The sequence below is a fragment of the Grus americana genome, chromosome 9 (genome assembly GCF_028858705.1).
Source record: "Grus americana isolate bGruAme1 chromosome 9, bGruAme1.mat, whole genome shotgun sequence".
NCBI classification, from domain to species: domain Eukaryota; kingdom Metazoa; phylum Chordata; class Aves; order Gruiformes; family Gruidae; genus Grus; species Grus americana.
The window spans coordinates 17,839,682-17,971,647 of NC_072860.1; the positions used below are offsets into that span (position 1 = coordinate 17,839,682).

Sequence of the window (131,966 nt, forward strand, 5' to 3'; positions counted from 1 at the left end):
GCTGCCTGGCAAGCCACACGTCCCCAGGCACTTGTTAGGGGCAGGGGACACCATGGACATGCAGGGGACAAGTGTCTGCAGCTCTGAGCCATTTGTGGGGTGGAGAAAGTCAGATGACAGCAGCAGGATGGGGGATGGCACCACGTACAGTGTGCAGGAGGGAAACTGAGGCACGGTGGCTTTGGGGGCTGTGTCTGGGGGCAGGTGGAAGGCTCTGCCCAGCTCTCCGGACGGCAGCGCCCGGGTGGAGTGGGCACTGTGCTTCCCGGGAGGGCAGCAGAGCTGATGGCGGCGGAGATAACGCTAAAAATACGCCAGCCGCTTTGTTGCCGGCGACAATAGCTCGCAGTATTTTTAGCTGTTGTGGCATTACCAGCAGAGTGGCTTCTCCGGTCCAGCTGCTGCCCCATCCCGCCCTCGGTGCCGCTGAGCCCCCTGCGGCCCCCCGGGGCTGCTTCCCGGTGCTGTGGAAACGGTAACGTTAGAAACTAAACACAAACACCTCACCCGCTGCCACCCCCGGCTGAGTCACGGCACTGCCTGCTCCCCTCGCCCCTGCCTCCCCCTCTCTCCCTCCCACCCTCAGCCCCAAAAACGGTAGCTGGTGTCCCCCGAGCCACCCCCACTCCCGCTTATGGGGGATTGCCTCTCCCAGGGTCAGGCCGGGGGTTGGCTTTGCTTAACCCCATCCCAGGACTCCAGGAGCTGGGGATTTATGGAGCAAACCCTGCAGGGTGGCATCGCTGTCCTCAACCCCATGACACCGGGGCGTCCCGTCACTTCCCCCACTGCAGACAGCCAGCCCCCGAGCGGTGCCCAGCTTGCCAGCCCCAGACCCGCTGGTGGCTGTGGCTCCAGCAGAACCCCTGCCCGCTGCCAGGGATAAAAATAGCCGGGCAGGAGCAGGCAGAGGCAGAAAGAGCCGCTTCCCACCCCACGGCGAGGGCCAGGCTGGGGTGCTGTGCTCAGCCCCCCTGTCCCATTGAAGGTGAACGGGGTGTATGAGCAGGGGAAGGGGGTTTTGGGGTAACAGCAGTGGCGGGATGTGGGGAAACAAGGCAGCTCTGCTCTGCCCCCGAGGACGGTGTCAGCGCCACGCACCTCCCAGAAGACATCGGTGCCTGCATCCCACCTTGTGGGGAGACAGGGGACGAGCGGGACCCCATCCCACCCCCCAGGGGTTGTGAGATGTCCCACCACAGCACCACTGCTGTGCTGCCCCAGTCCCTGCAGGGTTTTTGGGGTGTTTTTTGGGGAGCTGGCAGGCTGCTATAGGGCAAACTGGGCTGTAGCCCCATAACCAGGGCTGTAGCCCCATAGCTGGGGCCGTGCACACCAGGATGGCTGCCCGCCCTCCACCACCCACATCCCAAAGCCCCCGGCAACCACCGGAAACCTGCCTGGTGGGAAGCAGCAATTTGTGCTCAAGGGCCCGGAGAGCGGCCGCACCGTCTCCTCCCTAAAATAAGGCAGCGGCCAGCAGCCAGGCTGGGGCGGGCGGCCGTGGCCGTGACTATGTTAGGATGTTCTGGGGCTGAGGGCAGATCACGTCGTGGGTACGAATTAATTAACGCTAAGCAGTTTTGGATGGCGTCCCAGGCTTTTTTTTTTTCTATTTTCATTTTAGCCAACTCCAAGCCTGCTGGTGTCTGCCTGGCCCCGGGCCTGGTGTGGAGCGGGGGCAGGAGCATCCATGTAGCTGCCCCAACGCCCATGGGTGCCGGGGGGGCATCCTGGGCACCCCACCAGCTCAATGCCTCCCTGCTCCCCAAAACACGGGTGCTCCCACTGACCCCTGGGCTCCCGGGCTTTGAGGCCCAGCGCAGCTGCAGGTGGTTTTGAGGGCTCAACGTACCCCCCACTTTTTGGCTGTGGGGTTTTTTTAATCCCCCACCCTGCTTGCAAGAGGCTTGCAAATGCACTTCGTGCCTGGCTCACTGTCCTGAAAATTATCTTGGAAAGGGATTTTTAATTAAAAGTTGTAAGCACCTTCAAATGGTACTTTTATTACCCCAAAACACTGCAGGGGGTGAAGGACTGGGGCTGTGGGGGGCACAGGGGAGGTGTGTGCACCCAGCGCCTGTGAGGGGAGGGAGACTGGCCCCAGGTGAGAGGGTCTGGTGGGTGTGTGTCCATCTGTGTGCGTGCGTCCAGCTGTGCATGTGCACGCGTGTCTGGCCGTGTGTGAGCGCGGCTGGGTGTGCACGGTAGGCCTGCTGGAGGGTGCGGGCGTCCATGGGTGCATGCTGTGAATAGGTCGGGCCGTGCAGGGGAAGGGATGTCCCCGCTGGGGCGCACGGCACCGCTCAAGCTCGGCCCCCGGCGTCGTTTCCCACTGATGAAACAGGCGCTTCTCCCTGCCAGGCCTGTAACTTCCCAGAGAAAAAAAGGGTGCGGCGGCCGAAAACATGCCCACACCCCACACCTCCTGCGCAGGCGGCCAGAGAGAAGCCCTGTGCCAGCCGGCCCCCCGCCCTGGGGGCCCCCCAGACACTTTTAAATTTAACTCTTCTTCCCTCTCCAGCTGTGAGAGCCAGGCCAGCGGCCAAAACCTCTGCAGCCATACGCACCCCTTGGAGAGCTGCTGCCCATTCTGTGAGGCTTTGGGGTCTGAGGAAGGACCCATGTCCCCTGGCTAACCCCCCCAAGCACCACGATGCCCCATGCCTGCAGCCACCACAGCCCCAACCCCTGCCCTGGGCAAGCGGGAGGGAACAGGAAGGGTAAAGTGACATGCCCAAGGTCCCCTCGGGGAAGCTGTGGCAGAGCTGAAAATGACTCCAGGTTTGCGTGGCAGCGGGAAGGGAGGGAGGGAAATCCCTGCTCGGGTTCAAGAAATAAAAGCCCGGTCCAGCTCTGCTCCTCCAGAGGAGCTGGGAATTCAGCAGGCATACTGCGCACATGTGCTCACCCCATCGGCATGGCCCACCTGGCTGAAAATCCGAGAGTATGGCACCAGTTGCCTGCGTGCATGCACCACTGCCCCGTGTGTTTATGCGTGCTCACACACATGGCCCACACGTGGGTCTGGGTGTCTCACTGAGCCTCATACTCACCCCATGTCTGTGTGTGCAACCGTGGGCTCACCTGCACACCCATCTGCGCGTGCTTGCAGCTGTACACACCTGTGCATGGTTGTGTGCACTGTGGGTGTGTGCAACTGGGTGTGCAAACACGGAGGTGCGCATTCACGTGTGGTTGTGCGTGTGTGCTCAGTACATGCGTGTGCATGCACACGCACAAGTGTGAGTGGGCGCAGGAGCATGTGGGTGGGTAGCGTGCGTGTGGGCTGGTGTGTGCTGTGCCCAGGCACCACCAGATGGTGCCCTGCCTCTATGTCACCTTTTGGGGACCCAAACGTACACCCTGTGAAGGGACATGGGGGGGACGTTGCCCTCTGTGGGGTGATGACATTGCCTGGTGCTGGCCCACAGGTGCTTGGCCTCTCCAGCCAGGCAGAGCCCCTCACCACAGCCAAGGGACAGTGACAGCCACGGTGACACCTGACGGTACCAAAGTTGTCTATGGAGGTGATCAGGTGGCAGATCAGACCCTTGGTGGCACTGGAGGAGGGAGCTTTGCTGCGGAGTTGCTCCCTCGTTGCAGGGAAACAAGCAAAGCCTGCGGAAGCTATGGGGTCCACATGTGGTTTGGGTGGGTGGGCTTCAACTCCAAACCCTCACACCTGAGCGCACGCGGTGGCAGCTACAGCCTGGCCCTGTCCTCATTTCTATAAGGATGAGACCTGAACAAACTCATCACATGTGGGCACAGCAGAGATGAAGGGAACGACTAAAGGGGGCCAAGGAGTGATGACTCCTGGTCCACCTCCCTCCCAGCTCTAGGGGCTTCAGTGCCCACAGCCCCTGCCAGCCTGCCCCACACATGTGGGTCAGTCTCAATCCCCCCGGCCAGTTCCCTGCTGTGGGTGCCATGGGCCCCGGGGGGAGCCACCATCGGGCCGGGTAGGAGGCTCGGAGCCTCCCGGGAGCCACTCCAGCCCCGCAGCTCCTCCGAACCGGCCTGACCTGCCGAGGAAGCCAGACCTGCCGGGGGACCCGGGCTTCCCTGCTCGGCGGGTCCCTCCCTCCCTGCCGCCAGCCTCTCCCCCAGGAAGGGCCCCATCCCACAGAGCAAAGGAACCAGCCTCTGCAGCAACGCGCGTGCTCCTTACCCGGGGCTGGGAGGGGACACGCTGCTCGTGGGGTACCAGCCGTGGGGTATTTTTGGCCACCCAGGAAAGAGCCGTTGCACCCCTTCAGACAAAGGGGTCGGCACAAAGCCGCTTTGTGCCCGGGCTTGCCGGGTTTTCCGTGCCTGCTGGAGCACGGTTTTGTCCCGGGCGAGGCTGGGACACGTACGGGAACGAGCGTGCCCCGGTGCTGTCACCGGACAGCAGCCCTCCCCCGCGGGACAGACCCGTGGGCGTGGGGGCGCAGCGCTAGGCACCGCGGTGCAGCGGGGGCGGCCAGATCCTGCTCCTGGCCGCGCTCACCCAGCCGCCGCACCGGACGCCAACCAGCTGGGCATCCCTCTTTCCCCTTCGGGGGGGCCAGGGGACGTGCCCGGACACAGGGGCTGTGGGGGCACCCCCCATCCCTCCGTCCTTCTCTCCCTCCGCTCCCAGCTCGCCCCCCCCCCCCCCCGAGCTGCCTTGCCCAGCCCCGATCACACCACCCCCCTCCGGTTCACCGTCCCATCCCTCACTCGGGGCTGTCCCGCGCGGGGGCTCATCCCCACGGGTGTGCGTGCCGCCAGGGGGGTCACAGCTGTGCGGGGAGGGGCGGCCCCACCGCAGGACCAGGGCGCGCCCCCAGGTGCGGGCCGGGGTGGGGGGGCAGCCCCGTACCGGGGGGGGGGGGGGGGGGGGGGGGCGGCCACGGAGACCGCTCCGCACGACGCCCCGCTGCCCTCCGTGTTTTCCCTGCAGCCTTTTGTGTGCGCGGCGGCGTGCGCGGGGAGGGCACCCGGCCTTCCCCTCCTCCTCGTCCTCCTCCTCCTCCCGATCCCCGCCCCCCCGGCCGCCATTTCGCAGCGCCGGCCTCGCCCGCGCCCTCTCCACATCATGGAGGACCGGCGCCGGGACGAACAAAGAGCCCCCACCCGCCCCCTGCCCCGCAGCCGAGGACACGCGTGTCCCCCTCCCGCGCCACGGCCACCTCCCGCCATGTCCGACTTGTGTGTGAGGAGGCGCGTTATTTCAGGCCTGGCTCAATGCCCACGTGTGATGAGTTTGCTCCAGCCTCAGCCTGGTGGAAGCCGCGCTGCCAGCCCTCCTCCCCTCGCCCTCCTGTCCCCCCCCCCGGGTCTCATCCCCGGCACCGCAGTCCGGCACAGGACAGTGCCCTAGGGCCACAGTGGTCCCCGAGGGACATGGCACGTGTCCAAGGGAGGCACGGAGAGACGCTGCATGTGCACAAGAGAGAGGCGCACAGGTGATGCATGCGTGACCATGTGTGCGCATGACTTGGGCACTTGTGTGGCAGTTTATGCACATGTGATGGTGTACATGGGACAGCATGTGCACGTGAGTTCAATGTACACGTGTGTACATGTGACAGTGACGTGACAGTCTGCACACACCACCATGTGCTCGCGTGGCTGTGCACGTCTGTGCACACATGGCAGTCTGCAGCGTGACACTGCACATGTGTGACGCTACACATTCTGCACATATGGCACTGTGCACACGTGACTGTACACACATTCTGCACATGGGAAACTGCTGACATGTGACAGTGTGTACACACACAACAGCCTGCACACACGGCACTGTATGTGCTCATGTGTGACAATGTGTGTGTCTGTATGTGTTCCTGTGGCTGCGTTCACGTGTGGGGGTGTGACAGCAAGAGTGTGAGTGTGCACACGTGTGCATATGAGCATCATCGGGGGTGTACGCATGGGAGTCTGTGTGTGGCTCACAGGGAGGTGTCTCTGTGTGTGAGTGTGTGAGTGTGCATGCAGGGACACGTGTGTCACTCGCTCTGTATATCCAGGCTGTGCCCCATTTCCTCCCCGGTGTTTGAGCAAGGGCTCAGCGTGGGGCTGCAAAGGGGGGGTGTGGTGTGTGTATGTGTGCGAGTGTGTGTGTGCATGTGAGCGTGTGCAGCCCCGAGGGGAGGCAGCTGGTGGAAGGACACCCCAGGCACGGTTTGGGGCACTGCAAAAGCTGTTCCTGCCCCCTGTTGTCTCCCCCCCTGCCCCGGGCAGCAGCCCTGAGCCCCAGGTCCCCTCCCGCGGTGCTGTGCCGGGGGCAACCAGTGGGGGGCGCTGTTTTACGGAGGGCACCCCGCGGGGGGGCTGTGCCCCCACCCGAGGGGAAGGTGCGGGGGGGGACGGGACTGCCCCGGCCCGCGGGGACAGGCTGGGGGGCCCCGGGGACAGCGCGGTGCCAAGGCCGCAGCATCCCTCCCGCAGCCATCCCCTTCCGGGGGACAGGAGGGACGGCCCGATCCCAGCCGTAACCTCCCCCCCCCCCGGGTTGCTGGTCAAACAGCATCAGGAACGGGGGGCGGGAGGGGGGCCTGGGGTCTCCACTGCTCCGTCCCGCTCCCTGGTGCCGGCGGGGGTGCGGCGGGCAGCGGGGCTGGGCTGGAGGCGGCTCCCGGCCGCTGCCGGGAAGGGGAAGCGGAGGGAGCGAGCGGCGCTGGAGGGCGTGCGAGGCCGAGGAATGAGGGGAGGCGGGTGGGATGCTGCTCCCAGCCCCTGCCCAGTCCTCCCCGCCACGGCCCGGGGACCCGCCTGCGAGGGCCTCATCCTGCCCCCGAAACGCTGCTGCAGGCGCCGTTCCCGGTTCCTTCGCTTGTCTTCCACCCGCTTTTGATTCCCTTTCCCCTTTCAGGTTTATCTTGTCTTGGCAATGACAGCCCCATCTCTTCTGCCTCCCACTGCACAGGAGCTTTCCCAGCTCTCCCTGGCTTTTGGCACCACCCAACTTTTAAACTGGATGCAAGCAAAACATCCCCCCACCCGGGGGCTTGCATTGCCTCCCCATAGCCCCCCAAGGAGGAATCAAGTCAAGCAGCTGTGTAGGGCACAGCTCACCTGCAAATGGTTTGGAGTCAGAGCCTCCTGCCGTCCTCAGCCCCAGAGCCCCTGCTTTTGCGTGCACGAGCCCACAGCCCCTGTTGTGCCCCCCGTCCTCTGCCCCACAGTGCTCTTGCTGGGTCCCAGGTGGATCCAGCGACCCATGCCTTCATCAGCAGAGGGGCCAAAATGCTGGGGACATGTTGGGTGCACCAGTGCCACCCTGCCCTGGGTGGCTGCCAGCTGCTCCACGCAAGCCACCGGCAGCAAATGGTACTCTGCTCACGCCTCCTGTCCCCTCCTCGGTGCCTTCTAGCCACCGGCATCAAGGCACTCTGCAGGCATTAAACATTCAGTTCCTTTCTCCATCCCCTCCCTGTGAAGGAGTTCAGCATCGCAATGAACCCGCTGGCCTGCCCGTGCCCTGCACTGGCGGGATGCGTTCTGGGAGGATGCTGCCAGCCAGCCTCCTGCAGAAGTGGCTAGGAGAGGAGGAGAGCCACATGCCCCAGCACACGGACGAGCAATGGTCCTGGGGACCAGGGTCACCTTTCCCCCCACTGGCTGCTCTCCTGTGCATCCGCCTGCTGCAACATGGGGTTCATCTCTCCCCCAGGCTTGGATCCGGTCAGGGGCTGCTCCCTCTTCCCTACCCTCATTCCCCTCCACCCCTCAAGTACCAGCCGGCCTGTTCAGCAAGAGGAGTCACCTGCTGAGCTCAAATTAATAACCATCGGGCCCCAAACAAGGTCACACAGGCATGGGTGGGGTCTCCTTGTGTGCCGTAGCGGGAGCAGGCTGGGTGTTAGGTGGCTGGCAGGCACAGGGAGCAGAGCTAACACAGTCTGCAAGGAGAGAAATATCATGTGGGGGGTCAGCCCTGAGCGCTAGACAAGTGCTGGGGTTTGGGGTCCCTTCTCTGGGGCACAGCAGCAGCAAACCCTGACCCAGAGCCAAGGTTGGAGAGAGAAATGAGGAGTGGGTGCCTGTGGATGGAGGCAGATGGGGTGTGAGCACTCCTGGCCTCAGGAGCCCGAGCTAGCACCCCGGGCTGCAAGGAAGGAACGCTGGCCAAGAGCCACAATCCCAGTATCCACCGGTGCAACTGGGAGCCCAGGGCATCAGTGCTGAGCAGGGACAGAGGGAGGGCGGTGGGAAGCAGCAGCTGTCCTGCTGCCTGGGTGCACGGGGGGGCCAAGGGTGATAAAGGCAGCAGGGGTGTTTTTCCAGAGAGAAATAAATGCGATAGCTGGGGAAAAAGAAGTGAGTTCTGGTTGAGGAGAGTCTGGAAAGTGCCACGCCAGGTCCCACCACCACAGCTGTCTTCAAACCCTTGGGAGAAAGCACCACCCCATGGGGCTCCTTTCCTTTTCCCCTTCAGGTCTATTTTCAGGCTTCCCTCTGTGACCACAAAGACCAGGAACGTGCCATGCGATGTCAAAATGAGAGCCTGAATCCTGCTTGCGGGCCCCAAGCACGCTGGGAATCAGGACATCAGGTCATGGGAATATCCCCATGGGGTGCACCCCACGTACCCACTTACTGCAAGACAGAAGTGCCCCGTTTGCAGCCGGGGGGGGAAACATCCAGGGCAGCACCAGGCTGGGGGGGTCACAGCCAGGAAGATTTGGGACTCCTCATGTGGGCTGGGAGGACCTGACATGGCTAGACGAGCCCCGTCCCAGCCTGGTGGCTCCTGCAAGCTCCAGGAGCAGAGGCGAGGCACCCCTGCCATTCCTGCAGCGTGGCATCATCCCTGCGCACGATGCCGCTGGAGTAATTGCCACTGGGCCGGGTGCCAGAGCAGCACCCGCCTTCAGCCTCCCCCGGCAGAGGAGATAACTCGGTCTGCCCCCTCCTGCCTCCATGCAACAGGGGGGCCTGCCGAGACCCCCACGTGCTCCGCCCCCAGGCTGGGGTGAGCGGGGAGGGAGGCAATGGGGGGCACTGGGGCAGCCTTGCTGCGCTTCAAAGGCCACTTCTCCACATCCCTAATTTCAGGCGGGTGCTTGGCGAAGCCCTCAGGCTTCCTGCTGCAAAGGCCGTCGGGGCATTTTAAAAGCGTGCTCTAACACGGCTTCCTTCCTGGGAATAAACCACCTCCTGGTGATACTGAGCTTAAAAAAAAGAGCAGCGTTAACGGTCAGCGGCCAAAGCTGGCAGGCGGCAGAGCTGCAGCCTCCCCTCCCGGCCTGGTTCAGCCCCTTCCTGCTGTGGTTGGGGGGACGCGACCTGCCGGAGTCCCGCGATGGGCACGGCCCTGCTGCCGTTGCAAAACAGGATGCAATAAAACCCCATTTGGGGCCCGTGTGATGGCGGGGAAGGGCGGAGGGACGGCTGGCTCTCACCGGGCAGCTGCTGTGGGGCAGCGGGTGCCTGCGTGCCAAGCTGCAGGCAGCACGCGTGGCAGCCGTGCTGCGGAGGGAGGCACGGGGCAACACGGCAGCTGCCTGCAGCATGGAGTGGTGGGTTTGGGGGGGGCTGGGGGCCAGGGCTCAGTGCACGGCTGCCCTGTCTCCCTGTACCCATTGAGTGCCTCCCCCTGAGCACCGGCTGCAGCCTGGGGACAGAAAGGGACGCTTGTCCCAAGCCATGCCCAGGAGTCACACCCCCACCGAGGGTGCTTTGATCCTCCAGACTCACCATTGCCATGCAGCCTGGGAGGGGTTTGCCCTTACCTGCTCAACCTAAAGCTCTTCCCAAAGTGTATTTTAATACTTAAATTTTAAGACTGAACGGTGCAAAGCACGGCCCACAGGGCATCGCAGGTTACCTGCTCGTTGTCACCAGCCCATAGGCAGCTCCGGTGCCGCCCCAAGCTCTGCCAAGCGCGGTGCAAGCTGAAGCCACCATCCCCACTGGCACCTGCTGCTGAGACAGCACAGAAACACGGCAGTAATGCCAAGTCCAGCATGGAAGTTTCTGGAAAACTACAGCAGGTAAGTCACTGCAACCCCTGTGCTCTCAACCTGAATACTGACAGGTGGATTTTGCAGTGGGTTTTGGACAGCTGGGGCTTTTTCGGAGGGAAGATTGAGTGGGAAGTGCTTTTGGTGGTAGCTTGCTGCTTCTGGGTTGGTAGAGCTCAGCTTCCCCCCAGCAGCATCTCCAGGGTGCGTGGGGTACAGGTTGGGGCTGCCAGGGGGTTCAGGAGCCAGGCTGCAGCAGTGGCACCAGGCTTGGAGCCAGAGCCTGTGCCACATCGCCCCATTCCCAGCCAGAGTTCCACATGGGGATTTTCTAAATCAGGTTGGACACGGGCATAGCCCCCAGCACTCCTGCCCTGCCAGCACCTAAAACACATCTGAGGAGACGTGGGGAGCAGACTGGCTCTTGGTGCAGGCAGGGCAGGCATGGACAGTGGCTGGTGAACAAGGAGGGACACATTCCCATTCAAAAGAAAATTGGCATTTTTAGATACCAGCCAATGCCCCTCAGACAAAAGAAAAAAAAAAAGCATCTTTTTTATACCTATATCCAGCACCTCAGATCCTCCCCAGCTGTGGAATGAGTCTGTCAGGGCTCAGCCCAGGCAAGTAGGCTGGCAGTCATGCCATCGGTCCCCAGGGAGCTCCCACAACAGCATGGCTCAGGTGTGAGCCCAGATCAAAGCACTTCCTGCAGGTGGAATGTGCTGGGTGACCCATGTGTGGCTTCTCTGCTGTCTAATAAGGGGTCGAGCTGCAGAACAGCCCACCTCTGTGCAAACGGAAAGCCAAGCCTCTCTCTCCCTCCCCCAGTTGCTCATTTTTGCTGGTCCTGTTGACCAAAGCATGGTTGCAGATTACTGCCCCTCTGTCAACCTGGATGGAAATGTGGTCAAAGTTTATTAGAAGAGTGCCAGCCACACATGCGTGTGTGTGTGTGTATATAGGCAAAGCGTGACAGCACGACCTTTGTTTTCTTAGGAAGCCACGCTGAAAAGCAAGGCCAGGAGGGGAGGAAGCAAACAGGCAGGAAGGGGGGGAAGCCAGTGAGTGTATTTTCAGCAGTACTCTGCCTCCCTGCAGCACAGGAAGGTGGCTGGGAAGGAGGGTACAGGGGCAGACGGCTGCAGCAGGAGCCAGAGCCCAGAGAGCAGCACGGGGTTCAAACTACACACCCCACTTCAGGGCAGCAAAAGTGGTTCATCACATCCCACCGGAGCACCAGTGCCAGTCTGCAGGCAGTGTCACAGGGCCACGCAGTACCTGGCCTCTGTCACCCAAAGCTGCTTTCAGGATCATTAAAGGGCATTTCTCCTGCCAAGAGCAGCCTGGGGGCTGCACACACCCCATCCTATTGGGATGGCCATCTGCCCTGGCTCAAGGGCATTTACCCACTGGTGTTTTGCTTGTGCCAGAGGAAATCTGCCTGCCAGGGCGCTTCCAGCAGGTACTGGAGCAGAGCATGTGGTGATGGGACCTTCAGCTGCCATGAATTAATTTTCTTCCCCATGCCAGAGGCCAGGCTCCAGGCAAGCTTGTCCCTTTCCAGCATACCAGGGCCTGCTCTGAGGTCTGGGCTCTGCTCCTGCATGCAAGGCAGGCGACATCCCATGTGCTCACCTGTGGCTTGGTCTGCAGGGAGGAGGGATGCTGCTGAGCTGGCCACACCAGGGTGGTGTGCTTGGTGGTGGCAGTCACTCTGAGCCAGGCCACCATGTCCCTCCTGTGGGGCAAGGAAGTGGCAGAAGCCTGGGTGTGCTCCACCATGGGTGCTGGCCACTCTTGTTTACACGCACGCACACACTCTTCCTCCTTTGTGGCAGGTAAAGTGATGCCTTTTGTATCTGACAGGAGGCAGCTGCCTCCAGCCTGGCCACCATTTGCATGTGAAATCACAGGGTCCCCAGCATCTGAGTCCTAGGGGACAGCCACCACCTCTGCCCATCGCTTGGGCCATCAGGGTATAAACAGCAGGGCAGAGCATGGCAGTGCTGCTGTGGAGGTACCTGGGGATGTGTGGGGCTGCAGGGTTTCTCTGGCAAGCCTGGGCAGGCAAGGACTTATTATCCTCTGCTATTGCCCAAGGGGGCTGTGACAAAGGACACAGTGCAAGAGGACTGCCCTGGGACAGAGCAGAGGGGAACCAGCCCCTGCCCTCCTGGGGGATGGTTGCTGCCCCAAACCCACTGCTGACCCCCAGTACCCCCAGGGATGGACCACAAGGAAGGAAACAGCGTGACTTTCAGGAGACCATACCAGGGCCAAATCCTTGGACAACTCATGCTCACAGCCACCAGTGCCTCTTTTCCAGCCTTTCTGTTCCCAGAGAGCTTATCTGCCCATCCACATCCCATAGTAGAGGTGCCACAGGAGGGTCCACTCCATCAGGGCCCTGCAGCAGTCCACTGTCTCCATAGGCTGTTATGGAGCCATGCTTGGAAGGACCCCAGGAACAAAGATTGAACTGAGAACAGCCAGAATGGGTCCTTTCCCCAAACTGCCCCCCACTCTGTCCCACCACCAGCCACCCACCACCCAACATTACTCCCAGCCCCTTCCCAAAACAGCTGTAAGTCCTGGCCATGGTTGCAGTGGAGACCACAGGGCTGTGCCGTACACGTGGGCCATGGGAGCAGGGGGGCCCTCAGTGTCCAGCCACAGGGACAAGGACCAGCCAGTGCTCAGGTGCAAGAGTGATGTCGTGCTGGAAAGAGCCTATCTTGGAGCCAGGGAAGTCAGCCCCAGTGGCTCAGAGGCAAAAAGGGAAATTCAGAGTCACTCTTCTGCCCTCTGCAGCCCTTCAACCAGTTTCCTGGCTCCTCTTGATTTGTGTAACAGTCCCCAAGCTGCTCCCTGGGGCCCCTGCAGCAACCAGACCCCCCACAGCCACTACAGGCTCCTGCGGTCAGCCCTGGCTCTTGCTCATGCAAACAGCCATACCAACATCTGCCTGCACGTGGGGGCTCGTGAACACCTGCCCTCAGTCCCCATCCCAAGTGCCACAGGAGAGACTGCAAGCCCCACTGGGGTGCACTGAGCTGTGTGGGTGCTCAGCCACGCTCCAGCCAGCAGTCAGGGTGGTCGCATCCCCATAACAACAGGGGTGAGGAGAGGTAGCTCTGTGGGGTGGCTGTGACCAAGGTCTCCTCCATCCTCTGCTCATGCAAGGTCAGTGGCTTTGGCACAGAAGTACCACTCTGGCATACAAGTTCACCATAGGTCACTGGTTAACTTCCCACAGTGCAAAGGTTGGGGCCTCTCATGCTTCCCAGCTGAGCCTGCTGCATCCCCACCACTCCCCCACCAGGACTGGGGCTCCTTCAGGAGCCAAGAGCAAACCCAGGTGAGATGGCTAACCACCATGTACCCAACTCCTCTCCTGTCTCCCAGCTCCAGCCTGGGCCACCAGCATGCCCCCCCAGCCTAGCTGTCAGGGACATGGAGGAGAGTGACACAGGCTGGACCCAGTGGCCCTGGTGCTGTTGGCCAGCTCAGCCCAGCAGGGCTTTCAAGAACACAGCAGAGCTCTGGCCAAAATGAGGGGGTGGTGGGGCACCCAGGGTTGAGCTGGGTGTCAGGGGGATGCAGGCAGGTCCCACTGCAACAGGGCTGGCTGGGGACAGAGCAAAGCTGCAGGCACTGCCCAGGGCCAGCACTCATGGCACACTACCTGGTGACAAGGCAGCTGCAGGGATACTCTGGGTCAGGTTCAAGCCCTTCCAAAGCTGGTACCTGGGAAGAGGCTGAAGTGGGCTGCAGGCCTGTTCAGGGTCAAATTTCAAAAGGTTTGGGAGGGTCTGGCCATGGGCACTGAGAGGAGAGCCTGGAGGTGCACCTATAGCACCCAGCCTGGGGCAGCAGCAATGGGCAGTGCTGATCCTACCCTCTCAAGCAACCCTACAATAACAGGCAGGCCACAGGGAGCAGCTCTACACTCACCCTACCCCCACAAGCAGCTGGTAACACCAAACTGTCCCCAACACCTCCACTAGTGAGCACCCCCAGCAGCCCCCATCACCCCAGCCAGCTCAGCCCCCTGCACCACCAGCACAACACACCCAGCCCCACCCAGCAGACCCTGCCATAACAAACCAGCAGGTGCAAAGGAGGAAGGAAACAAGACAGTTAAAGAAAAAACCCCAAAAAACAACAAACCAAACAAAAAAACTCCAAACACCCCAGACCTGGCAAAACGGTGAGTGGGGCAAGCTGGGCTGCCACACGTTTATTTGGGTGCAGGGGAGGGAAAAGAAATACCTGTCGAGGGGGGAAGCCGGGGTCCTGAGGCCGCCGGTGCAGCGTGGTCCAGGGCTCCTCGCGGCGGCTGCGGCGCGGCGCATCCCATCCCGGCCCCGCCGGCTGCCGGTGTGGGGGCCCCGCTGGGCTCCGGTGCACAAAGGGCTCCGCTTTTAAAGCCCGCGGCCCGATTCCCCCAACCCCACAGGGCCCTGATTGGTCGGGCAGGGGCAGCGCTGCCGGTGGGCCCCCCCTCCCACGCCGGGTGGGGGGAAAGAAGAATTTAAAAAAAAAGAAAAAAAGGAAACAAAAAAAGCAAACACCGGAGGGGAAAGTGCAAACCAACCTCAAGCACCGGAAAAACCAGCCCCGGGGATGCCCCAGGCAGGGCACCGCCGGGCACCTCCCCTGCTTGCGGGGCTGGGACGGGGGGGCTCGCATGGCGCCCCATGTGTTGCGCGGAGGGGCCGGCCGGGAAAGGCTGGAAACCGCAAACCTCCTGTGGAAAAAACTTGCTAATGCCGGGCATAGCGAAACGAGGGTGGGCGGGTGTTCACGCGTGTTGCCGGCGACGCCCGGCTCCAGCCCCTTGCCTGCGCCCGGCCTCTCTCCAGCCGGGAGTCTTCGCCTTGGGGCTGGCATGTGTCCCCGTCACCCGATTTTAACCCCGGTGTTTTGTTTAGGTTTTTTTTGTTTTTTTTTTTTGGGGGGGGGGGAGTTGTCCGGGGAGCTGTGTTTTTCCAGCTCGTCGGCAGGGGGTATGCTTGTACCGAATAATCCAGCCCTTTTGTCCAGGATGCTAGCCCCCATCCCGTCCCCGTCCCCATCCCGGTCCCCGTCCTGCCGGCTCCCCGGGGCTGCGGGCAGGCAGGAGCCCTGCGAGCTGCCAGACCCCGGGGCCAGCGGCGAACCTGCCCTCCCTGACAGCCACCACCGGCACCGCTGGGTGCACCAATCCTGCTCACCCGTGCCACCCGCGGGAAGGTGCCTCTGACCCTGCCAGAGCTGCTGCGAAGGGCATCGGGTGTGAGGGGGATGTTTTGGGGCTCGGTGGCCTGGCTGGACCACATTTAGTTTTTGGGGTGGCAGGACAGTCCTGCCTGCTGCAGAGAGGCAGGGAACGGTCCTGGGCTGCACCCGTACTGGTGTGTCACAACTTTTCAGTGGCCGTGTGTTTGGCCAAGGGTTATTTTGGCTTCACGGGCTGTGGGCACGTGTTTGACCCAGCTACAGAGAGGGAAACTGAGGCACGGGGAAAATGTTACATAGAGGGAGCCCAGGACAGCCCCAGACCACTGCTGTCATCCCTGTCCCCAGCCTGGAGCCCCTTGGAGTAAAGCTGTGCTCCTCACAGACCTCCCACACTGAGTTCCCTGCTTTAACCCACCTCTTACTGCCAAGCCTCTGGGGCCAGTGCACATCCAGTCCCCAGCAGTGCTGGCCGCCAGCCTTGGCTTTCCAGGGATGCACCAAAGAGTTTTGGGGGATTCATCCCAGCAGCAGGGTCAGGGCTGTTTTCACCACTCCTGTCCCCTGGGCCTCAAGCTGTGACCGTGCAGAGAGGAAGAGCAGGGGTAGAAAAACAAACGGGTCTTTTCTGGTGTCCGAAACCTTGCAAAATCCCACCCCAATGGGAAAAGTTTCCAACCCCATTGTGCTTCAGCCTGGGTGCTTTAAAAAGTGTCCCAGGCTTGGGTCTGAAGTGTTCATGACCTGTTTTCTTTTAATAATTTCTGGGGCTTGCGTGCGAAGCATCACCCCTTGGCACTGGGCACCTTCTGGCAGGAGCAAAGCTACGGGGGAAGCACCAAGTGGTGTCGACGTGCGGCTGGGAAGCATGTTCACATGCGTGTGTGTGTGTGCGTACGTGCAGGTGCATGCAGGGCAGAGCAACTCCAAGGCCCTGCTCAGGCAGGATGGATGCTCTGCAGATGGCCGCAGGAAGAAGAGGGCTCGCTGGGGAAGCGAGGGGTCCTGGTGCAGGCAGGAGGCCAGGTGCCATTGGGAGCGCCAATCCCAAGCCCCTCTTTTGCTTTGAATTTCTGCAATGGCAGCGCTTGCACGGGGCTTTGTTCATGGGGCAGGGGGCAAATGCTTCGCTGGGGCCCCCGACCCGTTCTTTTTGCTCTGCTGCCAAGCTCTGCTCATCTCCCTAGGCCCTGGGCAGCAACACGCTGGGATGGAGAGCCACGAGCCATTCAGTAACAACTCATCTTGTTAATTGGGCAGCCAAATTAACTCAGTGACTCCTCTCTTGATACCGTGCTGTGTGGCCATCCTCTCATGTCATCATGAAGCATTCCCCCTGGCAATGCCAACAGAGATGGAGCTGGATGCTGTGGCCTCTTCCCCTCTCCATGCATCTTCTGTCAGACTTGTGGGTAGCTCTGCCTGAGCAGTTGGTATCCTCTGGGGAGGAAACTGAGGCACAGAAGGCAGGCTGACACCAGCCAACCTGTGTCGAGCCTGCTCACCTACTGAAAAAAAAAGCAGATTTTAATTCAAAGCAGTGACCCAGGAACCCTCACCACTGCTCTCCCCCTCCAGCCTCTGTACTGGTTCCCAAAGCAGGGCTCATCCCCACGCTGTGAGGGACCCACACTAAGGGCAAGCCGGCTCCTACAGCTGCTGACAGAGGGGCAGACCCATCTGTGGTGAGTCCATCTTGAAGATCAGCAGATATACAGAAAAAAAAAAATAAGGCCACATTGTACACAGGCAGTATCCAGGCTCTGTTTCTTTCATTTCTTTTTTTCTTTACCTATAGGGAACTTGACCTGACTCTGGATTTCTGCTGCTACTTTGCAGGTAGGTAAAACCATAGAGGGATTTTGATCAGGCTGGCTTCTCAGGGATAGGAATTAACCCCGGAGCTGAACTGTCTGTGTTAGCAGTGCTCGGAGCTCCCCGACAGACAGTGCTAATGATGACACAGCATCACCCTCAAGACTTGTTAAAACCCAGACTTTAATGAGATCGCCATGTATATAAAACCACGCAGCCCTGTCGCAGCACCCATGTGTGAAACCAGACCTGCTCAGAAGCGCATCTGAAAACCAGCAGTGGCTATGGCAGGTCTCCAGGCTGCCGGCACTGGCACAAGCAGGACAAGGCAAAGCGGGTACCAGGGGTTTGAAGAGTTCTAGGCTCTGCTTGGGTAGGGATGCAGGCAGGGAAGGGCGGCATGGTGTTTTGGGATGCCCTGTCCGTCCCCAGGACTTACCTCGCTGCTTAAACCCTCCCGAGGCTGATGGAAGTCACCGCCCCGCCCAGGCCACGCACATTAAGTTCACCCTCATCCGTGCATGGCCCAAAATGGGCTGGAGCCTGAAGGAGAGGGATGCCACCAAACCCAGCTGCCTTTTCTCTCCTGAAGATAAATCTCACAATAGCCCAGGCAACGGGGAGAAAACAAACACAAATATGAGGGAAAGGGAGGGAAAGCGCAGGGAAAGTTTGGCTGGAACTGTCTAGAGCATCCTGGCAAAGCAAACGCTCCTGCTAGCGTTTGTTCCAGCTTTCGTGCGAAGCCCCCTTTTTTATTAAACGGGGTCCTGGCGAGTTTGCTTCGCCGCCCATCGGAGCATCCCTGCGGGGCCAGGCTGGCTGCAGGAGGGAGATGCGGAGCCAGAAAGGCCTGACCCCACCCAGGACCTTACTGCTGCTTTCAGCAAGAACTGTAAGAGCATCGCGACCGTTGGTGACATCGAGGGACTATTTGTCATCAGGAAAAACGCACGTGATGTCACTGGCAGGAGGCAGGAGGACAGCCAAAGGCTACAGAAAAGCACAAGGCGGCCAGTCCCACACTTGCCGGCGAGCAGACAGGCGTGAGCGCAGGCAGGGCTCCAGTGTCCCAGCACCGTGTGCTGCCTGCGCTCGGGCTCCTGCCTTCACTGCTCTCATGCAGCTTGGGCGTGCATGGGGCAAGGCTCTGCCTGCACGCAGCGACACGCACGCACGTGCACCACCTCCATCAGGACACTGTGGGTGAATTCGGCAGTCTGGCTGCTTATCTTCATCCAGCCGAGAGCGGGAACTAAACCAGCACTGATTTGGCCATGGGAACGCGGTGACCCAGCGAGGAGCTGGGGCTGGCATCATGTTTGGGACAGACTCTTCTGTAATACCAGCTTGGCTCTTTCTCTGCCTGTGGCGACGTCTTTCCAAGGACTGCAGCTTCACAGATATTGCACTGATAGAGAAGCATTCCTCCCCTTCAACATGCTGCAGCTGGGCAGCTGGGCCGGGCAGCCCTGGCTTGCAGTAAATTCGAGTCAAGCATTTAAAGCTGAAATGGGTCTTTTGAAATCCTCTCAAAGCAATGGGAGAAGGAGTCAGGTCTGCTTGGGGCTTTTCAGCCAGACCCTGGGCCAGCACCCAACTCCACCCATGGTTCTGAGGGATTACAAGGCTGAGACAGCCAGGATATCAGTTTGGAGATGGTCTTTTGTGTCCCATGCACTCCTGGGACTGGGTTCAAGCCAGCCATGATGAATATTCAATAGAAAATGGTTAGCTTGAAGTTTGGGGTGGGAGACAAGCAAGGTGATGCTCTGGCCAGGATTTGGGAGCCCAGGAAGGAGCCTGACCACCAGCCCTGGACATGCTCATCCCTACCACATCGCCTCTGGGATGAACTCTCTTCTCTGCTCTTGTTAACCTAATAGCTGTCTTGCAGATCACTTAGGAGCAAGTGTGTGAAGTGTGCATCGCATCGTATGTGTGCATCCAGGTCTGGACACTAGGTCTGGTCTCTGCTCCCGCTTCTTCCCTTGCATCGCTCGCCTCCTGTTGTTTTTGAAGAAGCCCATCTGGATGAGGCTCCTCACCAGCCTCTCCATAACGTGCACAAGTGTTTCTGTGCCTTCAGCAGCTTCTCCTGGGCTTTTCTCCTGCTCTATTTAATTAGGCACTGAGGGAGAGGGACAGTAACCAACAATTAGGTGAGCAGGAGAAGTGCCCTGGTTTTCTGGCCTCGCTGCTCTGAGCACCTTGGGAACCACTTTCCCCCAAGACAGGAGGAGGAGAGGAAGGGAACCATGGCTCTCGGAAAGATGGAGCAAAGCAGCGTCAGCTGGGAAAAGCAGGCGGTGGGTTAAATTGTGCGAGTGCAGTGGGATGGGGCAGGTTAACTCCCTGGGAAGGGGTGAGCCCGTGGGGTTTGCTCCTGGCTCTGAATCGGTGGGGCTATGGGACCGTCATCAGACAGCATCATCTGGATGGAGGAACATCCTCACGCAACATTGATACCCTGGGAAGCGCTCAGGAGCAGCTTGGCTCTGCTGGCACAGCCAGCTTATGTGGGTGTGATGTCCAGAGACCGCTGGGCTCTCATCCTCCGAGGTTGTAAAGCTTGTCCATTCATAACTGTTTTGTGATTGTCAGCGATCTCCTGCCCTGTGGCCGCAGGGCCAGTGGCACCCTGGGGAGGGATTACCTCCACTGCTGACTGCACGCCTGGCCCGGTTGCAAACAGCCCCAAGCAGCCTCTGCCTCTGTTTCTGTTGCCAACTCAAGGCCTTGGAGCTAATCTCCAGCGTCGCCAAGAGATCAGGTCTTGGCCCTGCTGGTAATGGTGTGATCCCAAAACATTTTGAGAACAGAGAACTTGAGAGGCTAAGCCAGATGCTGAGCTCCTGGAGAAGACAGTGGGAGACAGGCATCTGACTGCATCCAGGTGAGGCTGCGATTCAGCCAGTGAAGGTGGTGACTGGGTGGGTGACAGAGGTGACCCTGACCCAAAGCAACTGCGAAATGCATTGGGAACCAGCTGAAATGCAGCAGTCCAAGGCTTGGGAGCATCTCTCTGCTCTCCTTGCTGGCTGGGAGCTACCTGAGAGGTGCTGTGGGAGCCCCAAGAAGGGGCTGCTGCAGAGGAGGAGGATGCTTGGGCAGTTAACAGGGATCACTGGAGCCCTGATACCTGCATCCCACTGGAAGTCTAAGGCAATTGGAGACTTTCTTGGTCCTGGCCTCTCTGAAAGGTTCAGCATTGGTCTTGCCAAGGCCAGAGCTGTCTCTGCGTCTGGCCAAGAAATTCCTGCCAAGACGTTATTTGGCCAAAGTCCTGGAGGCAGGATAAATCCGTCTGGATTTGCAAACCCCAGGCAAGTGGCTGTGCGTGTGCTCAGACACGCACCCCCAGGAGAGGCCATTCCTTATCTGCATCTGCCTCTGCTGATCTCCCTTTGCTCAAGGTTGTCTCAGCCCTTGGTCTTGTTCCTGGCTCAGCTCCCTGAGCTTCAAATCCCATTAGGCTTCAGCAGCATCCTCTCAGAGGGCTTTTCAGAAGGGTTGTGCCCCATTCTTCCTCACCCAGGAAGCTCTGTCTGGTGACAGTGTCCAAGGGCAGAGTGCGATAAAAATCACCCATTTGACCCCATAGCAAATGGCCTGGCGGTGGCAAGAGGCTCCTCTCCCATCCATGAAGCACACGCAGCTCCTCAGGGGTTGATCCTGTCTTCTCTGTCTCCTGATGGAGCTGGTCCTGCATCCCCAAGTCCATGTTCTCCGATTGAGGCCACTGGATATGAATCTCCCATGCCTGCTGCTGTGGAGGGGAGAGTTACCTATTGCTGCTGCTGAGCTCTGCCTCACAAGGAAGTTCCTAGTGGGGTGGAAGATCCTGGATCTGCCCAATTTCCCACTGGAAACAGGATATGAAACAATCCATGGAGTCAGTTCCCTGCTTGGCCATGGCCGCTGGCACCTCCGATTCCACTCATCCACTGGGTGTGAGTCCCAACCGTCCTTGCATGATGCCACCAGCAAACAAATGACAAGCGCTGGCAGGTCCAGCCGTGCAGAATGAGAAAGACACTGGGGGAAGGCCGGTGGAGAGGAGGCGAGTCCACTCGGGTGAGGTGCATTGATCAGAAGCATCTGATACATTATTCATGACTAACCTGGACTGCAGCTCAGGAGAAAGTGGTGAGCACGCACTTCTTGGGAAATACACCTGCGAGAGCTGGAGAGCCCCTGTCTGAGGCTGGCAGCGTTTTGAGGGAGAAGCCAAGATGCTGAATGTCTCACTGTTCTGCAACACCTCCCCAGGCTGGCTGCCTGGGGAGAGCCAGGGATGGAGCATGGTGGCCAGGTCTGTCCATGGCAAGGAAGGGGAGAGTCTCAGTGCTGCAAAGCGTTGCAGCCAAATGGGCTCCAGCTCATCAAACACCATGGTAGGCAGTCATGATGTACCAGCTTCCTTTTGGCTTTTCATGCCCACATCCACTGATGCTTGTGGCACCTAAGACTGGCCAGTGAGTCCCAGCACTGAACTGTGCGTGGCACTAGGGAGTGTTTCTATCCAACATTGCTCTCTCTAAGGGCAGAGCAGCTTCTCCTTGCTGGGACACCCCAGTCCTTGCCACAAGCACGTGTGGCTCATTTGAAAGCGATGCTCCACCTTGATCAGCAAGTTAAGGATGCTCTGCTTCCCAGCCTGGACACCAGCACGATGCTCAGCAGCAAGGGATGTGGCCACGTCGCACTTTCCCAAGAGGAGGGAAGGGTGACAGAGAGGAAGGTAGGGGCACACGAAGAGGACATCTGCATGGCTTCACATCAGGCGTGATTCAGCGTAGGAGTCACAGCCCAAGGTGGGTGCAGCCCACAGGGCTAATTGCATCTGCAAGATTTTGGGGAGGATACTAAGGAATGGACCTTCCTCCCAAAATGTCAAAGCAACCAAAGCACCTGGAGAGCCCACCCCTGGGCAGCTGGGGTTTCTCTGAGAGCCAGGTCCCCTTCCAGTGGGGTGCAACATTCAGACCGACTTCAGCCCAGCTGTCCAGGGGAGCCACAGTCAGAGCAACAAGGGTCAGTGGTTCTGACAGCAGCATCACCCGTGGGACCTGCTCCCCAACTGCTGCAGGCATCCCTTGGAGCAGGAGGCAGCTCCGTGACCCATGGGACATCCACTCGCTGTGGCACTTGGCATGATGCCACCACACTGCGGAGGAATCGGGGCCGGGAAGAGATGCTGGGCTGGGCCGTGTGGGGCTGGAAGTGCTCTGGCGTTGGGGCTGAGGGGGTCCTAATGGGGGCAAAACTGGGCCGAGAGAGGCAACAAGGATAACAGCCACACTCTACATTTTGAGGGGGGTACTTAGCGATGCCTGGCTCTGGGTTTTATACCTCTCTGCCCACAGCAGCGGCCCCACGGGGCTGACACTTGCCCCTCCAACCCCACAAGCATCCTCTGTGATGCTGCTTCTCTTCCTGAACCCATTTCCGCTCCTTCCCCACACCCAGGGAGGCACCGCCTCTCTGGAGGCTGCAAATAAACCCACCAGGCCTGGGACACCCGCTTCCTCCCTGGAAACATGACTGCTATAATTCCCAGCAGAGCCGAGGTCAGCTCCATATGGCCGCGGGCTCCCCTCCGCCCCGCTCGCAGCCTGCCCAGCCCGGCTGCCTCGCAGCTCCTCCCCGGTGCAATATGGTACCTCACTGCCCAGCGCCAGCGCTGGGGGATTAGCTCTTTTTTTGTTGTCGGTGTTGTTGCTTTATTAGCTAAATCTAACGAGGCAGCGTTTGTGCCGGCCCTTGGGGGCAGGTGGCCGGGATTTATGACTGCAGCGCTGCCGGGTGACCTGGAGTAGAGATGGGTATTTAGTGCAGAGGAAAAGAGACCAGCACCTGCATCCCTGGGGATGCTGGGAGGACCGGGCAGCTGCGATGCCCAGCGACCTTTGCTGATGCCGTGTTTGCACCGAGAGAGAGCGGGCTCCCGCGGTCTGGGGGTATTCACTGGCATCGCTCACGCCGGAGCTGGCAGGGACGCTGTGCCATGCTGAGAGAGCACCCGCATTGCGAGAGTCACAGCTGGCACGGGCACGGCGCTGCTCTGAAGGGGCATTTCACTGCTCAGACGGCCGCTGCGCATGAAAAGGGCATTGTAGGGGAGCGTGCGTGGCTGGGGAGCAGCTGGCATTGGCAAAGCATCGCCACGTCTTAAAGGCACACAAAGACCACCGCCTCCCTCCCAAAGGGCAGTTTTGGAGATGGGGTCGGGGGGGACAGGGCAGGACATTGCTGGGGGTGGGCAGCGGACATCACTTTGAGGATGTGAGTGTGAAGGGAACGGTCACACAGGTCCCAGCTGCAATTTGGGGCCAGCCGGGTCCCTGCCCCAAGCACCCAGTGCATGGCATGAGCAGGGTAGGTGCTGCCACGTGCCGCTTCCCACCGGGTGCTGTGGGATGCTGCGCCCCCAGAGCGGTGACACCCAGATCTGCCTAGATGGAGGGGACTTGGGGACTTAGTAAAAGGCCCTTTGCTGCCTTTCTTCTAAGCCAGCTTTGGGGAGCCCCTGCCCGTGGTCCTTTGCAGAATCAGGGCATCTGCCTCCACAGCTGCCTGCATCCCTGCTGCTCCCCTGCTGTGAACGCCCCTCCCATGCCCTGCCCGGGGGGTGCAGTGTGCCCCCGTACCTGCCTGCGTAGGCCTGGTTCACACCAAGGCATCACAGAAGTTTGCTCCTGAAACTGGTTTTTGAACGGGCTCGGCTCACCCAGCGTGAAGAGCAGGACGGGCAACGCTTTATTTCAGGCGGCAGCATAAATCAGCCCATGGCTGGTGTCAGGCTCTGCCAGACGTTCCCCTGGGGAAGCAGAGCCAGCCGCAGGGGATGTTTCTCCAAGCCCGAGTTTGCAGCTTGGGGCCTGAGTACAAATCCACGGCCACATTCAGGTTCCAAAAAGGGACCGGGGACACGGAAGGGACATGCAGGGCCCTCCAGCAACGGAGGAGAGGAGCCAGCTGGACGCTGTGATGTCTCAGCTCACCACTGCCAGCTTTGCTGGAGCCAGTTTGCCAAACTAGGGTGCATAAAGCAGCTTGGGGATGCTTGGAAGGATGCATGGAGGAGGAGGAGGGACTCAAGCGAGATTGGGTGTGCTGGAAGGGTCGGGAGGCAGCGGGGCGCAAGGGAAGGAGCCACACACGACAAAAAGCACTCGGGAAAGTCCTCGGCAGCCAAACTCACTAGCCCAGACATGTCGCAAAGCACCTCACACTGGGAGCCGTGGCTTGAAAAGAGCCTTTGAGGAAAAGCTGGGGAGCACAAACACGTTTCTCCTCCTTCCCCTGGGGGAAAAGGTCCTGCTCCACGGCATGGTGCTGCACCCCACGTGGAGGAAGACACTCGTGGGGCGTTTGTCACAGCATCCTTGTTTGGGAATGGGGGACCGGGGGTGAGCATGAGGAGGGGGTCTAAGTGGGATCCAGCCTCTCCAAGTGATCTCTAAGTGGGAAGGGGGGGGCTCTGCCTCTCTGCCCACCCTTCCATCGTAACGGGGCTGCCGGGAGCGGGGCGAGCGGTTTTGGGGCGGCGGGGGGGGGGGTATACCCCCCCCCCCCGCCGCCCCAAAACCGCTCGCCCCGCTCCCGGCAGCGCCGCTCTCCCACGGCAGAGGGCGCCCTGCTCCACGCTTGCGAGTCCCGGCGTGGCGTGGCGGGGGGGGGTGTGGGGGACTGGCCGGTTCCCAAAGCCCCGCGCAAACCCCGCTGCTTCCCGAAACAGGGACCCCGGCCGGGCCTCAGCCCCTGCCCCGTGGAGGGCGAGGTGGTTTGCAGCTTGTATCCCTGCATCCCTGCATCCTTGCCCTGCGGATATTGAGGTAGTTCGCAGCCTGCATCCTTGCATCCCTGCATCCTTGCATCCCTGCATCCTTGCATCCCTGCTCCGTGGAGGATAAGGTGGTTTACAGGCTGCATCCCTGTCCGTGGCAGGTCTTGCCCCTGCCACTCCGCCTTCCCATTTCCTAAGGATTCCCTAGAGCTCGGAGTGGTGCTTCAAGGATGTTCTGTGTGAGGAACAGCTGTGATGCCCACATGGATGAAGACACACCAAGGGAAGATGATAGAAGGTTAAAATATCCCAAGTGACAAGGAAAAAGTGAGCAGGGGTGACTGTTCCTGCCATCTCCAACAGAAGAGCGATTGGGGCAGCAAATGGAGACTGAAGGTGGAGATGTGAAACGGGTGGCGTAGGTCATGCAAGGACTCTCCACAGGACTCCCTGCTGCAGGAGACCCTGGGTGCTCGGAGGTTTGCACATGGCCAATAAACAAGTAGACAAAATCATGGAAGAAAAACCCATGGCAGTCTGTTAGATACAAAAGCTCTGATGTCCCTGTGCTGCCAGTGGCCAGAGGCTAGAGGACCACCTGGTCAGTCTCACCCTGTGGTTGATGCTCCTGCCCTGCTCCCTGTGCATCTGGGAGACATCCAGGCTGGCTACCATGGGGCAGTGGTGGAGACGAACCTCTGGGCTGCCCCACTCCTCTTCCCTTCTCACACAGTCTGGATTTCATGCTGCACTATGTCCTACCAAGCCTCCCTCCACATTAAAAACTAGTGTGATTTTCTGGGCTTTTTTTTTTTTTTTTGCCCCTAAAAGAGGTCACTTGCTCCTACTTGGGAATACCTGTCCCATCTGGCTTCTGGGTCGCTCGTTTTCATTGCATGAGCAAAGGACCAAGAAATAGACCATAAAAATAACTGCCTGCAGCTGAACCTCTCTGGAAAGCAGGGATACACAAAGGAGGTGGCTTTAGGGGAAGCCAGTGTCATAGGATCTAGACTATAAACCACCTCCTTCCGCTGCAGGAGCAGTGGCCCACGTTCATGCACAGGGAGGATCGGTGCTGTAATTCAGATGCTCTTGCAACTGCAAAGTATGTCAGCGCTGGGAAATCCCCGAAGCTCATCGCCAGATGAAGAATTAGCTCCAGATTGTAGTGAGATGGATTGGCATCCTGGCATGGTACCCTCCGGCAACCCGTCATAGCTGCTGCTGGTGCTACATGAGGTGGTTGGTCCCTGCTGCCTAAGGGAAGGAAAAGTTGGGGAAGTAACCAAAACAAGCGGCCGAGGAACCGGCACCATGCCCTCGGAGTCTGGCCTGATCCTGACAGCCCGAGCCCTGAGCTGATTACCAGCAGCTCGATCTTTCCTTTAATGCTGCAGCCTGGTGCCCGCGCAGGGCTGCCCGGGGGGAGCCGGCTGTACCTGGCTGCCTGCTTGCGTGGATGCAGTTTCCAGCTTGGCTTTGCCAGCCATGCGTTGTGTTTGTCACCTTCCCCGGTAATGAAGTGCACAGGGCAGGGAGAGCGAAAGCTTCGCGCTAAGATGCCCTCCCCTGCCAGTCCCTGCTGCCCAGGTGCCCCGGCAAGCGTTCGGCCGTCAGCCCGGAGGCCACGAGTGAGAAAGGTCCCCTGGGGACAGGACTGGGGTGACAGAGGACACCACGGGAAAAGCCACTTTGCAGAAGGCAGCGCTTGGGAGGACAACGGCTGGCGTCATGGTGAGGGAGCAGGCAGACTTGAACACAGGCTGTGCGTCCCCTCCGAGCAAGAGCCCTCTCTGCTCTGAGATCCCCCTCGTCCTCCTGTCCCCCTCCCAGGGATGGGACACAGAAAAGCTTTGTTGCAGTTTTCCTCACAGGAGTGTTGGCAGAAAATTTTGCCAGGCAGGAAACTTTGCAACAGCCCACGGGGACACACGGAGGGGGCAGGGAGGGGTGAGGGACCTCCCCGCCGGGGGCTGTTTGGCCCCAAAGAGGAAGGAGCCCACAGAAGGCCAAGCAGACCACCCTGCACGTGGGCTCTGGTGCCCCGGGCTGCTGTCTCCTGTTTGGAGAAGACAGCCCACCGCCCTGGGGCCGCTGGCCTCTCCCAGCAAGCCAAGGCACACAGAGCCTGGCCGGGCTGTGATCTGCACGCGTGGGGAGTGGAAGATGCTACTCTGCTCTCCTCTGCGCTCCCCTGGTCTCCCCAAACTACCAGGAGATGCTCCAGGCTTTTCCCCTCCCTTGTCTCGTTAACCCTAGCTGACTGCTTGCATGTCCAGGTGAGAGCCCATCACCTTGGCCTCTTGGCTGCAGGGCTGGGAGGTTCCCACGCGCCCTTCGCCAGCCTGGGGCTGAGGGATTTGTTCTGGAAATGACCTCCTGCCCTTTGTCTTGCCCCATTTCTCATCCCACAGTCCGGTCAGGTGGCAATTAAATACCACACACACCCCATGTGCGCTATGCCACGACATGCCCATGGTGTCTGGTCCAGAGCTGAGACACCCCAGGGAGCTCATGAATTTGAGGATCCTCCCCAAACAGCCCAGGAAAAGGAGGAGAAGCTCCAGACCGGAAGGTACCTGTGCCCCAGCGCCGCCCCGGTCCAGCAGATACAGCTTCAGGGAGAGGCTGTCATGGAGACCCTCTGGCCACCCAGACAAGTGGTGCCTCAAGCATTTGGAGGAGAAGGATTATACACTGAAGAAGGAGAATTAAAGTCTGAGGCTGAGAGGTAAAAAGTAAACAGAGATGTTTAAATAGCCCAGGAGCTATAGGACATGCTGTGCTTTCTCATGGAAGAAAAGATGGGAGATGTAGTGGTGAGGCTGGGTGAGATTTTGAAGTCATCTGGCAAGTCTTTGTTGGTGTTAACACAGCCCAGAATGGTGAACAACCTATGGAAGAAAGTCCAAGGGGGATTTGTAGAGACTCTTCCAGCCCCAAAAGAAAAGGAAGAAGATGTCAGACGTGACCAGCTGCCTTGGTTTTGTCAGATGAAGCCCTGGGCTGTGCAGGAGGCAGAGCTACACGTTGACTGGGGCTCTGCTGGCGACTGCCGTGGCTTTGAGATGAGCTGGTGACAGTGTGGGGAAGGATTGGGCTGACAGTGCAAGGCAAAGATGCTGAGGAGATAAAAGCAGTTGGAACACACTGTGTTATCAACGGAATGAGCCCATGTGGCGGAGGACATGGCTGGAAGAGATCTTGGTCACATATACGCCGGGGTTAGATGCGTGCTTACCAAGCCAAAGGAATGGGAAGCCCTCCCTGATGAGGAAAAACTTGATGCCATTGGTAGGAATAAAAGCCATTGGTATGGTTCACGTGAGGGGAGCAGTTTAAGAAGGACAATCTGCGTGAGAGTTGCGTGGGAGGGAGCACTTTATGAATGGGCTGTTTCCTCGGTTTAGAATTATTGATAACTGCGAAGTGCGAGATCTGGACCGCACATGGAGCAATGTGTTAATGCCGAAACCGGAGAGCTGGTCCTGGCTGCCAGGCTCTGCACCAGGCAGCTGAACCAGAGAGCAGGAGCAGTTCACTACTCCCTGGCCTGCCATCGGGGGAACCGGGACAAAACACTGGGCTCTTCAGAGAAATTTCACCTGGGCGAAGACCATCCTGAAGGTCTTACACATCCGCTAGTTAAAAAAACAAAGAATGAAGTTTGCTGAAACTGTAGGTAATAATCTGACATGAAAGGAACCGCAAAGGACACAAAATAACATGACTCCGGACCTCATCATGACAGATACAGATGAATTAATCGCTGGGCTGGAAGGCAGTGGTTGCCTGGGGACCAGTCAGCATGACCTGATTCCGCTTGTTCTGGGCGAAAAAGGGCAGTTCTGGCTCATTTATGTGTGATGCTCCGTAGGGTTAATTTTTCCGAAGCTGAGAGAAAGCAGGAGAGAAACTGGTTGGGAGGAATAATTTAAAAAAAAATGTGAGAAAATATTGTGAGCTCTTCAGAAAGAGTTTTTGATAGCTGGCAGGTCACAGTGCAAATGGAGAGGAAACGGGTTTGGCTACAAGCCTATTCTGATTGAGTGGCAAATTGAAAACCAAAGAGCTACCCATCACAACTGGAGAGAAGGGAGAATGCTACAAATCAGTCAATAAAATGGAAACTTAAGATATCGATTAGGAAAGCTAAAAAAAAAAAAAACAAGGAAAAAATCCATGTTGGGCAGGGGTGGGCGACAGGAGAGACTTGCGGGGAGATGGAGAACAAAAGAAGTGACAGCATTGATACAGTCTCCACCTAACACCACAGAGATGATAAAACTAACAGTGATATGTAAAAGTTGTTGTGCTTGGTAAGTAATTCCATTTGGAGGGCAGGAGGGAGATACACTCATATCAGATGAGATATCGTATAGACCACTGGAATCTTGGAAAGATATTAGAGCACATACAAGAGTAAACTCACAAGCCCAGAAGAGTCCTTAGAGAGCTGGCAGAGGTGTCTTGCCTTACTAATCTTTATGTGCAAGAAGATCAGAGAAATGCTAATGTTTTGCCAGAATTTCTAAAAAAGGCAAATGAGATCACTGGATAAATCAGACCTGTTAACCTGGCATCATGCAAAAGAGTGGAAGAGAATCTGAGCTTTAACCAACACAGAACAAACAGGCAAGAAGATAAATGATGAATCGCCCTGTTTTTGTGGCAACGAGGCTTGGTATACAAAAATGATCCAGGGTTTGCTAAGCGATGGTCACTGCACGATCCCAACATCGTTCTTGCGAATATTTTGACTGAGGACTCTGTGATAAAACATGAAAAAGTATTTCCTACAGGAGCCAGCTGCAGGTGGGCCTCAGAAATAGTTGACCTCTGTTGACTTACAGGAGTCTTCCCCACAGGCTTCCTCTGGAAGGCAGATGCTCCTGAATCCTTCTCACCGCTGATACCACTGGCACATGGCAGAAAGACGGGTAAGGAGATAAGGGCATCACAGTCCTGCTCAGTGGTTTGCTCCTCTGGTGAACTCAACCCATTCAAAACAAACATCTTAGCAAGTCAAATGCAAGGAGCAGATTGTGGACTTCACATACTGAGTGGGAGGATGGAAAGGTTCAGAGCAACCAACTCAACCAGAGCTCCTACTGCGATATGGGACTAAAAGGAGTAGCTCAATTTTTGGATGTTTAAATAGAAAGCAATAACATGGCTGATGCAGTTTTGGTTTGGTTTGTCTTGTTTTGTTTTTAATGGGGATGAAACGTGGGAGAAGATGTAGAAAAGAATCACTGCAAGGAAGCAGAGCATGGGAGAGAACGAGAGCACACATGCCTGGTCTGGTTATCTAAATGAAACAGAGATTAAGAGGTGTATGAGTGTTTTCCTAAGGCCACAGGAAAGCTAATTTCAGTTGTTGTAGGTAACACTGAACATTTACAGAAGAGAAACCAACAAGATACAAACTCCATAGCCTGTTGCCGACATGAAGGACGCGTTCTAACAAAGTAAAACCTCCAGCCGTTTCTCATCGTGTTCCCAATCTCTCTGGCTTGGCAGAAGGAAGATGCGCCACAGGTGTCGGAGACCTCACCCTGGGAAACAAAACCCTCAGACACGCCCTTCGATCCCCTACAGCAATCCAAACGTACATATTCATCTCAACATACCCCAAGCAGGTATCCCACAGCACATACCTGGGATACCTACCTCTGCTGGCTAACATCACATTCATATCAGTTCTGCGTTAGCCGAAGCATTAGGGCCTCTTAATGTATCGTTATCGGTGCTTGATCTCACAAGAGTCTTAAAGAAGGTGGTGTTCATACAGCCTGACTTTGCTAATGTCTTATGAGGATAGCTGATGCTAAAATACCCTTATTGCTCCATCTACACCCATTTTAATCTAGCACTTTTACACATTGAGAGATTTATTGTTTTATTGCTCCATTAACAAAATCATACGCCTCAGTCTTCATCCGAGGTCCTATGACTCTTTTCTTTATACTAACTGACAAAACCTTTAACTAGGAGTTGAATTTTTTTAAGTTAAAAACTCTCTCAGGAAGCCTAATTGCCTCCATTTCAATGCTAAATGCTTTAATATAAGCAACAAACCGATGGCTAAATTCCAAAGCCAGGTAAACCCACATTAGAAATCATCAGGCTTCCTCAACAAGGAGCATGATTAGTCATCAGAGCCAACCAGCTAACGAAAGACCAAGACTCTACGGGTTTATCTCCAGATCAAGACTTGGTTCCCTTCTGGAAGAAGTGTTGCTGTCAAAACCCAGATTTGGCATCCATTGTAGGAGTGAGTGGGCAAAATACAATGGCCTGTGGTGTAAAAGAAGCCACATGGGAGGGGTGGCCATTCTTTCTGGCCTGGTCCTCCCAAATGCACTGCACCTCCATCTGCTTCACCAAAACCTGGAGGTGAGCAAATGGGCTCCCTGAAACCAAGGTTGGGGAGACAGCTCACCCAGCTTGCCCTCCTCTCTATCTTCAAGGGATCCCTTTATATGCAGTGTAAAACAGTCAAGGGCGGAGAGCCAAAGCGTGGCTAACCCCAGCCCGGAGTCAGCAAAGGCCTGGGAGCCTCTCTGATATGTAAATCTTTGGCACGTGTCTGGAACTGCCACCAACCTGAAAGACCGAATAGGGCCTTCCTTGGAGGTCTCAACTTGAGGAACGTGTTCCTTCTCAAAATCCTAGCCCCCAGTCTGAGGCTGAGCCCCCAGGCAGACCATGGTGCTCCAGGAAAGTCCCATTAGGTCAAAGCTGCTCATGTGCCTTATGGCATCTACACCAGGATTGTCTTCTCACAAGTGACCCAACACATTGTCTTGTGATGGCTTATTAACTGAGAGGTATCTCTGGACACAGAGCACCCTGTCTTGCCTGTTACAGAGCAAGGACTCTGCTGAAGTCAGAGCAATCAAAGGAAAAGAGATATAAGGGAGATGAGAGTCAGGCTGGTTGGCCTTGCATCATGTTTGCAGTTGGTAGTAAAGGCCACTTCCTAGAGGGAGCAGTGGGGCCATGAAGTGAGGACACATCCCTCAGTCTTGGGAGAAATGGAGAAGTATTTTCCTTGCCCTTTTGGTGGAAGGCCACTAACACAACGGGATGGTGAAAGGTGGGAGGAAGAGGAGAACTGTGCACTGAAGGTGCTTCTTTGTCCTGCTTGATGACGATGGGCATCCCAGTCTTAGATGGTTATATTAGGGGTGGTAAAATCTCACCTTCAGCTATCATCTTGAAGCATCCCTCGGTAATGCTTTATTCCATCTGGCAGACTTCATCTTGTCCCTCTGGACATGGCCACATCTCTGCCATCGCCTCCCTTTCTCACCACCATTTCTGGCTGCTCCACAGCAGCACAGTACTCTGGACATGAGGACTGTTGCTCTGAGGAGACAGCAGTGAGCATGTAATGTTACCACATTCATCTCCAGCAGCTCATGAGAAGTACATCAAACCTGTCCTATGCTTTCCCTGCCAGCGTCTCAGGGATGGAGCACACATGGGCTGATGAGGGTGAACGCTTTGCCCTCAACGCTGTTAAGGAAATGATCGTTGCATCTTTGAAATGGAAGCAAGCCCTTGGTTTCCAAAAGAATGGACTTTTGACATCTTTACTGAGGTGAGTTCAAGCTCTCCTTGTCTCTGGGTGCTCCATGGTGCGAGGCTGTGGTAGAGCCTGAAAGCCAAGGTCAGGGCCATTATCTGTTCCTCTGACACAAAACACTCAGGGCAACAACAATGCTCAACTGGGTTGGGGGCTAGGACCTCCTCAGGTGCCCAGAACGGTGGAACTGACTTCTCCAAGAGGGACAGGCTGCTCTCAATCTCCCTGCAACCCCCTCTGTTTCCTGGGCCATTCATTTCTTGCCACACAAGCTCAGAGCAAGGGGCATTGCTGTGAAACACGTGCAGGCGTTGACTGTCAAAACACGACTCTCTTCCACAGACTTGCCACCCCCGGGGAGCGCACGGGAGAGCAGCCAAAGCCGTGGCACTTTGGTGAGGGTCTCCCATACCCCGCTTGGCTGCCAGGACAGGGAACCTGGATCAGAGAGGGTGTGCAGGGTCAGGTGTGGGTGCATCTTTAGGTGCTTGGGAACAGAGCTGTCCCACGCACTTGGAGCTGCAGTCCCACACACTTAATCAGCACCAAATGTGTGTGTGCTTAAAGTGAACAGAGGGAAAGCCTTTGTCAGGCAACAGCGACCGCCGCTGCGGAAACAGTCAGAGAACCCTTTTCCCCTTAAAGTTTACTGCTTTTACTGCTAGCCTGGCCTGGAAGCCTTTGTTGCTCCCGACGAAGATGGGACTTTGCTCTAAAGCCAACGAACGAGAAGCGTCAGAAAACCTGCGCCTATGCATATAAGCGTGCATGCACCTTTGTGTATGCATTCCTCCATGTGTGGGTGCCTGCATGTGTGTGTGTGTGAGCATGCCGAGGGGTGTGAGCGTGGGTTTGGGTGGAGCCGGAGTGCACCTCACCCTCCCCGGGTGAGGGGAGCCAGGCGGGGGGCTGCCGGCGGCCGCTGCAGGCTCCCTCCCACTGCTGGGAACCTCGCGGGGTGGGGGGGGAAGTTGGGCACTTCTGCAAAAAGAGGCCTCTCTCAGAAATGCCGACAGCCACTTCAGGGACAGGTTTGCAAAGGAGCTCGGGGCCCTGCTGCAGAGCTGGAAGGAAGCAGGCAGCTTCTGCGAGGAGTCTGTTGCCTCGAGCCCCCCTCCAAGCTCTTTGGAGGGTCTGCCCTCCTGGCGTCCCCCCACCATGCCACGCAGCTGTGCAACTCAGAAACACAGCTGGGAGCTCTTTGGAGAGTCTGACTTGGCATTGATATCCGCACACGGATGTGGATCTGGTGGGCACAGAGGGGCTCAGAGGGGCAGGGTCGGTGCTCGAGCTGCCCTGGCAAACCCCCGGCCGAAACCCTGCTCTCGGTCTCCAGCGTACCCCAGCCAGGATCAGTGTGTCCCAACAACAGGGAGGTGTGAAAGGTGCCGAGGCTGCCTGGAAGGGACGTTATCTTTGCTGATGCAGGCGGCAAAGCTCCTCCAGGTCCAGAGGAGCTTCCAGCAGCCTGTGGCAGCCAGAGCATTGTGGCCACCCTGCTCCCCGCTCCAGCTGTCAGCCCTCCGTCGGCTCAAGACCTCGGTCCTGCTGCGCAGCCCATGCGCTCGGTGGATCACTCGAAGCCAGAGCATCCTGTGGGTCTGCGCTGGCTGATGGGCACTTCTGCATCGCCCGACTCCTGTCCTCGGGGTACTTTTCCTGGGACTGACACCAACCTGCTTGTGCCCACGGCAGGCAGAGGCACTCATCCACATTTCGTCTGCTGGTCCAGGCTGGCAGGAGAAGGCTGAAACCTGGCCTCCTCTGCTGCTTTTGGCCCTTCCATGGCCCGCAGCATCTGGGAGCCATGGCAGGCATGCCTGCTGCACCGTGTGACGTTTCTGCAGGCGAGGAGGCCTTTGAGAGGCCGGGATAATGGCTAATAGTGCTGTTTTCCTCTGCTCTGCTTTCCTTCAAGTGAATTACCAGGGTCTTGCTGGGAATTATCCTGCCATTACCCAGCGCTCTGGGGAGCTGCCAGTGATTTACTTAACAGCAAACAACACAAAGAGCCGGACACGGCGGGAGCTACGCAACCGAACAAGCTGGGGAACATGCAAGTGGAAGAAAAATGCTGTAACAGCAGCCGGGGCGCAGGGATCCGGCCGGGGCTGCCGGCCAGAGATGGGCACGAGGATGTCCCCAAGAGCCGCCCTCCGTTTGCACGTGGAGTAACAGAGCTGTTGTCCCCTGAGGACAGATTTGGTCCATGGTGTAGCTGAGTGCGATGGAAATGTCAAAGGGTGGTGGATCCACGGTGCTGTGCCTAGCTGGCCAGGGGGGAGCCCAGGGCTGCGGCATGGGAGAAAAATCCAGTCCTCCCTGCTCCTGGAGACCTGGAGAGCCGTGGGACTCAGGGATGGTCAGGAGGCTGCGAGCGGGTCGGCAGCGGAGCCGGGGCTGACCCCTGCTCTCACACTGAGACCCACCTCGTGCCTGCACAGGGGGTCCGGCAAGGACGAAGAGTCCTGACTCCCCCTCAATACCCTTTTAGCTCCTTGCCTCTTTGCACCTTCCAGACTTTGTCCTTGTCAGCCTTTACTGTCCCATGGGTGAGCACAGCCCTCGGATACCTCTGTCCTGCCTTGTCCCAGCCACACCACTCCCTCTGACAGCCTCTGCTCTGGGGGGTGCGAATCTGCCCACGGCTGCTCCCTCCGGGAACTGCTCTCTGCACACAAAACAGTGTGGACGCCCCTGCAGACACGTCACCCATGTGTGTGCCCACCGCCTGCACTGCACCCCCTCCACAGGCTCTCGTGCCATGTTGCCCCCTCTCCTTGCACAGGCTGACCCTGCACAGCCACCACGCGCCCTCTCCCCAGCGCCATGCACCCCCAAACCCCCCGGCACCCACACGGACCCCCTTGTCCTCCCGCCCCGTGCCCGCTCCTGCGCAGCTCTGCGCGCGCGCGCGCACACACACACACACGCCTCTTGACACTTTACAGGCGCCGGGCGAAGGAGGGGCTCCGTCGAGTGCTAGAAAGTTGTTCCTACTCTGCTCTGGGAGCAACCACATTACTCACGAGTCCCTTTTTAGTGCGGGTATGTGTTTCCCCCCTTCCATCTCCAGTCCATTAGCTACTATGGAAACAACATGTCATTGCCCGGAGGTGGAGTTCAGCCACAGCCAAAACAGCCGCGGATAAATTCCAGCACCCAAATTCACATCCTGGGGCAAAGCCCATGCAACCCAGTCGGGGAACTGGAACAGAGTCTCGGCTGCGCCAAGAGAGCAGATCTCAGCCTGGGCTTGCCGGCTGCGGGATGCATGGGGTGCGGGAAGTGCCGGAGGGGACCCCACCGTCCCAGCTGGGGTGGAAATGGCGTGGCTGGGGAAGGCCGAGGTGATTTACTCTTCCGGAGCCCGACCGAGGGCGTGCAAGTGGCGTGGAGATAAACAGCAGATCCGCAGGGCCTCGGCTGCTTCATTTCCGCTCCGTCCTGCGGCGCCCACTGCCCAGCCTGCGACTGATCTGCCAGGGGCAGCCGTGGAGGGGAGGAGGCAGCTCAGCAGCGCAGCCAGAGGGGCTGCACAGGCACCCCGCTACCTCCGGCACGGGCAGAGCCTGTTCGACCCAGGGGCATCTGGCACAAGGACGCAGTGGAAGGGCTTAGCATCCTTTGAATTCATCCGTACGGGCTGAGCTTCAAGCTCTCAGGAACATCCTGCTCCTCTGCTTCCCCCTGTCCCCTCCTCCTGATGGGTTTTGGAACGTGGTGTGTGCGGAAGCCTCTCCTGCTTCTGTGTGCAGGGTGCTGAGTCCTTGCTGCTGTGGCCTTGGGAAGGTTTGTCCCCTGGGGGGGGACAGCACATGTCAGAGGTGAGAGGTGGCAGGGCGAGGGCTGCAGCGGGTTCAGCACGCACCAAGCAGTCTCGTCCCCCAGCAGTGCCTTTCGGTCCTGCTTGCTCCTGGCTCCCCTCACGTCCTGTTGAAGCAGATGCCCATCGCAGCTCTCAGCTGCGGATTTTGGCTGTTGCAAGGTGTCCATCCTGAGCGATTTGTGTGTCCCACCCAGGCCCCCAGTGCAGGGGGACAAGGAGGTGCTGGTCCCCATTGTGCCAGGGCACCCTGCGTGAGCCAAGCTGCTGGGTCCCACTGCAGGCGAGCAGTGGAGAGGGGAGCGCTGTGGGGTGACCAAACCACAGGACTATGAGTGTCCCAACGCCCGCCTGGCTCCCTCTGTGGGCAGCCATCCCCATGGCAGTGGAGGAGCTGGAGGGACCCAAGGGAGTCGAAGTTTGAGCGTGGCTGCTCCTTGCCATATCTCCTAGGGACACGGGGGAGAAGGAGGGCAGGCAGGAATGGTGGCACGTCCTGCCTGGAAGCTTTCACATCAGGGGCAAGTCCTGGCCCCAGTCTCCCCTGGCAGATGGAAAATGCTGGAGATAGGAAGCAAAGCCCTTGGAAGGAGGAACTTTCCTGGGTGGCAGCCAGCAGTCCGTGATGGGGCTGTCCCACCCGGCGCTGGGGCTGCCCAGCTGCCTGCCACTGCCTGCAGGCACCCTTCTAGCCCAGACTGCCCAGGAGGTGCCATGTCCCACCCTGGTGGCTTTGCCACCCTGCAGTGTTCGTGCTTGGGGACAGCAGTGTCACATAGGGTAGGGAAGAACCACCCCAGTGCCTCCGATAGCTCACCCAGAGACAAGCACCAGAGCCAGCTCTGTCCCTAGCTCAGCCCCCCTCCCTTCCCCATCTTCTCCAGGACAAGGAGCAGGAAAACTTGTTAGTCCCTGGGGCAGGCTGGGAGCAATCCACCAGCTTCCGAGTTGGAGCAGTGACCTGCGTAAGTGCCTGCCTGGATTGGGGCCAGCAGGAGCAAACTCTGGCCATGAGGCTCCCTCGGAGGAGGGAGGGAGAGACTGGAGTCAAGTGGGGATGCCTTTCCAAAGCAGGCAGAGAAATTGCCTGTCAGCAAGGCTTCTCTGCAAAGAGGCGAGCACTGTCTCTGAGAAAGAATGGAACAAATGTTGGGAGGAGGAAAAAGATAATGCAGGTTTCTAGCACAGGGATTTTCAACCTGTTCTGCTTTGCTGATCTCCAAAAATATCCCACCGGAGATGCGAGTTCCTTTGTAGCAAACCAACACCTCCTGGCAAGACACTTGCTGGCCTCAGTTACCCTTCCTTAAAAGCAGTCCACGGAGCCACGGGGATCCCCCAGCATGAAAGCTGCAGCCCTCAAGAGCGCTGGAAACACGTAACAAACCAGGCTGGTTTACCCACGCAGGAGCCCCATGGAGTGGACTGCAGCCCCCAAACCCCAGGCCTGCCAGGGCACAGGCTTTGCAAGTGTGATGCTTGCCCCGCATCCACTAAGGAAAGGGCAGGAGGGCATCCAGCGAAGCTGGTGGAAGCTGAGGTGCAACCCCAGGGATGAGCAGAGCTGGGGAAATTGCAGCTTCGGAACCATGCTTCAGCCATGGTGCTTGGTGTGGATTCTCTGGTGACTAAAAGAAGGCCTGAGTTTGAAATGGCCAGTCTCTCTGAGGGGTGCTAGTGAGCGTCCGCCCTCTGCTTAGCCACTTGTTTCCATGACACTTGCAAGAAGATCTAGGATCTCCCTCTGACCTCCTCATCTAATTTGTTTAAAATTAGTCCCATGGGTTTGCAATGATTAGAAGGGAATGGGCAGCAAAAATGGGAGGAAGGCTCCCTTGCTTTGGTAACCAATGTGGAACATAGCTAGAAAAAAATGCTGGGGGATGTAAGAGGGTGGAAAGAAGAGAAGAAGTAGGAAGAGAATGGCCCTGCTCCTAAAAGAGGAAGTTGAAATATCCCTCCTCTCTGAAGGTATCACAGGTATCTCCACTGAAGTAGGATGCCTGAGCATCCTGGATAGCAGGGGACAGTCCTGAGATACAGATTGGTCCCAATGTCCCCAATCACATCCTTGTTCTGGATCTGAGAAATGGCACCCAAGAAAATCCCTTCCAGGCAGGGATCTGCCCTGTGTTCCCATCCTGGGACTAGGGGTGTGAACACAGCCCCCATCAGCTCTGCAGCTGAGCTGTGTGGCACAGGGGACACGTACCCATCTGTGACCCCACAGGCATGGTATCCCTGCCCCATCCCCTTTGCCTCTGCCTTTAGTCACTCTGATGTAAGGAGCATCCTGAAAACACACCTTTCTGATCAGACAAGCCTCCTCTCAAGTCCACACAGCTGTGAGATGAGTTGGCCAAATGATTTGGTTGAAAAATCAACCTCCCTCTAAAAAAAACCCCAAACCAACCCAGCAGGATTTGTTTTCAGCCCGATTTGTTCTCTAATCCGAGTCTCATTGCACAAGGAGGGAGTGAGGCCGCTCACCAGGCTGGGCTGGACGGCTCCTTTTGGCAGCGGCAGAGATTTCAATCGACTTGAAGCAATCGTGAAACTGCAGCCTGAACTTCCACTGACTCACTCAGAGAAGGGAAACTTCCTGGCTTGTGTGTTCGAGCATTTCTGGAAAAACTGCTATATTTGGCATGGAAAATAGGAAGGATTCCTCCAGCCGCTTGAAATGGGAGCAGCAGAAATGACTCAATGGGCAGTTTAAAAGAGATGAACAAGGGTGCTCTCTAAATTATTCACAGCGATTCTGCACATTGTGTGTTTTGCCCACAACAGGCTCGACAGTGTCTGCACGCAGGATGGTCCAGGCTCCGCCAGGAAGATACGCGATTTATTGCTCCGACAGCAACCCCGCCAATGCACATTTGCTGTATGTTATTGACCACGGACATTGTAGGCTGCTTCCCATCTGTTTACCAACAAATACTGCTCCTAAAGGTATGGCGTTGTGCTTATCTCTACACGTTGACCCAGCGTGAAAAATCTGCCAATTTATATTTTCATGACATCAGTAGCTGGAAATGCTTTTCTTGCCAGCTTCAAACACTTTCAACTGTTTCATCTAGTATACTGGAGAAAAAAAATGAAGAAACTGCTCTTCTGTAAATTACTCAAGTTGGGGGGGGGCATTTCTGAGGATTTAAAATGGATTCTTCTTCTATCTTCTTTTTTTTTTTTTTTTTAATACTTGTCCAAATGGTTATTCAAATAGCTTGTTCATTAAATTCCTGAGCTGGTAAATGAAAATCATCATTTTCAGATCATAATAGCATCACCTAAAGAAAAAAAAAAAGATATGAATAAATCCCAAGAAAAAAATAAACAACTTTTCATGAAAAATCTGTTAAAAAGAGAGAGAGGGCAGCAAACATTTTAGATTGGGTGAAATGCCAACTGGCTCCTGCTTAGCGTATATTAAATTAAATATTCAATTTGGTCATGCACCACTTTTATTGGTGGATTAAATATCGACAAAATATGTCTAGCGCAGGGAGATGCTTCACGCTGCAGCCTGACAAATCCTGTGGCAGCTCTGCATCAGCACTTTGGGTGGGAAAACCTCTTCCTCCCACCGCTGAGACCTCATGAGGCTGATGCCCAGGATCCATACAGCCACGGCCATCGCACAGGGGCTTCCCCTCTCGCCTTGCGACACCCCCCCCCCCAATGCTCGGTGTGGCTGTGCCAGCAACGAGTGACTGGCCCCTCTGTCCCAGTGCTCAGGAATGGGGCTGTGGGGCAGTGACCCTCTCCCAGCTGCCGAGGCTTTTTGGAGCCGAGGGAGCTCCAGAGCAGGGAGTGGGACCGTTGGATTTAATTTCTTCCAATTTCTATGCTGAATTTATCCAGTTGCTTTTCTCCTGTAAATTTTTAAGCCATTCTCCATGCTCCCATGGCAAGGAGGCCGCAGCTTGGCTATGGCAGAAGAGCTGTCCCTTTCGCTGGCGTGGAGCGTGCTGCTTTCTGGTTGCCCCACACTCGCGTTCAGGGAAAAGCTGGGCACCCACCCTGATTTTGCAGGTTTTTTTCCTCCTCACTGCTCAGCTTTCTCTTTCCAAGGGTGCTGCTCAGTGGGAACCATCCCATGCAGGAGGGTTTCAGCCTGGAAGCAGCAGCCTCCTTCCCCCCAGCTCCTTCCCGCCTGGCTGGAAGATGGCCAGTTCCTCCAGCTCTCCAGCAGTGCAAGGGGCAAGCTGGGAGATGAGCGGAGGACCTCTCCCATCCCCGGCACCCCACATCTTCAACCCACCAGAAGCCCCAGGAAGGACTGAGACATGCTGGCATCGTATCAGAGAGAAGGGGCTTGTCTGGGACTCTGCTTTGCCTCTCAGATGCTGCCCCTGGAGATTCGGTAGCTGCTTGAGACTTCTGGCCCATCAATTATTTAATTCCCTCCAGCCATGTGGTCTTCAGCCCAGAGTGCTCATCTCTCCTGAACACACGAGCCCGTGTATGGGGGGAGTGGGGCTGGGCAGGGGGATGCGGAGCCGGAGCTGGGCAGAGGACCCCCACCGGGGAGCAAAGCAAAGGCACAGGGGACAGCGTTGAGCCAAGCGCTTTGGCTGGCATCTTCTTGCCCAGCCACACGTCAGCCAGAGGCGTGGGTTCTTCTTCCGATCTCCCGGGATGACCCCAGGCAAATCATCTCCCCACTCCGCGCCTTGCTTTCTCCACCTGTAAAATGGGGCCAAAGATTTCACAACCGGTGTGAGCTTCGGTGGCATCCACCGCCTGCCGTAGCAGCACACAAACGTGTGTGCAAGATGGTGTTTTGCAATAAAACAAGAGTGTGGCTCTCGCCCCTGCTCACAGGAGCTACACTGCCATGGATGTGTCTACTGGATCGCTTAAGGCTGGTGCTCCCTGTTTGCTGCTGCTGCCCGTGCCATCTCGAGCTAAAGCGGCACGGCACGGCACGGCACGGCACGGCATGGCGGGCGCTGCTGGGTAGGCAGGACAAGCCGTGACACGCGGGCAGGCAGGCGGCTGGAGCTGGGTAGGTGTGTCGCTGTTACCCAATAAATAACTCAAGCCCTAAAGCAGCCCATTGTAATTACAGGGGCCCCGCGCAGATTGAAAACGAAGAAGGAGGAAAAAAAGGAAATCAAGGTTCAGTCTTCCCCAGGAGGTAGTGCTCCATGGGGGAAGCAATAGAGGGGAGCGGTGATTTATATCTCTCCAGAGGAATTCTCCTTTACAGGGCTGCCCCAGGCGCCGAACTGCCGCCAGGTTCAGCTGAGTTTCTCATCTGAATATGCATGAGCCAGTAATTAATTCTCTCTGATACGGATCCAGATTTGGGGTTGGTTTTGTGAGTGTGTGTCTGCTCGTTGTGTGTCCGTCTTCTCCCAGGTGTGCCGACGCGGCAAAGAGGGACAAGACGAAGGAACGGTGGCTCTCCACACGGTTGTTCCTGCGCAATGATGTCCATTGGCACCCCATGGCCAGCTTGGGGCAGGAGGGTGGCCCCAGCTGGGTGGGGAGCCCCATGGGGGGGCTCTGGGGGGGTGTCCTGCTGGGGACGGCAAAGCAGGACATGATCGGGGTCGTGTGCCCAGGGCCGGCCATGCTGCGCAGCAATCCCTGCCCCAACATGCGTCCAGCCTTGGGCACGTGCGGTGAGGTGTTTTCCCTCCTCCTGAGGACATTGCAAAGACCTCGTGTTTGCAATGCGCTGGGAGAGGCAGGGAGGGAAGATAAACTCTCCTTGTCTCCTCGCTCCCACCTTCCTCTCTTGCTCTCCTTTTAAAACCCTTCTGCGCATCACTTTGAGCAGTGGGACGGGAGCCCCGAGGAGTGAAACCACGTCTCTGGCCCAAGGCCCAGGCCCGGGGCAGGGTGTGGGTGTGTAATCTCTGTGTGATAGGCCCTTGCCCTGACTCTGATCCACGGCGTTGTTCACTCGGCCTCGTAGTCACAACCAACCTCCAAAACAGGGGAAAACCCAGAAAACTCATTAAAAGAGAGAAACAACTGTTTTCCAGCTTCACCAAGCCTGGGGCACAGGTCTCTTCCCCCTGCCTCTGAGGCAGGTTGCCTCAATGTCCTCTCACCCTTTGCTTGAGAGAAAGGCAATAATCAGCTTTGCAGCCTTTAAACCCAGTCGTGGGGCCCCGGCAGCCTGCCAGGGGCGAGCTGGGGTAGTCCTGGCATGCAGGCAGGGAAGGACAGGGATTTGAGCGCCAGCTCCCGGGCCATGGCATCACCCTTGGCAGCCAGGGAGGTGATGCTGGGTCCCCTCCTGCTGTTGTGGCCTTCCATGAAAAGCCAGTGTCCCAAAACAGAGGCTTCCCTCATCCCCCCTGTCACATCCACACCCTGCCGGCAGGCAGGAGCAGGATTAGCAGCAGTGCTGGGGTGTATTGCTGCCCTCAGCCTGGCTCTGGCTCCTGCCAGCACCCAGCTGAGGGAGGCAGAAAAGGGGGCTTGCCTCTCAGCCAGCCAGGGCAGTTGCTTCCCAGAACTGTGGGGAAGTCAGCGAGCATCTTGGACATCAAGGGACCACGGTGTCTTTGCCTGCTGGAGTCAGGGCACCTGGAGAGGTCAGACTCACTTCCCCATATCCTCCATTCATGGGGTATACCCCCCTTGAAAGCTGTCCTCACCCTTGGGCTCCGTGCAGAGGCCCAAGGGGGACGCCAGTGGGACGGTGCCACTTCCTGCTCTGGGCACCGGCAGCACGGTGCAGAGCAGCCAGACTCCCTACATCCCTCTGAGGGATCCCTGCAAATGTGTCCGGGCTCGGTGAGCAGCGGGCTGGGAAAGGCCGGTGAGTCAGAGCCCTGTTTTGTAACGCAGAGGGCAGAGCGCCTGTCAGAGCAGGGATGGCCGTGAGCTGAAGTGTGGGGCCCGCCTGGGCCTTTTGCAATCCTCTGGGGAAAGGCGAAGTCGGTGTCTCCATCCCTTAATTAAAGCGCGCCACAGGGACCTGCTCCCTCCTGTTTACGTGGTTCATGGGGATGGCCGGAGGAGCAGCAGCCCAGGACGTGGGGTGAAGGGTGGCCTCATCTGCCCTTCCCTGGGCTGGGGTGGCTGGTGCTCTCCAAGCGCCATCTCTGCCTCCTGCAGCGAGGTCTCAGCCTTGGCCCCATGGTCTCACAAAGACGCTTTTTGGCCCCGTGGGCTGGCCCCAGTGCTCTACACACCTCCACTTCCCCCTGTGAGCGCACGTGAAGCTCCTTCCCACCTCCCCATCACCCTCCAGCCTCCCTCCCAGCACTGCTACTCCAGGCCCCACGGAGCAAACATCCACGAAGCCATGGCCCCGGCGTGCAACCTTTGCCCATCGAGGAACAGAAGGTGACACAGCCAGGATGTCATCTCTGCTGGCTTCACGTCCCGCATCACCAGCCTGACCTAGAAACACTACTACGTCTCGTGCGCCAGAGCCTGGGGATGCTGCAGGCTCATCCTTCTGTTTTTTCCAGAGTGGCTGAGTGACAGTTGCCCCTCCCCTGCCTCTCCAAAGAGCGTAATGAGAATTTCCTCCGAGGAGCAGCTTGCCGCGATGAAATAATCGCCCGAGCAGCAGGATCTTCGCCGGGGATTAGAGAGGCTGCTACTTGCTGAGCTAGGGAAACGGCCAGCGAGGAGGGAAAACTCCTACCGCCTCCTCCGGCACTTTGAGTCCTTTGCCAAAGCGATCGCCTGCCGCAGATGGAGTGAGGTCCCAGGCAGAGCTCAGCCCTGGAAACTTCTGTTCCTGATGCTCGGGCACTTTTGCAAAGCCCCCGTCCACCCTCCTTCTCCTCCTCCTCTCGCTGCTCCCTGCGGAGCCGCTCCCCAGCCCAGGCCGGCGGGAGGGGTGGAGAAGAGGTAGAGCAGCAGCTGCCTTTTACAGGCAACAGTTTTTTTGTTGTTGTTTCTTTTTGGACTGCTGAGGCATAAAACGCCGAGCTGAGCCTGTTCCTCTCTGCCTTACGCGCAGGGGCTATACATGGATTTACGACGCAGAGTGGTTTAAGGCAGTTTTGCTTCCACTCCAGCCTTGGTTGGATTTTTATCTCCTCACTCTCTTTCTCTCTGTTTTCTGTGGGATCCTGGTGTGACCATCCCTTGAGGATTCCTAAATGTCTTCCCCCAGATATCCCACATCTCTTTTCCTCTTTTTCTTTTTTTAACTGTTTGTGAAACGTGGGAACCCCCAGCCGAAGTTTAAGGAGAAGCAACACATTAAAGCCAAGTTATAGCAGAAGTGTTTTATTTTAGGGCTGGGCTTGGGTGGTTTTTTTTTTCTTTCCTCTTTTGGACTCATTTAGAGACTCACCATCCACCAGCCCCTGGGCTCGGCTGTGGCAGAGGACACTCCTGCCTCCAACCCTGTTAGCAACCTGCCCCAAACCCACAGCTGCCGTTGAGTGCCGTCTCCGGGAAGGAACAGACAGCAGCTGCCCTTGTCTTGAACACACCAACTGAGAGGCGTAGCCAGCAGCGACCAGAAATCCCGGTTTCCACAGCCCTGTCCTTCCCCCGAGCGCGTGGAAAGGTTCTCACCCCGCTCCTGCCTGGCCCCGCTGCCAGGTCAGCGCGGGACATCCAACGTGAGAAATTTGTTGTCCCCAAAAGGCCCCTTCCTGACTAAATACTGGCTTGCCGGCGGCACCTGAAAGCCGCGAGCGGGCCACCGTTGTGCCGAGAGCAGCTCTGATGCAAAGTGAGAGTTTCCCGCAGCAGCACTTGGCTCGTGGGCTCACAGCCAGTGAGGTGGACCCGGGGCCAGGAGACGGCCGGGGCAGGGGCCAGCCTTGCCCCGGTACAAGGTCAGGCAGTGGGTCAGTGGCTGACGTGAGGCCATGGCCACCACAGTGCTTCCCGCTCCTGCCCTGAGGCCCCGACCCCCTTGTCATCACCTCAGGGCTGCTCCCACGAGGGGCAGGACCCCGAGGCTGAGGAGAAAAGTCATCCATGGTGCAGCTGGGCACCGACCAGCCTGTTTGTGTTGCTATCGTGTTTTATGGGGGAGACGTTTTGCCCTGGAAACGGGGTCCTGTGGTTTTGGTGTCCAGCCACCAGGTGCATGTGGGGATGGGACGAGGGAGACCAGCGCCAAGACACCTTGGGCCACGACGCCTGGTGCCAGGTGGTACATGGACTACTATGGTTTCCCTGCAGCTCTCCTGAAGCTGTGGGGGGAGCCCAGGGGCAGCCTGGGTCTCAGCAGCCGGTAGAAGCACACCCTCTGCCCGCAGCAGCCAGCCCTGGGTCGCCCCCCTCCAGGGTGCCCCGTACCCCCCAGTCAGGTGGCCCCAGCTCCGCTCCAGCGCTCCGCTCCGAGACCACTCCGGGTTTTCACACCCACTCCGCCGTAGACAGACAGGCACTTCAGCCAATAAGAAGCCGCAAAGCGTCAGCACAGCGTTCGCTCAGCGCTGCCGGCCAATCCGCATCGCTCGATCCCTATATCCCGCCCTCCGAGGACAGGCGCGGCCGAGTATTGCCTTAACCTGGCGGCCATATTGAGTGTGGCAGAGGCGCTGCTCTGTCTAGGGGTGCTCTTTCTTACCCCCTTCCCCTTTTCTTCGCGCCTTCCGCACCGGGGACCGCTTAGGCGCGGCGCTGCCTCAACCGCTGGGCCGTCGCAGGCTGCGGAGCGGCTTCCGGGAGGTCGCAAAACCGTGTGGTTGCCCCGCGAAGGGCTCTCGGCGCCATCTTGAGTGTGGCAGAGTCCACTCACTCGCCGCGCCGGTGCCCCCTTACCCGGCGGCGGGCGGGGGGGGGCAGGGGTGGCCCCGGTGCCCGCGGGCTTGGGGGGGCACGGCCTGGTGTAACGCCGGGCTGCGGAGGGGGGAGTGCGGGGAAGCTCCTGCTGCGTGCCCAGGCTTGAGCTCACGAAAGGTGTGTGTGCGTGTGTGAGGAGAGGGGCGGTGGGGCGGCCTGGAATGAGGTTTTTAATTGTAAAATAAGCAAATGGGTGGGAATCCCGCATATTCTGCGCGGCGGCAGCCCGCACCCCCGGCGGGCCCGGCTGGCCACCCCTCCCCCGCTGTCCTCCCTGGGGGTGGCGGTTGTTGTTGTGGCAAAAGTTTCCGCGGTGCTGAAAACACGGCGCAGGTTGCGCGGGGGAAGGGGGGGGTGGGGGGTTACCCCGGCGCGAACCGAGGGGACGGGGCTCCCTGGCACCACTCGCCTGCTCCGGCACTACCGGCCGCCCCGGGCGGGCACGGTTCCCCGGGCGGCCCCGGGGGACTGAGGTGCGGGCGGAGGGGGCAGCGCCGGTTCTCCGGCATTACTATGATTATTATTATTAACTCTTATTATTTTTTCTCCCCTCCGCAGGCGGGCGCGCACGCCTCCCACCCCTCCGCAAGCATGCGGGCTGGCTGCGGCGAGGGACGGCGCGGCTGGGGGGGGGGTGGGGGAAGCTCCCTCCCGCCCTCCGCCTCACACGGCGCGGCGGGGCGGGGCGGAGGCGGCGGGGGCGGAGGCAGCGGGAAGGGAGGGGAGGGAAGGGGGCGTGGCTCTGCCGTCTACCGCCCCGCGCCTCGCCCACGCTGAGACCGAACCCGAACTCATCGCCGCAGTGTCAGAGGCGCCGGTTCCTGCCGCTTTAAGCGGCCGTGCCCATTGTTTGCGCCTCGGCCAATAAGCGCCGGCGGCCGCGGCGCGCGCGGCCAATGGGCGCGGCGCGGGGCAGCGCGCGCGCCGCCCCCGGCTCTATAAGAGGGCCCGTGGCGCCGCGTGAGTCCCCACTGGCTCGCGCAAAGCCATCTTGGCATTGTTCTGCCCGCGCCGCCGCCCGCGCCGCCACAGCCCCGCCACAGCCCCGCACGCCCCCGCCATGTCCGACACGGCCGTGGACACCAGCGCCGAGATCTCCGCCAAGGTGAGCCGCGTCTCGCCCCCCACTCGCCGCTCTCTCTCTCGTGTAATTTTTTTTTCCAAGCGATTTTTTGGCTTTTTTAAAAATCTTTTTACCTTTTTATTTTTTTTTTTAACCTACACCCCCTCTCCCCGCCTTCCCGCCCGTCCCGACCCCTCCCGTTGAAGTTCGCGGTGGGGCTCGGTACGGGGCCGCCGCCGCCGCGCTCGCCGTGCGGAGCAGCCTGCGCCGTTTCTTTGTCTACAGCGTGCGGGAAACGTGCTCGCCGCCCTCGCCGGTACTGCGAGCACCGCCGTGCCGCGCCGGGTTCCGCGGCCCGCTCCCTCCCACCTTCCCGGGGACAGCGGCGGCGGTTGCGGGGCCGTCCCGCCGCGGAGGGGCTCGGGGAGCCCGTGTGGGGGAAGCGCGGTTGCGCTTCGGCACCCGTCTCCGGTGGGGGGATGGCGGCGGCGGGCAGCGCTCGTCTCATTCAATCCGTTGCGGGAGCTTGACAGCCCCGTCAAACTTGGGTCCCGCTCGGCCCCGTCTCTGCGGGGGGGGGGGAGGGAGCGCTCCGGAACATGCACCGGGATGTTGGGGGGGGGGGGGGCAGTGACTGTTGTGGAGTTGCTCCCGAAAAGCGGGGGTGGGGTGGTGGTTTCTGTTTCGGAGTTGCACCCGATTGATGGTGGAGGGGGCAATTGCTGTGTCGGTGTTACCCCCGGAGGAAGGGGGGGATAGTTGCTATTTCGAAGTTGCCGTCTCCCGCCCCCCCCCGGAAGGGTTAGGGGAGCAGTTGCTGTGTCGGAGCTGCTCCGGATGGGGGGGGTTGCTATTTCGGAGTCGCCCCCGGAGGTGGGGGGGGTTGCAGAGGGCTGCGCCGGGGCAGCCCCCGGGGCGACGGGGGGGAAGCAGTTGCTATTTTCGGAGTTGCCCCGGCGGGGGCAGCCCCCACAGCGGAGCTGCCCCGGGTGCGCTGGGGCGGCGGGGCTGGGGGGCTCCGGGCCGAGCTCCCTGCAGCGGGATAACTTTGCGAGTCGGTGGTAGGGGTGATGGGGACCGGTTGGGGAGCGCCGGTACCGGCCGGGAACGGCTCTCCCGGGAGTCCCCGCTGCGGCTCCCGGCGCCCGCCTTTGTCTGTGAGCCGCGGCGGAGCGTTCCCCGGGGGCGCCGGGCACCCGGGCGGGCTTGCGCTCCTCGCCGGGCCGTGGGCGGTGATGCGCTCCGTCGAGCTCGGGGCTGCGGCCGGGAAAGTTGCGGGGGGACCCGACCCGGGAGGGTGCGTGGGAAGGCGGGTGGGACGGTCGTGCCCGGGGGCCTCCTCACCCTGCGCCCCGGCCGGCACCGGGTCGTGCCGCTCCCGGGGGAAGCGGGGCTGGAGGAAGGGGAAAAAAAAAAAATCCGACGGGGAGGAGGGTTTAAAAAAAACAACCAACAAAACGCCGTTTCTGGCAGATTTCGATTTCACTTCTGTTTCCCGCTCCCGCAGCCGTTATCCCCCCTCGCCTGCCCTGCCTCCGCTCCGGGGCCGCGGCTCGGTCCCCGCTGCCTCCGGCTCTGCCGAAGCCGGGAAGCGGCGAGGCGGGTCGATCCCCATCCCTCCCCGGGGGAACGGGGCCAAGTTTACCGTTAACCTTCCCTTGCCCTTTACAGCGTGGGGGAAGGGGGCCTCGTCCCCACCTCAGCCTCCCGGGGGGGGGGGGGGAAGGACACGGGGGTCTGTGTTGCGGGGCGGGCAGATTCGCGCACGGCGGCAAGGTGACCCCCCCCCCACACACACCCGGTGGCGGGGGTTGGGGGGGGTAAGCGCGGAGGAACCGGCGCCGTTCTCCCTCGTCCCGCCTTGCCGTCCGGAGCGCTCCGGGAAGGCGGCGGAAGGGGGGTGGGGTGGGGGGGTGTCCCGCCCCGCCCGGGCGGCGGCGGCGGCTCCGTGCCGAGCGCCGCCCCCGGCCGCTGCCGCCGCCGTGCCGCGGGGCGCCCACCACGTGCGGCCCTTCCCGCGCCGCCCCCTGGGAGCGGGAGTCCGCCGAGCCGCCCCCGCCGGGACTACATTTCCCGGCAACCCGCGGGGCGCCGGGCCGGCGCGCTGGCGGGCGGCCAATGAGAGGGGCGCGGAGAGTGGCGCGCGGTTTGAACGGCGGCCGGGCGCGTGGCGGCGCGGGGGGGCCCCCTGCCGGCGGGAGGCGCGGGCTGCGGCGGCTCCTCCACCGTCCCGGGGGAACGGACGCGGCTCCTCGCTGGGGCGGTGGGTAACGGGCAAGGGCGCCCCCGGCTCTTTCTCTGCCGGGATCCCGCCCTCCGCCGCGGGCCCATCCCCGCCGGGAGCTGCAGCCGCACGGGTGGTTGCTGGCGCTTGCAGAGCAGGAGTGAAGGTAGAGCTTCCTGGGCAGTTGGTGTATGACTAAACTCCGTTGCTATTTTATGGACAAACAGCCTCGCCACACCTATAATTAGAGGCTCTGTCAAAGCTTTGGAGCTAAAGCAGTCCTGCTGCAGGGACTCCCGGTTTGGAGGCTGCTGTACACGTCTGTCTGTTTGTATTGGACTGGGCCTGGGGAAATGGAGAAGCTGTGGTCCTCTCTGCAACCCTGTTGCTAGCACAAACTTCACGACCTGGCATCCTGATGGTTGTTAAACTGAGAGTGTCTTCAGTGGTGTGAGAAAAGGTCAGGGTTGGAGATCTGTCCAGCTAAAATCCTCAAGAATGAGTTGTTCCTTCAGTGGGAGAATTGCTTATGTTTCGTGAACGACTCTTTTTGAAAAGAACTATCGGGCATAGTGAGATGTGGAAACTCTGACTGCTTGATTTGCTTTGAGCTTAACTTGGGAAATGCTTTATTACCCTCATGCCTGTTGGCCTGATGTGAGGCAGTGGCTGCTGAACGCAGCAGTGCAATGGTGCGCGAGAGGTTAAATAGTTGTGATCGGCCTCTGGGGAACAGGGGAGCAAGAGCTGTTGATGGTGTGAAACCGTGGTGGAATTGGGCAGCGTGGAGGAGATGGCCTGGGACTTGTATGTGAGCAGCAAAAGGAGGAGGCAGCTTCTGGTTCTGTTTCACCCCAGGCTCCTGGGATGCTGGTTTGATTAGGTGAGGTCTGATCAACAGGTGTTTGAACAGAGCTTCCAAAGAAAGTCTTCCCTTGGTGCACTGGCAGCCCGAGTGCCTTTGGTAACAGTGCGCATGCCCGTCTTGAGTGGTTTAAATAACCTGGTGGTCTAAAACCCCTGTGCTGTCTCACCTAAGCAGCCTGCGGGGTGTTAGAAATCTTCCTGAAACAGAACAGCGGTCACACTAGCAGGGCTGAGGCTGTGCTCTTACCTGCTGGCGTTACTACAAGGAAGTGACAGTGGCTCAGTGGGAGTGAAAGTGCCCGCTCGCTGCGGGCTGCGAGGCAGCCACAAAGGGTAGACAGGAGGGGGGCAAAGCCGCTCGCTGCTGCAGTGAAGTAGGGAGCTGCCAGCAACTTCTAAACACCTCGTGGTCAGTGCCGAAGCCGGCTGTGTGGCTGTGCTGCTGGCCCTGGGGAAGGGCCTCTCTGCTTTCCTTGGCTGGGATAATGCTCCTTGTGCTGAAGGATCTCACTCCAGCTGATGGAGGAACAGAAGGGGAGGAGGATGCGAGCAGAGATGCCAGTGTTAAATCCAAGTGTTCTTTATGCAGGAACATAAAGTTGGATCCTCTCAGCCTGTTTGCCGAGCAACTTGGCATGACATTTTGACAGTGATCAATAGCAAAACCACACAAGCTCTTGCTCTGCTCGTGGTGGAGATTTGAACCGAACTAGCCAGGCACGGCTCTTGGAGCAGTATAAAAATAGACTTCTTCCCCCACCCCATCCTGTTACACTTAAAGCTGTGAGCTGGATACCAGAGTCTCCTCTCTGCTGCCACGAGAAAGACCGGGCATGTAATATTTGCTGTATGATTTTCACCAGGCAGGGCAGAGACCACAGTCTCTGCTAACGAGTCCCCGGGATTTATTCCTGCTTTGAGAATGTACGAGCAACTGTGGACGTCCGCAGCCCTGGGGCGGCAAAGCCCGTACGTTGGATGGGGCTGCTGGCTCTCCGTGGCATTGCAGGAGCTTGCGTGGACTGTGCTAAGATGGGCAATCAGCCAGCTCTGCTGCTGTTGAGCATATGCAGGCGGCCAGCTCTGTGTGTTTGGGAGCTCAGAGGTGAAACAGAGCAATCTCTTTTTTAGATAGCTGCTCTCTGGCAAGACTTGGATTGAGATTCGCCCCCACGCTCTCTTGTTCCCAAGGAGGAGCCAGAACGTGGCGACCAAATTGCAGAGAAAATCAGTCACGGACTCTAGGGTTTTTTTTCCACACCCGATCTGCAGCTTCTCTGACCCAGGCATCTGGAATCGGGGTGACTTCTCTGCTTTTCTGCTCCTTCCAGGATCTAAAAGAGAAGAAGGAAGTTGTTGAAGAAACAGAAAATGGCAGAGATGCACCGGCCAACGGCAACGCTGTGAGTATGGCTATGATCTGTAGGGAGAGGCAGCCCTTGTGCCAATGTCTTTTTATTTTCCTCTCCCTTCTTTTGCTGCGAGCTTGTCGCCAGCCCTGCCCCAGAGGGAACCCCTCTAAATGGCAGCACTGTGCTGTGCAGAGCCCTCGACCCTTTGGGGCTTCAGGTTCAACAGATGCTCCCAAGTCTGTGGGCAGTTTGTGCGTGTGCAGAAAGGAAGGGCTAGGCTTGGATCTCCTCCCCGAAAGCTATATGAGGTTGGGTCCAGTGTGACCTCTTTCCTAGGCACTGGAGGAGAGGAAGGGGGGGGGAAACACTGCCAAACCCTAGATTTACAGTGTTACAATCAGTCGAATGGGTAAACACATTGTGTACAAGTAAACCGGTTGATTTCCTATTTTTAACATGTTGGGGGAAACTCACTCTGCTGTGTTTCAATGTGTCACAAGAGCCTTTGCAGTCTTTGTCTTGGCCTTGAAGCTGCAGCCCTGAGTTACTCTAGACTTGGTCCTTTGTGCCTGGGCTGCCCATGTTGTGTGGAGGCAGGCAGGAAGCGGGACACATGCCTGGGGCTCCAGTGGGCTGGTGCTTTGCTTTAGACAGGAAAGGTGGGGACACGCACTTCTGCTGAACATCTCTTCCCCCTTCTCCCTTTCCCAGTGCATTTTTTAAGTGATGTTTTGTCTTGCCAAGGAGAACGAGGAAAACGGAGAGCAGGAGGCGGACAATGAAGTAGATGAAGAGGAAGAGGAAGGTGGTGAGGAAGAGGACGAGGAGGAAGAGGGTGATGGTAACTTTCTTTGTTCCCCCTGCCCCCATCCCATGGCTGGGTCCTGCCCTGGACAGCAGACTCCTGGGGAGAGCCAAGAGCAGCATCTCCCCCTCGTGGCTGCGGCTGGGTGGCTCTCGCCAGCCAGGCTCAGTCCTTCCTTGCTTGCCTGGGCCACCGGTGCTGGGAGTGAAGTCAGCCTTGAATCCCTTCCAGCAGGTTGAGGGCAGATTCCTTCCTTCCTCTGGCCAGACGGCACCGTACTGTGGCACTGAATAAGCGCATTAGCCCTTCCGTGCGAGTAGTAAAACCTGCCCTTGACTCTTGCGATCATAACGGCCACTGCAGACGCGTGTGCCAGCCAGCAGGATGGGACGGGGACAGCCCTGCATGGCTGTGCCTTGGCCCATGACAAGGATGGGCCACCATCCTTGTTAATGGAGCAGTGTGCAGAGGGAATGATGTAGTCCCCTCTCCCAGCCCTTTCCTGGGCTGGATGCCATGTGGAAGCGGGCAGAGGAACCTGTGGCTCTTCCCTGCTCCTCCAACGGGAGCGGACAGGCTTGCTTTGAACCTTCCTTGTGTGCAGTGTCCTATGTCTCCCTGCCCTCCCCTGCTTCCTCACCCGACCCAGCCTGGAAGTGGGTTTTGGCAGCAGCAACCAGAAATCCAGCAGTGACTTGCCGAATCACTTCTCACCCTCCCCATTATTTTTTTTTTTCCCCAAGATCTGCTTGGATGAATAACATTGTTTATTTTTATCACTCGTTAAGGCTGGGAGAAAACCATTCTTGTTATGCTGAAATTAACTCAGGGCCCTTGATTAGTTGTTACTAGGTTAATCCCCTGTAAATTTTCAGTTTACGTGCTGACCTACTAACCTCTTGGTTAGTTTTAGGAGACAAGGACAGGGCTGGAAGTTTAATGACCGTTAGTCCAGCACCTATTCAGACAGTGTAAGCAGGGAAAGCTGCCTCCTTTGGGGTAGCGCTCTGCTCTCAGCAGCTTGCCATGCCCTTTGGTGGGAACTGGTTCTCTAGGAAAATCTGGGAATCACGGTCATGATCACACTGAGGATTTTAACCACTGGGGATAAAGCAGTGCTGCCATGTGCTGTCCTGAGCCCATCTACCCCCAGTGCTGCTTTGGGGTGCAAGAGGGGGAATACTTGCCTCTCCCTGCTCCCCTTGGGCAGGAGGGGGATGCGTGTGCTGCAGGCATGTGTGTGCAGGGTGGAAGTGTTGCTTGGATACTGCTGTGACAAGCCTGGGGAGCTTCGGTCCCGCAGTGCCAGCCCTGCTTCTCCCAGCTCACCAAGTGCAGGCATGGTTTGGCATGCAGCGCTTGGAGGTGCAAGTGCCTTGCCAGGATGTTGCATGGCTCTGTCCGTGCCTGCTGCCCTTGGGTGATCCCTGCCTGAAAGCTGCACCTGAGCAGCTGAATGCTGCAAGAGAGATTTAAAGGCAGTGAGTGCAGCTTGCATCAGCTCTTTTTTCTGACACTTGTGGCCAAACTGCATCTCAGAGTTTGACAGCAGAGGGGAGCTTGAGGGTATATTTTTCTCACTCTTCTCCCCATTCCATCTCATAATTTGCTTTGCCTAAAGCAGCTCAAAGAACTAAAAATGCTCCCAATCAGCTTGGCACTGTCACCTGACCTGCCGGCCAGCCCGGTGCATGTGATGGCTACCAGGGTGTTGATCCATTGCTGGGAGCTAATCTCGGCCCTTCCTGCCACATGGGCCATGGTGCAGCTGAGCACAGACGGGGGAGAAGAGAGGGGAAGGGAGGATGGGCTGACCTTAATCCCCCTGGCTGTCTATACGTGTGGCTCGTGGTGGTGGTTTAAAGCCAGCTTACTGGCCTTAACGCCCTAAGTTTTAGTAGGGTTTCCTGTTACACAAGAGACTCGTCTTGGCAGCCATAAGGTTCCTTCTCTGGGCCCTCTGGTCTTGCCCCTGACCCCCCAAAACTGGCCAAAGGCGATACTCAGTTGTTCTGATCCACTGGCCTATTTGAGCTCAAAGTGGGTCAAAGCCCAGAGCTCTCTGCTCATCCTCCTCTCTGGCTGCAAGATAAGTTGGTAGCATTTGTTTGCTGTTCTGATAATTAGAAAGTGTTCTGACTCAGAACTAATGCGTTCTGGCTCTCTTAACTCATTAAAGATGGACTAATAGCTGCAAAGGAAAGCAGAAGTAATCTGGAGTGGTGAGGTGGAGCGGCCACTAGAAAGAGTGTTTTCCTTTCCCATTCCCCCTGCCTTTTGCCGTGATTTCAGCGCTTGCAGTAGGTGCTGGTTTTGCTGTTCTGTTGCCTGTGGGACAAATGCAGTGTGAGCCAGGCTTGATGCTGCCAATTCTTATTTCCCCCTTAGTGGGTGAAGTCAGTTGGGGGATGCCCCAAAAGCCCCTGTGTCCTGGCACCTGCTGCCCTGAGCAGTGGAGATGCGACCCTGGATGTTGCAGTGTGGAGCTGAGCCAGAGTTAAACCCAGAGGGGAGGTGCGTGGTGCTGTAACCCTCTGAGAGAGGGTCTCACCTCCCTCCCCTTCTCCTCCATGCAGGTGAGGAAGAGGATGGTGATGAAGATGACGAAGCTGAGGGAGCCACAGGCAAACGGGCAGCTGAGGATGACGAGGTAGGAGGAACAACCAGCCCCTCAGAGCCACCTGTGTCCCTGGAGGGCTTGGGGGGGCATCAGTGGGCTTGGAGAGGCTGGTCTGGGCTCTGGGGCTGGAACGCCCTGCCTGTGTGCTCCCCAGGGATGCAGCCCAGTTCTTTTTATATGCTGGCCTGGTTAGGGGGGGTCTGCTCCGGCTGTGCGGAGCCGCTGGCCCTGGGTTGGGAGCCCCAGGGTGGGCTGGGGGCAGGGGGTGCTCAGGGGCTCCCTGAGCTGGCTGTGAGAGGACTTTGCATGAGGGGGGGAACACTTATGTTGCTCTGTCCTTCTCCCTGAGGCAGGAGAGGGACCCGAAACCCTCCTGCCTGGCTGCCCGCCTTGTTGTGGCTCTTGCCAGCCCCCTGGCAGCCCCGCTCCCCGTCCCCTCTGCTGACAGTTTTGCTTTTCTCTCAGGATGACGACGTCGATCCCAAGAAGCAGAAAACCGACGAAGATGACTAGGCAGCAAATTATTATTATTTTTTTTTTTAAATAAGGAGGAAAACCAACAAAAAAGGCCAGCGCGTCCTCTTCACCCTTGGGACCCCCCTTCCCTCCCTTTACAACCCCCTCCCGACACACACGCCCCTTCCTCCCCCCTCCGCCATGGTCATCCTCACCAAGTAGAGTGAACCCCGACCCCGGCCCCCTGGCGCGGCGCTGCCACTCAACGAACATACGAAACAATTCGCCCGTTAGTGGGGAGAGAAACCCTCCCCTTCCCCCACAGAACCCCTCTCTCCCAAGCACCAAAACTTCAAGGCCCTGCTTTCTTTCTTAAAAGTACTTTAAAGGAGAATTTGTTTGTATTTTTTATTTACATTTTATATTTTTGTACATATTGTTAGGAGGTCCGCCATTTTTAAGTGATCTCGGATTGACCAAAAGGGGGGCTTTGAAGTGTATATCTCTCTTGTTACCTATCTCTGACTTTACTTGTGGTGTGACCAGGCCCAAACCATTATCTCAAAGGAGAATAAAACAAAACCTTGTAAAAAAATTAAAAAAAAAAAAGACAAAAATGCAAAAAAAAATTTACAATCTTATTCTGAGCATTCCAGTAACTTTTTTTGTGTATGTACTTTAGCTGTACCATAGATCGTGGTTTGTATGAGGTGGCAAGGCCAAAGATAAAAAGGTTTTCTTTTTTTTTTCTGTCTATGAAGTTGCTGTTTATTTTTATTTTTTCTTTTTTTTTTGGCCTGTTTGATGTATGTGTGAAACAATGTTGTCCAACAATAAACCGGAATTTTATTTTGCTGAGTTGTCCTAACAAGGCTGCCTCCCAACTGCTGCTTTTTGTTTTAGTTTTCATTTGTTTTAGTTCTTTATTTCTTTCTCCCCTTTCTCCTTTCTTTTGTTCTTTGCTTTGGACTTGGGCTGGGAAGAGAGTTGGAGAGAGAGTAGAGGGGTGCAGGGTGTTGATTGGGGAGGGGGTCTGGTGGCTGTGACATCCCCTTGCTGCTGTTCCTGTGGCTGTGCCCTGTGGAGAGCTGCGCCCATGTCCCAGCACAGTGTCTGTACCCTCCCGTGAGGATCCCTAGGGATAGGTTAGACTGGGAAACCAGCAGAGATACAGGCTAAATGAAGGCAAGCCAGGGTGCATGGGGTCCTCTGCAATGTTGCTCTCCATCCACAGTCGGGCTTGTTGGAGGTTGTCTTTGGCTGGTGCAGTGGGGATGAGAAGCCCATCCCAAAAAAATCCTTGTAACAGCTGGTGTGGGTGGGTGATGCTCCAGTTGTGGGGTGGTGAGGGCCGAGGCTGTGTAAAAGCCTCCCCTTTGGGCAGCATCGGGGTTGTTTACAGCATCCCTGGCAGCGGGGTGGGATGGGATGTGTGTGCTGGAGGCAGCAGTGTTCAGTAGGGACCGAATTCAGCCAGAATTGGTCCCTGAGGGACACTCCAGCCTGCCCAGCAGTTTCTGGGGCACCAAGTTAGAGGTTTGGTGGGACCCAGAGAGGCAGGCTGGGGTTCGTCTGTCTGCTTAAAATAGAAATGCTGTAACTTAGCCTAGACCTCTGCTGCTTTGCTCCTAACCTTCCTCCAACTAATTTTTCCTCCCTCCTCTAGGGTATTGGAGCTCAGAATAGCTCAGCCCGCTCTGCTAGGTGTGCGGAGACCGTTTGCAGGAACTCACCTTGTGTCTGCGCCTCCCAAACCCTCGCCTGGTTCTGACGAGTCCCCTTTCCCTGCTGACCCGGCCTGTGCTGGAGCCAGATGGTCTCGCTTCCTCCTCTCACCCTGCAATCCCAGCAGTTAGTGTTGAGGTGCTGGGTGGTGATTTTTATTCTATTTTTTTTAAAAAAGAGGAACTATTGTGTGTTTAATGTGCTGGCTGTGAGGGTCATGGCTCCGCCTGATCCCCGGGAGCAGTCAGGTCACTTACTCTGTATTTACACTGGTGGCAAATAAGCTCAAACTCTGACTCCTTGTCCTTAATTATCCAACTAATCGTGGTGCTAGCTGATAGCTTATCAGATTTACAGCCTCGATTCACGGGCCGTATCCAGCCCTGCCTGGGTCCTGGGGGGCGCTTGCGGCAGAGCTGGAGACCGGCGCTAGATTTGATTATTGGGTGTTCTGATGTCCCCGATGGGACGTGACAACGCAGGAGTGGCGAACAGTGCTGCTGAGCGTCACCGAGTGTCACTGTATTGCTGGGTGCCGCTTTGTCGTGCGGTGCCAGGAGCCGTGCCTGTGTCCCTGCCGCAGCTGCCCTGTGCACGGCTTGTGCACCGCGATGGGCTGCGACAACGTGCGATTTGAGCTGGTGCTTGCGGATTTGCGAGGCAAATTATTCAAATAAGTTTCTGCAGCTGAGGAGCTGGTGAGAGCAAGCTTCATGTGTCACCAAGACATGGGGACCCTCTGTGCACAGCTGGTATGAGGCCACTGGGGCCCAACTTTGTACCCACGGGGGAAGATTTTGGGGGAGCAATGGCTTTACTGCCCCCCTTGCACAGCAGGACCTGTCCTACTGCCTGCAGCCCCCCAAAACCTGGGGGTTGTGGGTAGCGGCGTCCTCCTTGGACTGGGGTGTGGAGTAAAACTGGAGGCTGCTCTCAGCTGGCGATGAGTAGGGCACAGAGCAGCTGGGGGTGAGGACAGGGCAGGCGTGAGCCCTGCAGCTGCTGGCAATGGAGAGGCCCAGCCCTGCTCCCTCGCCTCCAGCTGCGCGGGGCGGCCCTGGTGTTTCTGCACCCCATCTCTATCCCCTCACAGTCCTGGGGAGTCTGGCAGCCCCCCGCCACCCCATGCCCCCTGGACGTGCTCCCGTTGTCTTCGGTGCAGAGAGGGCAGACGCTGCCCTGGGCACAGAGCAGGGAAGGGACAGGCTGGTCCAGCACAAGGGGCTGAGACCGGGCACAGCTCAGTGCATGGGCCCCTGCAGGGAGCCCCTCTCCAGCCCCACTGCCCAGCCACCCAGCTCCAGCCAATCCCCATGCACTGGCACAGCCTAACAGCCAATCCCACACTGCCAGCTGTCCCTCCCTACCCTCTCCACCTCCCTCCCACCCTCGTGCTGCCTCCACCAACCACAATCAAGCAACACCTAAGCCTGGCCAATCCTGGCCTGCCACCTGGTGCTTCCCCCTCCAGCCAACCATGTGCTGCCACCTGTCTCTGCTGCTGTCTCACCCTTCACAGCAGCAGCTCACCAATTGCAGGGTGAGGGAGACTGCTCTGAGCCAATCCAGAGCTGCCACCTGTCACCTGTCCCAGCCAATCAGGGGCAGCCACACCCCACCAAGGGGTATAAAGGCATCTCGGTGCAGGGGCTCTTTCTGAGGAGCTGTTGAAATAGCATCTTGCTTGTATGGTCCTAGAGGGGATGCAGACTTGAAGGTGGCTCTTCATCTCATTTGGTGCCTGATGCTACTCAGGGCGTTCTGGGTGAATCCAAAATGCTGGAAGGATTGCTCAGCTGGATGATGTCTTGGGATGGGGACTGGGATCAGCAGGTCCCCCTCAGCAGGAGAGGGCTTGTAGGAGTCATGCCAGCTGAAGGCACTTCTGAAGATCTTAGTAATGGTCTCTGTAGTGAGCTGGCCTTGTGCTGGGGCTGTCTGCTGTGACCTGGGGAGTCCCACCTGCCTTTGGTGTGCAGAAGATGATCTCCACTGCTGCCTAGTGACCAGAGCCAGGCTCTGGGGTGGGGCTGATGCCATGGGACTGGAGATGAAGAGCATATGGCCATTGTGTGCCTTCAGGTGTGGTATTGTGATGCTGGGTCCCTCACCTAGAGCTTCACAGGTAGCATGTTCAGCTATAACCTGTGGAGCAGAGGTACTGCTTGTGCTGCTCCTTGCCTGCAGATGTGACCTGTGTGCGAGTCTTGGTTGGACTGCTGATCATGCTGGTCCTGGAGACCATGGAGGTGAATGGCTGAAGCTGTTCTGAGGTGTGCTAACTGGCTGCTGACCACTGAAGATAGCCCAGGTAGCTCCTAGGCATAGCTATTGGGAGAGCTGCAGGGTGCTTCATATGAGCCTGGAAGGACTTGGGCTGTGCTAATGTGTACAGGTGGCCACTTCGACCAAGGACTCTGCTGTGGCTGGACCTCGGCTGGAGCAATGGTGTCCTGCGTGTAGTTGAACAACCAGGTGAACTGAGAGCAGCTTCCACATGGTCGGCCTGAAATGCAATGCACTAGTGGAACTGTGCTACTGAAGGTCACAGCCAGTGTAACCAGTAGGGCTGAGCCCTGTGGGCAACTGGGCTGGGTCTGGACCAGAAAACCTATCTCCAGTCCTGACCTCCTGCCCATAGTAGGGTAGGACCTGCTTCATCGCTGAAACGTGTCCTGCACCAGCTGTAGCTTTGTTTGCCTCATCCCAAACTCTTCTTGTTGCATCTTGACAACCTTCATGAAATTTGGAGCTCCTTGAGGGCTTGGTGGAGAACCTGCCTGTAGGGAACGCAGGACTTGGACTCCAAAGTAGACACGGGTTGGGTTACTGGTGCAGTTTGTGTCTGGGCAAATAACTGGCATCTACTTAAGAGTCTGAGTGAAACTGCCTTCTAGGCGTGACTCCTCAAGATCACAAACACAGAAGCACTTTTGGGGTGTTGCTGTTGAAAATAGACATGAAGAGCTGTTCCTCTTGGCAGAGCAATTGCCACCTGGCTTGGGGCATGAGGTGTCCCAGGGGAGCAGACCCCTTGGGAGTGGGCTGGGGAAGCCCAGGACCCTTGGCCAGTCTTGGCTTATCCCATGTAGCAAAGATGCACCTCCTAAATGGCATAGGGATGTTTGTGTGCTTGCACTGAGCTGTCTGGTGTAAGCGGGAAAGCCTGGCCCATGCTGAAGAGCAGATGTGGGACATCTGGTTCCTGTCTTGTTGCTGGCTACCATGTGCCCCACAGCCTGTCCTCCTTGGTGATCCAGGTCCTGGACCCTGATTTGGCAATTGGAGGGATCTGGCAGTCCCCGGTCCAGCGGAGGTCCTCAAGATCTGAAACTCATCTGGATGCTAAGCCCTGCTGCCAGATCTCCTTGGGGCCACCACCCCAATCCTTCCCCACTCTGAGGTGGGAGCAGGACTGGGGTGCCTGTGGCTCCTCCTGTGCAGACACTGAGAATCCTTCCCTGTGCCGATGGCTGCTCCGTCTTGTCTGGCTGAGCTGATCCTCTCCAAAGGGCAGGAGAAAGGGCTGCAGGGGGACTCTCGGCTTTGCGTACCCCAAGGAGGGCCATGGCTCCTGTTCATAGCTGGCTGGGGAGCCCCAGAGGGAGGGGTGGGGGCAGCCAGGGCTGGTGGGCTCAGAGGCCCCTCCGTGGTGCCGCACCATGCATGACCCAGGGAGAGACCTGGGACGAAGCAGTGAGTGCCGCAGTTCAGAGCAGACCAGGACCTGGAGAGGCTCTTGCATCCCTTCTGTAGGAAAGCACGGTGCAAGGGAGGCAGCTGGGGGACGAGAAAACTCAACCCAATTAGCCCTTGGAGAATCCAAAGGGATGGAAACCTCAGGCCGTCAGTCTGCAGGGATGGGGTCTTTGCATGTGTCCTTTCCTGCCTGGGGGGAGGCCTGAAGGTGAGGGGCTCTGCCTCTCACTGCATGCCAGCTGGGTGCCGGGTGGGGATGTGGGTCCTCCAGCTCACTTTGGGCATGGGGGGGTGCCCTGGGCTCTTTGGGCACCTCTCTGCCTCTCCCCCCCCCCCCCCCCCCCCATCCTTTGCTGCTGGCAGAGCAGGCTCCTGGTCTTTCAGGGAGCGGAAACCAGCACCCCCCTATCGCGACTTAGGGCAGGAGGTGTGAGGGGTGATGCAGTTTGTGCCCAAAGCCAGAGACCTGGATGCTCAGTTGATGCCCAACCCATGGGCAATGCTGAGGAGGACAACCCATAGCAGGTATGAGCCACCCGCTCCCCATCCAGCAGCCCGGGCACTGCTGGCTCCAGGATCTGCAGGCAGAGAAGGGACGTGGCTCCAAGCTGCTTGGCTGGAGTGGCAGGGAGTGTGGTCCTGCGTGGGGCTGGGGAGCCTGCCTGGGGCTGGCTCCATGGCCAAGCGAGGCCCCAAAGGCAGCACGAGGGCTCAGAGTGGCTCCTGGCTGCTGTGGGGTGCACCCACCCTGCAGGGATGGGTGCAGAGCTGGCAGCCCAGACCCCTGGAGAGCCAAACCCTGGCCAGTGCAGGGGCTGGCTCCCTATCCTGGGACAAATCCCCCCTAGCCCTGCTTATGCCCCGAAGGTGAGGGTGTGCTGCTTCCCTGGGGGCACCCCCTAGCACAAAGGCCTGTCCCTGGGATGGACAGTGGGAGCAAGGCTGCAGCTCTGGGGCGATGTCCCGGCGGGGGGGGGTGTGTGTGTGTGTGAGAGCAGGACCAGGGCTGTGGGGCTCTGCCATGGGAAGGGATGAGCATGGGGCACCTGCACCCAAGTAGGCGCTGGAGCTGCCGCCCACCATGCTGCACCATGGGGTGGCTGTGGGGCACCCCACGGAGCAGGCTGGTCCCCAGCAAACGCTGTGGGCTGCGTTTGGCCGTGCCCTCAGGCTCACGGGGCTTCTTGTGCATGCCCCAGCTTGGCAAGGGAAGGGCCAAAAGAGGGGTGAAGGCAGGTGTGAGGCACGGAGGTGTCGGTGCCTGCAGGAGATGCTGGGACACCCCACCCTGCTGCGGGAGCATCCCTGGTCCAGTGCCCGTCCGTATCCCTGGCGGCTCCGGGCTGGCCTGGGGCTCGGTGTGACCAGCCCAGCGCATGGGCTGCTTCTCCGGGAGTAGAGCTGGTGGTGGCCCGCCGGCCTACCCGGCGTGGGGCTGACCGGCCCGAGCTGGCCCTCGGTGGCTCCCCCGGGGTCCCCAGCCGACGCGGTGACCCAAACCAGCGTCCTCCCCGCTCGGCCGCCGGCGCGGTGCAGCCCAGGCACTATTGCTGTATTGCAGCACCATCTAGTGCTGTGGGATGGGGAAGCCCCGCACCCCAACGCTCCCCCCGAGAGCTATGGCAGCACCGTGGGGACAGGCCGTGGCTGTCTGGTGTCTGTGGGTCGTGCTGCCAAGGCCAACCTGCCAGGAAACCCGAACAGGCTGGTGTGTGTGGGATGAACAGGCGGCACAGGGTGTTTGCTGCCCCGGGGCAGCCAGAACTATCTCCCTGCCTCTCCCCGTGCCCCTGCTCTGTGCCAGGGAGTTTCCTGCAAGGATCCTGGGAAGCATCAAGGGGTGCAAACGCTCCCAGATCCGGAGTCAAATGTATCTGGCTTCAGCTGCTGGCTTTGCCACCTCCTCCCATGGAAGTTAGGTGTCTGTGCTCTCCTCTGGCCACTTTTGTCCCTGGCTCTGAAGGTCCCTCGCCATCAGGGTCATCGCATCACTCCTGTGGCTTCCTCCTGCATCCCAGGTGGTTTCTTGGTGTCCATCTTCCAGACCTGGCATGAGCAGATTCCTTTCCACTGCTAGTCACCCTTCTGCTTTTGCACACCCGGGCAACAGCAGCCCTTTCCAGACTGGTTTTTGGAATACCAGGAGAGCATCCTGCCATCCCCTCCTTCCCTTGCTTCATGTCCCCAGCTTGTTTCCTCTCAGCTCATCGTCCCTCCTGGGTGCCTGCTGTGCTCTGCACCCTGCCTGGCCCTGGGGTGCTGGAAGAGCTGGCAGGATTTTGGCACAGGGAGGGTGGTGCAGGTGGGATTTTGGCACAGAGCTGGATCCCATAGGAACAGGATGCTCTGCGAGAGGGGCCATGGCGATGGGTGGTCCCGCTCCCCTCCTGTGGTGTGGGGTGCTGGTGGGGAGGGCTGCCATGGATGTCATCTGTGCAGTGGGGTGAGGTGGGTGCCAAGCCCCAACAGGGATCATGCCCAGGTCCCACAGCACCGAGGGGCTGGTGGCTGGGGGCTCCCTAGGGCAGGAGGAGTTAGGCACCTTGGGCTGAAAACAGGGCTCTGGGTCCTGCCTCTGCCCTCCCTTCTTTGGGGACAGATGGGACTGTGCCAAAGTCACCTGGCAGCCCTGAGGTCCCTGTGTCCAAGCGGTTTGACACCCAGCTTGGGCTCTGCCTGCTCTGTCCTTGCAACCCAGGAGTAGAATCTCTGCCCCCAAAAGGGACAGAGGGATTCAGTCCTTCCCAGCCCTCCTTTCCCCCTCCCAGCGCCGCCAGGGGAGGACAGAGCTGGATAAGGTGGGACAAGACAACGCTGACCCTGCAGGCTGCCTGCCGCTGCCCCATGCTGCCTGCTGCCACGTGCTGCCTGCACCCACGGGAAGGTAAGAGTAGCAAAGCATGCACTGAACATAACGTGGCCCTGGGCTGTTTGTGCGCCTTTTGTTTGCCGGTAACCTTCGTGAATCAGCTAATTAACCGCATTATGATGGCTGCGCTTCCCCGTCTGAGTTATTGGGCAGGGCAGATCTGGGGCAGTGCGCCAGCGGGAGCCCCAGTCGGCTTTGCTGGGCGATCAGGCAGCTGAGAGCCCCCGCGGTGGCGGGGAAAGGCACCCGGGCGGCAGCTGGGATGGGCAACAGCCCGGCGAGGTGCTGGCCGTGGGCAGTGAGGGTCCGGCGCTTGCTGTGTGCTGGGGGGGAGCTGGCTCCATCCCCTGCATCACCCCCATTGCAGTGTGCAGGTGAGAGCCTGATGCACCCCGGGTTGGGTTTCCACTTTGCAGTCAGCCCCGAGTCCCATCGATGGGTGGTTTTCATTGCCATAAGCTGTGCCTGTGCCTTGGGGAGCCTCTACGGATGGCTGGGGGGGGGTGGGTGAGTGTGATGGACCCTAAAACGAAGCAGAGAGCACCACTAAAGCCAAAAGCATGTTGTGCATCACCCTCCTCTTGTGCTGCCTTCCCGCTTTCACCCAGTGGCTCTGCAATACCCTGGCTCGGAGGGCGCTCGGACAAAGATGTGGCTGAAGGGCAGTGAGGATGAAATTTGCTTTTTACAAGCTTCACCCTAAATCTCCCTGTGCCAGTCCCCCAGGCTCTTACCTGCTTCTCTCTCCCTCCTTCCTCCACTTCCCAATGCGCCTCTGTGGCCTCTGGCCACGTGTCCAGGCTCTGCCTGGCCCAGCTGAGTCCTACCCCCACAAAAACTGCACCTCTCGCCACCATGGAGCCCCCCCCTCGTGCAGAGCCTGGTGTGTGGAGCAGGCTGTGGGAGGTTTCCCTTCCCCAGAGATGCCTGCAGGGCTGTGAGGTTCCAGGTGGGAAATTTTTGTAAATAAAAGGGGGAATCACTGTGTTGCTCCCCGCTCCCACTGCTCCCCCCACCTGCCTTTGTGCAGAGGGTGACATGAGGCTGGCCTTGGGCCACGGCCAGAACCACCCTGGCAGCCCTGGGGCAGAGGCGACACGCATCCCCAGCCCGCCTGCTCTGCTGCCGCCATTTCCGGCCCCACTTTTCCCTTTGCTGGGGCCTTTGCTGCCCCAGTGCCGATGGCCCCGTGAAGAATCAAGAGCTGCCCGTGCCATGCTCGGGCCCTGGGGACAGGCCATGCTGAAGCAGTGCGTTCGCAGTGTCTCCTGGGCTCCCAAATTCCTGTCAGCCCCACGGGGAGGGGACGCACAGGCTCCTGCTCTGAGCACCTGTGGGCCCTTCACTTGGATTTTGGTTTTGGTTGGATCACGCTGTCCCCTCCCGCCCTACCGGGTTCTTTCCACCGGCTGGATCCGGCCCCGGGCTCGCCCCCGGCCCCGGCGTTTGCTCCATCGGCTCTTTAAGGGAGGCTGAGCCCCGCACTGGGGGATGCTGGGGGGCACTGGGAGAGGCTGGTCCAGTGACGCGCGGGTAAGCAGCCAGCTATTTCCCACGGAGCCACTGGAGGGCGGCAATGACCCGCCGCAGAGCTGCTGCTGGGCGAACTGGGGCAGCCCGGGCCAGGCGGGCGGGAAGCGAAGGGGCTCCGGAGGGTCCCCTCGGGCCGTCTCAGGATCCACGTTCCTCCCAGGGCAGCTCCCCCCGCGGGAGCCGCAGCCACGCGTGTCGGTGGCCGCCTAAACCCTTACGGAGATCTTCAGCCTGCGGCTCTCCGGGGAGGGCATCCCCCGGGCGCCTTCCTCGCCAGTCAGGTGAAGCGGGTGTGAGAATCATCAAAGCTTCTTGCCGTTAAATAAAAAGGCGCCAGGTGAGGTCCAGTCCCAGTGGGAGCATCCCTGTGCCAGGGCTGCCGGGCCGGGTTGTAGCTCAGCTTGGCAAAAGGAGACACCTCCCATGTGTGTCTGGCAGAGCATCTGTCCTAGAACACAGAGGCACAGGCTCTCGAGACTCTCAACTTTTTAGATTTTTTTTTTCCTTTTTGGATACCTTTTGTCTCTGCTCTTTGACAGGGATACCACCATCACGGGGTGTCGTTCATGCTGGGTGCAGAAGGCAGTTTTGGTTGATGTCTTTGTATAAAGCCTGGCCTAGGGTCACACTGCTGGGACAACTCTGCCCTGCAAGTCCATCAGCGAGGTCTCATGAGAAAGCTGCTACAACGGATAATGCTCTTCTCATGGAGATTAATGGTCCAACTTCACCTAAAAAAAAATTATGCTATATCTCTCCCACATACACCCAGTGGCTGAATTCAGGATCAGGAACGATGTGTTTCACATCCCTGTGACTCTCTGGAGAACCTCAAGCCGAGCCACAGGACAGGCTGACCGAGGTATCAAGTGATCATAAAGCTGTCCATGATGTTTAAGAGCAGAAGCTGGAGATGCCTCCTTCCCAAGACTTACACGTACTTGAGCTAATTGTACACAACCAGGAGAAACAGCAGCAGGGCTCGAGAAGCCTGTCGTAGCAAAATTGCGGCCATGACTCCCTAAAGCTGCACACGCACGGGGATTGTTGGTATCAGCAACCACAGCCCAGCTGAGCCTCAGGGAGCTCAGCCTACCACAGTTCTGAGCTGGTAGGCTCAGGGGAACACAGGTTTTTCTGGAAGGGGTTTGAGCATCCCCAGGAACTTAGAAAAGCAGAACAGCATGCAGTGCTGCTCAAGAAACCAACTGGGCAAACAGGACAAACTGCCCTGAGGGATTAACGGACAGAAAGGAGCCGAGGAGAAACCCGGGTCAGAGCAGTCAGGAAACCTTCCTGACGCTGTCAGCTGGAGGACGAGGAATTGAACGAGGTTATGGGGGCTGTGAAGAAGCAGGACTGTGGAAAGCCCTGTCCTGCTGGTGAGCGACAGGAGTTTGTGCCCATTGCGAGGCAGTTTTATAACAGAAAGGAAAACACACAGAACTAATATTTCTTCCCTTCTTTGGACGGTAGGAATGTTTTAATTGATAAATTTGTTTTAATTACATTAGGTGATATCAGAGTCTATTTTACAAGTTCAGGGTAAGAGGACGCGTGGACCAGTTACACAGAAATCCAGTGAAAGGATAAAAACCTACAACATGAGAAAAACGAACAGGTTAACTTAATCCCTCAAAAATGAAATGCATCAAGAGTTTGGTGTCAGTGGAAATGGGAGATTATACCAGCATCCAGAGAAGTACAAAGGATGTGACTAACATAATTTACAGTATTGGTTCTGCATGACCATCGTTTGCCCGTGTTCAGAGACAGCCTCTATTCCCCAGTGCATCGCTGAGCAGACGGTCCTGTCTCTGAGGGTTTGGTCTGGTCTTGTCAGAGGAGAAAGCAAAATAACTGATGGGCAAAGGTCACAACCCACGTTGAGCTGGTCCCCAGGGTCACCGCCTACAGGAGTGTCTTCCACTGGATAGTCGGGGGGTTCTGCACCAAGAACTGTATGGAGGAAAACTAAAACAGCTCCAAAAAGCCCCATCTCAAACGTAGAAAAGTCTCACTCTGGAAGTGCTTACGAGAAGGTCGTCATCATAGAATTTGGTTTCTATAATAACATTACCACTGCAGAAGGAAAAGAGGAGAAAAAGAGGTGTTAGAAGAATGCATGAACAGTAGAAAATAACTGCTTCCCTCAATGCTCTCACAAGCCTAGGCTGAGACCTTACCCCTCCCGCAACGCGAGCTCTGGTTTGGACCTGCGTGTGATGAGCACTGTCCCCTGATGCGTGGCCACCAGGGCTGAAGGGTCTGCCCGTGGCATTCCTACGGGGAGCAGTTCCCCCCACCCCTCCCTTGTCGCCCCTTCCTGGGCTCAGTACCGCGCAGGCTGCAGAGTGCTCACAAGCAGCAAACTTCTGCTTGCTTCTATTGCTAAAAATAAACTAGCAGTCCCAGCACCTTCAGACCCCTCTCTCTTACGGTGAATTGTGAAAACCCATGGGAATTCTTTTTTTATTCCCCATCTCTGTCCTCTACTGCTGAGCAAGCTACTTCAACCAATGTAACGTGTCCTTTCCCTCAAGAAGGGCTTAAATGCAAACACACAAGCATATTTTATACAAACTGCAATGGAAATGTAGACTTGGGTGTGACGAAAGCTCTGATGATTTAAGTTCCTGACTTTGAGATTTGGGTAGACAAAAGTAAGAACTTTGGGGCCATTACAAGACTTGGACAACTCAGCAGTGTGATCTGACCATGTCTAAATAATGTGGCTCTTGCAAATCAAAGCAGCAGTTCCATCTCCGCTGTGGCTCTTGGTATCTGTAACACTGGCAAAGCTGAACCTGGCAAGAGCATTAGGTTTTTGCTGTGGCATGGACAATGCTTGAACTCAAATGTCAGGGAATGTTCTCAGTCTGATATTCAGTCATCCTGGGAATCCTCTGCACAGAGTGCCTTGTATAGCACCAAATACCACATCTCAATTTTCTCCTGCTATGGAAACACCGAGACAAACATGAGGTCTTTAGGAATATCAGAAAGTGAAGGGCTCTCCAAGTCTTGGCAGCTGAAAAAAGCTGATTTCTTTGGGCTGATGATTCTACTGAAAAGCCTCAAGAATGACTGTAGGACACCTCCATGAATAGGGGAGAGATTTGGGCTGACCACTACAAGTGGACAGACTCCAGGGAAAAAATGGAACACTGGAAAATCCTCAAGGTCACTTGAGGACTGGACTCGCAACTCCCAGTCCTGAAAATGCCTTGATTTCCTGAGATGGTCAAAACCAACTTGTAATTGTAATTCTTTACTCTGATTCCCAAATCTGGCTCCTCCTGTACTGACTGAAAGCCACCACTTCTGGGAGCCGAGGACGTGTGTAGCACCTATGAGGTTCTGAGCAGATCATGCCAGGGAGCGCTATTCCCAACACTGATGCTCTCTTCTGAGTCCGCTCTCCCTTTGAAACATGCTGTGAATAGAAATCAGTGATGGTAGTTCCCACCCTGATGCCTTCTCTGTGTGACTGGCTTTCCTCCAGACAGGGAACATGCTGGAGAGGGAGGTCTTCCAGAGGACACAGTGACCTTGCAGCGAGACTGGCTGCTCCCTGTCTGCCTCTTGCTGGCAGGAGGATTCCTGTACTCTTCTGTCTCTGCTGGCAACATGCTCCTCGTGTGCTTGCCAGCACCCCTCTAGTGCTGCAGGGAGGGTGGCTCTTTGTCAGTGATTCCAGCTTCCCAGGAGTCCCCCTCAAGGAGCCTTTTCTGTCATCCCACCACAGCTCGTGCCTTGCTGTCCACACTCAGTGCAAGGCCCAGCGTGTGTTATTCTGACACAAGTCTCAGAGATCGCCAACCTATTCAGAAGTCAATGGGCAAACAGTGGCCAGGACTAGATGTGTTTTGGAGAAAGGTATGTGAATGCCATTACAAGTGACTGTAAAATGACTGTTTTCTACCCATTAAGGATATTTTATCCCCAGATACAACTCCATATGACTAAATGTATAGTTTATAATCCAATGTAAAAGACACAAAGCTTGGCAAATGGTACAGTGATTAAACAAATGGTAGAGCAGTTTCTAAGGGTCTACAGGTGATACATTGCACGAAAACCAACCTGGACAAGAGTTGTGATCAATAGCTGCATTTGAAAATGGCCCAAATACCTCCTCCCCCGCCCCGGATGTAGGGGTATTAAGCTGCAAAGTATTTTAAAATCCTTTCACGGTTCACCTTTCACAAAAATTAAGCAACTCTAATAAAGTATCAGTTCCACTTTCTCCAAACTTTTATTGCTATATTAATGCAAATTGGACCTATGGGAAAGAAGGTAATGAGGTTGGCTTAGCCCCTTTTATCTCTCAACAGCTAACTGTAGTGAGGGTGATTCAGAGTTGGTAGCAGCTCCCTCTCTTCATTCCCACTGTGGCCCCCAAGGAAATGCCACACACTGCTTTTTCTTTGCCTGCTCTCAGATTCTATAAGCCCAAGGCACTCACGTTAAAACGTTAGCTGGCATCATCTGTGATTCAGGTGCTGCCTCTATCAAGGACTGCCAAGTGTTTGTGGAGTTAGGAATCACAAAACCGAATTCAAAGAACCATTCTGCAAAGTAAAAAGAAGATCCAGAGGCATTTGAAAGAAGATAAAATCCACAAATGGCCCTTTTGCTTTTCACCTGACAGGCTGGGGAACTCCCTAAACTGCCCTGCCAACATTTTACATTTAAATTACTTTGTACAGCTTAAACTGCACTGAACCCTGCCCTCCTCTTGAAGCAGATACTCCCTTTCTAAAATAGCTGATGGTAATGATAAAGTCACCCGCTTCCTTAGCGTTCAGTGGAAATTTCATCACACCTAATTGGGACCAGGTAAACCACACTCCCCCTCTTGCAGACATCCCCCGGATTCAGTTGAGACTAAGTGTACAGCGGGTTGCCCAAAAGACAAGGAGCTCAATGTTTTATCTCCCCCTCCTCCGCCCCAGATTAAGAGTAATACTGCAGTGAGGGAGATCAGATGTGCAACTATGGAGTCACACGGACAACACGGTGGCACTGCTGTAACCAAAGTAAACCAGAGGCTCCTTTCTTCCGGCCTTCAGTCTGGCGATGGCCAGCACTAGGTGCTTCTGAGGAAGATGCATGAATGCCCATAATGGGTGACTCTAAAACAACCCATTTCCTTGCCTCAGGCAGCCTGCGGTGGATTTATGCCCTGAGGCATGATTACCCAGATTTTTTGCTTACATAACGAAGTGTTAATACACTTATGAAATGCTATTCCTAATACTGTGGCCCATTAGTCCTGACAAGATGAGTGCTTCAGTGCTACTCTGAAAAATTAAAATCACCACATTCAACCCATTTTAGTTTCTCTAATCCCCACTGCGCTGGGGGTCACTCCCTGCGCTGTAGCAGGGCTGCACACAGAGCAGATGCGTACCTTCTAGACACTGCCCTTTGAAATAAACTTTCTGTTCCAGTCGGAATTTTTCCATTTGTTCTGCTGAGGAAAAGTTTAACTCCCGAGACACTGCTTTGCATTTCAGGATTTTTTTAGGAACTCGAGCTGTAAAAGAGATAAAGAAGCATTATTGGGACACAATAAAACAAACCCAGCTGCTTCAGGTGCTATTATAATGTATTTTGAAATAATGATTGGTGCTAGTACAAGATCATAGTAGCAGGAGAAATGCAAACACAAAGGACTTTGTTTTTACATTTCAGGAGTGAAATCCAAGATGCAAACACCTTGCCCAGAGCCAGGAATGAAACTTGTGACAGAACCAGGTATACAATGCTGAACTCTCAGACTCCTGGTTCTTAGCTGTTTATTACTAAACCCCACAATTCTTCAAGTCGAAATATGAGATCCAACTTCAATTTTTACTTTAGGAAGTGTGCTGAAGATCACAGGCAGCCGAAGGGCTGCTGAGTACACCAAGCGTGTTAGCCCTTCTCACTTCTCCTTCCTTTTCAGACTCTACATCCCCAGCAAACCACCATCGGCTGTTTCTCAGCCCAGCAGCACTGTTTTAGCCATCTCACATAGCTCTGGGAAGTCATCCTGTAAAAGTACACAAAATTTCTGTTCCCCAAACATCGAGACCCACACAGGCAGTAAAGTCAGTACCAAACTAGAGAGTTTAAGAGAGAGTAATTTGGCAATCCAAGGCATCTAGGCTCTTGCAATGGGTGAGGCACCAACAGCAAGTGGCAAACTGTACCTGGTAGATATTTCATAAGGCTTTTTTAGAGGTGGAGGAGTAAGAGAAGGGATGGTTTGGGAGCACCGATTAATATGCTGAAAGGTCCTAATCAGGAGAACATGGGGGGAGTCAATATACTAAAAATCTCCCAAGCCCATCATACTTCAGTGGTGTGATTGTACATAATCCTTCCTGTGTATTAGAAAATGTTTCATGTAAATTTATTAGAAATAAAGAGGGGAGGGAATGCAGCTGGCATGTGTTTTATGAGCCAAATGTTCCTAAATGGAAAGCGTATCAAAACATCCATGAGCAGACAGCAGGCTGCTGTTTAATAAAAGAGTCTACCAAAACCCAGGCAAATCCATCTAATGTAGAACAGTTTAATGGAGTAGGACCTTGATACGAAACCAATCTAGAGAGCTGGAGGGTTACAGAATGTAAGCTACCGTCCTATCCCATGGAGAAATACACAGCCCGTGGTTTTTTTTTTTTTTTTTTTTTTTTTTAAAAAAAGGTAAAAAAGACAGTTAAAAGTGTAAGGGAAGAGTTTTAAATGTAAAAGCTCTCTAATTATTTTTAGTCTTTTTTTTTTCAGCTAGAACTCTGCATGGCACCTTCCTTTACTGCCCTCACAAGTACAGACTACAGCCTGTTGTGAATAAACATCCCTTTGCAGTTAAGTGTAAAATGACTTGTTAAAACTATTTTGCAATTTAGTAATTACATTTCTTTCATCCCTAAGACAGACTGCTGAGAATGTTTGCTTTAATATTGTAAAACTACACAATAAAAGGTTACTTTTAATAAAAGTAGGACTGTGTAGTCTTTAAACCCCTGATCTAAGAGACTTTAATTCATATTTATACCATCAAGCAGAATATTTTAATTGAAATTATTTATTTTAAACTCATTTTACTTCTATACCTCTTCTTTTCCATTAAAAAAATAGAAGAGAAAGAAGTTTGATTCTCATCAGTTAGCTCCATTTTAAAACACGCTGAAATGCAGGTAGGCATAGACTTTGTCCTAAATTTACTACTCCTTTTTGTTAACTTGAGGATATACCTGCAGATTCATTTAAGCACTTATATAGCTAACGTACATTTAGTCACTTAATTCTGATTAGATTAGAAAGTGATGAATGACACATTTCTTATTTACAAAGCAAGTCATTTTGGGTCCAACTGCGTTTAGTTAGAAACTGAAATTCAATTAAAATATCCGTATCATTATGTTTTCATACAGTTTCATTAAACAACCTTAAATATTTGGGACATGTAAGAAAGCAAGCTATCTTAGCCAAACTTATTTTATAATTCAAATTACATCTTTTCTTAGATAATTAAAAGATTATTTGCATTTCCTGAATGAAAGCTGGCTGCGGTGATGGGAACAACACTGGGGATTCTATGAGTGTTAGACCTCAGCAGCTTACTCCAAGATTTGCTTGTATATCAGAAGAAACCAAACTTTATGGATTTGCATCTCCCAGATTGCCTCCCAGTTCTGAATGCGCTGTCACTGAATTGAGCTGACTGAGGACATGGAAAAGCTCCTGCTGTCAAAAGCTGGTTTAGATGGCTAATTCCAGTTTCAGGTGTTTGGGCAGTGTTTTTTACTACTTTCAGCAGTTTAATGGTAAGACTTTGGCAGCAATCCAATACCACATTAATATTCTTTTTACTTAATCTAACTGGTAATAGTAAGTTTAGGTAGTAATACAGTATCATGATTTGAAACTTAGGAGGTCATTTTTTTAGAGAAACCTGTACTTAAATCAAATAGAAGTCCTGCTTAAAAAGCAAATAGAAGCCCTATTTAAAGGAAATACATTTTATTCACTCTGCTATTTATTTGATTCTTTGTTTGCTATATTTAGACTGTGATTTGCCCTGAACACATACACAAACACACAAGTACTATATAATGACTTTGACACACACATGGCCTTCATTTTAAAACAATTATTCTGACTGTTTGCCCTCACTGCTCCTGTTGCAGGACTGTACCAGAATCACATTTTCCCACACCTTTTAATTCATAGTCAGATTATCGTCCTTTGTTGGACACCTCTCCCCTTTCTTAGCCTATTTATTGAGAATAATCTATCCATCTCAGCCTTCTTTTCCTGCTAAGCCATATAAGAATGGCTTTTTGCCTCTCTTCTCCTAAGGAAGACCATCCTCCCGTAATCTTTTCAGTGACTTCTCCTAATAGCTCTTCTCTGCACCTGTTCTAGTTTGCAGTCATCCATCTTCTAAATGGATAACTGAACTGCACACCAGATAAGGGCTTAACAATTCCTTGTACAATGGGCATTAATCTCATGCCAGAATAGGCTTTAATTAATTCCCCAAGTTCCTCGGATGGAGGTGAGGGTTCCTGTTTTATATGTGAGGAAAATCTGAGACACAATGAGGTGATATGATTTGCCAAAGTGAGAAAGATGGCAGGAGGGAAACGGGGCAACACAACAAGCCCTCCTGAGACACAGCTCCAGTTGTCCACTCTCCCCAAAGCACACCTTTCTGCAGTGTGCATCGAACCACGGCAGCGCAACAGTCTGCTAAGACAGAGTGATGAGGATTCAAAGACTAGCCATGTGTCCAAGGAGAAGCTTTTAAAGCACAAAATCTGGGAAGATTGGAAATATTTTAGCTGATTTCCTCTGGTTTCTAAAGCCTGATTCCTCATTTCTCCTAGGTCTCCTGTTACAGGAGAAGGTGAAGCATCACTAACCCACAGTTTAAGAAATACAGTATTAAACTGATGAATTACCACATTTCTTTTGAAAGTTGTATTTCAATTGCTTTTCTACAGTTGTATATGAAGGTGCTGGAATGTTTTTCTTTAATATAGGTATCTTGTATGATAGACATGAGTAAATATCTGTTAAGACCTATTGGCCGAACTGTTTGCCGTTAGCACTGGTATGAGAATGGGAGTACAAGTTAGCAAGGCTGAAGGAGACAAAGCTTGGAAAATGCTCTTAGTAATCACTGAGTCACAGCTTTGCTTTCCTCTAGCTCTGACCTGCATCCTCTATTCCTGGCATCAGGCCCCTCTTAAGCTGAGACAACCTACTACTGGCCCTATTAATGAACTTTTGCCATAAAGCAGATGAATATTGACTGGGGACCAAATGAGGAGAAGGCAACTTGTTTCTCTTCTGCCTTTAGCTGGCTTTGAAACCAGGTATATTACTAGATGTCTACTGGACTCATAGTGTTTTGCCACTGATCTTCTGTAGGCTCTCTGGGCCGAGGAGGATCTTTATACGCTGGTTGCCTCCTTCAGACACAACAAATTTTCCAGTTTATGGGAGAGGTAAGTCCTAGTAGTGGCAGGCAGAACTCAGTGCTTGATGTTTAACCAAAAATACATCAATGTCACCAGCATAATTAAATGATCAAATTCACTCCACTTACTGAAGATCAGCTGTGGTACTCATAGAATAGAAAAGCATTCAAAATTTATTCAGTGAGGTCAGATTCTTCACAGAGCCAAAACAAAGGTCTTGGCAAGGGATGTGACCTATCACAGTGCTTTGTCACAAATGGTGAAGAGTAAGGGACAGTGAAGTCCTCTGCTACTCAGCCAGGACAGAAGTGGAAGGGCAACAGGCCTTCCTAGCAATGGTAGAGGGACAGAAGAGCAGAGCGCACGTGCCATGTATGCCATTTTGAAGCAGAGGTCAAATTTAGTGCAGGAGAATATTAGGACAGTTGTGGCCAAGCAAGTTAATAACTGTGTATGCTTCTTCCCTGCTGGTTCTCCATTTGACCTCTACCTTGACTAAACCCTGTCTTTATAACGAGAAAAGTCAGTATTTTTTTGTACTTTTCATTTTGGAACCAACACTCAACCTAGCAAAGGTTGGACGCTTATTCCTTACCCAGCTGAGCTCCCTGCTTAGCACTGTTTAACTGTCCCCTTTGCCAGCCACTGATCCACTCCCACCCTTCTCCACATGTCCCCAGGTTACTGTGATGGAAGCCTCTGAGGGTGTGAAGTCACAGCCAGGACATCCATCCTTCACAGCAGGGGTATGCTCACAGCTCTGGTGACCCAGATATACGTCACCACCCAGCCCCAAAATGCACAGAAAGGCCACACAGTACCTTCATGCTCCACTCCAGGTACAGATAGATCTTCTGTTCCTTGCCAGAGGATTTTCCCTGTTTCTGCATCCCGAAGGTTCATCCAATTTCTGATTGGGAAGCGATTAAGGAAAATAAGCTATCTACATCCCTAAATGCTGCGCCTACTTTTCTTTCCTAAGCCCCGAAACAGGCTACTCCAACTGAGTTTCAATCATGTTTTCCGATCGTCAGGAGGCCAAGGAAAAGAGATGCTTTTTCCCAGAAAATAAATGAACAAACCAACTCTTGACCAGAATGAATGCAACAAGAGTTGTATAGCTAGAGATTTAGTTTTCACTTTAGACTGAAGCTTGTTAACCTCATTTATCATTTTCCATTGCTTCTAAAAGATAAAGGCAATGTCACTGTGCTGCAGAGAAGCAAGAACATTGCTAACAATAACAGATAATTCTACACAAACAATTGCTGTTCTCCAGCATTTGAAAAATGCTAGAAAAAAGAAGTGCTTCCTATATAACATTAGAAAAAGAATAACACCCGATAGAGCTTGTTTTCCTAGTTTACAAAATATTAATATCAAGGGTTGTTCTATTGCTGTTGACCTGGTAACTGCCACTCATGGGAATTCTTCAGCTGCTGAGTGCTAAGCAAAGAGAGATCCTCTCTTTTCACTCTCAGCAAGTGAGGCTTTGCCAGCTTTCAAAAAGCCCAGATCAGTGAATTAGTTATAGGCAAGTACAAAACACTCATGTTTTTCAAAGGGACACTTAATAATGATATTAAGCAACCCTTTGAAACATCTCTCCCGTAAAATAACTCAGACACCAACCCATCAGAACAAGGAGCCTGCACACCTGCCCGATGCCATTTTGAACAGGGATACAGCTGTCAGTAAGCCCAAGGTTCTGCAGCAACCTCCTGTTCCACGGCTCCTCAGGGTGGCTCCAAGGAGTCACCGGCATAAACACAAGCTGCCTGAATACAGCAGGATCTCTGAGATAAAGCCGTGCAAACCAATGCCTTTCCAGGTGTTTCCTTTTGCTGGTTTATGGTAGTGCACTCTTTGTACTCAGGGCTTCCTAGACAAGAGACTGGAAACTATCTGGGAGAAGGGGAGAGACCAACTGCTCAAGGAACTGACTGGAGAGGTGGAGTAACACAAGAGGGACAATATGGACCTTGACGTAGGTATAAATAGGAGCTGTCAGAGACACGCATGTTGAATTCATCCTCTAACATACGCATATTTCCAGGCAGACTCACACAAACTCGTCACATTGATCAAATTTTTCCAGAGCTCCAGGGAAGAAACAGATGCTTTAGCAAATTTTGCATTACAGGGTACCATTGGTTTTAAAATGATGTGTGTGGAGGAGGGAAGGGATGAAGGCTGCTTCAGCACAGATGCAAGGAGCTTTTCCCTTCCTGAAGGCTGGCCAGCCTTTCTGTGTCCCACTGGAAGGGCAAGGGGGAGGAGAAAGGTGGGAATGCATGCACAGCGTCTGCTTACACATGTGTGGCCTTATGGCTTCCAAAACTTAGCAACAATTTGGAGAGCAGGAAGAGGAAGCATAGGGCAGACTGCTCCTGTCCTTCTGGACTTGTTCTAAACCACATAATATCTACTACTTGTTCTGGGATTAAGGCAGGAGTGAAAGGAGAAGCCAGAAAGCATCATCCTCAGAGGGCCCCATATGCCACCTCCATATTCCAGCAGAAAGCTGGAAAGTGGAGATCTCTCCCAAACCAAGGGAGATAGAGGCTGTAGGCAGGCAAGTCAGGGAGAGAAAATGAGCAGCGGCATGGCAAGAAGAACCTGCAGCAGGGCTGGGCACTTCATGTGGTGCTGGCTGGAAAACTCAAAGTCCCCAGCCAAGGCAATCCGCAGGATGGAACCGCCTCAACCATAATTTAAAATGTCCAAAAAAAAATCCACCATTTTTAGATATATCTTCCCACAGACAAACATACAAACTAGCCAGGATGAAGCTATTTGCATAGAAAGCAGCATGCAATCTATCAAATGCCATGTATGAGGGAAAAATAACAAATGAGACAATCTGAGCATCTCGCCAACAAATTCATTTATCTTCACAACACCCTGCATGTAAACACTCTTGACTATTAGCTGTGCTGTAATTCAGTAAATTAGGCACTTGATTATCAAAAACCTATATTACCTTTAAAAAATGATCCCATTCAGAAGTATTTACTTGCTATTTGTTCACTATCAATATCAGTGGGAGTTATGAGCTCACAGGTCTGGCCATAGGCTGTGTAGTGCCACACTGAGCAGTAGACAAGTTCCTCTGAACTGGAGAGGAAACACTAACCAGAACAGCAAACCCAGCATTGCACAGGAACTGACCCAGTCTCCGAAGTACTATACCAGTACTCTAATGGACTATCTTCCTTCTTCCTTGCCATGCCTTGCCTTGCCTTACCTTCCTGTCCCTCTTCCCTTATCAATTTTTGGAGTACTCTGAAATCACATTTACCATTTTCAAAAGTGTTACATTAGAAGTGCCCTTCAAAGAGTAATGTAGCCTCACAGCTTAACTATTATCCTTACTCGAAATACATAGTTACAGAGTGATAGTGACCTACTAGTTGTGGTGAGAGAAAACACTTCTGTAGACTACTGACCTCTGTTGCTCCTCCCTGTAAGGATTTATATCTCAGTCCAGTCTAAGAGAGATGATAAAAGTTACGTTGCCATGCTGAACAATGCTAAATATGTTAACATTTGGGGTGTTAGACTTCTATAAAGTGCTATGAGTCTTTATTCTGTATTGACGTTTCATTGTAAGAGTAAATCCATGCAGGACAGCCTGCCCCGTGCTTTGTATTCTGACTATCAAATTAAAGATGAAGAACAAATAAAAAGCTCAAGGCTATATCCGTGCTGATGAGAGCATGCAGGTCAGCAACGCATGCCACAGTTCTGAGAAAATATCTTGTATTTAAACAATCTGGACATTTCTAACCCATGCAAATTCCATATCAAATGAATAAAGGTTTAGTGTCAGTGTAGTCAAAGGCTTTCTGGTCTAGAAAGATGCATGTGGAGGCTCAGGACATGCTTTTCCAACTTCTGCAAATAAAAAAATGAAATCAATGCTATTCAGAGTGTATACACAGAGTTAAAATATGTGGATCCAGACATATTTTAAGAGATCAGAATACTCTAACCAGTTGCAAGTTTTTTCCCAGTAACTAAGCACCATTAAAAGGGAAGAACAAATCATCAAATCTTAAAAGTGCACGTGCACGCCCCCCCCAACTCTTCTATTGGAAAACACACTTCACATTCAAGAGATTCATTCTTTTAAAAAAATAAACGTTAAAAAAAAAAAGGCATCTGAAAAAAATTTCCTAAGTCAAAATTGAGATCATTTATAAAACTTAACTGTAATGGAATAAAAAAAAAGAGGCAAAACCCATCACAAGTGATTTTTTTGGCAAGGGAATACCTGACAAAGCAGCAGCTGTACTGCTTACCTAGTTAGCAGCTTATCACACTATTTCTGTCATCTTGGATAGAAAGGCTGGTACTAGGACATACCCCAGAGTGAAGAAAATGGAGATCTTGAACCAAACCCACACACACTTATCTTCTAATGTGTTTAATTGGTTTAAGATTCTTCCATCCCAGCGTGAGAGATATTGTTACTAAAAATAAAAAGTGCTCCATCTTCTGAGCAGCAGTGGAGACCTGCAGGCAGGATGAAGAGGGCATTTTAAGTATTATTGAATAGGAGAAAATAAATTAATATAGGTTTAACACAATTACTCTTTTTGAAGAGGGTCACATCAAGCCACCTGGCAGGGGTAGCTAAGGAGAGCAAGTAGAGAGCCAGGCAGTTACAGCTTTGTGAAGTTAATATATATGAGGAAAAAAGAAAAAAGGAAGAACAATAGTATATTCCTAATTCAGCTTCTCATTCTAAAAATCACAAGAACACTCTTACACCATTAAATTTTCATTCTCCTGGATTATTTTTTTTTTGGTAGGAAACAATGTCTGATTTAAGACTCAATAGATCAAATACTCTTCAATCCTGAAGGCAAGGAAGGATTAGGTAGAACAGCAGAAGGAAGGGTGTAGTGTTGATCTATTTATATTCCACCACCTATTGGGTCAGCAAAGTCTTACATAAAAGCTTTGTAGTAGCTGGAATTTGACTTGCTTTATATACATGACATGAATTAGCTTCCTCACAGACCTACTTTGCTTAGCTTGATGAAGGGAAATGGTTTGTGCACTTCTAAATCCAAGTTTTGTTGTCTTGAATATGTCTGATCTCAGAATAGAAATTCTTTCTTTGTTGTATCTATCGTAGACATCACTTCGTTCAAACAAATCAAAATATACATACTTATCTTTAAGTGCTTTAGCATTGCAAAATATTCCCATGTATTACCACACTGGTAATTAAGAATAACCTTGAAGGAAGAGAATGGGTACAAACAAAATTAATCATGAAAGTAGTATGAAGTTAAAGAAGTTCTGCCCCAATCTCCCTGACTATTATTTGTATGGTGTAATGTTTAGTACTTTTTGAATATCTCAAAGGCTGCAGCAAACAGTAGGTGCATTTCTTCCATTAAAATGGTCCATTTTTCATTTTATTCCTTGCTGTCTACACCATTCTAAAACCTTAGGAACTGCTGCACTCTTATCTTTCATAATAAAAGCAAGCTTAATGTTCATAACCACTCCTGTAAAGGAAGGCCTTTCATCATCTTTGCCAGCTTTTTTTTTTTTTTGTACATGAAATGCAATATTAAGAACAGTTCACTACATGCCAGGTGCAAACAGAATCTCAACAATTATGTGGTAATAAGAATTGTCCTGTGGGACAAATGACAGAGAGAAAGTGGAGCTGGAAACCCTGAACAATTCAGACTTACATCTCTGTTGCAGACCCAGAAAAGCTTCTGATCTGGACTCCCCAGCTTTCACTCCTGATTTTTCATTGTTTATCGTGAAAAGCAGACAGAACCAGGCACTCATGACACGGGTGAGCATGTTACTTCAGAGAATGTTACAGGTAAGTAAAGATCAACCTTTAGGGATTCTATTTTTATCAGATATATTTTCCCAGAAGAATATTTGCATCTCAGTTGTTTCAATTCAGTCTGAGGAGTAAGGACCAAAATAAGTTATGCAAAACAACTACCAAACTACAGGATTATGAAGTAGACCACCCAAACAGCCTTATGCTTCTACTTCACTCATGCCATTCGTCCTCTAATCTTTCCAATCTCTAATCTCACTTTTTATTACAACTCCCAAATCCCTCTTCCACAGAACTCTTAATCGTGTGCTTAAATGTAAGCATATGCACAGACATTCTCCTGAATCAGGTCCTTGAGTTCACTCTGTTCGCACTCAAGAGAAATGCTGCTGTCTTTGGTGTTTAATGAACCACAAGTATACATGTTGGCAGTATGTTAAGAGAAAAGGAGTCCTTCCTCCTAGCCTAAGGCTGAAATTCGGTGCAAAATCACATGTGAAGGAACTGAATGAGCGTCCATGCCTTCTGTCTAGTAATAGAAGTACCAAAACAAACACACGAACTGGAAGCTATTTCTCAAACATTACTGGAGCCTTTGGGTATAGCACTGTCAACTTCTGCTTTCAGACAGCAGCACACTCACTTGGGTTCCAGATTAGTCAGAAAGCGTGCTATGACAGTTCTTACAGGAGCAGGTATTTTAAAAAATTCTGTTGTTATAAACCAGCTTTCCTGGAGTGACACACAAGATATGGGTTACTGTGCTTCTCCAAATGACGGGAGGTGCTGGGGACTGTAAAGGTGCTCTATTAAATCCTCAAATGGAAGGAAGCCAATTATCCCTTCAAAGTACTCCTGAAACTCCTGTACTCACTGTAAAAGAGCCTGCTTTTAAAGTCTCCTGTGCGACAAAGCCAGGGAGATCCACAGATTAATGTGAACCACATGACAAAATGCAGCAAAAATCCTCAGCAACTAACAGTCATTTCACAGCAAATTATGTAATCAGAGGGATATATTTAACAGCTATAGCATCATAGCAAAAAGATCAACACAATATCATACACTTGTGTACTTTGTACTTCCCTTTTTACTTTCTGCCTTACATCTTTGCTTGCAGAAACCATCTATAAGGATATCACCACAACACATTTTCATCTAACATCCATCAGACAGTCCTAGATGAAACTGTTCTGGGCCCATACTCGGAAAGACAGTCACACATGTTACTGAATACCATGTCAACCTTACCTTAATTGTAACAGAAAATTATGCTAATGGAGCGGAAGTTAATATCATATAATGTAGCAATATTAAGTAGACCTCACATCATTTCTGCTATGCAGTAAGGTTGGTCCTGTTGTTAAGCTACAGTATTCATTGCTATGTGCCACATTGTCCCTGCACCTTGGGTAACCGTTTTGAAGATGAGCTATGTTCCCACCATGAAAGTATTTCCTGCTTGAACCTCTAAATATATATTATCTTAGCAGGACTCACGCTGAGGCATACTGCAAAAGTCTACAACAAAAATACAGCATAGGTCAATTCATAGTCAGATCAGCTGCAAAGAGATGCTAATCAAACTAGAGAAATACAGAAGCCATTTAACTCACTGTACTTTGGAAATGCAGTAAAACCACATCCAACAGTTGCTAATAAAAATTTTATGCAGCCTACCCAGTTTAACATCTGTGCCTTTCAACCAGTTTAGGTTGAATAATACAATTATTATTCACTATTTTCATCAAAATGGATAATTAACACACATCTCTACTCCATAGCATCCTAGTGATGTCACCTAGCAGAATAAGGCACAGAGTTTGCTTTCAGCTAGTTTACATTTAGTTTTCACTCTTGTCAATTTATTGTCTGAAAATATTCAGAGTGAAATCTCTCCAAATCTTATATATTTAACTCAGAATTGGTGACACCTGTAGTAGGCTTAACAAAAGCAGGTACTTGTACAAAAGCAATGAAGATGGAGAGCTCCTAGACTCTGGAAAGAGAAGTGTCCACCATGGGCAGGCTGGGTGGGAGAATGTATTTTGTTTCTTCAGTAATACACAGCAATATTGCAACCTAAGTCAGGCTTCCATTTCACTGACTTTTCCTCTCTTCCTCAAACCAAAGGAGCAAAAACCAAATGGATGTACATTTTGAAGGGAAGAATTACAGACCTACTGAGATGAAACTAAGGGTCATCAGGAGGGAAACAGGTAAAAAAAGAAAGAAAACACCTAAGTTTTGAGATGCCTAACAAGGAAAGTTAAAGCAAAAACCAAAATGCACTTGTACATAGAATGCAATGTTGTTTAAAATGGGAATAAGCTCCAGCTCAAATCTACACACACAAATAACCACCTTATGGGGCAGGTCCTCCTGTCAGAAGGAGCAAGCTGCTTTCTGCACCGGATCTCTGGAAATGCTTTGTTTCCTACTATTAGAAATGTAACAGATGTTAAAATGGTTCCTAGAACCAGATAACAGTGCCAAGATAAAAGCAAGCTAAAGCAATGTAGTGGTTTTGTGCTGCTTTCTGCTGCCTATGTTTTTTAGGCTTTTCTGAATAGGCTTGACAGAATTCCTTTATACCAATGCCTCAGCAGGGAAAACAACATGCGATCACATCTGGAGATTGCTTTACATCCTAGGTAGTAAAACAATCAATAACTTAGAAAAACTCATCATTGCTTACAGGACCATCTCAGGAGCATGAATTGCACAAAGAAAATTATTTTCTCTTTTCCAATGCGATAACACTCAACTCCTCCCCATCTTCCCTGCATTTTAAATGGATCTCAAAAATTAGCATGTTAGAAAAGCTTGAGCTCATGCTAAGAACCCTATGAATATTAACATAATTAATGTCATCAGTAATACTCTGAGTTTGCAGAAACAGCAGGTGAATCAATGGGAATGATGTATTCATCCAAGTAAAGAATGTGACCTTTAAAATCCATAGGGCTTTATCAGAACGCAATTTTAAAGTGGATTGTTTGTAGCTCAGTGGAAAGAAGAAAACTGAATGTAACTAAGGAGAAAGCTAATAGAGACACCACACACACAAGGGAAACTAAAAATACTATTGAAACATAAAACACTGGGACTTCCTTACAGAAGATGCCCCATCTATATCGAAAGGCGAGGCAACTCACAGGACAGATTGAGAAGCCGCTCCAAGAAATGCTTTGATGAGGGAGAGGCAATTAAAAGAAGAACATTCCTGCAATTCAAATATGGCTGGATAGAGTTTTTTTATCCAGAATGCTTAAAATTAAGTTAAATGCTTTAAACAATTTGGGATAAAAAGACTGTGCGATTCAGTTTGCCCACTTTTTAATTTTAGCACATCAAACAATTTTCCTTTCTGCAAGTGAAAGCTGAAAGTGATTCAGTGATTGAAACAACTTAATTTTGTCTTAACTGCTTCAGAACATTCAATCATTTCAACACAGGTGAACTACTATGATAATATTTCAAGGTTCTCAGCAATAAGTGAACTAGAAGGAGTTTCATGGAAATAATCCATCAAGGGGTTCTGGTGAATAACTTCATTTTCATAGATGAGGTTGTAACCAGAAGCCCCCAGAGGAATTTACCTCCCTGTAATCATGATGGCCTATTGTTCTTTACAGAGTCGAAATGCAAGATGTCACGACAATCATGCAGTAAATTAGCTTTAATGGAATGAGGTATGATATGCCTCTTTATTTTATACCATTATTCAGTTGTTTTAAAATATGCATTATATTGGCTTGCTTATAAAAGAAAGCTTGGCTTGATTTCATGTCATTTTTTCAACACTGTAGGAGTGGATTTTTTTTTTTTTTTTTTTACACTTCTAAAAGGATCTTCACACTTCCCCATAGTGACAGGGCACAGACCTGAGCAGAGGAACAAAGACTTCTTTGACCAGATTTTTAAATGGGATAGACATGGCTGCTTAGCTGGTGTTTTCCTATAGTCTCACTTGAATGGCCTGTAGCCTTGTGCGATATGTGGAAAAAAACCCCTCAAAGGCTTTAAAAAGGCAGTTTTATACAGCACTGTTTGTGGCCAGTTGATGCCTTTGTTCCTCGAAGGTCTCTGCAATAATTTCTCTATTGAGCGAAGTGATGTTTATTGAAAATGGCATAGCTGAGCATCAGCAGGTTCCCCTGCTGTTCGGTTTATCTATCCTCTGAACTCCACGCAACATCTCAGTCTGAAAGTGTCCCCCTGGTAAAATAAGCAACTGACAGCACAAAAAGCCTAGATGACTTCCAACTGCCAGTGCTTATATTGTGACTATGTGCTTTTCCCCCCATTAATGTTTTTTTTTTTTCTCGCTTTCACCTCATGTCTCTTCTTACAGAGCTCTCTAGCACACAGCCTATTGAACTCTAAAGACTACTTCCAATAATCCACAAATTTATCAGATTCACGTATTTTAGAAGAATATGTAATTTACTGGAGGTATTAATATATCATGTACTTCTAAGAACAGATCTGCAGATTGGAAATTAATGGGAGATGAGGCTTTGGCATGAACTCATTCACTGCGCTACCAGTTTGCACAGCTACACACTGCCACTTCCATCCACCTTGGGCTACCCCAGACAGGAGACGGAATCTGTCATTTAACTAGAAAGACAGGATGTCCCACTGAAGAGACAATACACTCAGCTCAGGGACTAATAACGTAATTCCTAGTACTACGCTGTGCTTCAAAAACTTCAAATAATGTTCTCAAAGTAGCTTTTTAATATTGTAGAGACTGGGCAATAAGCATGAAGACTTGCCCACAGCCACACAATGAATCAGTAAGAGAAGAGGAAAGGAAAGAGATCTCAGGAGGTGTTTGGCTTCAAGTCTCGTGCTTCAATAGACTCTCTCTTTAGACAGCCAGGGACTGTGCTCTCCAGCTAATGGAAACTCTTACTCTAACCTGGAGTGACTGTGCAGTAGCACAGATTGCTGCAATCATGCTAGGGAGCGGGTGCCAGTGCTTCCCTTCACTCCATGTTTTTCTTGCTTTTGGTGGTTTCTCATTCACCCTAAGTAGAAAGCAGGGTGGTTCTGAATCACTGCCAAGCATTACTAATGGAAGTGGGGGGCAGGAAGGAAATGAAGATGACTGCTTGCAGAATTAGAAGTACTTTTCAGAGCCTAAAATGGCATATTAAAGCAGGACAAAAAAATAGATGTATTAGCTCTGACAATAGAAGCAAAATGCTTCTCGCTAGAAAAATGAGTAAACCTCAGAAACTTATCAATAATATTCTTGTTCATTAAGACAACTTAAAACCACCAGAAACACAAAATAGGAGAGTCATGGAGGAAAATACTGCATTTGTTCCCTTTCTTAGTTCATTTTAATTCAAACAGAGTCCCTGTGAAAATGCTTAATTTCCTTTTCTTTTTCCTTTTTAACGCTGGACACTAAGCATATTTTGAGCTCAAAGTGCTTCAATGAAGTTCATATATGGGTCATGCTTAATATCACAGGTTGTTTCTTTGTTCATTTAAGACAAATAGTCAGCTAGGTTAAAAAATCTCCCCCATGCTAAAAATTAGAGATGCCCCTAATACAACATTTCTAACATACTTTTATATACAAGGTTTCCTTCCACAAAATTTCATTAGATGTAAAAAGGAGACCAATGAATGAGTGGAAACACAGCATTTTTTCTTGTATTCAAATCATCCTCAAAATTGCCAGCTCTGGGAACTGTAGCAATAATTTTGCAAAATGTAGGCAGCAGTTAATCTGACAGAACAAAGTCTTAGGACAAATGCTATGGCTGTGCGTCGCTGGCAGGGACACACACGCACCATTTTGTACAAAGTGACCATCCACTTTGTACAGAATGACCTTCAGAGATTACTGTCTACTCTTAAGAGCTGAACCAATATAAACATATTTTGCTTAAGTAAGGCCAAACAACCTGATAATACCTTCCCTCCATCAGCACTCTCAACGTCAGATTCCTTGAACCCAGGCAGTCATTAGTTGAGCCATTAGTCTAAATTTCAGAGAAAAGGCCAAGTCTTGAAGCTGTTTGGTTAAAATACTAAAAATAAACTCTTCATGTTGGCAGAGTTGTGCTTCCAAAATGAACGCCACCCAACCAGCTCTATTACAAAGTTCCACGAATGGACCCATAACATTGAGATATTCCCTTACACTGTTTTGCAATGGAACTGTATTTTGGGACTAGCTGTTTCCATATCCAATGAAGCTTCTCAGAGTTGGATTGCAAGCAGGCAGCCACTACAGGGACGTGTCCACCCTGTTGCATCTTGCCTTGTTTCCTTTTTTTATTACATTCCTTCAGAATCTGTTGGGATCAGAGCAGAACAAGGTCTGAGCAGTCCTGGAATTAAAAACTTCTGGAAAAAGGCAGTAAGTTCCAGCAGCAAGCTTTTCCTAACTTAACTTTGTTTGAAAAAGTTTCCAGTAGTTCCAGCCTCACCAGATCCAGCTGGTAATGGGCAAGGACTCATTTTTTCACTCATACTTGTATTGTTTTTATGCAATTTATTAACGCATATAGTTTAACATTTTAGTGGGGAATCTTTCAAATCTTACAATATCTACCTGTAGTTGAACTCCTACACATCAGGCTGTCATTTTTCTTTTCACAAAATCTCATACAGAAACATTTATATATATCTTGATGGATCTCCTCTATTTGCGAAGGATGTCTGAACCTGAACAGCAGACCTGTGAGCAAAGATGCACACCGTGACTCTACAGCTGGCTCCCAGATGGAGATAATCAGCCTGGATGGGTCTGGCAGCCCTTACCCAGAACAACTCTGGTGTTTTAGCACTGCACACCTCAGCACCATAGGCCAGGAATACAGGCTAATGATAATAAGACAGGTCTGCACACAGCCAGCCCACATCAAGCAGACCTGTGCTAGTGCTAGTGCTCAAGCTCCCTACTGAGCCTCACCTGTGAAATTTTGAGCTTCTTCACACTTTGGGAGCCACCGCCCTTGTCTGCTCTCTCTACCACAGGAATAACTTCTTGTAAAAAATATTGGCTACTTAGTCGGACAAATAGGTAAAACAACATTTCAGAAAAGGAGGCAGATGTACTTAGAAAAGCCTCAAATGAGCTAGTCAGATACCCTGCAAAACGGTAACTGAATCTAACTTAAAGTTAGAAGAAACAAACCTATGGGGAAGCCAGTTGGTGTGAAGTGCATTTTAGTTCAACCAAGATGAGCTGCTTGGCTTCCTAACACTTGTTCTATTTATTTCTCTACTACAATCTTCTCAGTGTGACGTCTTTAACGAGGAGATCACAACATCCTCTATACTGGCCAGGGAGATTAAGCAACACACACACACGCGCCGAGAAAGCAAGAGTCATTGAGATTTAGCTCAAAATCTATGCTGGTTTGCCATAAAGATTTGACATTTAAATGACTGAATAATGTTAATCTTCCACTAATAGTAAAGTGTTGTTATGAGTAGGTATTACAGGATAAAACCAAACCTTTTGAAAATATATTTCTTTGTAACTATATAAAAGATGTCTGCTGATTTTCCCCAGGGTATCTGATGTTTCTGGAAGATTTGACTTTAACGGTGGATTTGCCCATGCCTAGCTGGCACTTAGACCACAAGCTAGGGAACAAGGGGGTTGTTTTTCATTTTCATGAAGCTCAATAAACACACTATTCTCTACCAGAAAGTCAACTGATATAAAATCAGAGCAAAGTCCATCTATTTTTGAAATGACTAGTAACAGATTTTGTAGTATTTCTTTACAAGATTCATTGGTATAACAAGAATCCCAAGAACATAATGGAAGTAATTAACCTCTCATTTCTGTGTTCACATTCATAAAAGACTGCTTTAGGGTGAGAAGCAGGAAGACAGAAAAGATCACAGTTGAAACAAAAAGAGAATTTATCTCTTGTCAGTAGTCTGGCCATACTACAAAGCAAGTGCACACAGCAGCAATAAATTAGGGTTTTTTTTAATAGAAAACCTGATCAACAATCTTAGTTAGAACTGCATAGCTGAATGCTCAGATGTGTGGCATCCGAACAGCCTTTTATTTAAGTAAGCCTGCTTTAATTGCTTATTTTCTATCTTTTTCCATTGTAAGACAAACAAAGATGCCATTGAGGATGGATCTCCCCTGATAAGGCAATCAGAACATGAGCCTGCAATTACAGTAATATTTTGCATAAAGGCTTCCCTTGTATTTATTAATCCAAAAGAGCTCTAACTTCAAACCCCACTATTTTACTATGCTGCCATCAGCAGCAGTGAAAAATTCTTCTGGATTCTTGGTGCCTGTACTCCAAGCTGCTCAACTGGGCTTCCCCTCTTTAAAGAGCCTCTATTTATTCCATTTCCAAGGATAAAAAAGGCACGGTATGGTAGCATCACTGAATGTCTAGCAGTTCAACAACATCTGGTTCTTCATAATACCATTCCTTTGGACTGCTGCCCATGTCAAAGATCAGCATCACATAGTTCACACATACACGTAGTACCTAGACATCTATGTTTGTAAAACTATTAATCATTCCTGTACTGTCATAAATTAACATTAAGTAGGTGATTAGAGTGTTCACAAAGGAAATAGTCCTGCTAGCTTGGTTATCTCTCTCAGATGGATAGTGTTTACTCAAGAATTTTACTGTAATCTCTGTTGGCAAAAAAATATTCCACACAGAACAAATATATATTGCATCTTTTAGTGGAATCCTTTTCGTCAGTCCTCATTAAAAAAAAAACCAAAACACCAAAACTTGTAGCAGCTACAGACCCATAAAGTCTGCAAAATAAGAGGGAGATACATGTAAGTCCTCCTAGACTGAACTGTATGCCCCTTAAATGTCCCTTGGAGAAACACTGTTCTGTGAAGAACTATTAGTAAGAGAAGTAAGGTGCCTTCCACAAAAATGTTCTCACACAGATGCACGTACGAAGAGAAGAAACAGGTTATTTACCACAGAAGCAGCTGTCTCCATCCTCTCTACCAAAGTACCCCTATTGATATAGGGCGGAGAATAGAGGAGCACATTAACATGTGAGATAGTAGAAATCTGGATAGGAAAATCAGCAGTTGTCTGCAATAGTTTAGTCCCAGTATTCTTTCAGTTGAACTAAATAACTTGGCCATTCAAACTCTAAATCATTAAAAAAAGCTAATTTCAAGACCAAATCTCTTTACAATCCTACTTCAGTTCAATGATGAAAAAGGTGCTGCAAGGATGTCAAATGACAGGCTCACATAATTTGTTGACATACTTACACATTGAACATGTCCTAAAGGAGACGGGTCTTGAAAACAGAACACTTTTTTTTCTTAACTCCAGTTGAATTAGCTACATTTTAAGTTTGAAAACCCATTGTTTCCAGGATAATTTCAACATAGCATTACCTAGAAATCTCAGATTAAATGGTATACTTAATCTTTACTCAAGGTATCAGTGGGAACATTGCTTCCTGTTAAAATTTTGGTGTAATACAGTAAATCGATTCACCCCAATAAAATGATAAGAAAAGGATTCTACTTGTTGGAGCTATAACTAAAACAATAAAGCCTTAACAAGAAGCAATGCTTCCACTTATGATGAAAAAAACCTAGGTCTTGAAAGCAATCTCAGAAGCATCCTGCAGAACTCCTGAGATTCCAGAGCTCCTTAAATGTAAATTCCAGAATCTCACAGCTTCAATAGTAAGATTATTCTACATCACCTGTTATAAGTAAAGCTTTCTTCAGTCATCCTCTCTGGAGTAAAATTAAAGCACTTCTTCAGATCTACAAGAAAAACTAGACTATTGGGATACTTTTCCTTCTGAAGTTCAGCACTATGTCCACAGACATTTATATAGCTGATAAAAACTACTATACACAAAATAAATAATATTAACTTCTTGGCAAAGCAATCCTAATCAATGTTGTTGAACACTAATTTCTTTTCTCAGTGGCAAGCAGCATGAAGAAATCTGAACCTAGGGCAGTGAATACAGAAGCTCAGAGATCAACTGTATGGGATCAGGTCTGTTAAGGCCTCCCTGGGACTTATAAGAACTCTGCTGGGTCAATCTTCCTCGTAGTTCAGACACTGATGGCATCCCAATAGAAAGAGATGAGAAAGTGATATCCACCTGCTTCCATGCAGTAATTCACTCAACACCTGTGATTTTGTTTGGACACAACAAGGTCTGCTAACTTGATCGCTTATCTATAAAAGATGGCAGTGATGATGTTAGCTTGAAGAACTGCTTCTGTATATGCTAAGATCTCTGATAAGCAGGTTTGCCTTCACCCTCTCTTTTAGAGGGTACTAGATGGATCTGTTAATGAACATGGTATATATACAGTTTTGTGTCTTCTTGAAACACACTTCTCCTCTCTACATAGTGTGTGGCAAAGGTGCAGTCTGTGCCTACTTCCTACATAGAAGAAAAGGTCCGTAACATTGCTCTGACTTCCAAAAGACTCAGACTCCCTGGACTTGGAATCCTAGATATTCTGAAATACCTAGCCTGGCAAGGAGAACCCCACACCAAAACAGTGCTATCAGTGGACAATAAGATGGTAGGAGAAAAAAGGAGCAAATTGGAATTTGTGTATATGACATGACAAGTCAACATCTAGAGCCATATTGGCAAGGACTGTGACACAGGTCCTTGAACATCAAATCTAGCAACTGGGAGGGACTGTCATTTTTTAAAATCTTCTGCAGCAGAAAGACTGGCCAGGGCAGAGCCTTGGAGTACAGATTTTGTACATTTGAAAGATTTATTACTTCTGGTTAACTGCCCAAAGACTGGAGGAGGCTACAAGCACACTGCATTATTACTGGGGAGAGATCCTGTTCTGAGCTGGCCCTTAGAACACTTCTCCATGCACAGGAGGGCAGATATCCTTAACTCTGGATATCCAAGCAACAGCAGCTACCACAAAAGTCTTCAAGAGCCATAAGTTTAAAGAACTCTCAGGTGGTAGTTTGTTGGTCTCCAGCAATCTTATATAAATGGTAAATGAAAGTAGGCATCTTTCATATCAAGAGCTGTTCACCCACCTCTTTCACCTGAGGGACAAGTAGTTGTCCCTAGAGAGAAAGTCCTGCCCTTGACTTTTTATATTTCTCGTAAAGTTGCTTAGCCTCTTGCTCTTTCAGGTAATCAGGAAAGAGCAGAAATAAAACTGTCTTCAAGAGCATACTTGTGCTGCTGAGAACAGAAACTACACCAGGGGAGATTTCAGAGTTACTGTCAAGTGAAATATCCACCTATACAGAACAAAGCAAAAAAATCACCATTGAGCAAGGCTGTTTGTAAAAACTCCTTTCAGGGAAAATCTGTAGCGTAGTCTTCACAGAGACATGTCTTGATTTCAGAGAGGTCTGTAAAAGAGGAGGAATTCATTTGTGCAAAGGACTTCAGGGACCTGGGGATTTTTATTTGGCCATGGAACCTTTAGGCTGTCTGTTAGCACTCCAAATCCCCATCAGATCAATAAAGCCTGCAGTCATTACGTCTGATAGCTCCTACCTTCCAGGAAATGAACTTGTGAGTTTTATTCTAATTGTTAAAAGGCAGGTGTTCACGCCACCAAAATCAACAGTAATGGGAGCACTTAGACATTCTTGCTGGCATTCTCAGAGAAGGTACGAATAAAAGGTCAAGCACTGAATTTCTCTTGCATTCACACACTGATTCTGTCTAAACTCCCCTTACTCTACCAAAAGAGAATTTGTTCCCAATACCTTATCAATACAGTTAATTTCTAAACAGTACCTTTCACTAGCAATTGAATTAATTAGGTGTTAGTCAATGCATAGGAGCCAATCCAGATTAAGGCATGAAGTGAATTTAGAGTTGAGCTAACTATCCCTTATTTAACACTTGTCTGGATGTCCTTATTCTGCATCAAGAGAGTCCAATTTCAAAGCTTTGAAGTGACTTCTGTGATTTGGAACTGGACACATTCATCTTGGGATAAAGGTATGCACAGTGGGGAAATAAAACAGAAATAGTTAAGCTGGAGTAAATTTTAAGCATATAAACCCTCTGGTTTTATCAAGATTAGAGCTATATGCAAAGGCATAGCCACCTCTTCTTTGACACTGGGGAAGAGAAGTATACACACTGCTTTATCTCAGTGCAGTACATTTACATAGTGCAGCTACTTCAGTTCAAAAACTCCTGGCACTGACAAGCTCCATATTGCCCAAGCCAGTTGGCATAAAGATAGTATGTATTCCCTCAGGGTGGGATTACAGCTCTGTTTGCTATTCAGGAAAATAGGCCAGACAATTGAACTTCTTTTTTCCAGGTGTGTTCATATGCTCTCTCACACAAGTAATGCTAAAACCTGACAAAAATGAATTAAATCCTGAAAAGATAGTCTTTACATAGCTTTCGAAGCAAATGCCAATTGCAGCCTTCAGGGAGAAGGTGAAACAAGTGCTGTTGCTGCAGTACATCTGTTAATTAATCTATAAGGACTTGTGTTTATGACAAGAGTGAAAACTAACTATTGCAGCAGAAGTAATACCAGCTGAACACAGTCCTACTGTTTTGTTCAATCTCATAGCAATACTCAGCATATCCCCGCTGGCACGCATGTGACACTGGAGTTGGTAGGGCAGAAGTCACTCAGTTCTACTAATGGTTTACTCAAAGGACTTCAGGCTTTTTTGAACCTCTGCACCTTTAATACTGACCCACAATATCTCACACACAGCATATCCTTCACTATTTCAATCCACTGTTGTTCTGTAACCAGGGATACATCTAGAGATCACCACAGGTTCTCAGGTTCTCTGGAAAGCAACTCAGTATCCTTGAAATGTAATTAGAGAATCACGAGGGGATTTAATCTTATTGAGATTTTATAGTAAAACAGTATTTAGCCCTGGCACTAACACTCCTCACCTAATAAATAAAATAAAAATTCAAATCAGCCAGAGAAACAGCTACAACAAGCACTTTCATGAAGTCCACAATGACAAATGCCAATCTCCTATTTGCTGATGTGGCACAGCAAGGGAACAAGCCACTCTTTTCCTGGCATTAGCTTAAATGGTTCCTCGGATATACAATCCATGTGGACAGTACTGGCCTGAATTTCACTGGAGCTACAAATACTTCAGGGGTTTTTTTTTAAGTTGGGCTATGTGTGCATGAGAAATGGACATACTTTAGTTTTACAAAAAGTACAACCCTTACAGCCAGGGCCACCATGACTAAACACAAAGAGCATCTTCACTGCCAGCCACCCTATTTTTCCAGGGATGAACTGGCAAAAAAATGATTATGAACACTCTCAACATCAAGCCAAGGGAGTAAGGAAGGATGTGATTAATTAGGTGAATGTGAGTGGCCCTCTAAACTCACAGGACGAGACCACAGTGAGAATCAGAGGTGGTTCTCCAACGACAAGAGAAAAATAGGTCATGGATCTGAGCCACTAAAGTAGTTACATCTTTGGAGCGCTACGCAAGTAATTGAAAGAACCATTTTATAGTATCTTTTAAAAAGCTGTCTTTCCTCTGCTGACATGGCACTGTTATTTTTGAGAGCCATGAACAATTTCCGCTGACATGATAGGAGGCTGCTGTACAAACAAGAAGTTGACAACTCATTTTAGGATACGTGGTATTAAAAACATAGGATATAAAAATCAATAGCTGCTACATGGACATGAGTAAGTTATTTAACAAAGTGAAAACAGTAAATTAACTTAATGGCAGGACCACATGCTGCAATATAGATCAAACGATTTTTGGTTTTCCACTTACAACTGACAGGACTAAGATTATTCAAGGAAAACAAGTTCATTATCTTGTCTCTTCTGAGGAAGGGAGAAAAACTTAGAGCATACAGACCAAGTGGGGAATCAAAACAAAATTGAAAATACAGTCAGGAGGGAATGATTGGCAGTTGCATGAGGAAACTAATCTTGTAAATGGACCAGAGGCTGCTGAAAGCGGAGGCAGAGAAGAGGAATAAAGGGGGATTTACGCAGATTGAGACAGAACTCTCAAAAAACAAGGACTCCATATCAGAATTACTGTGCTTTTTTAGGAACCTGCTAGAATATGAAAAGTGCTTAAATTTGCAGTGTGGATTAGTGATTTGACGATTTAACTATCCCAAGTTTTTACACAGTGTTAGACAGTATGGCAGGCTGAAAAGAAAGCTGTTTGGAAAATCACTACACCAACACACTGAAATTACAAGTAAAAAATTAAGTTCCAGACAAGCTTAGAATACGTAAAATACTAATATTGGTTCTGAATGGTGTACTTTAATCAGCCTCTACACATATACTACTGTGAACTATACTGATGTGAAACACTGAGCACATCACTAGGGGATCTCTTGAAGATGGAGGGTCTGTGCCCAAACCAGCATCTCTCTGCTTTAATATGCACTGGTATTCAGATGAAAAACATTACTGCAGGGATACAATAATGAAATCTCCACTGAAATGACAAAAAAGTGATGAACTTTATTACTTCTAAGCAGCTTCTATAGCTTTCACTGTCAATAAAATCTACAGTTATGTTTATACTAATATTTTAATTTTACTATTTTAACAAGCTTGTAGCTATCTGTTAATGTTCAGAGTATTTGAAATCTGTTTTTTTACAAGTTTTAATTCAAATCTATTAATATATTTTTCAGCTGGGAATATATTATTTCTGCTGTGAAAAAAGAACAGAATGTATAAATAATACAATCAGCTGCAGTTCATAAGTGGATTCTTTCAATTTTGTTATTAATAACAACAACAAAATAATAACAATTTACTTACTGAAAAGCTAGACTTACACACACCTGATACAAATATTATGTTTCTAAATATTATTTTGTTGTTTCAGAGTTTGTATCTTCATAAGTGTTTATGTTGAGGTGAAATGTCAATGCTGTGAACAAACAAAGCTCAAAAAATGCCACAATTAGTATTCTCTGGACCCTTTACAGGTGTGCCTACATTAAAATATAGTATTTATTTATTTGACTTTGCACCTTTTCAAACATGCCTCTGCCTCATTGACTGCATTTACTATTTCTGAACTGGCAAAATTGGGACTTGTGCAAACAACCTTATTAAGCAGAAAAACAAGGAGCTACTGTTTTATCAGTGAAACAAATGCAAGAGACCATCATGAACCGTGAAACATTTTCACCTGGCCTCTGGCAGGGATGTATTTAAATAAGGAAGAGGGCTTGATGAGGACAGTATGGTTAGAGGCCTTAGAGGAGTAGAGGCTTGTTTTGTAGTTGCCTGGTTAATGCCTCACCTCTACTTTTCATAGATGGGGAGAAAGAGATCATGGTGGTGCTGCTAATGGTGAGAAGCGGGCTGAGAACTAGACCAGGTAAGCTTATATCTTTCCTTAGGGAGCCTTTGGTTTTGTCTTGCAAGCGGTACTTCAGTCAGCCTACTTTAAAATATATCTATAGGTTTGTGGGGTTTTTTTTGTTTAAAACTCTGAAGGAACTTATTCTAATGGAAGATGCTAGGAGAACCAGGGAGACAGTGTTTTCTTTCTTTCTGTGAAGCTACACGTTTCTCTGCAGAAGCTGAGCTTAAGGTCAGTGTTATACTAATATAAGGGAGTTCCCTTTGAAGGAATTACAGGGGGAAACAATTCCTTCCTGGAGCTGTTTAAATACTGTATTTTTATGGCAACAGTGTAACTATAATGATTCCTTGTGGATTAATGAAGGTACCATAAATGAGCAGCCCAAACTGGATTGAGAAGTCTAGTGGCTTCTCTCCCTCTTTCTGGAAAGAGTATTTTAAAAACACCATGCATTTGCTCTCCAAGCCTGCATGTGACTTTCAGCCAATGATTTCCTGTCTCTCTCATTAGAGAGTTGCAGGAAAATCAAGCCTTTAAGGGCACTGCCCAGATGCTATTTAACTTTGCCTGGTGGCTGGGCAGTAACTTGTCACACAGCACACTAATGTTAAAGGCTTCTTGCGCTGAACAAGGTGAAAGAGAAGATGACTACCTTATCAAAGTCATCTCAAATGCATTTCTCTTATTCAAGAGATGTTATGTGACAGAGACTTAATATGAAGCTAAAATGCTCAACTAATAGTGCTAAGCTAGGATTTTAGAGCTGGTGCTGCAAGGGTAACTAAGCATGGTGATGTGAGAAACATCCTCAGGTGAGTTGGTGCTGACTGGTAGTGAAAACAACATGGGGCTACACTGAGAACAAGTGCCTCTGATGTAAGGCTGAGGCTCTGGGCATGACATCTGACAGCAGCAGTGGCTGGAAAGAACTGCTGTTCACAGCCCTCTCCAGCTGCTTCTTACTTTCTCCCTCAAATCTAACAGCTGAGCTGTTTGTAAAACTGCTAACCTGATTGACTTGACTAACACAGGTCTCTGCTCCTTAACCTATTGCTTAAGCTCTTTAAGCTACCATGCCTCATTCTGACTGAAACAGGAGGTTGTAGTGCTCATCTGAGCAGCTCAGCTAGTAAATCTGAAAATGAGGTAACAAGCAGCTGGGGACAGTAGTTCGTGCTCTGCACAGCTGCTGTGACAGAAGCACACAAGAAGAATGTAAAGGCAGATATTTTTCAGATGTCCTCTTTCCTCAGAAGCAGCAAACCCATACCACTTCCTGGACTGAGCTTTTTTTAAATGTTACTTACAGGCTAATAAGGTTCAAGTGAAATAACAATCAGGACTTTTTTCTTCCTTAGCTTCTGGGAAAGAAAGTAACTTTACTAAAGAAACAATGAAGCCTTCAGACTGTAACTGATGAGCAAGTATTTTAATGCACTAAAGAGTCTACCTGAAAAACAATCTGGAAGTCAAATGTTTACTTCTTGGTGTCCAGTTTTGAGATGGGTTGGTCTATTCCACCACCTGGTGGTACACTAATGGGGACAATGGTTCCTCTTCTACCCTCTCTCTCTGCAAACCTCTTCCTCAAGAGGAGTTCGGGGTGCTGCAGAACTCCCTTTAAGCACAGAGTTAGTAGCAACAGTCCATGCCAGCAGATGAACAGAAAATGGGTTCCTCCTTAGTGAAGGTTCCTATAAGCATTTTGCTATACACAGAAAGAATTTTTATTTAAAGCAATGCAAATGGCCAGTTTTTTCACTGTCTCCTAAAAGAGAATTTCCTTTGACCTTCCAAACTAAAGTGACTTGACGTTAACTCTCTCCCTGTCCAGCAGGCTGTCCCTGGTTAGAAGCTTCTAATGCTCAGATGGATTTCTTAGTTCCAAGCATGTGTAACCTTCCTTTTGGAAAGGCTTAATTCAAGTCATCTGAAGTGAGGAGGAAAGATGCAGGCAGGCAATCTGCTTAGGTGGGGTACCTTCATTGGTGATTAAAGTGTAAGATCCTCCCCACTTTCTTTATACAATAAATACAAAAATGTGGATATAATCAGCTGTCCCAAGGACCAAATGAGCTTTCAGCTCACTACAGAGTAATGAAGCTTATGCACACAGTGTAGCATACAGAGTGACCCATACAAAAACCCCTCTATAGGATTACTGAGAATTAAAATCCCCCTGCAGTCTCATTCTCTCTAATGGAAGTCAATATTGCTCCTAGTTAGCTAAGCAATCCTTTCAATACAGGAGTGGATAAATTTAATAACATGATGCTTTTGTGCACTGTTATCCCAAAGGCTGACTGAAAACAAAAAATTATTTTTCTTGCCTTTTTTACCTAAGCCTGCCATACTTCCGGAAGAATGTTGCCTTATATTCTAGTCATGAACATAATGAACTCAAAGGTTCACTCATGGCTGAATTAATCTGATACTGTTTTCCTTAGGTTTCTTCTATACCTAATGTTTCTGTCACAGTGAAAACCCTGTTCAGGAGAAATCTGATAGTGGAATTTCAAGTTCATAACTGCAGCTGAAAATACTGGCTGTCACTCAGATTTAGTGATATGCAGCTGAGATGCGGTTCTTAACTGCTGTTCATGAGAACCTCAGCTACTGTCAGGTGTCTTCTGGACAGAGCCTCCCACCAGTCCTACTGTGTCTACTAGGATGTGATGTCAAATGGCTTTGGAAACTTCACAGTAATGCCCAAAGGGTGTATGGGGGTCTTCCCTCAAAAAATGTCATCTATTCTTTAATGCTGCTCTGGGAGTGATGCTACACAAATGCCAAACCTCTTGTTTCTGTGGGTGCTCCTGATGGAGTCTCAGGATAAAGACTGCTCCTGAGAATAGTTTTTAGTATTTAGTGCTCAGTACTGTAGTTTCTTGCACATCAAGTGTAAATACATGATCTGCTCATTAGGGTGTATGAGTAACAGGTGTGCAAAAGTCACCTTTCATGTGCTTACAGAACTAACTTTTGATAAATTTTGCTATACTTGTATGCAGAAAAAGACAAAATTCAATATTGCCTGGTGGAACCTAGCATACCTCATACCTCTCTAACTCTCTAGATGTAAACAAAACATTGGCTTATCTTTAATGGAAAGTCTGAGCTCAAATTTGAAGCTGCCTTAATTTCCCAGCTTAGATAGGGAAATAGAAGGGGCTTATATTACATAAATTGCAGGTTGGAGTACAGTGGCCTGCTATCTTATGAACACCATGTAAAATTTTCACTCGACGTTCTTTGCAAATCAACCTAAATTCAGAGATAAGCATGTGTAAAAGCAAGTCAAATCAGCTTCCATGCTAAGACTGCTTTAGCTAACAGAAAATTGGGGTTTTTTTCCCAGAGCCATGGGAGACACATTAGATGTGTCTATAAAAAACCCTACTCTGAACAGTATCTGTTTAACTTGAGGATTTTTAGATGCCTTTTCTGCTTGTATCTGTGTAAGCTTGGTCTTTTCTACACATGTTGGCTGTGAAGATGCATGGGGGTGGAGTGAGGGGTGGGGAAGAAGCTCTATTACTTGTCATTTAATCCATTAAATGACTATCTTCTGCTGTGTGGAAATGTTGTAACAATGGCTGCAGCATAAGACACCAATGGTTTCCAAGGATTTGGATATCTGCTGAGGATGCAAAGAGTAACTGAGATTTTTCCCTTATTTCCTTTATATCATATTAAGATAATTTTGCTAATGACAACTGCATTATTTTAGGTAACTTACTAGGTCAGCACTAAGTAAGCAATTAAAAATATTGAAATGATAATTCCAGTGATGCTGGATGGGTAAAGTTTCAAGAGATGAAAGGACAAATCTTAGAAATAAAGTACCAACAACAAGGTGCTAAAATAATATTGCTGACTAAAGAAAATCTCAAAAGTCAATGTCAACTTACACTTCTAAACCAGTGTCAGTTAGATGTATTCTCTGTAGTACCTGGAAACTCATTTGTTTCCTGTGATTGTGGAGCTCTCAATGCCCCTTCCACTATCAAGGGCACAAAGCATTACTTCCAACGCTATGGGTGGATTGCGTTAAACCTGAAATGAAGAAAACTGATTGTAGCTCATTCAGATATAAAGTTAATGCAAATCATTGTTTAAGCATAATTAAATATTTACGCTTTTTTCAGTGAAAGCGAACAGGGGAAGGACATGAAGTTTTTGGTGTTCACTGAGGAACCAGGCAGGTAAAACCAAACCTGGTAAAATTGCTCCTACTTCATTTGCAGGTATGTCTCATGACTTATACATAAACACAATGAGAGTCTGTGTTTAGCATACCAGAACTATAGATCATCGCATACTGTAGAACTTCTGTCAATGCTGGAAACAATTCTGATATGGTAAAGACACCCTGACCACAGTGACACTTGCCTAACTACCAAGTACAACCTGTCTAAAGCTTCTATGTGAAACTCTGACCTCTCTGAAACAAGTATCTCTTGATGCTGCCAGGGTAGAAACTTGTTCTGCAGTCACGCTAACTTGGAACGTGGACAACTCTCGCTTGTAAAGTACTCTAAGGTTTGTAGACAGGAAAGTGGTAATGAAAGTTCAAGAACAACAGAAGACCATATTTTTAGATCATATAAATTATGAACTTTATGTATTAGATGGAAGAATGTTCTAGTTTTTAGAAATCAGAAACATGGATGGGGGAGCACAAACTCATGTTTTCTACAATGTTTTAAAACTGTATTGGTGCAAGCTACGCGCAGGTTCTGCTTTGGCTTCCTACAGAGTACGCTGCCCAGAAGCTGGGCAGCCTTGTTCCCTCTTTTAGCTGGCCAGTGTCTCCTTTTAACACATGAGTTTGGTGATTCATCTTTCTATTCAATTGCAAGAAGTCTAAACAAAGATCTGAGGAAGTGCACAGAGGAAACCTCAAAATAAAGGGGAATTAAGCCAATTAAAGTTGCTACCTTGTTAGTTTTGTAAATAGTACAACAGATAAACATTTTAAGTGAGTAAGCAGCTAAAGATCTATTGGCCTAACAAATAAATTGCAAACTCAATTTGATGGACTTTGTTTGGATTGCTCAACTTTTGAATGCTGCATCAAACTAGTTCAAAACTTCAGTGACTATTCTAGGAATTGATAGACAAGACTTGTCATTGACTACAGTTTCTGTGTGTACAGTAGAAGTTGGAAATAGAAGTCTGTCTGCAGAATAATAAAAGTTCACAGAAGTTCTTAATGGTTTCTGGTATAACCATATTTTCATTACAGATCTAGTCATCTTTCTAAGAGGTTAATGCTCTGCTAGAATGATTTCCCAGACAGAAAAATGGTGAGAAGAGGATTGGAAGAAGCTCTGGGAGCTAGGAGGATGTTGCACAGGGAACTTTGGGGAGTCCAGAAAGTAGGACATAAAAAGTTTTGCCTATAAATGTCTGAGTGCCTGAGCTACAGGTATATGTTTATACTGACCATAAATATTAGTTTCATAACTCCATAATTATTCTGACCTACAGTTAATATTGTCTCTTCATGCCTATGTTCACCATATTAATTTCTTTCAGGAGACTTCTGAAGTACAATAAGGTATACTGCATAGCCTTAAACAGAAGTTCATGGAGAAACTTGTCCTACACTGGTAAATAGCTATATGGCAACTAACACTATGGAGATCCAATTTTGATGAGATTCCTCTGTACAGAAGCAAATAAAATAGGTGATATCTTGTTTGACTTCTAAGATTTAAAATAGAAATGGATGTGCTTACTCATATTTTGAGAGGCTAGACTTAGCACCTTAACTATGCTATGAGACCCAACTGACTTGTTTGAGTTTTCTCTTCCTTGCTGTTATTCCTGTAATGTTTCAGCCAGAAGTGCATAAAGAAGCTGAACTGTGATCCCTCAAGAATTTGATGTGAATCTGTTGTTGCAAACTATAGCTGGGTATTTCTATTCTACAACATGTATGCTATGTAAGAAAGCAAAGCACGTATGCTTTCCAAATGTTGGCAAACCAAATTAAATAAGATAACTGTCTGAGTGTTCTCATTCTAGTGATTGTAGTGCATAAAAAATAATTTTGTGCTAGTCTATATCAGAACAAAGATAAATAGGCAACCCACAAATTATCAAAGGGGCCATAAAAAAACCCCTCCTGGGTCTTGACTATTAGTGAAATAAATCATCAGTGTGTTTTTATGAAAAAGAATGTTAAATATATACATTTAATAGTACACACTAACTCTAAAAACTGACAGAATGAAACCTGAAGAATGTGTTGAAAAGGTAAGTGAAGGTCAAGTAAATAGTTACTCTGTAGCTTGACAGAATAACTGTCCCATCCTCTGGAGAAAGAGGCATAATCAAATTTCATGTATTTGAGATTATAGGACCAGCTGTGCATAAATAATTGCAGAAATAAGACTTGGCTAACACTCCAGAGGAATGAATCTTCAGTTACCAGCTGAATCAATATTGCTTATAGTTGAACAACAGTCTGCATTTTCACAGTACTAGACTACCTGTGGATATTAAGTGTAACAACTGCTGTCCAGGCAAATGCCTTCAAAAAAGGGAGCTGATGAATATTCTTAAAGCTCTGTTAACAAATACTGTCTCTGAAGAAGTGACAAGCTATAAAAGTTTTTGCTGAGGGCTTTCAATCTTTTACTGCAACACTTACTGGACTGTCAGTGTTCAGTTTTTAACTGGTGCCATAAAAATTCTTAGGACCAGTGTAATAAAGTAAAATGAATATCCTCATTTGCCTGCAAGCATCAAATATTTCTCCTTTGGTTTTAATCTCTTTAAAATAGCAAAATCCATGAGAAGAGGGAGTAAATGGCTTGAATTTCAGGACACTAGCCACAACATGTTTTTGCACTAGTGTCATAGAGGAAGGAAAGAATATCTGCATTAAAATTAGAAGGTGGATTTGGGCTATAATTTAATTTCCACAGTAGCATGTCCCAATCAGTTGGAAAGCTTGTAATTGACCTTCTCAGGAACCACAAGTAAACAGAACTTGTTTGAGGAAACTTTGATTACTCAATGTGAACTGGATTTCCAGTTAGAGTTCCTGTGTGTTTTGAAAGCTTGCTTCCTACCCTATCAACTGATCTTGCCACACAAGGAATCCAATACATGCAGACCCTAGGTGTAGTACTGTGCTAGTTTCTTGTGCTAAAAGCAAGTTCAGTTTGAAGTGCCAAGTTTGCAAGGTGTGCTTAAGTTGGTGGAGTTGAAGTCCCTCCTGGGAGGGGAGGGAAAAGTTTTCAAGTACTCAAAGTATAAACTTAACAGCTTTTATAACATGTTTTTCTCTTCCTTTCTATTAAGTAAATTAAATTAGCACACACAGCAGTAGAGTGGGTGGAAAATAAAGCATCTCTTTAAAATATAATGCTCCCTAGAATACATACTTCCTTTTAGAAAGGAAGTGGAAGTCTGAGCTGATGGTTGCCTTACAGAGAGCATGGTCACATCTGGGCTTGAGTACTTTCCTGGGTGGATGGCACAGTATCTCAAGGCTTCCTCATAAAAAAGGAATGTCTGTTCAGCTACTCTTCTGACTTACTAAAGGATACACAGATGTTCTTTTCAGCTAGCTATGTTAACTTGCTAAAAGTTCCAATTATGAAATGTTTGGAGAAACTTTCTGGTTTCTCAGACTTTATACTACCTGGCCCCATGGTAGAGTGTGACCTGAGCTGTTGAAGTACTCTTAACATGTTTTTGGAGAAGCACAGTCAAGGTTTTGCCTAAAACTGTCCTGTCAGAAGTAAAAATTAATATTGGGTGGGTTTTTTTTTTTTCAAGGACAAGCCAAGGAACACTAAACTTGAGGTACTTCAAGCTGGAACTGCAGAGTATTTCACCTAAAGCTTCTTGTCCATGCTATGGTTGCTTGAGATAATAGAAGTTTACCTTAGGTTTGTCTAACCTCCTTGTCTCAAAGCGCAAAGTATTTTCTATTCAAGCCAAACAACAACAAAATGGGTTATTTCCTCTCAAGGTGGACAAAGGCCTTCATGTAAATTCTGCTATCCAGCAAAGACTATATACAAACAGCACTTAGAAGTTTGTTCCCTACTGTTAACTTTCCAAGCATTCTTCACTTCTACCAACAGCTCAGTCTGGTCTTGTCAGAAGCTTATTCTTTTTCTAATTGCCAGCACAAAAGGTTCTTAAATCATGTTTTGACAGCTAAAATACTACATTGTCATAAACAAAAAGAACTGTCAATAGTGCTAAGGCAGCAGCAAAGGAACTAGATGCAGTACTAAAAGCTGGGGGAGGGGACAATGGTTCAAAAGTTAAGAAAAGCAACTCCTTATAGTTTGATAGCAGCTATCTGTCTAAATCCAACCTAGAAAATTAGATCCTGCTACAACTGGCATAGAGATTATGAACATCTCGCTGGACAACACCACACCCCACCCCACCCGTTTAGAAATAATAGCATTAGATCAAGAAAGTATTCTGTTCCCCTTGTCCTTTTCATTGTAAAAAAGAAAAACAAACCAATCCTCAACAATTTTCTGGTGTCTCAAGGTCAAGTTAGCACACTTGCGTTTGCCTTCTAAGCTCAGGAGAATCCGCTGCAATAAAGTATTGTAGCCTTATTTTACATGTGGAATATTTCTCCCGCCCTTAGTTTGCACGCGGGCCTTTAGGTTGAGCCTTTCTGTACTTCACTAAAATCCTGAGTTGGAAGGGTGCACGCAGGATCTCACTTCTGACCTCAGATCTATCTCATTTCATCAGCATTAAATTCATACTTGGATAACACAGACACGAAATGAGAATGCTTTTTGAAAGCTGCAACATGAAAAGTTTTAAAATGCACTGCACAGAAAGGCATTAACACCTAGAGTATGTCAGCATTAGCAATAAAAGCATTGTATGACCAACATGACATGTGCCAGCACCTCACGATATGAAAAGGAACAAGGTACTTAGTTACTTCTGGACCTGAAGACCAGGTATTTCCTTTCCGAGCAGAGATGCCTAAGTGCAGGCTGGAGGGGAAGGAATCAGATCCTCCTGGGACCGAGGGCACCGGGTGCCGAGCTACTTCACCAGACCTCTGTAAGCTGCCCTCGCTGCCGAGGCGGGAGGCTCCCGCAGCTCGAGGGTCGCTGCCCTCCTGCGCAGCCCCTTTCCTCCGGCCGCCCATCAGCAGCCGCCCGGCGGACAGCTCCGGTGCGGCGGGACGCCGGAGTTGGGGCCGGGGAGGCTGCCGCCACCGCCCTGGGGACTTTGGCCATCTGCCACCGCCCCGATGGGGACCCACGCCGCGGCTGACAGCAGCCCCCCGCGGAGCAGGGGCGGGAGCCAGGCCCCAGTGCTACGGGGGCTCCTTCCCCCATCCCCAGCCGGCTCAGGGCCGGTCCCAGCCCTGCAGGGGTACAGCCGGTTTTAGGGGGAGGGACACCTTCCCCCGCGCGCCACCGGAGGGGCGAGGACGCCATTGGGAACAGCCCAGCCGGGGAGGTGTTTCCATGACAACCCCCTTCCCGCCCCGGGGGCCTTGCACCCGCCCTCGCCACAGGGGGGCGACGAACCCCGTACCCCCCCCCCCCGCTTCCTTCCCGGCCGGGTCCCGCCCGCCTCACGGCCCCCGTCGGGAGGATACAGCTTGAAGCCCCGGAGGATCTCCTTGGCCCGCTCGTCCGTGGCCGACATGGTCCTGCCGCGCCGCGCCGCGGGCGGACGGGGCTGGGCCGGGCTGGCCTGGCTGCGCGGGCCTGGGCGGGAAGGCGGCGGTGACAGCGGCGCCTCAGGACCCCCCACCCCTCCCCCCTCACTCCCTCGCACCCGCCACTGGCCGGCGCAACCAACCCAAGCGGTCTCCCGCCGCCCCGCCCCCCTGCCCGCCGCTCTGGCTAATCATCCGCCGTCATCACCCAGCCGTCCCGCCTTCTGGTGCAGGAAGGACGGCGCGGCTGCCCAATCAGGCGGCGCACCCGCCCGCCCGCTCCCCTTCCTTATTCAAGGGCGGCTGCGCAGCGGTCGTTAAGGCGTACGCCCCGGCTGAGCCTGACGTCGCCGGGGGACGGGAGTCGCCGCAGGACAAACCTTTCCCGGCCGCTCCGCTCCGCCGTTGTGAGGCCGGGCCGCGGGGGGGCGCGGGCCAGGACGGACTGAGGGAGCGGGCGGGCGCCCCTGCAGGCGGTGGCGGCCCGGGCGAGGGGAGGCCTCGGTGGGGTGTAGTCGAGGTGGGGAGAAGCCGCCACAGGCCTGGTCAGCACCCGCCCGACGCCGGGCCGACCGGGCGAACGGCCGCCTGGGCTATGCCCGGGCTGCTGGAGCTCGGTGGGCGCTTCTCCTCACGCGGTGGGCAGGTCTGGCAGCGAGGTCATCCTCCGGGCTGCTTGACGGCAGCTCAGCCGGGCTCCAGCCGCGAATTTGGGTAGTTAGGGGACCTGGGTGCTTGCTGTGCTCAGACACAGAGCAACTTCTGTGTGCCGAGGCCGGAGCTAATAGGGCCAGCGTTATGGAGCAAGTTTAAAATAAATAGTGTGTTTTCACTAGAACAAAAGCAGCCTTCTTTGTGCAAAAATTTAGCGTTGTGTTTGTGTAACAAAGTAGATTGTGGGGGAAAGTCTCTGGTTCGTTAGCGCATCCTAGAAGCCAGGCTGCTCTTCAGTGTGAGCACCACAACTTAACTCCTCCATTAACAATCTGAGCGCAGCTAATACAAACCATTAATAAGTCATGAGGAAAAATAAAGGCAGCAGTGGTAATCCAGGCTCAGAACAGGACCAGTGAACAATTGGGCTGCCATCAATACATCTGTGGCTCTGCTTGCTTCCAAATCAGCTGCCGTACAAATGAGGAGAATGTGAACATTAATAAAGGACGCGTTTAATGCATAAAAACAAGGCCCCTGTCAGTATAACCAATAAGAGATCTTAATAATAAAAATAGGTAGCATTTATTTCCCTGATGTATGTGATCCATGCTCAGTTCCACACTATCAGTTGGAAAGTGTATGAACAGATTGTTTTTGAATCTGGGCAGAGTGCCAGGGGTATGCTATGCTAATATATATCTTTTATTAAGAGTCCTTCCTGGGTTTTAGATAGGCTGTGTAATTGCATGCTGTTTAAGGAAGAGGGACTGAAGATCACCAAGGAGAAAAGACTGATGGAGAGAAAAGGTGAGCAAGAAAAAAAAAACCAGACCTGAAGAAGGCAGAAACAAATGGTTGTGTGTGGGGAAAGAGCCTGCCCGGTGGAAGTATGACATGCCAGTTTACACAAGACATAAGGAACTCTATCCTGCCTCTATTCAGGCTCCTCAGAGACAAAAGAGCCAGAGACCAAATGGATCTTGCAGCGAGGAACTCTTGCTGTGTTGAAGGGCTTCTCTAACACAGGGGTAAGAGTGTTTGCAGAATTTAGACTTGGGGCTTTTGTGTTTTCTGGCCAAATCCCAGAGTTCCCAAATTCACTTTGCTGTGCAGGGAAGCATAGGCCTGGCATCTCTCTTTTCTGAACTCCTGAAAATCACAAAAGAGCTCATGGCTGAAGTGTGAAGTTCTTCTGACTGCTGCGGGCATGAGGAGCAGTCGAACGCATGACACCATAATGCAGAGAGTAACAGAAACCCTGGGATCTCTCACCTCTCAAAATCCTTTGGCTGCATTAACACAAACGACACTGTTGAACGATCATCTTTCCAGTCCACTTGCAAGAAAGTTGCTGCAAGTCTCTGTATCCCTTGGTGCCACTTTGTACTGAAAACTTCACCTTGGCTTTCACATTTCTGGCAGGCGTGACAGTCTCTGAGCTGCCCTTGCAGGTGAGAAGATGCCTGCAGCCTGCTTTCTGCTTCCCCAGAAGCTGTTCTCTCAAGGTGCAGATAAACGAGCTGGTGTTTCTCCAGATCAGCGTAATTGGCAGATAGTTTCATAAGCTGGGGCTTCATCCCACCCCGCACTTGATGGAAGGCGTTGTACAACTGTGTATCTGCAACCACCCAGACGCGCATCTCTCCTGGCCTGGCCAAGGTGCAAGATGAGAGTCCAGTGAGCAGCTTAGTCTCTGGATCCTGTGAAATGCAGAGAGCTTGACAGCTTCTTCAGCAGAGCGTGAGAGCTCCCATCACCCCGTGCTTTGGAGATGTGTGCTGGCAGCTGTGGGGGTCAGAAGCCTGGAAGGAGAGAGGGTAAAAGGACGAAGCACAGTGAAAGCACACATGGATGAGAAACAGAACTGCATCCAGGACCGTGTTAGCATTTAAGCAGCTCAGTTTACCCCTGGAGCTACTGGCCATTTGGTCACGTGCAGATGCACCTGCTCCCGCTCTAACATGGCCATGGTGCCAACAGTTGATTTTATTTTGCTTTAAGTTGGTTGCGAAGTAAAATTATTACAGACGCTTTAGGAACCAGATCCTAATCCTGGTAGCTAAATCTAGCCTAGTGTATGGTTTCTGAATATATAATGTGTATTATGTGGGTTATTGGTAAGGTCCTGTGTTGTCCTAAAGTACCTTTTTTTACAAGAGTTTTTGATTTAAACTGCCTTATTTATGAAAGGCAAGGAAAAAGATAAGAAACACAAAGGTACCCGCTTTCACTGTCAGCCCTCTCCTTGGTGAGGCCAGGTGGTAATTTTCCTGCCAATGACACATCAGAATTGGGACTTTAGGAGAAGAAGAACCAGCTCCAGAATCGTGTCCCGGGGCACTGCGAGGTGCACACCTACACTGGGTGAAGCTGGTGCCGCTGGCCTGGCGTGCAGGAGGCATATGCCGGCAGGATCAGCAGCTGGAGGCACAGGGCGCTGAAGAGCCTGAAGAACTACACACCGAATTCGGTGTGATGGAATCTGCAGGACAGAGGGGTATCACTCTGTGTCACACCCTTCCCAGTCTCTGTCCCTTACAGGTGACTTTGCAGCCTCATGCCTTGGCTTCTGACTGAGAGAAACCGTGTTCTCAAAGTCTCTCTCTGGGGCTCCACAACCCCACTGCTTGGGGAGAGTACTCTAGATTTACGGTTTCTTTTCTCAGGCAATGCAGGGAAATAAGGTGAATTATCTGCTGCCTAAAAGGGACCTGGATGGCAGAATCACAAGCTGGAGCAAGTGAAGAGATAACGCCAACATTAAAAGATAAAATGGATTACATCTCCCTGCACACAGAAAGCTGCGTGGGTGGAGCAAGAGGTTGCTATAGCAGTTCAAAAGGGGATGAGACAGCTGGGCACCCTCGTATTTTTCTCTTTAAAAAAAAAATCCATCCCAAAAGCTGAGCTTAGCTGATGCTATCCTCCAAAGCCCACGTCAGCCAGCCAGGCTGGCTGGCTGCAGTCAGGAAGTGTCAGGACAGATGGACTAAAAGACCCTCCTGGCTGACCTACACGGGGCTAACGCAGCTGATTTTTACTCACAGGCTCCAGCAAGAGGTTGCAAAAATGATCCATGGGAAATAGCTCACAATCATCTATTTCCATTTCTATTTCAGCCTGGGATTTCAGCTTTAACGAGTCTTGAGACAAATGAGGCCACGCACTGCTTGCTCAAGGCAACTGTTCCAACATGTCTGCGAGGTGACACGAACCATGGTGGAGGGCCTGTTTAGGATGTGATTAAAGAGGTAATTCTCCCTCCCTGTGCAGATGAGATCTAAGCGTGGCTTAAGTAAATTACTGAGTGGCCTGTTATAGCCCTGGCTGAGTTCCCTTGCTGCACGGAGCCTAGTTTTTTACATCCAATTTGCTGTGAAGCCCAGAGTGTCACAGCAGCATCCCAACACCTGCATCTCTGTGCTTGTCTGACACCCCTTCGCTGGAAGACAGGACCCTGGGGACCCGCTGTAGATGGCTCTGAGACGCAGGCTAAGCCCCATCAGTTTCCCTAATAGTTTCTGATGTTTGTTCCCTGAAAGCTCCCCCTGTCCTGGCGGAGCCAGTCCTCGGTTTGATCTTCAGGGACTGGCTGACTGAAAGCCAGACGCACTTTGCTCTTGGCTAAAGGATTTTTAGCAGAAGCACTCTTTATTCACAGTGTGGCACAGATGAGCGTACAGACCGTGGGAAGGGTAGCAAACCCAAAAGCCCTCTTGTTTCCACCCCTGCTCTTCTACTCCCTTGAGAGTCTTTTGGCTCCTTATCTCTGTCCTGGAGAGGATCTCAACCCCTCCAGCTCCCTCCCTGCTCCCCCATATCACAGATTGAGCCCTGCCCTTTGGTTTCCCATTTGTATGGGCCATTTTTCTGTGGAGTTTAAAGTCACTTCTAGCACTTCGTGATCTTTCACCCCATCTCCTGGCATTTTTCCATTCGCGCCCCAGGAGGACTGGTCCAAGGGGCTTGGCTGGTGGCCTCCATCATCCTGCTCTGTGCAACCGTTCAATCCTTTATTGCCCTTAATGGCCCCAGCTTCTCGGGCATTGCCCAGTTCTTGCCATAAAATGGGAGATTTAATCCCCTCTGAAGGCTGTGGCACGTGTGAAGATTCAAAAGAGGAATAGGACCTGTACATGTGAAACAGACCGGTGCTGCCATGCTGTTGGAACAAAGAACGCGCTAAAGCGTGGCCTCACAACAGTGGCCCTTCGCACTGGTCATTCCGGATTGCAAAACCCCTGCCACGCTGCCGCAGCACCTCGTATCCCCAAAAGAGAGAGGCAGCAACTTCACCCGCTTGTCATTAAACAGCTTCTCGGGACGCGGTGGAGCCGGACAGGCGGCATTCGCTGAGGGGCCTGCTGTGCCATAGCTCTGCGGGACCTGCCGCCAGCACAGCCAGCCTGCCCTGCCCCGGCCCGGGGGGCCCAGCCAGCCCCACCTGCGCCGCGAACGAGCGTGTATCGGCCGCAGGGGCCCGGTTGCCGAGGGATGCCGGGGAGCGGTGCTCGATTCCTGCGGCCGCCCGGGAACGGAACGTTCCGCTCGCGGCCGCGCGTTCCGGGGGAAGGAGCCGCGCGTGGGACACCGGCGCCGCAATCATGGCGGCCTGAGGCGCGGCGGGCACGGCGCCGGGAGCCGCAGGGCGGGAGGCCAGGCGGAGAGGCCGTGAGCGGAGAGGTAACGTCGGGGGAGGGGGGAGCCGCCCGCCCCTCCGCGCACTGACCCTTTCCCTTCTCCGCTCTGCGGCCGCGTCTCGGCACTGCCGGGCGTGCGGCTCCCCGAGCCCGTCGAAGCGAGCGGGGGACCGGGGTGGCGGTGAGGGGCGAGAGGGCCCCGCGGCGGGACCCCGGGTAAATCGCCCCCTGCGGCGGGGCTCAGCCCGCCCGGTGCGGCACGACTCCCGGCCCGGCGAGAGCCGAGGGCCCTGCCGGGGGTCTGTGGGGCCGAGGGGGCCGGGGGGTCTGGCTGTCTCCCTGCCCCGCAGCCTGCCTCCCTCCTGTGGGGTCTGCGTGCCGCTTCCTGCCGTGAAACCCCTTCGGGTACCTTAGGCAGGCTGCAGCAAGGTGTGCCGGGGGGGAGAAGCCCGGTTTATCCCTGTGTATGGGTTGTAGCCTTCAGGGAAGCTCCATTAAAGTGTTTTCCATTTGTATTTCAGTCACTTGTCACCAGGGTATGTCGGTTGTGGAAAGAGAAGTGAGGAAGTGCCAGTGACATGGTTGTACAGACACGTTGGAATAGCAGTGCAGTTGTCTGAGTGTAAACTTAGAAAGGAGCATAGAATTGGCTTTCCTTTCTTGGTGGGGCACGGATAAAGCCCATCAGTCTTTTGTAACCTCTCATACTGGTGTGTGTTTTCATTACCTGTGAGGGAGGACAATGGCTTGGGAACCGTGATATCCGGATTTCGTTCCCAGCTCAGTCACTTCGTGCGCTCTCCTGAGAAAACTGGCTGTCCTCTGTGTCTGTTTCCTTATCTGTGAGCAGGTAGATGCGTACTGATGTACCCTCCGGTGTATTAAGAGGCCACATTGAGAGTTATTCCATTGTAGGGATTTCTCAGTCAAAACTGAGGTACTATTCAGTCAGGCTGCACGTGTGCCTTTGATGAAAAGAATCCCAAAGAGACTTTACACTGAGAACCGAGAAGTCTTTGTGTGGAGAGTGCAAAAGATTACTCTTGTGCTCTGGTTGAGACCATTTGTACCTGCAGGTGTAATGGAATGGAGTAAGTATATTTTTAGAAGTTGACTAATAAAGGAAGCTGGCTGTGCTGCCTTCACAAGTCTTAATTTGGTTCGGCATGACAAAACAGTGCAAACACCTGTGTGACTGACAGGAAGGCAGATGTGGCCCCAGTGGTCACACAGAGTGAGACAGGTTCTCTGGTGTCTGGTTTTCTTCACCAGAGTAAAGGTTACATGCTGTTCTTCAGAATTACCCGATATAACACAAAAAAACCCCTTATCTGCTAAGTTCTTTGTTTGGTGTCTGTATAATATGTTTCGGAAGTTTTTTTGTAGTTGTGTGTAAACAAATAACTTATTTTGTTGAACTTGTTAATAAATAGTGTTTTACATTTCAAAAGCAATGTGTTGGTGCTGGGAGACAACAGGCACACCAGAAATGTCAGGCAGCAGCTGAAGACAAAGACTTCTCTTTACAGGGACTTAAATAGAGCCTTTGTGGAAAGGGTATTTTTATCACTTTAGTTTTCCAGTCAACCCAAAACATTTTAACCATACAATATAGACTGGTAAGCTACTTTACAGGCCACAGTTCTTTTTGCCTTTTAGGCTCAGAAAGCAGTAGGAATTATGTACGCACACTTTATGTATAGCCTATGTCAAACAAAAAGGTACAATGTGCGAGCCTACAAGGTGGATCAATTCTTCACGGAGAATTAAGTTAGTTGCTGTTTTGAAGCTGTGTAATGAGGAAGGAGGATGTCTTAGCTGGCCTCTAAAAGGCATAATAAGAAACATCTTTGCACTTGGCATTATTTGGCAGCATCAGTAGAAGGAAAAGTCTGAAAACAGCATGGAATCTGAACTCCTTTCCTGCTAGCAGGAGTAGATCCTTTTAAGGAATCGACCAGACAGTTTGCAGAAATTTTGCTCAGATATTGTGTGAATCATTTTCACTCCCCAGATAAATCAGCATTCGAACCTGCTGGGTTCCTGGCCTGCCCTCTGAATGCTGCAGAAAAACCTGGCTCTGCTGACACCAAAACGTTACTATGCTGAGTGCACCTTCTGATCTGCTGCCAGACAGAATTCAGCAGAGGAGAAAGGATGTATTAATATCGTGTTCTTTTATTGACAGATTGAAAACCTAGAATGGCAGGAGAACAGAAGCCGTCCTGCAATCTTCTAGAGCAGTTTATTTTACTAGCCAAAGGTACAAGTGGCTCAGCTCTGACTGCTCTTATAAATCAAGTGTTGGAGGCTCCTGGGGTTTATGTCTTCGGAGAGCTACTGGAGTTAACAAATGTGCAAGAGGTAGGAGATGAGTTTCTGTCCTAACGCCCCTTCTGCACTCCCAGTATAAGGAATCCCCAGAAGCTTCCACAGCCTGTATGTGAAATTTCTGTGCTAGGAAGGGCCTGGTGTGGCTTATCTTGGTTCTGAGATGTTTGTATATTTGACGTTGCTTTTGCCTGTATTTATTAGATGTTAAAAAATACCTATATAAAGCTTTGACACCTTAATGTGATTGCTAATACAGCAAAAACCTGGCAGCAGCACAGTAACAATTTTAAGAAGGCACCTAGCCAGCCAAAACAAAAAAAAAAAATCCCTTTCTACTCCTTGATTGCCCTGGAAAGCATAACTCAATGCTCTCCAAATGTCTTTGTGAACAGATGTCTAGTGTTTCAGGCCTGGGTGGTAACCAAATCCAAACCATTTCAAACCAAGGTGGAAAGTAAGTTCCAGAGCTTTTATTGAGAGTGGCTCGCCAGCACCCCCCTCTACTGCAGCGAGGGAATCTAGGTTGAGTATCTCTGCAGCTGGGTTAATGTGGCATACGGCAAATTTGGCTTTCCAAATGGGCCATTAGATACGCCAAAAAATGCCTCTATGGTTATTCAGCATCAAATCGCAAGTATGTTTTTCTCCTGGATCTGTGTGCAGCAACTAGTATTAAAAAAAATAACCGCTTACTAAAAATCACTGCTTGGTGCTGCAGTTATTCCAGAGATGTGTTTGCATGTGAGGGGAGTGCTATTACTTTCAAATGCACTCAACTTAAAATGTTGTAGCTTGCTTTGCTTTGAAGTTTTGTGGCTCTGCAGGTAAGCTGTCCTAGCTTTCCCAGTACTGGCAAGGACGCTTAACCAGCCAACACTGTTGCCTGCTTGCTTGTCACATGATGAGAAGAGCTGGCCATGTAGGATGTCAGCTGAAATTAAATTGCGTTTTTCTTTTACCTCCTAAGGTGCCACACAAAGCAGTTGACAGTCCAAACTGTGGTTAAGTTCTGGTGCATAGAAATGGCTGAATCATTTTGACTCTGAAACAGCTGAGATTTGCTGCTGCTCATGAGGCCTTAGAAAGGGTCCAGCTCTTTAAGATCAGGACATAATAATTGCTTTTCTAGGAACTGCTTGTCCTATGTAGACTTAAAACATTCTCTGGAGAAGTTCCCTACCAGTATCTGTTATGTGGAATTTCTTTTGTTTTCTTCCCATCCAGCTTGCTGAAGGGTCTAATGCTGCTTATTTCCAGTTGCTGAACCTGTTTGCGTACGGAACGTACCCAGACTATGTAGGTAAGAGACTGCTGCCTGTTTGCAGAGGACAAGACTGGGTTGCCCTTTACAATTGTCAGAGGCAGTTCTTTGCTTTCTGTGGTACCTGTAGTGTGGCTGGGTGAAAGTGTCCAAAACCAGAATTTGCTTGGGAGGAGGGTTGTTTGTAGGGGGTCTCTGGGTCATATGTGCGTTTTAATTGCTAAAATGTGGAGGAAGGGCTAGAGATGATGGTGTTTTACTGGTTTGGATGGGACTGCAGCACTGGATTGAATTGGTCTGTAGCAGTATTCATTGACATTCACAGGCCGCTTACCTCTGTGGAGTGCAATTTCAGACACCTGTTTTGAAATTTGGATGACACAGGTTATGGAAGCAGCAGAAAACTTAGACAAAACTGTTCTGCATTATTTATATAAACCTGTATGGTTTATGGGATAACCTTTTATTCTGTGACAGCATTGCTGAAACAAAACATTCTAGTATTTCTTAGCTACAATACAAATTGAAATAATGACTTTTATACACCTTCAGAAGGACTATGTGTGAATCATCTTAGTATCTGTTGGGATGTGCTTTTAACTCTGGTGCTTATGCACTTCCAGTCTGCTACAATTTAATACTTCATTTGTGGGTAGCAGCCTAATCCAGACCATTAGAGAGTGTGACAAATAATTCTGTCATAGTGCTGGCTATCACTGCAGTGGATGAGTTATCTAGTTCCTGTAAGGAGAAGTGGAATCCACAAGGGCAAGGACTGGAAATTCCAGTAGTTGTGGAGCAACACGAGCCTCATGAATTCTGTGACTGATTAGAGGATGCGTTTGCTGTGCATGGGTCTTGTGTCCCAGCGGGTGACAGTGCAGTTCTTTCTTTCTTTCAGAAAAGTAGTCAAAGTGTAGAGGATTGAATGAGGTGGGATGGATGGGAGAACTTGAGTGTCCCTGAAATACTAACTTCCATTAAAGCAGATATTTTAAAGAGTTTCTTTGCTTTGGAAAGCTGCCAGTTTCCTTTCTGTTTTTAAATATTCATGAAGCACATGGACATAATACAATGATAGTGAGGCCATCTAGATTAATAATTTCTCCTCTCTTCCTCAGCCTGGTACTTTACACTTCAACCCTATATTCTGCAGCTCTTTAGAGAAATAAAACCAGCTGTATTTACAGCCAGATCAGCAAAGAGGGACGATTTTATTCTGAAATAAAAATGACTTGGTAGAAACACAGCATTGACCAACCATTTTAGCAGTACACCACTTGTGTAGATGTGAATTACATTCTAATTAGTAAACCAGAATTACTAAAGAAGCAGAGAAGAATGGCATTGCCAACTTGTTTTTTAACTTTTCTTGTCTCTCCGTGGGTATGCTAATCTGTCATCAGCAGCAGCTTTCTCTGCTCACTAGCACCCGTGGTAGCTGGAGGAGTTTGGCCTTTCAGGGTTTACTGTAGCGTACCTAGCCTGCAGTTCTATAGCCTGGATTATGTAATTCTTGAAGGAAAGTCCTGAATCTTGTCTTTTTTACATTAACAGCGAACAAAGATAACCTGCCTGAATTAACAACAACTCAGAAAAACAAGCTGAAACACTTGACGATTGTAAGCCTGGCTTCCAGAATGAAGGTAAAGTACACTGTGTATAACAGCAGTTGTCTTTTTGTTTATTTTTGTTTTTGAAAATGGCATAAATTCCATAGCATTGAAGTTGTATCAGACTGCATGAGTACTCACAAAAAAATCCTGCAACTAGGAAAGTACCTGTGATGTGCAGTGTTCTCACGTGTGCATGTGGAACATTAACTTGGTGGGCTTCTGTGGGTGTCTGAACTGCCACACAAATTGGTCAGTAAGGGCCACAAAACTTTGTGTGGTTTCTTTCACTGCTGGAGATGGAGAATTATTCTTAAAAACACTGACCTGCTTTTTGTTCTAGAGAAAACAGCAATGCTCTTAATTTCTTCTACAATCCCGTTACCTTTTTTCCTCCAGCACGTGGTGTGCCAAAACTTCAGGAATTACCAAAGTTGTGTCAGAATGTTATGTAGCCTAGTAGCAGGCGTTTGTTCTGTACTTGCAGGTTAAAGTGTAGGATAGAATAAACATTTGGGTCTTGACCTTCTGAGACTTAGCTGTTCGTTTTGGCTCTAGGACTGTTAACTTATTCTTTGACTTGCTGTTTTTAGTGCATTCCCTATTCTGTGTTGCTGAAGGACCTGGATATGAGGAATCTGAGAGAGTTGGAAGATCTGATTATTGAAGCGGTTTATACAGATATTATCCAAGGGAAGTTGGATCAGCGAAACCAGGTGCTGGAGGTGGATTTTTGTATCGGCAGAGACATTCAGAAGAAGGACATCAGTAACATTGTCAAAACACTCCAGGAATGGTGAGGCAGTCTCTCCACCTTCCTTGTTCCTTGTACGTAGCTTGTCCTGTCTTTTTCTATATTCCTTAAAGTTTCAAGTGCTGGCTCAATTTCACCATGTTCCATTAATCAGGAGTCTTATGCTGTAAGGAGGCACTTGGAGGAGGAGTCTAGCAAACTTGGAAACTTGAGCAAGCTTTCCAAGATCCCATCTAGGATTCAATTTGTGTTATATATCAAGCCAAACTATACTAGGGTCTTGAGATTCTGCCTCACCATAGCTTTTACATGGCAGAATCCTAGTAAGGAGCCAAGGGTCTTTTCAGACAGACATACCAAACTGGACTCATGGGCATATGGTGGGAGCTACTCCCCTTTTTGCTGTTACACTTGATAACAAAGCCAGAACTGTCTATTACTTTTCAGTCTTTTTCACTGTGATGAGAACTGCATGGGCAAATTCCAGAGAATCACAAGTCTTTGGAGAGGATGTCTCTTGCAGTTTGAAGTTTCAGATGCCTTTGTCTTCTCTTTGTTCCTGCAAATGCAGGTTGCATGCAGCCATATTGAGACTGTGGTACTGTCTTTTTGTACTGCCAGGAAGCTGCTTCTCATCTTGTTGTAGGATTCCCTTCCCACCCAAAGAAATTCCCCTGTAGAGGGTGGAGCCTGTGGCAGGTTCTGAGCTGACTGGGAATTGCATCCCAGTTGCTGTGGTAATGGATGTGTGAAAAGTAATTAAACTGCTGTGCAAATTCACTGTCCTGAGGTGGGGGCAGGTTTTTTGCTTCTCTACTCCAACTCCCTCAATCCCATCTCAGCAGGAGGGCTCTGGCAGCTTCCAGGACCTTACAGCATTGTTTGGAAGGTAACAATGAACCTACTGCCAAGTCCCTTTCTGTCCTCTCCAGTTACGAGTTCTGTGTTGGAGGAATGCTCTTGTCTTTTGAACACTTAGCAGGCAGGGGGATTCTCTCACTTTGACTTACTTGTTTAATTTTAAAATTTTACTTACTTTTGAAATATGTGTTGCATCCCCATTTAAGCAGTAATTCTGATTGAAAAGGAAGTTGGAAGTGCATTGAACCTGTGCTTGCTTTTTGATGGGCAGGTAAGAGTAATATGGACTCTAACAAATGCTGTGAAATACATCGAGTAAACAGCAAAGCTTTTTCTTGCCAGCTTTCTGGAACTCCAATCTTTAAGTGTAATTTAATACAAATATAAATTAAATAGAAATTTACTTAAAGTGTAAGTTTAATAATCTCCTAAACTTTTAGGCAAGCATGACTTTTCAGATTGCCTGATTGAGCTGCTCTAGAGAGAATGTGTAAACACTGTTTAACATTGATTGTGTCTTGCAGGTGTGATGGTTGTGAAGCGGTTCTTTTAGGAATTGAGCAGCAAGTACTTAGAGCCAACCAATACAAGGAGAACCATCACCGAACTCAGCAGCAGGTAGAGGTGGAGGTGGGTACAGAGTCACTTCAGATGCTTTATGGTTTTTGATAAATGTTTGTTTACTGAAGAAAACAATCTGGTAGCACCTGGTTAATGGTTGTGGCTTCTCTGAATAAGCTAGCCATCATGCAAATCAGATGTGCTGGTTTGGGGTAGGAAGAAAACACATCTGCTTCCATGTGCTAGTAACACCACAAGCATCAAATTTGCCCGCTCTGAGCAGGCTGGAATTTTTCTGTATAAAATATGCTAAGTGGGTGCACTAGCTATAGTTTCCTGAATTGATTTGTTAGGAAAAGTGTGCTTTTAACACAGAGTTTGGATGCAATTCTGTTCCTTTGGTGCAAGGCAGGAAGGAAGAAAAAACAGTTCCCTGTGTTTTAAACGTGAAAGTGTACTTAACAGAAGTCTCTTGAGTCTCATTGCTTTTGCAAAAAGTGCCCTCAGCAGCTTCCTTCGGGGTCTTTCTCTTGGGGTCAAGTTGAGCACCCAGACAGGGCTCTCTGACGTGCTCTCTTCAGCAGCATGATGTTGGAGTGCTCCTGCCTCTGTCACATTTGCAGCTAGGCGGTAGATGGCAGCACGGGCACACGATTTTAGCCCCTGCTGATGTGTATTTACTTGTGAGAACAAATCTTGGCTAACACAGCTGTAAAGGTGAAAATGGTCCTCCCGAGACACTTGCTCAGGCTTTATTTCTTGCAGAGTGCTGCATCCCTGCAGGTTTACGTTTGCCTTCTGAAGCAGCATATGCTTGGCAGCTTGATTGGCATCCATAGTGCGTTTGGTTTGCCAGATGCCTTTGGCCCGGAGTTGGCACACCTGACTACCAAACTTGTTTTTGCCTGTGGGGTTTGTTTTTTTAAGGTTTGCTCACTGTATTTCTGGTGAGCCCTACAGGGTTCCAGGAGACAGAGTATGGTGCCTGGTGCTGTATCTCTCCTTTTCAGCCAGAGTAACAGAAGCAGTACTGCTGCCTCCCACGAAACCAGTCTCTGTTCCTGCTTCTAGCATATATCTGTGGCTCAGATGGCCAGCTAGGCCAAATGGCATTTTCCCTTTTCAAGCGCTGTCCTAAGCGTAAGTTCATTTCTTTCACAGTCTCCTTTGTCCTTCCTGCTTCTGGCCAACATAATGGTAGGATGGCTTCCTTCTGCACCAAGGCCGTGGTAGGTCCCTCCAGCCAGCCAGAAAGCTGTTACAATATTATGCCATTGTGTCTTAGGGGGGGAAAAAAACAGTAATCTCTAGTTATTCCATATTGGACCCAGACTGGAAATATCAACAGCTTTGGCTGTGAGGATGAAACATTACCTTTAATAAATGCAATTGCAGAGCATGTTTCTGGTGGTAGAGTTTATTTTAAAATCTACACTGTATACTCTGGGGGTTTTCCAGTATGTTTATGAACAGAGTTTCTACTGCAAGGGGAGGAAGAATCAGGTGCTGATTGACTGTCTCTTCTTGGCCAGGTCACAAACATAAAGAAAACATTAAAAGCTACAGCCTCGTCGTCGGCACAGGAGATGGAACAGCAGCTGGTAGAGCGAGAGTGCCCTCCACACACAGAACAAAGGCAGCCCACAAAGAAGATGTCCAAAGTCAAAGGGCTGGTCTCCAGCCGTCACTAGAACATACCATCTAAATGTCATTCAGCTAGGAATGACAACAGGAGGAGCAAAAAACAGCCTGCGTCTCCTTTTTCAGTGGGTTCTGGGCCAGTCCCTTCCAGGCTGGCAAATAAAAGCCCTGTTTGAATACAGTTCCCAGTTAGCAGCACCTGGCTAAGTTACGCTGTGCAGCCCCTATTAATTTCCAGGGCATCCCTGTTCTGGTCCTGTAAAGAAGGACTTCTAATGAGAGGGACTAACCAAAAGGGGCAGGGAAAAAAAATAAAAAAATCTGTGGACAGTTTTGCTCCCTCCCAGCCAGTTTCATTGCTGCTTAACCTTGAGGAAGCTGCTGTATGAAATGAGATCTTGGGAGAACTTCTGTAGCAAGTGTCTGAATCCCAGGGTTGAAGTGTGGCTACCAAAGCCAGGCTGGGAGTGAGGGAGCCATCAACACAGATCTTTTCATTCCCAAAGGGAGCACAGAAAGGTTTCTAGGCCAGGAACTGCTTTACATGGAAGTCTTCAGCCTTTCCACTACCCCTGTCTATTTTAAACTGGGGTGAAATTCACACTACCTCGCTCTGTGAAGATGAGATCCAGTGCTGGGCTGTTTACTTAACTGTCTGTTTACTGCCCTTACTAAGCCCTTTAATCTCTCACAGATTTAAAGCACTGTTCTGCATCTCTGAGGCATCAATACAACAAGGAGGAAGCAGGCTGCTCTTTCAAGCCTTCCTTCTTGTAGGTGGTTAGTTAGGGGCATACTAGAAACTGTTCCTTCTGAATGTGATGTGACCTCCCAGAGCTGCTTGTGAGTTGTTTCCCCCACTGATACCTTCAAAGGGTAATGCATTCGTTCTTCCTTGGATGCTAGCGACAGAGGTCTGCATGGGAGAAGAGCCCAGTTAGCATCGTGGCAGGCTGGTGGCCCAGGACCCACTGGCAGGGGTCGCAGCAGCATCCCCTTGCTGAAGCAATGGACTTGACTAGTCTTTCTGAATTTTGAACACTTTCAGGTTGTATTTTCCTCCCTTTTTTTTTGTACATTGTTGTGATTCTAAAGCATTTCAGCCTTTGTTTTGTGGTGTTTTTTATTTGTTACAGACTAACTTCAGGTGATTTGCACCTAGTTTGGCAAAGTCTGGGTTTTTTTGAAGGGGGAGGATGGGGTTGGCGTTGAAACAGTAATTCACAAAAAAGCACATTTTAGAAAAAAAAATTGAAAATGCTGATTTAATATCCAAGTCTGGAGTCTTGGCTTTGAGGCTGCTTTAGGCTTGTAGTCCAACAGCACTTGTTCACTGGAGCATTTACTTGATTCTTGATGTTATCAGAAGTTCTGACTAATCTTCCTGATGCATCCGGAAGGCAAGGAAGTGCTCTTCCCATTTTGTCAGTAGTTCATCTTTGTCCAAATTTGTGCAGAAGGATCTGTGGCAAAGCCAGTAGCTGAGTCCAATGCCCCGAGCCTAAACACCTTTGATGCCTGATTGTGAAAGGTTTGTAGTTGTGCTCTGTCTTAGGCCAGTCCCAGGATTCTTTCCTCTGGGTCTAGCACAGTACCGCTTTGTAGTTTGGTCCCTGCATTTCACTTCACTCGATGGTGTAAAGAGAAGGGCTTTCTGTGAGTGGGCAGTGGAGCTGTTCAAACAGAGGACTGTGACAATGCTCCAGTCCTGCAGCCAGCTGTCACCTGCACTTACTTGTGCAATGCACGTGCCTTCCCCTTACCGCTACCAGAATTCTTTGCCATCTGCGTCTTTTCAGTCCTCAGTCACAGGACTTGTAGTACACTTGTGAAAGTAAATTCCTCTCTTTTTCTTCTCCTGCAGCGCAGGCACACCAGCTTTTAATCTCGAGAGGTGAATCTAAATACATCCCATCCAGCTGCCTCTGGGTCAGGTCTTTTGGTTTCTGGTTCTTTGCCAGCTCGCTCTCCCCCTAGAAATGCTAGCCAAAAAATTCCCAGTGAAGGATGTTAAAGGAATAAGCCCAGAGCACGAAGCCTTCCCCTATATCTCAAGGGAAGTGTTTCCCAAGCAGTGGCACTACTAGTTTCTGTACTAGCTTCTCCCAGTGTTTAGCTGACAGCTTCTCAAGGAGGTGTAGGTGGACCTTGTGTACCCAAGTATAATAGATCTGTGTGATGGAGACAGACTGTGTTTCTGGCTTCCTGCGTGGGCAGTTGCAGTGTACTGGTCATCCAGTTCCTCGCTAGATTTGACTAGTGAGGAGAGGTTCTGTGGTCCTCACTAGCTGTTTTCTTTCCTTCCCATTTTTAATATCAGTCCTACAAATAGGCAGGAGGAATACAAATGCCTTTGGAAATCATTTTAGCTCCTCGGCAAGCCACAGTCTGCTGGGGAAATAGATGTGAATTTGGCATCCTTGGTGTTTATTCCCTGCCAGTTACAGGAGTCACATTAGTTTGCTGAAGCTTCTTTAGTGTATTGGAAGTTTTGAGTTTGTTCTTATGTTTTTGCTGTTCTGAAAGCCTGGCTGGGGGTGAAGATCTTACGCTTTGGTACGCGTTGCCTTTCATCAGCAAAGAAGCACGGAGGGGAAATAGCGCTTTGAATAAAGAGCCGTCTCATGCCTGACGGCGAGAGGACGGAGAATGGGGTATTGGAAGGAACTGAGCTGTTTGCATGTTTGCCTTTCCTGGTGTGCCAGCGATGCGCTTGGTGCTGCAAAAGGAGGGGGGAGTCTTTGCAATGAGCCCAGTCCGAGATGAGTCATTAACAAATGACATGCACAGAGTACCTGGGGGAGGCAAACAGCTCTGCAGCAGCTGGTTAATGAATCTGGCTTGAAGGGAAGAGTTAGAAGCTATTCCAGGAATGAAGCAGAAGGCATAGTTGTTAACAGGGAAGGATGCAGGAGGTGCAGTGCTGTTTGAGGAGGACAACGGATAAAGACTGCATTGGCTCCCTGTGACTGTGGGGAGGGCAGCAACTCGGAGCGGAGTTCTGGGAATTAGGGGCTGGTGGGGGCTGAATTGCAGACAGTTTCGAGTGGGGAGTGCCTGGGGAGCTTAATTGTGCTATGGGGACAAGAGGGAGATGGAAGCAGAGGTGGATTTGATGCAAACTCCCATGGATTGCTTGTGCCTGCTGGAGGCAGCTAACACAGCTTGTCTGAGCGCTGCTGGATGCTGCTCCCTGATGTGGGGAGAGCATCCTGCCTGCTTTGTTTTATGGCAGCAGTGGGCTGCTCCAGCTGCAGCTCACTTCAGGATTGCAGTAGGACAGAGTTTGAGCTATTGAACTTCTGTTTGCCTCCTCCACCTGGAGGGAGACGAAGTAGATGGAGCTGCCTTCCCTCTGCTCTTCAGGGCTTTATTGTCTAGCTTCATGTTCTGCAGCTCCACTTGTACTAGTGCTTGTTTAATATGGAATTGAGCACTGAGCTGGAAAATGGAAGAGAGGATCTCAGCTGATTGCAGTGCTGGTAGACTGCCCTAGCCCTAAAGCTGTGCATCATGCTAACAAATGTCCCTGGCATTCCTGCTGTGACTCAGTTGATAGCAGCTAACATCAGGCAATTCTGGAACATGATAAAGCAATGCTGATGTCAATCCTTTTACAGAAAAAAAGTTTTGGATTGAAATCTATTGTTCTTTTACTTCCCTCCTTGCCTCCTTGGGTAAGTTGAGTGCTAGCTTAGTGTTTGTTGAGAGCAGGAGGGAAAAGCAGTGATGCTGACAGACCCTTCTGTGTTCAGATTTGAGACCCATCTGGCAGTCAGTCTTGTGCAGACTTCTGAAATCCCATGGGTGCTTGTGAAGCTGCTTGCAGGTCTCTTCCCGTGGATCAGGTACAGGAGTAGGACCTGCAGAGCTGCTCTCCAGGGTGAAGCTGGGGAAAGTGAAGCTTTTCCTCCTGAGAAGAGAGTGGTGGTTAAGAGATGGCCGCTCTTCCACCAGCCCTGCAAAGTGAATTTTGCAGAACAGCTTTTTGTTCCTGGAAAAATGGAAAATGATACAGAACCCAGGGAGTGGTTTTGGTTTTGCTTTTACTGTTCTGCTTATTCTTTGAGGGGAAAAATGCATTGGTCCATGTGCGCAAAAAGGAAGTTGGGCTTGTTAATTGTGAGGGAGGCAGAAGTGAGAGTGCCATGAACTTTGATAGCTGTCTTAGAACATAACAAATCACATGGCTAAATCAGACTTTTCCTAAACTGTCAGTTCTGCACAGGTTTATATGAGTGCATCTAAGCTGTTTAGAGAGGCCTTTGATTTTGAAAACTGAATAAAGCCTACCTCCTGCTGGGATAAAACAGTCAGAGCTTGTGCATTCCTAGGCCGGTTGGTGCTGCTGTTTGTTACTTCAGCATCTCAGCCTGTCACAAACTTTGCAATGGAGAGAAACAACATTGCTCTTTATTATTCCAAATAACAGGGAAATGGAGACATTGAAGAACCTGCCCCACAAGTATATAGACCCAGCTCTGCAGATCTCTGGCACCCACTCCCATACTATTGTTTTTTCCCTTCTAAGTCCTCTATAGCATTGGACCTAATGCAAGGGAACCAAAAAGTGAAAGTGTCTTGCTTATTTATGTGTAATCTGAGAGAGAGCAACCCAAGGGCATCAAGAAAGGTAAATTAAAGTTTAGAGTGATCTCAGTTCCTACTTGTAACCTCAAACTTGTATTTTTATTATGGAATTTTAACCTGACAGTCTGATTGAATTTCTCAGCAGAGTTTTTAGAAATATGTCATTGTTTCACTCTGCTCCATGGCGAAAGTCGGTGTCTCTCAGGGACTGTTGACATTTTGCTGATATTTCATCAAGTTTGGCCCTACCACACAGCTACCAGAGGTAAGTGATTGAAGCTAGAGAGGTGTACTGTAAAGAGAGTTGTATTCACCCCCAGCCTGATGGCTGCACCCTGCTTCTTAGTGCCACTGTGGTGGTACCCTCATCTCTGATTAGTGAACTGAGCAAAGGATTAGTCAGGGCAGCACTTTGCTCCCTGTCTCCAAATACACAGGCACACATGCTGCTTCTTCCCACAGTGTGTAGACCTCGCGAGATGCCCTGATGTATTTGCTACAGGCTGCAAATTGCATGAGTGTGATAGCTGTGACCATGGCTTTTTCTTTTCAAGACGACGACAAGATGTCCCCGCTGTAGCAAATGAACATGCACACTGGAAATTCTAGGTAGTAATAGGATGCCATAAGGTCATTTAACAGTCCTGAAATGTGTATTTCCCCACAGAGCACAAAATAATTTGTGCTAGTAGTCCTTGCTTGGTGTAATTTTAGTAGAAGGTAAGACACCCTTCCACAGCTCCAGGTCTCATAGAGGCTTGTGAATCTCCGTATCATTAGGGTATTTTTCAAATGCTTGTGCACACAATACCTCTGTGTTTCCAGAAGAGCTGACTGTGGTGCGTAAGCAAAGCCTCGCTCCACCAGAGATTGGCCTTTTTGTGAGTATTTTGAGCTTGTCTGACTGTAGGGTTGTAACTTGGTGGGTACAAAGTTTGGAAGTAGTGCTGTCTAGTCCTCCAGACTCTTCCTGAAGATGCTGTTTATCTCACCAGCCCTAGTGTTTCAGTTGCTGTCTCATGATCAGCACAGTCTAAGGTTGCCTTGTGCTGATGCAATAAGTAACATCTTGGTGTTTCATTGTCGCCTTCGCAGCTGTTAGAGAGCACTAGTTCCTACAGGATCACCTGCCAGCTGTGATACTATTCCTTTTACATCAGGACTGTGAGATGACACCTCTCCTTGCTGGCAGACAAGCCAGGTGGGTAGGCATTGCTCCTCAGAGCTGTTGTGCATCTAGGGAGGCGCAGGCTGTTGCTGGGTTTAGCGTAATGGAAATCAAGGACAAGGACAGTGTTACAAATAAGGGGCAAAACGCAGAGCTGTGTTCTATTTCAGCTCTGCTAAAGCTGCAGAAAGCAACCTTGGGCAGATCAGCTCCTCCGTAGCTGCGTTTCCCAGGACAGCCCCTCTCTTGCATCCTGACTTTGTGACAGAGGTTTGTAACGTGCTTTAGTCTCCTGGCTGGGCAGAGGTTCAGTGCTAATGGAATTGAAGATGTGTGTGTATGGGAGGGAGGAATCTTAAAGCTTTTTAAGCTTTTCTAGAAGTCATCTTCCTCCCGTGTACCATACCCTTCTTTTCCCCGATGCAAATAAGGTGGTCCACTGTGGGAATATCAGCCTGGAGTATTATGGGTAATGTGCCAGGTTAATTATGGAAGGGGCAGGAAAAATAGCCTGTGCTGTTTTCAACAATATCAAAGGGATGCTACCTAATGATTTTCCTGTTAGCTCTTTTTCCCAGCCTGCCAGAGTCCCTGCAGAAGTGTCATTTACAAAGGCAGTTTGCAACTCATTACCCTGGATTTTCACTGTAGTTCTGCTCCAGAGAGCGTGGGCTTTTGCTGTGTGCCCCAACCTAATGAATTGCCTGATTCGGTTAGTGCTGCCATCCCTTCTGACAAGGTTAGTTGCTGACTGACAGGAAGGGGCCTGGATTCAATTCCCTTCTTGTTTTCAACTCGCGCTTGTGTCAAGCCAGGCTCCCTCTGGAAGCTGCCCTGTGATCCCTTCCCTTTAGTTTTCTGCATTCTGAGGGAAGCAGCCCATGCTTGGAGAAGTCCTAGAGCAAGTGGGAGGGGGGTGTGTGCTGCTGCCCCCGGCAGTCCCTGCTCAATGCCTCAAGTCCCTTTCCAGCTGGAAAATTCCACTGCTCTTCTGCTCTGGGCTTTTTTTTTTTCCTTCATTGGTTTGGGATTTGCTGTCACCTGAGCTAGGCTTTGTAACCCTTCAGCAATAAATACCTTGGAAAAGCTGCGTTAACAGTACCAGGGAAAGACATGCAATGTGGGCTGGGGGAACAGAACTGATTTCCCACACGTTAGAGGGCAACTGTGTCCCTGGTATGGGAGCTCCAAGGTCTGCTCCGGCCTGTTTGGGCTTTGCAAGGCACTTGTACAACAGCGCTGGAGAAAGCTCTTGTCCTTTTTCATTAGGAAGCAGTGTGCTGTTTCAGGCTGGGGGCTTATGGCTCATCTCATGCTGGCAGTAGCTCCTGAAGAGGGGAAATCAAGGCTGTTCCTATGTCACAAGGGATCACGTAGGTCCCATGGGTGCTCATTTGAGCTGAGTGTGGACAGAGAAGCTTGGGACTCCTGCCATGCTCACTTCCAGGTGTGTGCATGCACCTCTGCTAAATGCCGTTCTCTGAGCCCACTGTTGAGATGTCAGATGCCACCCCCTGAGGCTGCAGCTTGCATCCAGGGCAGCTCTTGCTGATCAGTTCTGCTGTCTCCAGATTGGGATGTCGTGAGGGAGTTTTCCAGTGCTGGCCCTGGATTCTTTTACTGGATGTCATGAGGATTTGACCTAGCTGGCCCACAAGGGAGGCAGTGACATGAAATTGATTTGTTTCTGCTGCATGTGATGCCTCCTCCCCTCTTGATTAGATTCCTGTGGCCCTCTCTTTCCTGCTGGCCTTGTTTCCTACTGAGCCTCTGTCAGGGAGACCCAATTGTGGCCTTATCGGGTGCTCGCTGTGCTCTAATGAGCTGTTTCTGTTTCCCATTCTGGCCTGTCCACCAAACCAAGGAAGGCGCTTGTCAGCACTCTGAAAACCAACCTCTACTCGCCGCGCTCTGCCCATCAGCCTCACTGGTCTGGCTGTGCTGCATGGGTGCTAAGGTTGAGTGGATCTGAAAGTTTTCCAAAGTGCTCTTTCACCCCCGAGTGCTCCTTCTCTTGCACATCAGCTCACACCCCCACGTGGGCATGATCTTCCTGTCATGCAGGTGGGAAACCAGCATGCTGAGGGACAGGCTGACTTATCCCTGGGCAGAGCGGAAGCAGCAAAGCAAGGAGCCAAGCTGTTATTGCCTCTCTCTGCACAGGGAGCTCTCGCTCCGATCACTTGCCTTCTGCCAAACTAAAGTCTTGTTGCAGTGTAGCTTTGTCCTTTTCCTTGGGCTTGCTCTTTTCCGGGAAGCCCAGTGGATGGAAGGAACCTGTGCTGTGGGGCTGTGCTTTTCCCCTTGGACTGCAGTGCAGAAGAGAAATGGGAATCCAGACCATACGCGACACTAGACTGTGATCTCTGAGATCTCCCCCAACCTGAGCTCGCATTGTGCCTCACATGACTTGTCAAATTTTGGGGACTAAATTCCTGAAAACAAGTTCCCTCTGCTCCATTGAGGACAAGCCCTCTGTCACCAGGTGGATGGGTTCATTCCAGCTCTGGCTTTGCAGCAAAAAGCTGGAAGGGGAGTTGGCTGCACCTTGGTCCCAGCCTGGCACTCTGTTGTGGTCACTGCTCTGGCTTCATGCTCAAGGACCAGGACCCTGAGGTAGATCTGTAGTACCATCTCTTTACACCGCTGTTCAGACCTGGTGTGCAAGGTCTGGACAGTGTGTGATTCCTTATTGTCCCTTAGGTTTGCTGGGTGACAGTGGATGGACATCTTTCTCCTTCCCTCTAAAGAAGTGTGGAGCCGTAGGGTGACCTTCACGGCTGTTGTTGCCTTACAGAGCCCTGACGCTGGCTTGTCGTTACCTACGGACATCTCTGGAGGGCTCTAGCTCACCCTGAGACAGGGCACAAGCTGCCAGCTGCCCATCCTGCCTGCCTTCTTCCCAGGGTCTCTATTTTGTTCCCCATAGGCAACATCTTACGCGGTCTGTCAGCTGCTGCTCCCCGTCCAGCTGGACTCTGTGGGCACCATGAGGTGGGTACCTGTCTCTGACGGAGCCTTTGCTAGTACGAGGCTAGAAACGTCATGTGCACGCTCCTAACCTGGTGATCGAGCTGTTGGGTGTCTGGATGAATCCTCTCATTCTGTAAACCTAATGTTCTCTAATAGTTGAGGAGAGTCTGGCTGGAGGTTTCTATGGTTTCCTGGTGGTTGCTAAGGAAAAGGATCTCTTTGCCTCTAGGTCTGGGTGACTTTCTTTTTGCCCTGTCCTAGGCACCGGAGCCCAGCAGAACATAATGCTCGTTGTTTCCCAGCCTGCTACAATGGTCAGGGCATAATTTGTGACTCCTGTCACGACTGGGCGCCTGCCGCTCTTTTTTTTTTTTTTTTTTTTTTTCTTCCTAAGGCCTCTTTGAAGAATGAGACCAAAGAGCCTTCATGCAGACATTTGCGTGTTTGCTGTGCTCCCCGCCCCCTCGCTTGCTGTTTCCTTTAGAGCTCCGAGTCATTTTAACGATTTATTTCATGCACTTTACATAGCAAGAAGCTGTAGCAACAGCTGTGTCCGTGAATCCTTACCAGGCAGCCCTTGGTATATTTTTGGTCTATGTATTGTCCCAGGCACAGTTAAATAAATGTCTGCTGGAGGAAGGGACTTTACAGCTTAGCGGTGAAGGTTTCGCGAATGGGAATATCAACAAGATATTTAGTGAAGCTGCTGGATCCTAGAATAACAGTGCATAAAGCTCTGTTCCTACTAGCACAGCCAGGGACCAGATCCAGCACGGTCTCTTTGTTGCTGTCGGCGGGGACTGCGTGTCCGTACGGCGCCCAGTGACAGAACGTTATTTACGGGATGAAGTTTGGACCCGCACCTGCAGGTTGGAAGCAGTTAAAACGCATCTAGGCCAAACGCTGCTTGTGTCTGTCAATCCGGATCTGGGCTGTTGAAGGTGATGGGCTTATTTCCACGGGTGCCGTTCAGGATCTGGGCAATGGAGGAGCTGCCCAAGGCCGCGTGTTCTCGCGGGGAGTTCGGCTGGGTTCCGCAGAGGCTTGCAGCTGCATGCAGCGCCAGGCAGGATTCGGTCCCTCAGAGCATCACAGGATTGGGCGCAAGTTTACTCTTGCATACGGGATCAAAGCTTAAAATATCAGCTGGCCTTTCTCTCACTCCTGACTTTTCTAAAAATCTGAACAATTTCTTCTTTTTTAACTCTGTTAAAATCAATCAATCTGACATTTAAATTGTATGTGAATTTGATAAATAAAGACAGGTTACAAAATGCCACATGGAATGATTTTTTTTTAAACTTTTTCAACTACTTAGGACAAAAAAAAGTTACAATGCTTGACTTTTCATTTAGTTACATAAATAATTTTTTTATAAATATCTCTTTATAAACAATATATAAATAGCTTTACAACATAAATACATTTATGCATGACATGAATTTACAAACAGCAACGTTATACAGCTGGCTTCATCAGTCTTTTGGAAAAGCACTGTCCCTTGTCTTGGTGAGTGTTTGTATATATAATATATATAAGATAGAACTTTTTAAAAAAATAACAAAACCAAAACAGCTGGTGCCATGACTCCTCGTACCAAAAAGAAAAACACAGCCACATCTTTTGTCCATTCCAGAGGGGTCTCTGCTCTTCTAGGCGTTGCCTGGGGGATGGCCCTGCCTGGCCACGGTAGGAGAAAATGGACTATGGATTCCAAGCCCTGCGAGGAAGGAGAACAAAGTGTCTGTTAGCACTTGCCGCACAACAGCCCTTATGCGTCCCAAGCTGAAACCCTTGCAAGAATAATCTTGGCATGGGGCCGGGGGATGCTGAAGTCAACAGAAGCCCTCTCTGAGCTTCTGCTCTTACTGAAGCAAGGAAGAAGCTCGCTATGTGCTTGCTGGCTATTTGTATTTAGGGGAGAGGCTGAGGGATGTGTGCTGCTTGTCCTGGGGCTGGGAGAAATCTTTTTTTCCTGATGAGAATTTAATGAGAGATGATGGGTGCGAGCTGGCTGCGCAGCATGCGTGTGCATCTCAGAGCCCTGAGCTGGGCGATTCCTTGAGAATACTGAGGAGCGGCACCCATCCCTCCGGGCAGGGCCGTGGACCAGTGCTGGCATCCTGCAGGCATTGCTGGGCCCCGCTCTTCCTGTAGCTCTGCAGAGCAGCAGGGTGTCTGGATCCTGTTCCCTCCATGCCCAATTACATTATTGCAGGGCCAAGGCATATCCATGCTGTGGGAAGAAGAGCGAGTGGCCTGGGCTGCAGCGGGCAAGTGCTTCCCCACGAGCGAGTTCATCTGCGTGTGACTTGCTGGCAGGGACTGGGCCAGGGTTTGCCCTCACTGCCCCCATCACCCTGGGGGAGAGCTGGCAGGGAAGGAGCTGCTCTGCTTCTCCAAACCTGTCACTGCAGTGAAGTGATGCTTCTCTTGCCCATCAGTCCCTAAGCACAGTGGCTCTGGAGTGCTGTGGGAAAAACTTCTCCCAGCGTCCTGTAACTTGCTTGGATGCAAAGCCTGAGTTAGGAAAGCGCTACCCTTGGCTGTCCCCACAACTAGGAGACACTTGGGGAAGTTGTGTATTGTTTTCCTATAAGTTAAATTGGAACGTGGCTGAGATAGGTACCTCGCTAATTCTCCCACCATAGGCACAGGAGGGTACCCTTCCCTCCTAAGGCACGTCCATAGGCCACCTGTGTCCATCAAGCATAGGGTGCTGGGAGCAACCGGGAACGTATGGCTGCACCAGACATCCCTCTGCAGCCTCCCCAGTCTAGTTCACACAGAAAAGGGAATCTAGCATGAGCTGCTGCGGGAGCGATGAACTACAGCCTGGGTCTCTGATCCTCCGCAGAGGTAGGCAAGGCAGCCAGGCAGCAGGAGGGTGATTGGAAAGGCGGGAGTGCAATTGAACCAACTCTGGGGTCCTCCTCTTTACCCACCAGCAACACCGGGGATTGCAGACGGCTCAGCTGGCTAACTACTTCCAATCCTGCCCGGTGCCATCTCCTACCCGGCAGCGTACGGTGGGGCAGCACAGCATCCCCCGCTGCCAGAGCACAGCATCCCCCGGTGCCCGAACAGCGAAGCCCCCCCCCCGCCCCGCCCTGCCCTGCCCCGCCCGGCCCGGCCCGGCCGCGCACTCACCGCCAGAGGTCCCTCAGCAGCCGAGGCCGCTCATGGCGCCGATGCGGTCCAGCTTGAGGCCGAAGCAGCCCTTGCCCAGGCCCTTCTTATGGAGGCCCTTGTGGCGGCGGCCCGGCGGGTCCTGCAGCAGCCGCGCCCAGCCCGCCCGCGGCCGCGTCTCGGTCCGCGCCTCCCGCGCCTCCCGCGGGCCCGACCCGCCGCCGCCGCCGCTGCTGCTGCTGCTGCCGCTGCTCCGCTCCTTCTCCCGCTCCTTCTCCCGCTCCGCCGCCGCCGCCGCCTCGGGCGGACCCGC

The 131,966-nt window shown here is 51.1% G+C and overlaps 4 protein-coding genes across 9 annotated transcripts in view; 2 read left to right on the forward strand and 2 right to left on the reverse strand.

Annotated features, from left to right (window-relative positions):
* Positions 1–46,870: 46,870 nt before the first annotated feature.
* Positions 46,871–56,181, forward strand: PTMA (prothymosin alpha). 4 transcript variants are annotated; one of them, XM_054834823.1, is made up of 5 exons: positions 46,871–47,028; positions 51,409–51,480; positions 52,174–52,270; positions 54,811–54,884; positions 55,320–56,181. In XM_054834823.1, exons 1-5 carry the CDS (start codon positions 46,984–46,986, stop codon positions 55,365–55,367), a joined length of 336 nt encoding a protein of 111 aa, XP_054690798.1. In that variant the 5' UTR covers positions 46,871–46,983; the 3' UTR covers positions 55,368–56,181. The 4 variants fall into 4 exon arrangements, with proteins under 4 accessions (XP_054690798.1, XP_054690800.1, XP_054690799.1 ...); XM_054834825.1 differs by having other exon boundaries at positions 52,174–52,264; XM_054834824.1 differs by having other exon boundaries at positions 52,177–52,270.
* Positions 56,182–66,583: 10,402 nt separating this feature from the next.
* PDE6D (phosphodiesterase 6D) lies at positions 66,584–105,614 on the reverse strand. 2 transcript variants are annotated; one of them, XM_054834820.1, is made up of 5 exons: positions 105,409–105,614; positions 75,443–75,531; positions 70,553–70,678; positions 69,605–69,710; positions 66,584–67,218 (listed from the first exon to the last, which is right to left on the reverse strand). In XM_054834820.1, the coding sequence occupies exons 1-5, from the start codon at positions 105,456–105,458 to the stop codon at positions 67,137–67,139; spliced, it is 453 nt and encodes a 150-aa protein (XP_054690795.1). In that variant the 5' UTR covers positions 105,459–105,614; the 3' UTR covers positions 66,584–67,136. The 2 variants fall into 2 exon arrangements, with proteins under 2 accessions (XP_054690795.1, XP_054690796.1); XM_054834821.1 differs by lacking the exon at positions 105,409–105,614 and adding an exon at positions 76,308–78,920.
* A 1,184-nt stretch (positions 105,615–106,798) lies between these two features.
* COPS7B (COP9 signalosome subunit 7B) lies at positions 106,799–120,902 on the forward strand. Of its 2 annotated transcripts, XM_054834819.1 has the most exons (8): positions 106,799–106,935; positions 109,248–109,379; positions 112,957–113,132; positions 114,327–114,402; positions 115,921–116,009; positions 116,570–116,772; positions 118,116–118,221; positions 119,685–120,902. In XM_054834819.1, the coding sequence occupies exons 3-8, from the start codon at positions 112,971–112,973 to the stop codon at positions 119,841–119,843; spliced, it is 795 nt and encodes a 264-aa protein (XP_054690794.1). In that variant the 5' UTR covers positions 106,799–106,935; positions 109,248–109,379; positions 112,957–112,970; the 3' UTR covers positions 119,844–120,902. The 2 variants fall into 2 exon arrangements, with proteins under 2 accessions (XP_054690794.1, XP_054690793.1); XM_054834818.1 differs by lacking the exons at positions 106,799–106,935; positions 109,248–109,379 and adding an exon at positions 110,382–110,811.
* An 8,903-nt stretch (positions 120,903–129,805) lies between these two features.
* NPPC (natriuretic peptide C) overlaps positions 129,806–131,966 on the reverse strand; it is a 3,966-nt gene continuing 1,805 nt past the window's right edge. The window contains exons 2-3 of the mRNA XM_054834822.1: positions 131,675–131,966; positions 129,806–130,244 (exon numbers count right to left, since the gene is read on the reverse strand). The exon at positions 131,675–131,966 is cut by the window's right edge and continues 24 nt beyond it. Of these exons, the coding sequence (XP_054690797.1) occupies positions 131,688–131,966 (279 nt within the window). The 3' untranslated portion in view covers positions 129,806–130,244; positions 131,675–131,687. The remainder of the gene's footprint in view (positions 130,245–131,674) is intronic.

Excerpts from the sequence above, each read along its gene's own strand:
- PTMA (XM_054834823.1), top strand. The coding sequence starts at position 46,984 with ATGTCCGACACGGCCGTGGACACCAGCGCCGAGATCTCCGCCAAG. Across the intron at positions 51,481-52,173 it reads CACCGGCCAACGGCAACGCT|GAGAACGAGGAAAACGGAGA; the intron begins GTGAGTATGGCT and ends TGTCTTGCCAAG. Across the intron at positions 52,271-54,810 it reads CGAGGAGGAAGAGGGTGATG|GTGAGGAAGAGGATGGTGAT; the intron begins GTAACTTTCTTT and ends TCCTCCATGCAG.
- COPS7B (XM_054834819.1), top strand. The coding sequence starts at position 112,971 with ATGGCAGGAGAACAGAAGCCGTCCTGCAATCTTCTAGAGCAGTTTATT. Across the intron at positions 116,773-118,115 it reads GTCAAAACACTCCAGGAATG|GTGTGATGGTTGTGAAGCGG; the intron begins GTGAGGCAGTCT and ends TGTGTCTTGCAG. Across the intron at positions 118,222-119,684 it reads AGCAGCAGGTAGAGGTGGAG|GTCACAAACATAAAGAAAAC; the intron begins GTGGGTACAGAG and ends CTTCTTGGCCAG.
- PDE6D (XM_054834820.1), bottom strand. The coding sequence starts at position 105,458 with ATGTCGGCCACGGACGAGCGGGCCAAGGAGATCCTCCGGGGCTTCAAG. Across the intron at positions 70,679-75,442 it reads ACCTGGAGTGGAGCATGAAG|CTCGAGTTCCTAAAAAAATC; the intron begins GTACTGTGTGGC and ends TCTCTTTTACAG. Across the intron at positions 67,219-69,604 it reads ATGCCAGCTAACGTTTTAAC|TGGTAATGTTATTATAGAAA; the intron begins GTGAGTGCCTTG and ends TTCCTTCTGCAG.